The sequence below is a fragment of the Stomoxys calcitrans genome, chromosome 5 (genome assembly GCF_963082655.1).
Source record: "Stomoxys calcitrans chromosome 5, idStoCalc2.1, whole genome shotgun sequence".
Taxonomy (NCBI): Eukaryota; Metazoa; Arthropoda; class Insecta; order Diptera; family Muscidae; genus Stomoxys; species Stomoxys calcitrans.
In genome coordinates this window covers 52468218-52612396 of record NC_081556.1, presented here as the reverse complement: position 1 = coordinate 52612396, position 144179 = coordinate 52468218, and the positions used below count along the sequence as shown (strand labels likewise).

General features: G+C 38.8%; 4 protein-coding genes across 5 annotated transcripts in view; 2 read left to right on the top strand and 2 right to left on the bottom strand.

Moving 5' to 3' along the window:
• The window catches only part of LOC106087482 (uncharacterized), a 22333-nt gene extending 14957 nt beyond the window's left edge, over positions 1–7376 (bottom strand). The window contains exon 1 of the mRNA XM_013252533.2: positions 6218–7376. The gene's annotated coding sequence lies outside the window, so the exon portion shown is untranslated. The remainder of the gene's footprint in view (positions 1–6217) is intronic.
• Positions 7377–25255: 17879 nt separating this feature from the next.
• Positions 25256–104226, bottom strand: LOC106087481 (uncharacterized). Of its 2 annotated transcripts, none has more exons than XM_013252532.2 (5): positions 103714–104226; positions 51243–51272; positions 29921–30148; positions 26146–26486; positions 25256–26079 (listed from the first exon to the last, which is right to left on the bottom strand). In XM_013252532.2, the coding sequence occupies exons 3-5, from the start codon at positions 30133–30135 to the stop codon at positions 25595–25597; spliced, it is 1041 nt and encodes a 346-aa protein (XP_013107986.2). In that variant the 5' UTR covers positions 30136–30148; positions 51243–51272; positions 103714–104226; the 3' UTR covers positions 25256–25594. The 2 variants fall into 2 exon arrangements, with proteins under 2 accessions (XP_013107986.2, XP_059224634.1); XM_059368651.1 differs by lacking the exon at positions 103714–104226 and adding an exon at positions 55941–55965.
• A 4650-nt stretch (positions 104227–108876) lies between these two features.
• Positions 108877–113503, top strand: LOC106087474 (protein DEK-like). The gene is made up of 6 exons (XM_059369773.1): positions 108877–109228; positions 109472–109621; positions 112441–112766; positions 112820–112994; positions 113068–113304; positions 113364–113503. Exons 1-6 carry the CDS (start codon positions 108877–108879, stop codon positions 113501–113503), a joined length of 1380 nt encoding a protein of 459 aa, XP_059225756.1.
• A 20527-nt stretch (positions 113504–134030) lies between these two features.
• LOC131997903 (odorant receptor 45a-like) lies at positions 134031–143518 on the top strand. Its single transcript, XM_059369772.1, has 5 exons — positions 134031–134382; positions 136422–136472; positions 138715–138823; positions 142907–143363; positions 143513–143518. Exons 1-5 carry the CDS (start codon positions 134031–134033, stop codon positions 143516–143518), a joined length of 975 nt encoding a protein of 324 aa, XP_059225755.1.
• Positions 143519–144179: the final 661 nt, after the last annotated feature.

Here is a 144179-nt window from a genome sequence, read left to right as displayed (position 1 = left end):
CTGTGAAAAAATTTTGTCGACGCAGACTATATGAAAAATCCGTAATTACTTTTTGGGCAACCCAATATTTATTGGGTATTTAGCCAATATCCTCGATATCCGAGTTGGTAGCGTGGCCGGATTACCAGGGCACACCAATGGCCAGGTTTGTCGCCACTGTGGTATCACAATGTGCTAAAGTTAACGAAGTGAGTATGTTAAGAAAAAGACTTCCGCTCTATTCTAACTTACATTTAATACTCTCAACACGTAATAAGTGTGAGATTTGACTGAAATTTTAAACATAATGTACACTAATAGGCATCAACACCTACATGCATATAAACCACACATAAACCGGTTCATCTTTTTAAATTCTTAAGCCCCTCGAAATTGGAATATCATTAGTAATAGTTTAAAGTAAGTGAATCCTGTGAGAGCCTAGAGTGGTTTTCCACGCCACCGAATTAAAAACCAAAAACAAAAATCCACCTAATCTAACAATACCCTATACCATTGAATTTTCCCGCATTCAAATAGCCAGGGCATTTGATAAACCTAAAATGTATGAAACGAATGAGTCATACAAAGGTAAATTAAACCTGATTCACATTATCTCTCCAAGATTTGGATTTTAATTATAGAATGTATAATAAATATTCTATAATTATCTGGTAATGGGTATGTTGTAGGTAATTTCCATTACTGCTTTCTATTTCTTCTTGTTATGGAGAATTATTGGCTTTGCTGTTTCGTTGCAATTGCCGATTTTGTATGTCATAGACAATAAAAAACGCCTATCAAAGGCATATGGTATGGACAAACGGCTGTAATCAAATTCAAAACATAACTACCGGAGTGTGGGAATACACAAATCGGCGAAAAGAGAATAACAAAATGTAATCAAAACAAAGTAAAAAAACACAAACTTTGGCTAATTGTCTTTGTCCGTCCATCCACATGTTCTGTTTTCTTATATCATCTTTTACCGATTTGTTTTTTGATAAGTCAACACCAACAAAACGCCTACATAAGTAGACAAGCTAACCAAAGCACGAAATACCCAACACACAAAAGCGTAGAAATATTTTTAAAATCTACCGTGATTGCGATTGCAGTTGAACCTTGTTTATCCGGGCCTCTATTAACCGGCATGATGTGCTTTTGGTTTTGAATGATGTGCTTTGGTTAAACCGAGGTTTACCTGTATTATCCATGTTTCAATAATAATCCCTCTATTATCTGTGCACCACATGCATGATTTTTTTTAAGTAAAAACCTGGGATTCCACTTTTTATTTGAATTAAAGTTGAGTAAATTACTCCAATGCGGCTTTAGACCTGGTAAATCCACCCTGGACCAGATATTCACACTGACAAATCAACACCTACCATCTCTGACTACAAAGCCGCCTTCGATACTCCTTTACGTTCAAAGGTGTTTAAAACCATGTCTGAGTTTGGTATCCCTGCAAAATTAATAAGACTCTGTAAGATGACACTTGCTGATACGCGTTCCTCAGTAAGAATAGGAAAGAATCTCTCCGAACCATTAATACCAAACGAGGTTTCAGACAAGGAGACAGCCTATCGTGTGATCTCTTTAATATCCTGTTGGAGAAGATTAAACGAGATGCAGATGTGAATAGATATGGCACACTTATCACAAGAGAACACATGCTACTCCCCTATGCCGACGACATCGATATCATAGGTCGGTGACCGGAAGTAGTAACTGCAGCCTTTCAAAGCATCGAAAGAGAGTCAGTGAAAATGTGTCTGGCAGTAAATGGCGATAAGACGAAATGGATGGTTTCAACTCCCAAAAAGCCTTGCACAACTGAGCAGATAAAGAAAATGGAGAAAGTTGGGAACCACAACCTTGAGACAGTCAGTAACATAATCTACCTCGGCACCGCCGTAACCGAAAGGAATGACACTAGTTTTGAGTTTAAGCGAAAAATAATACTGGCAAACAGATGTTACTTTGGACTAAGTAAACAGTTTAGAAACAAGGCCACCTTTCGACAGACGAAGATTAGGTCATGTTGACAGAATAGATGAAGAAGCTCCAGCAAAGAAGTCTTTTGAAGGCAAACCCGGTGGTACACACAAACCGGGAAGACCAAAAGTCCGATGGAAAGATCATGTGGTGGGAGACACCTCGAAAGTTGGTGTCAGAGATTTTAGAATGAGCGCAGAAGATCGAGGCGGTTGGGACGCTACTCTACTTTCGGCTAGTGTAACAAATGTTCTGTCATAGCCAATTAAAGTAAAAGTAAAGTAAATGGCTCCAAGAACAAAAGAGAAAAGAGAGCTCATAAAGTTATTTCATTTCAGGAAAAATTTGGACTGAAAGTCCGTTGGTTTGGTATCGGAAAAATATGATGTTAACAAACAAACTTTACGCGATTAATAAACATCTCCTCTTGAAGTCAATCCTAAAAAAAAGAGGAAGTAAGACAAAATCTACAAAACATTGGATGGGTGAAAAGTGGAAATTGAAAATTGCTTTACTTCTAGATAAGGGTAAGCACGCAAAGATGTAAATGTTGTGATATCTAAGAACGTTGCCGTGGCATTTCTTCCGCCTAATTGCACATGTTTAGAGATGGGATTCCCATGGCAGCTGGTTGTACGCACCGGATTGACCCGATGGAGTTCTTCATCGTCAAGGGCTGTCGCCTCAGTGTACAACACTTTGCTACAACAACAACCGCGAAAATTCCCAATGCATGGGAGTACTAAGATTTGGTAGACCCCTACATATTCCTTGCAAATGTGGTCCAGATTTTATCACATTTGAATAAAGCTACCATTAGCCTGGAGACCACATATGACGCTAAACGCCTGGGTCTGAATCCTGGCGAGAACAACAAACAAATTTTCATTGGTGGTTATCTCTTCCTAACAGCGTGCCGCAGAGCGACACCTCGACACAAATGTCGCCAGCATTAGGAGGGGATAACCACCAATGATTTTATTTTGACTCCGCCAGGATTCGAATCCAGGCCTTCAGCGTCAAAGGGACATGCTAACCTCTACGATGGACTTATGATTATCAGTAAGGTAAAAATTTAGCCAGTCTAAGGCCTATCCCGAACAGCGTGCCGCAGAGCGACACCTCGACACAAATGTCGCCAGCATTAGGAGGGGATAACCACCAATGATTTTATTTTGTCTCCGCCAGGATTCGAATCCAGGCCTTCAGCGTCAAAGGGACATGCTAACCTCTACGATGGACTTATGATTATCAGTAAGGTAAAAATTTAGCCAGTCTAAGGCCGGAATCTCAATAAAAAAAATATAACTAATGAGAAAGATTTGCATTTGAGTTAATTACAGCTCAATTAGCCTTAGGAGCAACAGCAATGTCCTATGACAGTCCGATCTGGACCACATTTGATGAATAGTTTGAAATTTTTCGGAATCGGATGAAAAATGCTCCTTTTATAGGCTGAATGCCTTATTTTGGTTATCGGCCCATATGACATCTATATCCAGATATAATTCTATCTGAACCATATCTCACTGGAATGAGTAGGGTACCTCCAAAACTCACTGCGCCAAATTTCATCGAAATCGGATAAAAAATACTACTCTTATGGGCTCAACTCTCTATATCGAAAGATCGATCTACATGGCAGCTATATCCAAATATGGTGCGATCTGGACCATATTTGATAGGAATGTGTGGTGGTAGGGGTAGGAGACAAGACTTTAAGTCGAGGGATCGGTCTATATAGCGGCTATATATTACTATAGTCCAATTTTAGGAGATCAGAAATCAGGTGTATATACACAGAATATGAAATCATCAAGAACTGTTTGTAAAATGTTTTATATAGCCAAGATGTCTGCAAAATTATGAATACCCAGCTTTTGGGTATATACGGGTAAATACCCGGGTAGATAAAGATCCTACCTGTGTGCAGATTTAACTACATTCATATTCATATCATTATCTTGTGGATAGGAATCCACCAGCCAGAAGCCTACTAGGATCTGCATGGTCTACAGCGACAGGTTCAGCGTTACAAAAGAGAATCTTGGGATCAAGGGGGTTTAGACAACATTCATGCATACACAGTAGCAGATGCGATAAATAGTTATCGGGGAATGTGGCCCTTGCATAACAAACGCCCCCCATTACACCTGAAGAAAGTAACCTATCCCGGCAAAACAGAGTACTTATGGCTCAGTTACGGTTCGGGAGATGCAGCCGCCTCAACTCCTATGGAGGAATGATTAGAGACAACGTACAGGATGTGTGTGTCGAGTGTGACATGGGTCACACAAAACGCGTCATCTGTGAAATTCTCAGCCAGACCTACTCGACTCAAAAGCAGATACCTCTGGACACACTCCACCTTAGTCGCAGAGTCCTGGATATTCAGAACAGAACAGAATCGAGCAGACGAAAGAAAGAACACAATCCACGGAATGACCCGATGAAATCATTCATCGGCAAGGGCTGCCGCCTCAGTGTACAACACATTGGTACAAAAACAACACACAACACATATGCAACACACAACAACAGCAACTACCAAGGCTATCAGCTACGGTGAGGTAGATCCTTGTTAATGCAAGATTGGAGAATATCTGTTTCAACGACTAGAGGATCGCCCCGTCAGGCTTCCCAGGCCCTTACAGTAGTCCCAAATGACTCGATGGTTAAATAAATTTAGAGGAGACGTGGTAACCCATAATCCTACGCCATCTCTCCGTCACCGAGGGGCATTGACACAGAAGATAATCAATCGTCCTCAATAATCCAGAAATCCTCATCATTCCGAGCCCATCAATGTGAACTTGGTAACACTTCGCGTCAGCTATTCTTCAGAACATCTGCTGTGTCCTGCACTGTCAGTAAGAAGTTCCACCTTAGCTCCCTTGTTTTGAGAAAGCCGATGTGAACATTCGTAAGTTATTAGAATTTTAAAGCCTAACCTGACGTATGATATAGGTTCCAAAGATATGTTCTTCCGATTAGGACAAAAATTCCAATAATATGATCATTTGACCACTAAATATCACACGAAGGATACGATCATCACTGCAATCGGGTTTACGAACCAGAATCGATACAGGATCACTCCTGGCCAAGAAATGTTTCCAAATGCGAAAATCTGCGGCTACAACAACGACCGATTTTCACAAAATTCTATATGAAGCCGTATCAAAATCGGTTCAGAATTGGGCACAAATAAGTACCCATAGCGATTTTCACTTATTAGGGGGTAGTATTTAAATTTTTTTAAGGGAACTGCTTATTACTACCTTAACGTACCTATTACCTATCTTAACACCTCTGAAAAAATTCACGAAAATCCATTCTAATTTAAATATAACGTAATTGTAATCGTAATGCCCAAATTGCATTTATGGTGTAGGTGTTGGGTATTCTATATGTTATTCGGCACCGCTTGACTTTTGTTACTCGTACTTGTATTGAAAAGTGGATTTGAAGTTGTTTCTACAGCTGCAGGTTTGCAGTCTTTTTATGCCTTGGACTTAAATATCCCTTTGCTGTAACCACTCATACGCTTAACAAACTGCAGATGATGCACTTTGGACAGCTGACATTTCCACAAGCCGTATGTCTGGCTGTTTCTACATTTTAAATACACAACTTGAAAAACGAATTTAACCACAATTCTATAAACGTTGCAATAACATATGGATGCTTTTAAAATACAATTCTGCAAAAGAGAGATCGATATGTTTAACACTTAGCATTCTATTAATTTGTATTTTCATTATGGAAGAGGAAACACGCGTCTCGTTAAATGTTGTGCTGGGATACAGCAAAAAAAAAAAAACAAACAATTACACAACTACAAGCAACCTCAAACGAAACACATACACCGAAGAACTGTCGTCTCTATGGTAAACACTATGCCAACAACAACAACGGTAGAAACAATAATAGCACACAAAAGCCAAACGTAGAATGAACAAGAATTTACACACAAAGCGCAATGACGAAGAGGAAGACAAAACAAGAAATAGTGAAAAAGCAAAACGAAGCGCAAAAACAACATAACATCATTATGATGGGCACATACACACTCGCGCTTACATATATACGGGAAGACGAACGAATAAAAAAAAAACACGCGCCTTTTTAAAATAACCACAATTATAATAATATTTTTCGTCTTAAATTTGACACTTTTTTTGTAGGGCGAGCTCCATTTGCTCACAGATAATTATCGATTTTTAACAGTAATTACCTTGTTTTTTGTTGTAGTCTAGTATGCTTGGTTTATTTGTTTTGTTGGCGAGGACAATGTACCGTCGCTATGTTTATCATTGAGAAGAATATTCCTTGATGCTGATGTTCACTCCAACAAGCAACATCCAAAAATACTGGCTTTACCATGGATGGTAACATTAACGTGGTCTCGTTTTTTTTTTGGTACACCTTACACAATATTTCAGGTATGGATTGTCCGTTCACCGCGTGGTTCTTTCAGTTGGTTGAGATTACCGCGGGCTGGATGCAAAATGTGATTTTTACTTAAAATTCAGCCTCACAATTCTTCACAGACGTCGACAGCGGCAACGATTACGGGCAACTAAATAAAACCCAAGAAACGAGTGCGCGTCTGTGCCTCGGTCGTCTCTCGCGAGGAGTCTCAACGAGACACCACCCTCTTATTTAATCGCAACCCAGAATTTTTCTTCTCGATATCCGTGTTCACGAAAAAAAAATAATTTCACAATTTTCAATATTCTTTTCGAATATGACAATTTATTTAGCAAATTTCAATCGTCCCGACGATTTATAACAATGATAATTACTTTTGCGTATTTTCTTTTGCAAATATCAGCATGATTTTCATAAAAATTGTAGAATTTATCAGAGCACACTTTTTTTCCTCCAACACACACGAAATATCGAGTGTGAATTGATTCGACGAGGCTGTATTCAGACACTTCTTTTTGTTATTTCTTCTATCTCGGGGCAAATTAAAACTATTCTAAGCAATCGATCGTTATTTAAATTATATATTTTTAATAAATTCATGAGGGTTTAGGCGTTTCAATATCTTTAAAAATTAATTGAAATTATTTTCATTCGCCAAACAATAAAATTGCGTTAGCCATTTTGATTAAGGTTGCATTTTTGCGTACATAATTTGACATAAGCGTTGTAGCAATTTGTCGTTTATACAACTATGCACAATACAACACTGTCTGCCAAAGTGGCGTGGAAAACATGTTGGCACGCATATTGATTTGGTGGTACCCATGGTTGAATTAAATTAAATTAAATTGGTTGAATTGAATATTAAAATCCTAAGCAATTTTGCTACTTCAGAAAGCTTAATCAGTGAATAAATATGCTGCGTTCTTCCTCTTTTAAGTTTGTCATTCAAATTGAATGATGGCGCCATATCTTTTAATAAATTGCGATAGTAAGAGGCAATAAAATCAGCCGCTTACTAAACGCGGATAAAACCAAGATATATTTACTTACAGGTAGGGGCAGTTGCCATGGCATAATTACCAGGTAGACGTTATGTGTGTGTGTGTATAAGAATCATACACAAACAATGAGAAATGGCGCGAACAAGTTACATACACAAAATCGGAGTTGCACTATTCGCAGATTTTGATAGATAGTGCGCTAAATATTTTGTTGTTGGGCAACTGCCACTACCTGTAAATGAATATATCTTGGCAGTTGCCCAACAATAAAATCTTGAGTACACTATCTGTCAAAATCAATGTTTAGTGGAACTCTGATTTTGTGTACGTTAGTAGTTCGCGCCATTTTTTCGTTGTTCGTGTGTGTTATGGTTCTTGACTATAATACACACACATCCAAAACTCGTTGACAGATAAAAAAATTTTAAGGGGAAAACATTAACATATTGGGTTGCCCAAAAAGTAATTGCGGATTTTTTAAAAGAAAGTAAATGTATTTTTAATAAATCTTAGAATGAACTTTAATCAAATATACTTTTTTTTACACTTTTTTCTAAAGCAAGCTAAAAGTAACAGCTGATAACTGACAGAAGAAAGAATGCAATCACAGAGTCACAAGCTGTGAAAAAATTTGTCAACGCCGACTATATGAAAAAACCGAGTACAATTTTTTCTCGCGAAGTGCACTATCTGTCAACGAGTTTCGGCTGTATGTGTGTTTTATAGTTATGAACCATAACACACAAACACCCAAAAATGGCGCGAACTACTAACATACACAAAATCAGAGTTGCACTAAACACTGATTTTGAAAGATAGTGTACTCAATATTTTGTTGTTGGGCAACTGCCACTACCTGTAAATGAATATATCTTGGGGAAAACAGATGATCGAGCCATTAAATCCGGATTTAAAGAGCAGTGTAACGGGGTTTAGCATTTGTCTCCATACAAACTAATAATGGCTGAATCATTTAAAGATTATTTCACTTGAACAATTACTTAAAAACAATATGGTAAAATCGCAATCTTATCATCAAGCTGATTGACGTTTTGCCAAATCACCAAAGAAATACGTGCGCGTACATGAGCAGAGAATATGCGATAAATGACATAATAACAAAAAGAATGCAAACAAAAATCTGACATCTTAGTATCGTCAAATCTGGCCGGCTTTAAAATCTGTTCGCGTGAGACCACATTTTTAAATCCGCCTTGCAAACTAATGGTGATTTCGATTCTGAAAAAAATGTTACCCTAATGTTGCAATTATACGGGAAAACATTCTTTATCATCCCAACCCTCTTAATCGAACATGTTCATATGTCCATATGTAGTGCAAATAAAACGGTAAAAACCGCATCCTCGCCTTCGGACGAAGAACTTTCGGGCAATGCATCTAATATACCGTTAGCTAAATAAATCGCGTTCACTTTTTCCGTTATTTTAAATTTCAAATTGATTTTAAATGATTTTTTTTATTATGTCATCACATATAAGGTCTGTTCGCGTACTTTTCCAGAAAAAATTTGCAGGAGAGTAAGAGCCATTTAGTCTCTTTATTTGCAAGCAAAAGTACGCGAACGTATTTCAATGAAAATTTGCAGAAAAACAGCTGATTTTTTTTTTGGTTGGTTTTTTATTTGCTTGCTTGGATATACTTGTGAGGTATTTTCCTTAGATAAACGTCAATTTATTGACCCGAGAGTGAAAAGGCTAGAAGGGGAGCCATTCGCATATCCGTGATCTCCGTGCCGCTGGACAGCTATCACAAATTACTGTGCAATACCATGGCAGCCGGTTGTACGTACCATATTGGCCCGATGGAGTCTTTCAGTGTACAACACACTGCTATAACAACAACAACAATGCATGAAGCTACGAATGTCATCCGTGGCGCCAAGTCGTGCAAAGCGCTGGTTCCAGATCTACACTGATGCTGAAGAATCCGGATCTGCCTGTCTGAACACTATTATAGTACCCGATGCTTGGAAGATGGTCAGTCTCATCCCGCTACTGAAACCTGAAAAGGACACGAGCAAGGATGTACGACTCCTCCCATCTCCCTTGAGGGACTACTTCTCCCGCTCCTATCTTTGGACAATTTCCATTCAACGATTATCAGTATGCACTTCGAAGGCTGCATAGGACTACAACTGCTTAACATGCCATCACCGTATACAAAAGTACACTTGTTGTGCTGACAAAGATACGATGGACTAACCATCTAATGCTTTTGGGTATTGTGGCTCGATAAATTGCTACGACCACTGATGTGAGGCTAAGGGAGTTTTCATGTGGCGGCTACGGACACTTTGTTTTCATTGAAGATATCTGTATCCGTTCACAATTGGCAGACTAATTTGCACTAATTTTTTCTAATCCCACTGCGCTTCACTTGTTTAACTGCCCAGCTAGTCCCACTCAATCCCATGGCAGCATCTTCCCTCCTTAACAAATACAAAGGAACGGTGTTCGTTTCATTGTAGCTCTCCGATGAGGATGATTCCATCAAAACACTTTAGAAACCGATAATAACCCTTTTGTTGATGTCTTGAAGGATAAAATGTTTTAATTTGTCAAGATTTTTCAAATTTTGCACTTACCTTCTAATGTAGAACAACCGACTTGAGGTAAAATTAAATCTTAATTTGTCGAGTTTTCTAGTTGCTGCCATGAATCTTCACTAAAAGTAAATAAAAATTAAACGAATTTAATAATTATAAGTAAACAATATTTAAATTTTTTACTTACCTCTATCTAATTTTTTGTGTACCCCATAATTTTGACTCCAGGAACCCGAATATGAAGTCCGTTTTTGGGGCTCGGGCCTGTGGACCACCCCTCCTTAAGTGACTTACACAAGCGTACATGCGTACTCATGAACGTACATATCACACACATCCATACACAATTCTTGAAAGCCATCAAATCGGGTTTATTTATTTCGGATTTAAAAATAAATCTTTCAAAAATCGGATTTATGTTTGTATGGTAAAACCTGCAAAAACCAAAGATTTAGCAATTTTATCTCGAAAGCCTAGTACTGACTTTGACTTTTCACACGAACAACTGTTAAAACGCACTATAAAAAAATTGTGACGAAGATAATGCGAACACATTCCATACAAGTGGTGCTGAAGTATATGTCGTTGCATCAGAATAAATTTTGCACAATTTTAATTGCTCTGTTGTCTTTGTTGTGTGCTGTTGTTAGACTTTTGTTTGAGTTCTGACAAAGAAAAGAGTCAGTCGGATTTAGCAATAATTTAATAGGCATTTTCGCTGTGAATGAAGTCAGTACTAGACTGAAAAGGCCATAAATTCGGCCAATGTAAACATACTTTAAGCGATATTTCCGGTTTGCTTTGCATAACAGGGTGACATTGAAAGCATTGCATATAAATGGCCTAGCCACTAACTTTTTTTCTTTTTGCCACTCGGTTCGTTCGCCAATTCATTGAAAACAGCTGATTTTATAAAGGGAATATAATTGTGTTCAGTGAGTTGGCGAACGAATCGAGTGACAAAAAGAAAAAAGTTTGTGATCTAGGCCGTAAGATTTGTTTTTCTTTTATGGCTTCATTTAATTCCAATAAATTGAATTGTAGGAGTATAAAAATTGGGAAAGTGAAAATATAAATAAAATAAATATACACCATTAAATCTCTTAATGTTGATATTGTATACGAAGATAATATATACGAAACGCTAAAGCTATCATTAGACGATAGGACTTGTCATATGAACTGTCACTTTCTGTATTCATAAGACTTGTTTATGTACATGAACCCATCGATGCATGTGAACTCAAATTAATACTTTAGTGCGTATTAAACACATTTCAATTACAGCAGGGATGGAAAAGTAAAACAAAAGTACTTTTTCTGTACATTTTCGAAAAGCAAAAAAGGACTACATTAGGATGCTGAGTTTACATGATACATGATGCTTGCACAGAAAAAATATTATCTTAAATTTGACCAATTATGTACGTCGAATACGAATTGAGCGCACTCTAATCGGCATATATTCTTATATGTATTGTACTTTTTATACCCTCCACAATAGGATGAGGGTATGCCAGGATTCACTAATAAGAAGGTTAGGTCACATGCGAAGACATTAAGTGGATAGGCCTCGTGAACATCATTAAGGATGTCAAATCTGCCGATTGAAAATGTCATCATATAGAAGAAAACGTAAACGAATGAATGTAAAAAGAGAACTATTTGACATAATCAATGACAAGCACTGGAAAAAATAAAAAAAATTGTATGTCGGTTGATCGCTTGGCTTACCTTATTCAGTTAATCCTGGGGGTATACTAATTTCGTCATTCCGTTTATAACACCTCGAAATAAGACCCCATAAAGTATATATATTTTTGATCGTCATGAAATTTTTGAAGTAAAGCTATAAATACTTCTCATTAGTTTCGGTCGCTTGGTGTCACTTCGAAACAACTGCGTCGAGTATGACCTTAATCTGTCCATAACCTGATATAGCAGCTATATAAACCCATCTCTCGATTAGACTTCTTGGGCTTCTAGGGGGCAAAAATTCTTATCCAATTTGGTTGAAATTTTGCACAAATACATCATTAGTGTCGGTCGGTTGGTGCAACTTCCAACAACTATTCCAAATAGCGTCTAAATCGGTTGGTAGCCTGATAAAGATGCCATATAAACCGATCTCCCAATTTGAGTTTCTGATCCTCTAGAGGGCACAATTATTGCTCGATTTGCCTGAATTTTTTTTCTATGACTTCTAACAGCCATGACAAGCAAAGTCCAATTTGGATAATAACTTGATATATATATTCATATATATTTGAAAGTCAAGAATTTGACAATTGCGATCCATGATGGAGGGTATATAAGATTCCGGCCCGCTTTTACTTGTTTTAGGTCGGCCAAACGTTTTTTTTAAAGAACAAACCATTTTCCAATAAATTAGTTTATTGAGTTGATAACGGCTTTAATTGAATTATTCAGCTTGTCATAAATGCAAACTGCAATAATGTTTATTAATAATACAAATTTGTTTATAAGTCTGATTTCAGCAAAATTTTTGATCGAATATACAAATTTCTTAATTAAATCTAGAATTCCCTTTTTTCTGTGTGTTTATTCATGCTCAGGAGAGAAATTTTTAATCAAGCATGCTTACGCACGAATTTTCATTTAGAATCAATTTCATGTACGCTCACGAGATAACGCTACGATGACGCTACTATTTTACTCTAAGAACTAAAACCCCGACTACACTGCCACCTCATTCGGACTTTTTCGACCATTGTGATACCACAGGAACAGGATCGCTTTTAAAGCCCAACAACTTGTGAATCTTTACAACCATCAAATCAGTCAAGTTCATTCAAGAAACGAAAATCTGAAGCGGAACTCCTTCTGACTGCCAGGGCGGGACACACACAAAGCAGATGTTCCATAGTCTCCTCTTCCTCGACGTCCTCACAGCTTCTGCAAAAGTTATTTGGAACCTTCAATGTTCACAAAAACCCATTGTGATCATCCACAATTCGTTGGCCTTTTGGCTTGATCCCGAAGACTTAGCTTGCACGTCGCAAGAACATACCCACAGATTCCAGTTCCCCTGGAATGTGTAAGGTAGTTCCTGGTCTTGCAAGCTCGTTTGTTCCAAAATTTCCTAGGATATCTCTGTGGCCCAGCTTCCAGAGCAGGTGAATTTTGAACTGTTTAGTCATCTTGTTGAGAGGTCTGCGATAGTCGAGAGTGGTTTTTGAATTCAATAATACGTTGTCCATGGCTGCATGGCTTTCTGAGAGATATAAGATATTTATACCAATCATCGCTATACCATTCTATCTAAGCCATTCCACTACTTTTTTACTTGCAAGGATTTCCGCTTGATGCACACTACTGTGTTCGGGTAACATTCTCGATATGACTAGTCCTAGTTCTTCAGTTTGAAACCATCTATATAATTTTTATTACCAGGGATATTGAAGTTCCAATCGGTCTTATCATTGGTCAGTACAATACTTTTTATGAAAACGCGGCTCAGGCAAGTGTAATCCACACTGTCTGGAACATCGGGCATTGTATCAAAGATAACACAGCGTCCGGAGCCGCCGTATAACCAAAGAAATAGCTCCCTTAGCCGCACATCAGTGGTCACAAAAATTATTTTAGCCACAATGCCCAAAGTCATTAGGTGTAGCATTAAATTCAGTGCAGTAGATGGTGTGCCATCCTTTGGATACGGCTGAGTATTGAACAATAGATGGACTTTTGAAGAGCCGTCCACCAGATCAGAACACCATATATCATCATAGGTCTGACAACTGCCTTATATATCCTATGCATGACACGCGGTTCAAACCCCCAACATTTGCCAATGGCTCCCTTGCAGGTGTATAGGGCAAGAGATGCCTTTCTTGCCCTTTCCAAAATGTTTGATTTGAAATTTAATTTCCTGTCCAGCACAACACCCAGGTATTTTGCTCTTCAGTAAATGGAACAATCTCTCCTCTCTCCTTGCATCTCCTCCTGAAAAGAATTACTTCTGTCTTACACGGATGAAGCCAATTTCCGTATTCCACTTTGCAGTCGCACTTAGAGCTTCCTGAAGCAATTCTCTAAAAATGCTGGGAAACTTTCCCCTAACCGCAATAGCCACGTCATCAGCATACGCTACCATTTTTGCACACCTTTCTTCCAGACACAATAATATATTGTTCATGGCCAAATTCTAAAGTAGGGGAGGTAGTACACCTCCTTGAAGAGTTCCTTTGCTGACCCATATTTTTAAATCTAAAGATCCCAAGACTGTCGTAGTGCATCTTTTAGTAAATAAGTTATTAATAAGCTATCTTACGGTTGTGTTGATGACCAAAAAATACAGCTCCTTCATGACGGACATCGTTCTACACTAGTGGAAGCACCTTCAATGTTAACAAATGCTACCATTGTATATTCCTTCACAGCGAGAGAACCCCCTTTATAGACGACTAGACCGTAAAGGGCTGTTTCAGTGGATTTGCCCTTACTATATGCATGCTGTTGCTGAGGCTGGTGAGCTCCAGGGGTCTTGGCCCTTGGATATGTTTCTATCAACCTTTCTAAAGTCTTAAGCATAAAGGACGACAGACTAATAGGACGGAAATCTTTTGCCTTCGTGTTGTACGGTTTTGCTTTTGGAATGAAAATGACTTTTGTGTCTCTCCATCCCACAGTTATATACGACTTGTTGACATAATAGAGTATATCTATCTAAGCCAAGGGGCCAGTCTCTCACGTCCCGGCGATTTGAAGTAGTCAAAACTTCTTATCGCCCAAAGGATTTGCTCTCAGACTCGTTTTCAACAACACCTACCGACGAATGCATATCAGTGACAATTTCTTCTGGCGTCACGTTGTCCTGTGGAGAGTTTCCTGAGAAATTTGTATTACAATTTCTACGCTTATGGTCATTAGATTAGGTTTTTGGGCCAGATTTCAGTCAAATCAGGTGAAAATTTAGGCTTACAAGGGAGGAAGAATTCAAATTCAAGGATCGGTTTATATCGGGTTGTAACTGTTTATAGACCGACTCGGATCATACTTGGCATGGATGTTGGAAGTCATAACATAAGTCTTTGTTCCAAATTTCAGACAAATCGGACGAAAACGGAGGCTTATAAGGGCTCAAAAATCAAATCCGGGGATCGGTTTATAGGGGGGCTATATTTATTTATAGACCGATTCGGATGATAACACAAGTCTTAGTTCCAAATTATAGCCAAATCGGACGGAATTTGAGGCTTCTAAAGGCTCAAGAAATCAAATCGGGGAATCGGTTTATATGGGGGTTATTTCCAAATCGGAGCCCATATCTCACATCAATAAGAAGTATATGTTAAAAATTTCAAGGGGCAAGCTTTACGCGTTCAACCGCTATTGTAATTTCGATAGACGGACGGAGGGGCGATCGGTGCTTCATCGAATCAGAATGACGATACGATCCAGAATGTATACACTTTATGGGGCCGCAGATCAATATTTCTAAGTGTTTCAAACCGAATGATAAGATTAGTATAGCCCCATCCTTAGGTTGTGGGTATACAAATAAAATGTTGTTATTGTTATACCAGACTGTTTGGAAGATTAGGATAGGCAAATACCCTAATATTGGAACGTCATGCAATGAAGAGACGGGAAACTCAATACAGTCTAACGAACAGGAACCCGACGATGGAACCATTACCGACATTATTAAGATTCGGAAGACTAGAATAGGCTAAGAATCTAATATTGAAACATCAGGCAGTACAGTGACAGGAAAGTCAATGCACCCTAAAGAACAGGGAGCGGACGATGAGACCATCACCTACACCCAAGAAGCCCATTTAAAGGCGAAACAATGATTGAGGTCATCCAAATAAACTTCCACCGGAGCGAGACAGCCACACACGCTCTGATGGAGAAAAACAGCAAGGGCAAGATTCATATTGCCTTAAATCGGGAGCCATGGACGACCCGGAACAAAGTTTCTGGAATGAACCAAAACAACAACTAACTGGTACTCGGCCGAAGACCTGCGTTTTTTGTCATAAAAATTTAAATTGTATATTTTCCCCAGAGTTGTCAACGTCGGATGCAACAGAGATGAGACAGGGAGACGGTGGAACATACCTGGCATCAATGTATCTGCCTTTCGACTCTCCGACTCCGCCACCCAATACGGAGCTGCAACGGATAGTAAGGAAAGCAAAACAGGCAGTAAATGAGATACCAATTTTGTGGGGTAGTACCAACACTAATAAGCGGGGCCAAACCCTGGCAGAGTTCTTGAATACTAACAACCTAATAACACTTAATATTGGTAACACCACTACCTTTGTCAATAGGATTAGTAAGGAGGCTTTAGATGTGACAATATGTTGGGAAAATCTAATCGATGAGGTTCAGAATTGGAGGGTCTCCATGGAGCGCTCTTTCTCTGACCATCACTACATTAGGTTTAGAATAGCACGGCCAGCGTCGAATCCGATAAGCTTCCGGAATAAGTTGAAAACCAACTGGACAAAATTCGGAAGACTACTCAGAAGAAGACTTGGGCAAGATAATTTAGATTCGCCATGCATAGAAGACATTGACGACAATGTCAACAGGATTACGACTACACTGGTGGGGTCTTTCGAAAATAGTTGTCCTCCTCGGGAAAGGAAAGAAAAATCGTGGATGACCGGGGTGATTCGCAATATTGGGAAATAGGTCCACAGACTTCCAGAGCATGTCGTAAAAAAGCGGATGTTTATTGGGATGTGTATTACACACGGCTCAAGGAATACAATAAGATTACCGTATCGATAGCGTTAATGACGCCGCCAAGATAAAAAAGTTTCTCTCAAAAACCCATCCAAACTGAAACTCTAGTAGACGACATGGGTGTGACAACGGAGGACATATTGAGGCTTTTGATGAAAACCCATTTTCCACAAGATGCGACGGGACTCACGGAGACACCTGAACCTTGGAATAATGACATTGATCGAAGGTTTATAATTACGGAATTTATGGTAAAGGAATCCTTGAGGAGCTTCGAACCATTTTTTCCGGCGTTACCGCAGAAAGAGGCAGACTATCTGGTGCATCATCTGGCCAATATTTCCACCACGTGCCTAGGACTTGCATATACTCCGAAAACCTGGCAGGAGGCAAGGGTGGTGTTTATACCTAAGCCCGGCAAGGCAATTTACGTGACACCAAAGGCCTACAGACCCATAAGCCGTACGCCCTTTCTACTCAAAACCATGGAATGTATTGTGGACACCATGATAAAGAGTAGGACATCCAGCGAACTGCTCAAATACAAACAGCATACCTATGTCAAGGGAAGATCGGTGGAGACTGCCCTGCACGAGGTTGTGCTAAGGAACAGGTGGTTAAATTGTGTGTCCTAAGTCATAAATATGACTGAGGAGGGATTTGAACACGTATGCTACGCAGACGATGTTATAATTCTTCTAAGGGGTAAGGATCCGAACGAGCTATGCAGAAGGGCCGAAAAGGTCTTGCAGATGGCAAGCGACTGGACTAGACCTAGAGGTCCCTATGTAAACCCAGAAAAGAGTGAAATCAGCCTGTTCATGAGGAAGACGAAGGTGGGCCAATTTCACGCACCACGTTTCCTCAATAGAACGATTTCGATATCTGACAAGGTCAAATACTTAGGTGTGATCATGGGCAGGAAAGTGAATTGGAAGTGTCACATTCAGGAGCGTACCGAGAAGTTTCACAGATGTTGGACACTATGTAGACGGACCGTAGGATCGAAATTGGGTCTGAATCCGAGGATAGTCCACTGGCTTTACAGGAGCGTGATTTGACCAATACTTAGTCAGCCTTCAGTAGTTTGGTGGACTGCGATGAAGAAAAAGGGTTCAGAGAACATGTTGTCTTGACATGGCGAAGCCATGAGGACCACGCCCACTAGGGCACTGGAGACTATTCTAGATATCCGACCCATAGACATACAGATTTAGTGCGAGGCAGTCACTGCGGCTATGAGACTTAAGGCGATGGGACAATATTTTGAGGAAATCTGGAAGGAATGGAAGAGGTTTCCGATCGGATACCTGAGACGACATTTGAGGTGGACTGCGAGGCACTGCGGCCATCGGCACATTCTTGGATTGCCGGAACCCTAGTATTGTCATCTGGAAGATCAAGATACACGTATGGATCAAAGCTGGAGAACAGAGTGGGCCTAGGGGTCTACATTGAGAGCCCGGGGACTGAGAACTGTTTTAGACTGCCTGACCATAATACGGTCCTGCAGGCGGAGATGCGGGAGATCATGGAATGCATGAGGTGGGGTGGTGTTAACGCTAGGGCGTCGACTACGAACATCTTTACGGACAGTAAACAGGTCATAAGGGCAATAACAACCAAGACGGTAAGGTCACGAACAGTCTTGGAATGTAAGAAGGAGATTAAAACCTTCTCTGAGGATGACATAATCCGCATCGATTGAGTGCCGGGCCATAAGGGAGTAAGGGGGAAAGAAAGGGCAGACGATTTGGCAGTGAAGGCCAGTAAGCTTGATTTACCCGAAGCCTTTCGGGTCGACGCAGTCCGAGTTAAGGGAGTGGGCTACGAATGCGCATGTAACTTTGTGGAACTGCGAAGCGGTCGGTAGGACGGCGAAAATTCTATGGGAGGATCCAGATCGTGAGAAGACAAGGCTATTACTGCAAGGAAGTAAGAAGGAGGTCAGTATATCTATTGGTATCATAACGGGACACAGAGGACTACGAGCTCACTTATGTAAAATCGGTGCGGCAAGTGATAGCATGTGTAGGGCATGCGTGGAAGATAATGAGACGTTGGAGCATTTCCTATGTCATTGCCCAGCTTTCGCCACAACAGACATCGGCACATACGTTTGAACACAATACCAGACAACTTAGGGGCGTGGCATGGAAAACAATTAAGGATTTTGTAATTAGCACGGAATCCCTAACTTTGATTTTCTTCTTCGAAGTTACTTTTTTAGTATTTAGCCGATTACTGGCTGAGGTGTATGTCCATAGTGGTATTGTGCAGATAAATATCCGCACCCTCTTATCAACCTAACCTAACCTTTACTAGATCGTTTTATTTAACTTTCCTGTTTTTAAATTCAAGCTCGAGGTCCTTTTGTTTTTTATTTAAATTATTTGCCGATATTTCGTATATAATATTCGTGTTTTGTTTCTCATTTGGATATATGATATCTTGAAACTACATTCCATTGAATTATTGATAAATAAATTAAATAAAGCAAGTAAAAGCCAGCTAAGTTCAGCTGGGCCGTATCTTATATACCCTCCACCATGGATTGCATTTATCAAGATCACTTTTTAATCAAACAAAGGACCATGGATATGAATTGCTATGATATTGGAGCTATAACAGGTTATAAACCGAAACGGGCCATACTTGGTTTGGATACTGGAGACCACAGTAGTAGTCATGGTGCAAAATTTTGCCCAATAAATAAAATCGAGTGGTCGGCACATATTGTAACTATGTTAGGTTTTGGACCAATCCAGGCCATTCCTAGCACGTATATTGGAGGTCATAAGAGAAACCGTTGTACAAATTTTCAGCAAAATCGATAAATAATTACTCCTCTAGATGCCCTAGCAGTAAACTTGGGGATCGGTTTATATGGGAGCTATATCAGGTTATGAACCGATTCCGACGATACTTGCTACATGATGAACTCCTCAATCGGCAGCGCTGCCGCCTCAGTGTACAACACACAGCTAAACAACAACAACAAAATCATACACTAATAAGACAACCGACATACATTAAGGCCCAAACAGACAGACGGACGGACAGACAGATGAACGTAGTTACATTGAGTAAGAAAGTGATTCTGAGTCGATCAGTATGCTTGTTAACTGGTCTATCTATCTTTCTTGTACCACCGTAGTGGTGTAGGGTATAAAAATTATTAAAAACTTGCACAGCATCAACCGTTGGGTGATCGGCGTGCGAAGAGCAAAAGAGTTTTGCTAAAGATGTTTGTGTTTGTTGCTATTGGTATTGTTGGATGAGTCGGATTTGAATAAGGAAAATAAGATTTGATTTGTTTTCTATTGCGCTTGTGAAGCAAGTCGTCTTAAAGAGCCCTGTTCAAATTCAGATGTGTGCTTTACAACCTATTCTAGTTGGGATGGTATGTAAAGCACCATGATCTATTTGACATCGTCCGCTGATGATTTTTCTTGGTCGAAAACGAAATCGCGAATCGGATAGCCAGTCAAATGCATTAGCAACAACACACTTTTGCTGACTTTTAAATGTTTTTTGCTTTGCTATTCTTTGAATAGAAATCATTACACAATGGTCTTGCCGGACAATATCATGCAATGGAATCTCAAAAAATATTTTAAATTTTTTTTAGTATTTTATCCTAAAATCATTCTGTACCATATGACCCATTTACAACAGCCAACTACCTATACCAATATGAAGAATCTATGGAAAATTTAATGAGGATAGCCTCATTCGTTCGAATGCTACCGTGATTTCGGATATATGTTGGACGGACGGACGAATATGGGTAGACAGATGTAACCTATTAACGACGAATGAGTAGAAATATATCCAAAAATAGAACTGTCATAGAAAAATTCTAGTTCGAGTTAGGAAAGAGGTATCCTAAAGAAATTTGAATTGGCGTAAAGTGGTCGAATGAAACTAGTTAACAAAATCTTCCCGTCATATCTTGTCGAAAATCGGCAATTTTTATAGCTCAGATGGGTCGCCCCCCCAGATTAGTTGATCCCAAAATTTTATACCAACTTCGTGTTTCATGGGTGGCATACAAAAGTTCGCTTAAATCGGTTCACGCATCTCCAAGATCTGTCGTTATTGAAAATTGGGGTAAGGGGCAGGGTCCGCTCCCTCTTCGGATATCAAAAAAAGTAGTGCCCTTTTTTCACCGGAGGCTCAAACTCTCCCATATGTGAACATTTTATAAAAATCTGTTCAGCCGTTTTTGAGCCTATACGGAACAGACAAATAAACTAACAAAGAGACAAACAAACAAAGCGAAACAATTTAATTTTTATTTATAACTAGCTGACCCGGGCCCGCTCCGCTGCGACTTCTTTTACTTTATATGGAACAAAAGTTTCATTGGAATATTTTTTTTTTTCGACAATTAAAGAAATACCATGCTAACTTGACTAACATTTTAACAATATATGTGCCTTTACCTGAATCCCATATGATCTTTATTGGTTTACGAATTAAAGTTTGGATGTAAGGTGTACTCCATTCTTAAAATACTTCATTTCAGCCCGATATTCTCTTGATGTCTGATTTATCGGTGTTTTCGGGGGAGAGGTGGTCCCCCAGATACTTGGCCCTGAAAAAATATCAGCATCGTGCTCTTCTCTCATATACCATTTACTTAAACCCCATATTGCCATTGGCTAAAGAGGAGTTTACAGGATGAGGCGTCCCCCAAACACATGGCCCCAAAATAGGTTATCAAATTCGTTTTCTTATCTCAAATACCTTTCATTTGAGCCACATATGGCATGGTCGAAAATTTTTTTCCCTTTAGGAGTGTTTTGGGAAAGGGGTGATGCCCTAAATACATGGTCCTACATTTGGCTATCAAATTCCCATTCTACTCCCAATTTTCTGGGTAGACCTCCAGAAAATTGGTCCCGAAAATGGGTATCAATTCTTGTTCTACCCCCCAATACCTTTCATTTAAGCCCCACATTGACATGGTCGGTAAATATGCCCGATTTAGGGGTGTTTTGCGGATAGGGGCGGTCCCCCAAACACTAAGCCCGGAAAATATATCAGCAACGTGCTCTATTCTCATATATCTATATATCATTTATTTGAACCCCATATTGCCATTGCCCTCAAAATTCGATATAAAATTCGTATTCTAATCTCATTTAAACTCGTTATTGCAAATATGTCCGGTTTGGGGTATTGGCCCTAAAAACTATAAATATTTAGTTCCACTCTCTTTAAGAACCAAATTGTCTTGGTGAGCAAATACGTCCTATTTGGGGGTTGTTATGGTGGTGGGACGTCCGCTAGACATTTGGCCCCTAATATTGATATCAGATTCGTGGTCTACTCCCAAATACCTTTAATTTGAGTCCCATATTTCCATAGTCGGCAAACATGACCGGCTTGTGGGGTGTTTTGGGGGATGGGCGTCCACTCAGTGAGTTGGCCTTGAAAATATATATCGGATTCGTGTTCCACTTTAAAACCCGTCTTATTTGAGCCTCATATTGCAATGGTCAGAAAATACTTACTATTTGGGTGGTGTTGTGGGGGTGGGGTGGCCCCATAGACAATTTTCCCGAATATTGATATCAAATTCGTGCTTTACTCCCAAAGACCTTTCATTTGAGCCCCATATTGCTATGGTAGTAAATTTGTCCTCTTTGGGGGATGTTTTTGGGGAAGGCGGCCCTCCAAACACTTGGCCCCATATTTGGATATCAGATTCTAATTCTACACTCAAATACCTTCTATTTAAGCCCCATATTCCCATGGTCAGTAATTAAGACCTGTTTGGGGGGTGTTTTTGGAAAGTGGTGGACCCCCCACATTTGGATATCAGATTCGTATTCTACTCGCAAATACCTTTCATTTGAGTCCCATATTGCCATGGTCGTAAATATGTCCGATTTGGGGGTTGGGGTGCCCCCCCATAGCACTTGGTCCGATAATTGGATATCAGATACGTTTTCTTATCCTAAATACCTTTCATTTGAGTCCCATGTTGTCGCGATTTGTCAAAATATATTTCTAGTAGGTTTTAGGGTGGGTCAGCCCCCCTAGGTACCCCAATCAAAATTTGGATACCAAATTTTTATTTTTAGGGTACTATATGAGAGCACACAATCTCTGGCGTTTCTGAAAATTAGGGTAAGGGGGAGGGTAGGGTAAAAGTCCTCTTTAAGGGTGTGGTGGATCCCCAGAGACTTGGTCTCAAAAGCGGAAGTCAATTTCGAGCTCTACTCCTAAAGACTGCCATGGTCGGTAAATATGTCCGATTTGATGGCAATTTTGGGGGTGGGGTGACCCACGAAACAATTAGTCTCACATTTGGATATCAGATTTTGACCACTCTGCCCTCTTTCTGTTCATATCGGTTCTCCAAGTTAGCGCAATTACTGGCTGTTTTCAATTGGATCAACTAAATCTATAGTTCTTACTACTAAGCCATGTAAAACTTTTGAACAAAAAAGTGTTGCCTAGCAGCACGCCGTTTGCTCTTTTCTATCAATGAGCTAAAAATGGTTGCAATCTTAACGTTAAGGTTCGCATCTTCTGCTATCACGCTGAAGGTCATAGTTTTTGGGGTATGACGGCCTACATTTGCTTATGTCCCCAAACATTAATTAAATCACACAGTGTCCTATTAGATCATTATGGTTGATCAACTTTGTATACCCTTCATCATAGGATGGGGGTATACTAATTTCGTCATTCTGTTTGTAACTACTCGAAATATTCGTCTGAGACCCCATAATGTATTGGTTGCCCAAAAAGTAATTGCGGATTTTTCATTAGTCGGCGTTCACAAATTTTTTCACAGCTTGTGACTCTGTAATTGCATTCTTTCTTCTGTCAATTATCAGCTGTTACTTTTAGCTTGCTTTAGAAAAAAGTGTAAAAAAAGTATATTTGATTAAAGTTCATTCTAAGTGTTATTAAAAATGCATTTACTTTCTTTTAAAAAATCCGCAATTACTTTTTGGGCAACCCAATATATTCTTGATCGTCGTGACACTTTGTGTCGATCTAGCCATGTCCGTCCGTCTGTCTGTCGAAAGCACGCTAACTTTCGGAGGAGTAAAGCTAGCCGCTTGAAATTTTGCACAAATACTTCTTATTAGTGTAGGTCGGTTGGGATTGTAAATGGGTCATATCGGTCCATGTTTTGATATAGCTGCTTGGATCTTGACTTCTTGAGTCTCTAGAGGGCGCAATTCTGGTCCGATTTTTTTTTGCTATGATATCCAATAACTGTGCCAAGTATGGTTCAAATCGGTCTATAACCTGATAAAGCTGCTATATAAACAGATCTTGGGTCTTGACTTCTTGAGACTCTAGAGTGCGCAATTCTTATCCAATTGGAATGAAATTTTGCACGACGTGTTTTGTTATAATAACCAACAACTGTGCCAAGTATGGTTCAAAACGGTCCATATAGCTGTCATATTAACCGATCTTGGGACTTGACTTCTTGAGTTCTAGAGGGCGCAATTCCTATCCGATTTGGCTGAAATTTTGCATGACGTATATTGTTATGCCTTTCAACAACTGTGTCAAATAAGGTTCAAATCGGTCCATTGCCTGATATAGCTGCCATATAAACCGATCTGGCATCTTGACTTCTTGAGCCTCTAGAGGTCGCAATTATTAATCGGATAATAATTGCGACCTCTATTGCCTGAAATTTTGTACGACGGACCTCTCATGATTATCAACATACATGTTTATTATGGTCTGATTCGGTCTATAGCCTGATACTGCTCCCATATAAATCAATCTCTCTATTTTACTTCTTGAGCCCCTAAAGGGCGCAATTCTATTCGAATTGGCTGACATTTTACACAGGTATCCAATATATAATTTAATTGTGGTCCGGACCATATCTTGATATGGCTCTAATAGCAGAGCAAATCTTTTTTTATATCCTTTTTTGCCTAAGAAGAGATGCCGGGAAAAGAACTCTACAAATGCGATCCCTGGTGGAGGGCATATAAGATTCGGCCCGGCCGAACTTAGCACGCTTTTACTTGTGTATGCTGCCAATATGTTTGTTTGGGGAACTTTTGGGGTCGGAGTGGCCCCTGGGATCCTTGGACCCAACTTTTATTATCATATTCGTATTTTACTCTCCAATACCTTTCGTTTGATACCCATATTGTCTCGATCGGTCAACCTTGATTTTGGGTGGTGTTTTTGGGGTAAAGGGGGAGGGTCCGCACCCTTCGAATATCAAAAAATTATAAAGCCTATTCCTCCTTCCTGACGATATTCCTAATCTATTCCCGAATATCTTTCATTTGAGTCGCATATTGCCCCGATTTGTTCACTTTTATTATCCCCCTGGGATAGCAAAAAATTATACAGCCCATTGCTCGTTCCGGACCACTTCCAGCAATCTGTGAAAATTTGAAAGAAATCGGTTCAGCCGTTTTGGAGTCTATACGGAACAAACAAATTTACAAACCCACAAACAAACAAACATACAAACAAACACAAATTAATTTATATATATATAGATAGATAGAAGATTACAAATTTATTGTTATGAATATGAGTAATTGAACATTTTAGCACCTCACTATGTTTACAGCACGTTTAAAAGTGGTTTAAAACAGGTCTAAAACTGGTTCATAACTTTTTGAACATTTTTCATAATTTAATATACACTAAAGGACATTTCATTATTATAGAAAGAGGACTGTTCAGAATTGCTCTCTTGTGTTAATATATGAGTATATACAATACATGCTTTATTGCCTCTACAATTTATATTAGAATGAATTCCAAGGAAATAATATACACAGAATCATCAGAAGGGACATTAGAAGATAGTTAAGGATATTGACTTAAATAAATACAAGCACAACAAATCAATAAAAGTACGGATATTTCAATAATTTCTAGTCATAATGCGATCCAAGTCATTCCAACTACAGGAATAGTCGATTTGCAGCAGACCCTTTTTGCTCATGCCAAATTTACTGCTATAAATTCCACTGTAGAGCGACGATGAGGGTCTGCGTCCCAGGCTTTGGGTGGGCATACAATCATAGCAACTGTCTGGGGAGACGGATGGGCCATAGATGGAACGGCTGCTATAAAGCTGATGCTGTTGAAGTTGTTGCGTGGCCTGGGAGAGACATTCATAGCAATCAGTTATGCTACAACAAGGCAATGTAGCATAAGGATTACAGTAGTCATAACTGGGAGGTACAGAAATCGGTGGTGCCGGAAAATCGAGTTTAGGGGCAGGTTTGGGAAAATTACGTTTGGGTGATAAGTGGCCATAATTCGAAGATTTACGTGGTATGGTTGCGGAAAGGTAGTCCCCATCACCAAGTGAACTGTGTGGTTCGGCCGAAGATGTGGAGGCACCTGAAAAGATTGAATATGTTACTGTGGCTACACATGGGAATATCTTTCTATTTTAGTTTAACTTACCACCATAACCCCTGTAGATATTTTGTTCAACATCCTCCAAATTAAAGCCATTCTGAAATTTTTGAGCCATATGCGAAATCATATAGTCGTCATAATTATCACGACGTCCAATCTCGTAAATGCCGCTAGGTCGTCTGGATGGTTTGGGATTGCAACACTCCATCTGACATTTATAATGGGATGTCCTACTTTTGCGCGGCATGGTTGAGGCCATACGAGGAGCCAATTCTATTGGTTCACGCTCATAGAAGTAAGGCGAATGTATGGGCTCCTCAATAGGAGGACTAGGAGATGTAGAACTATTGTAATACCCTCGTGGAGAGGGCGAATCGCCAATTTTCCTGCAACGAAAAAAAAATTAAAAAAGAAATGTAAACATATTTTAATTAACACTTCACTAGATAACAGCGTAAGTATTTTTATACCCACCACGGAAGGATGGGGGTATATTCATTCTGTCATTCCCTTAGCGACACATCGAAATATCCATTTCCGACCCTATGTATATATTGTTGATCAGCGTAAAAATCTAAGACGACCGTGCCATGTCCGTCCGTCCGTCAGACAGACGTAAGTCTGTTGAAGTCACGCTACAGTCTTTAAAAATAGAGATATTGAGCTGGAACTTTGCACAGATTAATTTTATGTCCATAAGCAGGCTAAGTTCGAAGATGGGCTATATCGGACTATATCTTGATACAGCCCCCATTTGGACCGATCCGCCGATTTCAAGTCTTAGGCCAATAAAAGCCACATCCGATTTTGCTGAAATTTGGGGCAGTGAGTTGTGTTAGGCCTTTTGACATTCTTCTTAAATTTTTCTCAAATCGGTCCAGATTTGGATATAGTTGCCATATAGACCGATCTCTCGATTTAAGGTTTTGGTTTGTTTTTGAAGACCTTACAAATGTTGCCAGGGACTGAAATGAATTTCTTTTGTGAAGTTCTTGGCAGGATTTGAACCCAGGCATTCAATCTCATGCTTACATTATTTCCCGGACATGCTAACATACAACACACAATGCTCAAGACATAATTGTCAATGCCTGGCAGGATGCAAGCTTGGGTTTATACTCAAGCCTGACAAGGCATGTTATGCGACACCAAAGGCCTCCTTTTCTACCCAAAACCATAGAACGTACTGTGATTACCATGATAAAGAGTAGGACTTACAGCGAAATGCTCAAATACAAACAGCATATCTATGTCAAGGCAATAATAATGCATAAATAATAATCCTTTGATACCCCTAATGAGGGGTATGCATTGACATGGTGGGGACAAATTGACAACATTCGTTCCTAAAAGCGAATTAACATACATATGTTATCAGATCAACCACAAATGTTCCTAAACCAACAACAGTTTTTATGAGTTAAACGTCCACATCCGTTTACATTCTGACAACGTCTAGCGACGGTTTTTTAAAGATTGCAAAAAGTTTTTGTGTGCTGATGAGTTTCGAACATGTGTTCCAACCCATTGAATGTTTACAAACGCTTTACCACATTGCTAGAGATGGGTTTTACCGGGTAATTACTCAACGCTTGGGTATTTATAATTTTGCAGATATCTTGGTTATAAAAAATTTTCCAAAAAATTTTTGATGATTACGTATTCTTTGTATAAGAACCTGATCTTCTGATCTCAAAAAATCGGATTTTAGTTATATATATCCGCTATATAGACCGATCCCTAGACTTTAAGTCTTGAAGCAATAAGTTGGTCATTTTTCATCCGATTTCGATGAAATTTGGCACAGTGAGTTCTGGTAGACCCCTACCGATTTCTGTGAAGTGTGGTTCAGATTGGACTTTATTTGGATCCAAAGCGGGACAGTTACACAGCAGAGGTTCTAAAGTCTCTTCTTCCTCGACTTTCTTACAGCTTCTGAAAAAGTCGTTACTTTCAACCTTTAGTCTGTCAGAATGTTTTCCGATCAGATAGTGACCTGTCATGACGGACACAATGACTGAGACGTCATACAATGGGATAGAACCGAAAAAAAACTAGTAAAAAATATGCCGTGTGAGAACGGGTAGAGATATCTCTTTGAAATTTGGATTAGTTAGAGCTGAGGTGTTATCGAGATCGTATGCATGCAATTTCAAGAAGAAAAAAAGAATAGAGATGTGTTAATAATTTGAATTTTGCAGATACAAGTGCCATTGAAAAACAAAAAATAAGTTCTGCCCGAAATACCCCGTTCGGACAAAGATGGTTTCGAATTCGGCATTTTCTAGTAAATTTGCTGTGGAGGCTTCAAACATTGTTAGGCGCTTTTATCTCCACAAAATTTTGCGCAAACAAAATTTTATTGAAATTTTGTCTTTAAAAACAATCACGAGGTTAGGTTGTCTTTAGAGAGTTTTTCGCTGAAATTTAGTCCTTAGAAAAAAATTCATTAAAATTTAGTCTTTAGAAAAAATTTCATTAAAAAGTCGTTTTTACAATAAATTTTAAAGAAATTTTATGTTAAAATAATTTTGAGTTGGGTTCGGCCCGTTGTTGTTGAAGCCACGTTTTCATGTGTAGGTGGCGATCCTCGTCAAGCTCTTGTATGTGAGCAAGCTCGTTCCGGTCCAAAGGATCGATCGCCGCGGGAACAAGGTGGCCATTGGTTATTTAAAAGCGCCAATAACTCGCCTTGTCATATGGAGCATCAAAGACACTCAGTATTTGTACAAGAGCCGCTGGCCCTTGGCCTCTCACTGCGACTCTCCGTTCGATACCGCTGATTGTCCGCGACTGCAGTTGTAGCTACTCTGTATGGAGCATTCTACTATCCGCAACCTGTGAACGCGTTCGGTAGCTCGCAGCTAAGGTTCTCGTGACAGCAATGAACACCACAACAAAATCGGAGATCAATGTTCCAGCCTGTGTGGTGCTCACAGCTATCTCATGCCGGAGGGTTCGGCTCGTACTGAAGCTTTGTCAATAGAGAATGTTACGCTGAAAATTTGTCATTAACATTTGTTAAGAAAAATTTTAATTAAAACTTTGTTTTACTTAAAATTTTATAACAGTTTTGTCTTTACCACGAACACGGTGAGTTAGTTCACAGCTAGAACTACCTTTATTTCAAATATCTCAGAACGGATATTTCAAATATTATAGGCAAACAAAGACAGACGGGCAGATGAACAGACAGGCAGAGGGACGAACGGACATAGCTAGATCGACTTAAAATATCATAGCGATAAAGAATATATATATACTTGATTGGGTTTTTGACCAATATTTCGATTTGTTACAAACGGAATGACGAAGTTAGTGTGCCTCCATCCTATGGTGGAGGGTGTAATTAAGGATATCTAAAAGGGCGAATTTTGTGAAGTTTATTGAGAAGCTGTCCAGTGTTGAGGACATCTCGAGACTACGAAGATTGTTGGCTAAGGATTTCTCATATACGGGTAATTTGCAGAGGCTAGGACCGAGTCTCCCGGCGACACATTGGTCAATTTGTTGGAGACACAATTTCCCGGCAGTGATTTCGCGGGGCACGAAGCAAAGGACTTGGTGCCTGTTTCATGATAACGTTCATTGAGCATTGCACACCTTTAAGCCTTATAGGTCTCCTGGTCCAGATGAAATCTACTTAAGGATGTTTCAAGAGCGCTTTTGCTCTCTGGCTGACTGGTACGTCACGTTATCTTGGTCTAGTATAAGATACTTCTAGGAATCCTTAATCGAATAAAATAGTAAGTATATAGCATCCAAGTATAAAATGGTATTTTGTAGTTGTTTAGGAATTTTATATAATTTAGTAGCTTACTTTCTCACATAATCGTAGTTTTCTAAATCCCATGGATCGACGTAACACCTCTGAGAGGGCAACAGTGTGGTACTGTAAATATCCTCAGTGTTGTCAATTGTGTAGTATGGTGATTCATGTTGCTCGAACGATGAATCGTCATTATAAAGGGCATCCTGTGGCAAAGGTTGCTTGGGTCCACGTCTCCTTGGAGTTGTATGACTGCGTTCTCGCATTTTTTAAAATGTTCTGCAAATATAAAAAGCAAAAATATGCCTTTATTTATTATCATAATAACAAGGTTTTCAACTTAGGTGGTAGTTTAAAATTTAATACATTTTTATATATATATAAAGGGTGATTTTTTTGAGGTTAGGATTTTCATGCATTAGTATTTGACAGATCACGTGGGATTTCAGACATGGTGTCAAAGAGAAAGATGCTCAGTATGCTTTGACATTTCATCATGAATAGACTTACTAACGAGCAACGCTTGCAAATCATTGAATTTTATTACCAAAATCAGTGTTCGGTTCGAAATGTGTTCATTCACCGTAACGTTGCGTCCAACAGCATCTTTGAAAAAATACGGTCCAATGATTCCACCAGCGTACAAACCACACCAAACAGTGCATTTTTCGGGATGCATGGGCAGTTCTTGAACGGCTTCTGGTTGCTCTTCACTCCAAATGCGGCAATTTTGCTTATTTACGTAGCCATTCAACCAGAAATGAGCCTCATCGCTGAACGGTGAATGAACACATTTCGAACCGAACACTGATTTTGGTAATAAAATTCAATGATTTGCAAGCGTTGCTCGTTAGTAAGTCTATTCATGATGAAATGTCAAAGCATACTGAGCATCTTTCTCTTTGACACCATGTCTGAAATCCCACGTGATCTGTCAAATACTAATGCATGAAAATCCTAACCTCAAAAAAATCACCCTTTATATGCTAAAGAGCGTCTATTAGACATTTTTTGGACGCTGTCTGTAAGAGTTGAGCACTTGTTGTAGGGATTAATAACCACGACAGTCCACTATAATGTTCACCGAGACAGGTATTTGTTTCTACCTATCCAATTAATTTTTTGGTTAATGTTCTGTTAACGAAGAAAGAAATATAAAACAAGTAAAAGCGTGCTAAGTTCGGCCGGGCCGAATCTTTTATACCCTCCACCATGGATCGCATTTGTCGAGTTCTTTTCCCGGCATCCCTTCTTAGGCAAAAAATGATATAACAAAAGATTTGCTCTGCTATTAGAGCGATATCAAGATATGATCCGGTTTAGACCACAATTAAATAATATGTTGGAGACCTGTGTTAAATGTCAGCCAATTCGAATAAGAATTGCGTCCTTTGGGGGCTAAAGGAGTCAAATGGAATGATCGATTTATATGGGAGCTGTATCAGGCTATAGACCGATTCAGACCAAAATAAACACGTATGTTGATGGTCATGAGAGGATACGTCGTACAAAATTTCAGAGGCCCTAGAGGCCCAAGAAGTCATTATCCCAGATCGGTTTATATGGCAGCTATATCAGATTATGAACCGATTTGAACCTTATTTGACACAGTTGTTGGATATCATAAAAAAATACTACATGCAAAATTGCATTCCAAACGGATAAGAATTGCGCACTCTAGAGGCTCAAGAAGTCAAGACCCAAGATCGGTTTATATGACAGCTATATTAGGTTATGGACCGATGTGAACCATACTTGGCACAGTTATTGGATATCATAACAAAACACGTCGTGCAAAATTTCATCCCAATCGGGTAAGAATTGCGCACTATAGAGGATCAAGAAGTCAAGACCCAAGATCGGTTTATATGGCAGCTATATCAAAACATGGACCGATATGGCCCATTTACAATACATACAACCAACCGACATACACTAATAAGAAGTATTTGTGCAAAATTTCAAGCGGCTAGCTTTACTCCTTCGGAAGTAAAGTCCCATCCTATGGTGGATGGTATAAATATATGTGAAGAAAGGCAATGACAAGATTTTGCTATGATCGATAGAGATAATAAATGGGACTTGCGGATGATTTTAAGTAGTTCCCGTAGAAAATTCTGCTGAAATCAATATGCATGCTATATTTAGAAAAAGGTTGATGCTAGAGACTGTATAAATAAATAAATGCAATAATTTGGCATGTATGATCTTTACACGTTGCAAACCGATTTTGACAACACAATATCCCCATAAAGTAAAATAGTCCTTATGCAAGGAAAATCCAAATTTTTGTCACCCAAAATTTGTATTGGGTGACAGTGTTGATTCCAGTTAATCAACATTGAAAAATCCAGGAAATGACTATAACTCTTTATACCCATAGGAGGGGTGGTGTACTAATCTCGTCATTTCGATTATAATACTACCATCTGCGATCCTCATTCTAGAGAAATGGTGATATCGTCTGCAGCTATTCGCTTAGAATTTCGCACAAATCCCTCTTTTTGATGTAGTTCAGGATTGTAAATGGGTTTAATCTGTTCATGTACGTCGGGATGTATAGCACCCATATAAATCGATCTCCCGACATTAATTCAGTTCTTGAGCCAAAAGAGGTTAATCGATTTTGATGAAATTTTCTCGTTGATTCTGTTTTGACTTTTAGCATTCGTGCCAGTATGATTCAAACCGATCTAAAGTCTGAAGCAGGTTACTAAAATCGATCTCCCATTTAAGTTCGTGAGCCCCTAAATGGCGCAATTCTTCTTAAGCGAATTGGATAAAATTGTGCACGAGGATTTTTGTTATGATTTGCAATATTCATGTCAACTTTGACCCAAACAGAATACCAATTAAAATGAGACAACGACCATAGGATCATAGCTTTGGCTGAGCTGTAAGTTTGGGTTAGGTTGAATAAATATGAAATATTATCCGTTCCATTCCATTATAAACATACACCTAAGCCAGTGATTTGCTTGTTAAGCGCTCTAAATACTACCCAACACCGAATAGTTAGCCATTGTGTCATTCAATTTGCAAAATATCGTTTTATGCATACTTTTTTGGCCCTACAAAGTATACATAATAGATCGTCGTTATATTCACAGACGATCTAGCCGTGTACTTTTGTATGTCTGTTGAAGTCAGTCTAAGGTCTATAAAAAACGGACATAGTTCAAAGATGGTACTTGTAATAGGACCCATTTGGAAAGGGCACGAAAGGCAACACTTGCCCTACACAACTGCAACATAGCCATTGGTAAAAGTTGGATTGGTTTAGACGGCGCGTCATGCATTGGGTATATAGTGCAATTGTCAGACCTATAATGCTATCTGGTGTTGTGGTCTGGTGGACGGCGTTTCAAAAGTCCACCTACTGTTCAATACTCAAACGGATCCAAAGGATGGCTTGTTTGTGCATCACAGCTGCACTAAGGACGACACCATCTGATGCACTGAATTGAATGCTACATCTAATGCCTCTTGACATTGTAGCTAGACAAATTGATGCAATCGCTACTACGAGGTAAATGGAGCTTTCTTTTTGGTCATGGCTACGGCTACGGACAATGTGTTATCATTGATACTATGTTCGATGTTCCAGGCAGTGTGGATTACACCTTACCTGAGCCGCTTTTTGATAAAAAGTACTTTACCACTATTCCTGATAGAAGCGATTGGAACTACGATATCCCTGGTAATAGAAGTTACATAGACTTCCAAACTAGACGACCAGGTGGGCTTTGGGTGTACTCTAAAAATCTAGAACTGGTCATATCGAAAAGGCTACCCGACTACTGCTGTGTGTATCAAGTGGAGATCCTTGCAATTAAGGAAGTGGTGGAATGGTTAAGATAGAATGTCATAACGACGATTAGCATAAATACCTTCTATCCGTAAATCCCTGCACAACGTATTTCTAAACACAAAAACCGCTCTCGACTGTCGCAGATCTCCCAAAGAGATGGTTGAACAGGTCAAAATTCACCTGTTCTGGGTGCCGGGCCACAGTGATATCCCAGGGAATTCTAAAGCGGACGAGCTTGCGACTTGGAACTACCTTACACATTACTGAGATACTGGAATCCGTGGGTATGTCTCTAGCGACATGTTAGCTAAGTTTTCAGGACCAGGCCCGAATGACAACGAATGATATATGGTCACTGTGAGCATTCCAATATTGTGTGACCTCATCTAGTCTTGAAGAGGTCTACCGCCTTGCTGTCACTGGCGAAAACAGACGTCTCAGTCATTGTGTCCATCATGACAGGTCACGGTCTAATCGGAAAACATGCTGAAGGTTGTCAGTAACGACTTTTGCAGAAGGTACAAGATTTTTATAAAAATGAATTGCTCGAAAACTTAAAACAAGAATCTATTCGTAGTACCAATTGATATGATAATTCCATAATATTCCATTATTTTCAAATAACAGCAAATTTAAAGAGATCGATATATAAAAAATATTTTAAATTTTTTATCACCATTCACTTAGCCTGCTACATCGTATAAGCACTTGCAGCCACAGTCTACATTTCTAAACTTCCAAATCAATTTGCATTAATATTTTCTTCGTTGTTTATTTATTGAAAACAACATTTGTGGGCTATGAGAATTGAATGCAGCTGCAAACATTACGGTTTACTCTTTGCAAATTTGAACGAATGTATATGGCTTGGAATTTAAATGGTCTAGTTTAAATGCCAACATCATTGCAATTCCAAGATCAGATGGATGGAATAACAACATTGGAAATTCAGCTTCTGCTTTGATGGCCAATCTAAAGCAAATGTAAATGATTTGAATATTTTAGAAAGAACATGTTGCTCTGGGGTGACTTCATACTATAAAACCCAAACAAAGTGCCAGACGCCCATCTCGTCAACGACTCCACACTGGTCACCTTCTCTATTATGTTCAGTATTTCGACAAGTGGCACTTAGCAAGACCGGCGACTGTTTCGCTCCCAGTGGAGGACCCTTCCTGGCATATTCGTCCGCCTGCTTGTTTTCCGGAATATCATACTTTCCGGGAAATCAAATTAGCGCTGTATCATGATCCCGGAGCCTATTCAGGGATTTAAAACTCAACGCACAGTGGGATAGAATTGAAAAAACTAGTAAGTAATATGCCATTTGAGAACGGATAGAGATTACTCTTTGAAATTTAAAATATTTGGAGCAGAGGTGTTACCGAGAATATGCAAAATTTCAAGGTCTGAGGTGGTGCGGGTACAGGGACCTAAAGTTGGTTAGTTTGGCATTCTGAAAAATTATTTGGGCTGCCAAAAGTTCATTTGTGGTCCGATTTCTAAAAATTCTACTAGTTTTGGAAAATTTTCTGGGTGCCGGGTCACAGAGATATCCCAGGGAATTGTAAAGCGGGCTAGCTTGAGAGACTGCTACCTACCTTACACATTCTAGGAGAACTGGAATCTCTGGGTATGCCTCTAGCGACATGTAAGGAAGTCTCCAAGATCAGGTCCTAAGAGCAACGAATGAAGAAGTCTACCGCTTTGCTGGCACTGGCTAGAACAGATGTTTCAGTCATTATGTCCGTCATGACAGGTCAATTCGATCAGAAATTGCTGAAAACATTTCGCCGAAGCAGTGCAGACGTCGAGGAGGAAGAGATTATAGAACACCTTCTGTGTGTTTGTCCCGCACTGGCAGTCAGAAAGAGTTTGTCTGATTTAGCGGATGTGAACATTTGCAAGTTATTTGAGTTTTTAAAGCGATCTGGATGGTTCAACGGTTCTTGTGGTATGACAATGAACTAAATCGTCTACGTGAGTCTGATGGCAGACTGCCACTTTAACCTAAACTTGGAAATATATAATTTTTATTTTTTGAAATTTTGGACGAGATTATTATTGTATTTTGCGATTTACGACCTGCCAAGAGGCGACCAGATAGACTAAGACCTACAGGATTTCAATAAAACCTCTGCTATAACCATTTAAAGTCTCAAAGAAGGATATATCTATTCCTTCTCAAATGACATATTTTTCACTAGTTTTTTCGATTCTATCCCACTGTGCAACGCACTTGACTGCAAATGGAAATTTGTCCATGAATATTTCATTACGAAACAAGTGCAAACTTCAAAGTTCAATAATAAATGGCATTTAATTGGCAATGACAGAATATTTGTCCCATTACCCGAACTTAGAATAGATTTCCAAGCACCTTGGTCTTCTGCCCTCCGTTTCCAATTTCTGATATCAAGTTTCACCACTTAATCTTTCCATCGGAGTTTTCGTCGTCTCGGTTTGCGTGTACACAGTGCTTGCCTCGAAAAGACTTCTTCTGGAGCTTCTTCATTCATTTTGCCAACATGACCTAGCCAACGCAACCATTGTATTTTGAAACGTTTACATAAGCCAACGCTGTCATACAGCTCATATAGTTCATACGACGCCGATATTCTCCATCAGTGCACTGGTCCATATCTCTTTAGATATCTTTCTCTTTAGATACTCTCAAAGGTTGCAGTTATTACTTCTGGTGACCTACCCCTGATATCGATGTCGTCGGCATAGGCGAGTAGCAAGTGCGAGTAGTGTGCCATTTCTATTCACATCTGCATCTCGAATAATCTTTTCCAGCAGGATATTAGTGAGATCAAACGATAAGCTGTCTCCTTGTCTGAAATCTCGTTTGGTATTGAATAGTTCGGAGAGATTCTTTACTATTTTTACTGAGGAACGTGTATCACCATGCGTCATCCTGCAGAGTCAGAAATGTCTTGAAATATCTTTGAACGTATAGGACTATCAAAAGCGGCTTTATAGTCAAGGAAGAGATGGTAATAATTGACCTGCTCCTCTCGGTCCTGGGATTTGGCACAGTGTGAATATCTGGCCTATGGTGGATTTATCATGTCTAAGGTCACAATGAGGGGCCCAATTATCTTTTAGACTTTAGGTTTTAATATTTCACACAATACGCTCGAGATTATCTTGTATGCGTTGTGGAGGATTCTTATTCCTTACACCTCTGACCGGAATGTGCCAACTGCTTTCTTTTGTGTATGGGATATAGTATGCTATCCCGATCGCGCAGACGAGCTTATCAGCGTGTCCCCTCCGGTCTAAAATGGTTCATCGGGCAACCCATCGGCTCCTGCTGCTTTGTTGTTCTTCAGTCGGATTACTGCTACTTGGATCTCATTCTGACTACGAGATAAGTATTCTATACCATTATCAAGAATTAATTTTGCGGTATCTTCTTCGCGGCCATTGTCGGACACTAGCAGCTTGGAAAAATGTCCCAAGCAATGTTACCAGATTTGTTTCTTTGTGTCTGCAGGCGTATGTGTCTTTACCAAAGTCATCGGGTTGATGTTTGATTCTTTGCTAAAATTTCTGGACTTCATTCTGACCCCTGTACATCTCAATTCGCTCACACTCACGTCTTCCCGTTTCTTTGTTCTTTCTGCGGAATAGACTTTGTCTTCTCTCCTTTTTTCCCGATATATCTTATTCATTTGGCGAGTTGCTACTGATTACAGGCTTGCTCTGTATGCCACGTTCTTGGCTTCCGTAACATTTCGACACTCGAAAAATGGATTTCGACACTCGTATTATGGATTTTTTTCGACGATTATTTTCAGTATAAGCGGAAAACCATTTCCATTTCAATATGCTGTTTAATTTTAAAGCTGAAATAGGTGGAGGTAATCTAACTTCATTACTCCGTCCGAAAAATTCGACTTTTGAAAGAACGCATTTTTCGAACGAACAAAACTATCCATTCCAAATTTTTCTCATATATTTTTTATTAATGTTCATCATATGAACCTAAAAGACTTTTTGAGGGATATCTTAATTAGGGTGGTTTACTGAACACTTTCACTCTTTTGTTTGACTTTATGGCTTAAAACGCATTGAGAGTTTTTTTGGACCTATTTATTCGATAACGACTTTTTGCACACGTTAAGGAGTTTTTTTGAAATTATTTTTCAAATTTCTTGAGACATTTTTATACCCTCCACCATACCATGGGGTTATACTAATTTCGTCATTCTCTTTGTAACTCCTCGAAATATTCGTCTAAGACCCCATAAAGTGTATATATTCTTGATGGTCATGACATTTTAAGTCGATCTAGCCATTCACGTCCGTTTGTCTTTCACGCCCACTTTCGAAAGACTAAAGCTAGCCGCTTGTAAATGGGCCATATCGGTCCAAGTTTTGATATAGCTGCCATATAAACCGATATTGGATCTTGCCACTAGAGGGCGCAATTCTTATCCGATTTGGATGAAAGGTTGCATGAGGTGTTTTGTTATGACTTCCAATAACTGTGCTAAGTATGGCGCAAATCGGTACATAACCTGATATAGCTGCCATATAAACCGATTTGGGATCTTGACTTCTTGAGCCCCTAGAGGACGCAATTCTCATCCGATTTGGCACAAATGTTTTGTTATGATTTCCAACAACTCTGTTAAGTACAGTTTAAATCGGCTCATAACCTGATGTAGCTGCCATATAAACCGATTTTCGATCTTGACTTTTTGAGCCACTAAAGGGCGTATTTCTTATCCGATTGTTGCCTAAAAATAGATACCAGATAAAGATCTTGGCAAATGTGATTCATGGTGGAGGGTATATAAGATTCGGCTCTACCGAACTTAACACGCTTTTATTTGTTGTACCCTCCACCATAGGATTGGGGTATACTTATTTGGTTATTCCTTTTGTAACACCTCGAAATATACTTTATGGAGTCTTACTCGATAAAGTATATATATTCTTGATCGTCGTGACATTTTAAGTCGAACCATGTCCGTCCGTCTATTTATCGAAAGCACACTAACTTTTGCACAAACACTTGTTATTAGTAGGTCGGTTGGGATTGTAAATGGGCCAAATCGGTCCATGTTTTAATATAGCTGCCATATAAACCGATCTTGGGTCTTGACTTCTTGAGCCTCTAGATTTGTCTTAAATTTTGAATGAGGTGTTTTGATATGACTTCCAACAACTGTGATAAGTATGGCGCAAATCGGTTGATAACCTGATATAGCTGCCATATAAACTGATTTGGGATCTTGATTTTTGAGCCTCTAAAGAGCGCAATTCTCATCCGTTTTGGCACAAATTTTGTGCAACGGCTTCTCTCATGGCCTTCAATATACGTGTGAATCGATCTATAGCTTGATACATGTCCCATATAAATCGATCTCCCGATTTTCCTCTTGAGCCCCAAATCGGGCTATAACTTGATGTAGCTCCTCCTCCTCCTACGTTCTTATTCATTATTTTTGTTTGCCTAAAAAGAGATACTGCGCAAAGAACTCGATCCATGGTGGAGGGTATATAAGATTCGGCCGGCCAAACTTAGCACGCTCCTCCTTGTTTTTTTCTAAATATCTTAAAATAAATTTTTAAAATCTGTTAGAATGACCATATTGTTCACTCCCGTTTTACCGGAAAAGGATGCGAAAATACCGCTTTTTTGAAGACGGGAATTCTCGGGATCTCCCGTCTCGGGAATCCCCTATGCAAAACGCTAGTGGTGACGCTGTGCGGCACGCCGTTCGGAGTCCGAACTTTGGACTTGACAAGTTATCATTGAGTTTAAACTGGAATGGAAAAACTCCCGCGGTTCCTTAATGAAATGTTCATTGGCAAGTGCAATTTGTGTAGTCACCAATGACGACACCATAACAAATTACGTCATTAATGTTTATTTATGACTACAAACAATAATTGTTAACTCTTGGCCTATGGCCACGGTATTGCCGACAATGACAGTGATGATGTTGAGCCAATGATAATTGCAGCAATATGGATACAATTTATTGATCGCTGCTCTTTTTATGGGTAAAATTAAACAAAAAGAAAAACACATATTGCAAGCAAACGAGTTTTATGGAAAACCAAATGGATTTGTGTATGCTGGCATGGTTTGCTTTACAACGGCGTTTTGATGGCTTGGTATTGATGCTGTCTAACATAATGATGGGGTAATGGCACACTTATCGAAGCAATAGCTTCCTGGCCATCAAGTGACCGTTACGCATCGGAAGTAGAAATTCGTTGGCCATGATCAATGTGTTCGTTGTTATACATTTTTATATCATTTTGACTAGAGGCGGAAGATACTGGAGTAGGCAATTGATGTTTACACTGGAATTATTGGTGACCACTCCGTATCGTCTTATAGCTGATGATTATTTACAAAAAGTGGTTTCGACCAAACATACACCATGCACCAATGATGTTATTTTCTTTGATAAACATTGGCGGCAATGATATTGAACGTAGTTAAGCAAGTTAGGCCAATGCGAGGCTTAAGGTAAGCTGCTTGTGTGAAACGTTTCTCTGAGGAGGAATTTTTGTTGTGTGAACAAATATTTTGAATTGTTTCAATGTGCTCTTTTTGAGACCACAATAATTACTATGGCATGCCGTGGCACTCCAAACTCGATTCATTTTTATCGCTTCGTTTGTGTGCCAGGTTTAGTTGAAATGGAATGGAGCAGTTTACGGCAAATGACATGTTTAAACTTGAACTTGCAGTGCTTTTTCGATTACATAACCTTTTATGTTACACTTGTTAGGGGAAAAAAGTGAATCTACTGTAGCAGCTCGTAATGGTTGTTATTTATGTGGGAAAAGTAGAAAAATGAGGGTGTGATAGTTTGTAAGGCTAAGAGTGTTACAGTTTTCGGAGAAACACCGGAAATCTAAGAAATAAAAGTGTATGGACTATGCGTAATTGAATAGTATCAAAAGTTTCGATTCAACTGGCATATGCTTATAGGTTCTGCTACTGCTTTGGTCCTGTTGTCATACATATTTTGGTATGAAGATATACATTTTTACAGAGTTGTTTTAGCAACTCTGCAGTCGACATGAAACTAAAATCCTGGTTCTCATCTCTACAACAGATGCATAATTAATCTGAAAATGTGTATTAACCTATAGAGTCATCAACGACGCTAAAAGAGAGTAAAAAGATTGATAAAAGGTTTAGGGTACCCCGCCATAACGGTGAGTTCACTCGGACGCCAGTTTGGCACATACCGAAAAAAGAATTGGTGAGGTGAAGTGTAGGTAAGAAAGTAAAAAGGTTTCATTATCTAGACCTGCAGACTAGAGAAGAGACGAACTTAGTAGCGGTGAGCAAGAGCCTCTCCAATATGTCCTCCTCCTCATCATGACAACTTCTACTGTAATCATTATACGGGATTCCCATATGTGTAGCTATATGGTACATCACACAGTGACCGTTTATGACTCCTGTCATAGTGCCCACTGATCTCTTTTCGAAACCCAAGAAATTCCTCCGACCGTCGAGAGAGTCAAGTACGGCAAAATGTTCTGGGAGACCGCTATTCATGTGCAGATTCTAACCTCGCCACCGACTTCGCTCTAGAAGGTTCAGTAGCTCGAGAAATAGGTGACCGGTTTGTTCGCTGAGAACAAGCCCTTGTTGCTTTTCATTTCCCGTTATACAATCATGTCTGGGAAAATAAATTAGGGTTTCCAAATATCGGTCACGCACATTGATCACTCTGTCCTCTAATTTTAAGTTCCGAGGGTGGTAGACCACTTCCTAGAATTTAAATTAGAGCTATGGTACTTTACCTAAAATACCGTTCACTCGTTCGACAGTCTCACACATCCCAATCTCGTCCCCATCTTCATCTGGAAGCTTCACTGTATACTGAAATCGCATTGTTCCCAAATACTAAGTCAGCCTCCTTATCAGCTCTTTCGGAAAGCGTATCCTGAAAATTCTATCTCGAATCTAGGTCAGCTAGTCTGAGACCTTCCTCATTGATCACTCTTTCCTCTAGTTTTAAGTTCCGAGGGTGGTAGACCCCTTCCTAGGATTTTAATTAGAGCTATAGTACTTTACCTAAAAGACCGTTCACTCGTTCGACAGTTTCACATATGCCAATCGCGTCCCCATCTTTATCTGGAGGCTTCATTGAATACTGAAATCGCATTGATTCCAAAAACTACATCCGCCACCTTAACAGCCCTTTCGGAAAAGCGAATCCTTAAAATTCTATCTCGAATCTGTATCCCCCCACTCTGTATCTACAATACACAAAATGCAATTGTGGCCATGTCCACTACCTTTCAGCATGCCGAGCTCCCTCAGCCTGAGCGCTACCTTAAATCTACTGTGCGGAATATGAAGCTCATTCGCCTACACTTTCTCGAACTCCTCAGTATGAATCCTCCCATTAACGGGCTTTCACCGTACCAGAGCCCTTTTTGTCAACACTAATCTCACAATTGCCAAAAAATCATCTTCCTACTGAACATTCTCCTACAGTAGTAAAAGTCGCTAACGTCCAGGTATTTAGCCTCATTTAATAATTGTGGCCATATTCACCACATTTCAGCATGCCGAGCTCCCTCAGCCTGAGCGCTACCTTAAATCTACAGTGCGGAATACGGAGCTCATTTGCCTACACTTTCTCGAATTCCTCAGTACGAATCCTCCTATTCATAGGCTTTCCTCATACCAGTGCACCTTTTCTCAACACTAATCTCACAATTACCAGTAAATCATCTTCCTACTGCACATTCTCATACAGGATTAGACGTCGCTAACGTCCAGGTATTAAGCCTCATTTAATAACTGCAGAGTGATCCCTTCCAGAGACGGGAATTTTTCTCAACCCATTCCTCTTAGGCTATCTTTGGTCAAGAGGCTTCGAAGGCAATCCGTGGTACATATTTTTCAGAAGTAAAAGACGCAAACGTTCAGGTAATTAGCCTCATTAAATAACTTCAGAGTGATCCCGTCCAGAGACGGGAGTTCTTTCTCAATCCATTCCTTGTAGGCTATCTCGACTGTTCCAAAAGAGTGGTTTAAGAGACTTCGAGGGCAATCAGTGTAATAGGTGCAATGCTGAATCGGAAGTTGAAGGTAAGTCTAACAGATGCTGGGCATTTGGAAGATGAGCAAAATGGGACCAAGTATATTACACTTTAATGTGATCCGACTGATACTAAAATTTGCATGGCTCAACACACATGACTAATATACGCAATTGGTGATTTGAGGATCAAGTTGATAATGGCCTTGGGGGTAGTATTATTTACTCTGCCATATGGTCAAATTCACTAGTTGAACGGACCTATTGAAAACTTGGAAACTTAACAGCATGGGGGAATAGGTACTAGACATCAGGGATGAAAGAGGCTATGTATAGGGAAATACCGCCAAGGATCGGAAAGGAAAGTATTGGGAATCTAAATTGCAACGAAAATCTATTCAATAACACAACAGCACACAGTGGTTGAAACATCGAAAACATTGAAAATCAGATCATAACTATTTAACTGTTGACCTTAGCCGTATGCTTTCAGGAAACGTTCTTGGTCCACATCTTTAATCAAGGTGTTAATATTGTATTGGATATTAATATTGAAAACTGCTATAACTTTTGGTCTACTGAACCGATTTGCATAATGTAGGACTCTGAAGAAGAGCTGTTTGATGTTTTCTAGCCAGCGACAGCAAAGCGGTAGATCTCTTAAACGACTAAAGATATAGACACGATTTAGCTTTTACGTCAAATTCTTAACGTGAAGCTTAAACATTTACGGAGTTTTTAAGGATACACTGAAAAAACCAAGGCAAAATTTGATATTTTAAAATTAAACTATTCATTAGATCATCCCATACCACAAGGGAGATAATTTTTTGCAAATAGAGAAACGCATGCCCTCCATTTTGTTCCTTTTGGTTCCAATAAGCTATATACAAAATACCATTTCCAAGCTACAGAAAGCAATTTTCGATCGGTCGTCTTAAAATCTGGTACATGTATGTTTATCGATCTAGAGACGAAGCCTATTGAAATTGGAAAAATCAGTTCAGATTTAGATATAGAATGTGAATATTGAAAAGGATGCCAAGTTAAATTTAATGTTGAAACATAATTAAAATGTTTACCAATTTATATGCAGATCTCAGTTGACTATTTAACAAAACAGTTTGATACAAAACTCTATTATGGTTTTGTGTTGTGATCTGATGTAGTTTTTATGTCGTAAACAAAACAAAAATTACTTTTGGGAGTTGTTGTTTTCGCACATTTAAATAACTACTTTCTGTCGGACATTTCTTAATCGCGTAAATATTACCAAACAATGTATGTGCCTTAGAAATGCTTGCCGTATTTTCTAGTGCCTAGCATCCATGTGTCTGTTGCTCTAATGATTTTTGGTATTGGACATAACAACATTTTTGTTCCTAAGGCGAAACTTTAAAAATTATCACTTTCCTAGTTGACCATCCGCACTCGACATAGTAGCTCAATATATTGACTCTTTGCCTAGTCAAGACAAAAAAAGAACGAATAATCATTTGAGACTAACGAAACAATCAAATAGTTTTTGGTTTTACAACAAAAAAAAGGTAATTGACCGTAGGCGAAGTTGCTAAAAAAGCTACGTTTATTACTAACGTTTGATACGTCGAAGAGAAACGTTACACGGTACAATAAAAGAATACAATAAAAGAAAAACTTCGAAATAAAAGTATTTTGCTTGCCGTAAAGTCCTAAACCTTTTATTTTTTTTTGCGTGCACTATATCCAACTTTGGACGTCGTGGCAGTACGGGTTATCGTTAAATGATCGCCATAATATTTCGTATTTTGATTATTACAATCGATCAAAAAGAAAAAAATTGGTGTTTTGCGTTAAAAAAATTGTTTTTTGGGACACTCTACTATTCATATCTCGTTAAGTGTACCTTATGGCATGGTCAATTATCCATGTTATTTCAGATCTCGCCAAGATCTTTGTTTAAAGTCCTAAATCGGTTCAGTAGATTAAAAGCTATTACCACTAGAGGTTGGAGAAGTCGACAGAGGTTAACTTTGACACACACTGTGTTGAAGGTATGGTCCAATAACGTCATTTCCCTGATAACCAATGTCCTCCTGTAGAACATTTCTTACCGCTCATATCTACAGATAAAACAGTTGTGGATTTTTATCCATTTTTTTGCCTTTTGAACCACTTTGCGACGCAAAGTGGCAGGAGGCACTTTTCCATTATAGACTTAAGTTCAGCTTGTCGGAGCACAGAATACTGTTGTCCGACAGGCTAACATACGAGCTGCAATGTAGGATAATTTGTTACTAGGCCTGTCAGTTAGCGATAAGAAATAGCGAGGGCATAACAGCGCTCACGATTCTATGTTTTCGTACCTTACCTAACCTTTACTACATTGGGATTGTAAGTGGACCAAATGGGTGACTTTTGATACCCTCCACCATAGGAATGGGGTATACTAATTTCGTCATTTTGTTTGTAACCTCGAAATATTCGTCTAAGACCTCATAAAGTGTATATATTCTTGATGGTCATGACATTTTAAGTCGATCTAGCCATGTCCGTCCGTCTGTCTTTCGAAAGCACGCTAACTTTCAAAAGAGTAAAACTAGCCGCTTGTAAATGGGCCATATCGGTCCATGTTTTGATATAGTTGCCATGTAAACCGATTTGGGGTCTTGACTTCTTGAGCCTCTAGACGGCGCAATTTCTATCCAATTTGGGTGAAATTTTGCACGACGTGTTTTGTTATGACTTTAAACAACTGTCCTAAGTATGGTTCAAATCGGTTCATAACTTGATATAGCTGTTATATAAACCGATTTTAAATCTTAACTTCTTGAGCCACTTGAGGGTGCAATTCATATCCGATGTGGCTGAAATTTTGCATGAGATGTTTTGTTATGACTTCCAACAACTGTGCTAAGTATGATTGAAATCGCTTTATAACCTGATATAGGTGTCGTATAAACCGATCTTGGGTCTTGACTTCTTGAGCGTCTTATCCGATAGGGCTGAAATTTTGCATGACATGTTTCGTAATGACTTCCAACAACGGTGCGATGTATGGTTTAAGTCGGCCCATGTTTTGATATAGCTGCCATATAAACCAGGCTTCAATCTTGACTTCTTGAGCCACCGCAGAGCGCAATTTATATCCGATTTGGCTAAAATTTTGCATGAGGTGTTTTGTTATGACTTTCAACTATTGCACCAAATATGGTTCAAATCGGTCCATAACCTGATAGAGCATATAAACCGATCTGGGATCTTAACTTCTTGAGGGCTCTTTAGAGGCGCAATAATTATATTATAAATTTTGCACAACGGCTTCTCTCATGACCTTCAACATACTTGTCAAATATGGACTGAAGTGGTTTATAGCCTGATACAGCTCCCATATAAACCGATCTCCCTATTTTATTTCATGAGCTCCTAAAGGGCGTAATTTTTATTCGATTTGGCTGAAATTTTACACAATGGCTTCTACTATGGTCTCCAATATTCAATTTAAATATGGTCCGAAATGGACCATTGCTTGATATAACTTCAATAGAATAGCAACTCTTTTCCTTTATCCTTTATTTGCCTAAAAAGAGATACCGGGAAAAGAACTCGACAAACGCGATCCACATATAAGATTCGGCCCGGCCGATCTTAGCACACTTTAATTGTTACACAGAGACAATAAATAATTGGAACATGTGTGATTTTGGTACTATGCTAATTTTATTTAGGGTCTAAAATTTCGTTTTTTGTCTATATGTGGTTCAATTATTGAAGCCTTATGAAAAATGAAAAATATAATTTCATCAATAATTATATGTTCGCAAATCTTTAAGCGGTCATGTTCGTATCTTAAGTCTTAATGGTATACCATTGAAGTTTGAGTAGAAATTAATGACGATCGTTTTGGGAACACAACCTAAACTTTGGCATCGAATCGAATTGATATACTTAAACTACAGTGACCTTAAGAAGTAGTAATCAATTGCCCATTGTGGCTTCTTAAGTAGTCGAAAACAATTTGTACATTGGTAAATATGGACACACCATCAATTACAAGCTCTCCAATATGTTGATTTCAAAATAATAAAAAGAAACGAATTGAACTTGAAATATTTGTAATGAAATCAAAGTAATCACCAGGTGTATTTAAGTGTTTAACGGCCGCTTATGTGAAATATCCGTTTCCGCTGTGCTTTACTTGGCATATCTCTGCGAGTATATCTATGTAATTACAAGTAACTCCATACAAAAGTTACAATTACGCCTACATTAAACTCCCTGTACTGGCTACATAGTATGTTAAAAGAACAATTGCAGTGGGAAAATAGCAGCTATTAACTGCTAATGATATGAGTATAAATCAAGTCTTGCCAACTCAGTGGATTTTAGTATGCTAGTACAAGTATTTTCATTTATCAAGGAAACTTTTAGAATATTGTTTGGGAGAAACTTCCATTCATGGCTACAACAAAACCTAATTATATTATGAGAGCATATACATAAATTGAAGCATAACAAGTTTAAAGGCATTAAAGTACGTTTGCATTGGCCACAAAATCCGCATTTATGGCCTATTCATACAACAAGTTAAAGGCTTTAAGTTCGGCCGGGCCGAACTTTGGATACCCACCACCCAGTGTATATATGTAAACCACCTTTCGTAATAATCCGGTGAAAAATGCATACTTTATGCCTCCATAGCAGCTTAATCGTCCGATTTGGACCAAATTCGACACGGGAATTGAGAGGTCATTGTTCAACTTTGTAGATCACAATATTGGTATTTTTGGTAGCCATATCCAAATATAGACCGATCTGAACCATATACGACACGGATGTCGAAAAGCCTAACATAATTCACTGTGTCAAATTTCAGCGAAATCGGATTATAAATGTGCCTTTTATGGGGCCAATGTTTTAAATTGAGAAATCGGCCAATATCCAAATATGAATCGATCTGGGCCAAATTGAAGAGGGCTGTCGAAGGGCCTTACATAACTCACTGTCCCAAATTTCGGCAAAATCGGACAATAAATATGTCTTTTATGGCCTAAGACCTTAAATCGGTAGATCTGTCTGTATGGGGGCTATATCAACATATAGTCCGATAAAGCATATCTTTGAACTTAACCTGAACCTGCCTATGGACAAAAAAAGAATCTGTGCAAAGTTTCAGCTCAATATCTCTATTTTTAAAGACCATAGCGTGATTGCAACAGACAGACGGGCGGATGGATATTGCTAGATCGCCTTAGACCAAGAATATACACATATACTTTAAAGGAAAATATATATACTTTAAGGGAAATATTTTAAGCCGGAAATGGAAATGACAAAATTAATATACCGCCTTTCTGCATGTTACAGCAAAAATTTGTGCTGTTTGTACTTACAAATTTCTCTGAGTGTACACTATTCTGAAACGATTTTGAAGGTATATCGAACAAAAGTCTTATAAGGATGCTACACCCAAATCTTTGTTTAGAAAAAAAAAACTCAAACCCAACTCACATCCCATTCTGAACCGATTTTATTTCAACAGGCAGAAATGCGCAGATAAATAAAACAAGGAAAAAGGCATTAAGTTCGGCCGGGCCGAACTTTGGATACCCACCACTTTGATTATATATGAAAACCCCATTTCGTCACAATCCTTTGAAAATTGGATAACTTAAGCACCCAAATTCGGCACGGACATTGAGTGGTAAAGGGTGATTTTTTTGAGGTTAGGATTTTCATGCATTAGTATTTGACAGATCACGTGGGATTTCAGACATGGTGTCAAAGAGAAAGATGCTCAGTATGCTTTGACATTTCGTCATGAATAGACTTACTAACGAGCAACGCTTGCAAATCATTGAATTTTATTACCAAAATCAGTGTTCGGTTCGAAATGTGTTCATTCACCGTTCAGCGATGAGGCTCATTTCTGGTTGAATGGCTACGTAAATAAGCAAAATTGCCGCATTTGGAGTGAAGAGCGACCAGAAGCCGTTCAAGAACTGCCCATGCATCCCGAAAAATGCACTGTTTGGTGTGGTTTGTACGCTGGTGGAATCATTGGACCGTATTTTTTCAAAGATGCTGTTGGACGCAACGTCACTATATGGTACTATTCAATTTTGTAGAACAAAATATTGGTCTTTTTGGCAGATATATCCAATTATAAACCGATCTGAACCATATTAAGGTCGGATATCGTGAGGCTCAGAAAAACCCACTGTTTCAAATTTCAGCGAAATCGCGTAATAAATAAAGCTTTTATGGGTTTCAGTGCCCTTATCGGGCAGGAGGTCTTAACCTACTCCCTGTTTCAAATTTCAGCGCAATCGGGTAATAAATAAAGTTTTTATTGGCTTCAGACGCCTTATCGGCAGATCGGTCTATAAGGCAGCTATATCTAAATATAGTCCGATCTGAACCATATTTAGATAGGATGTCAGGAGGCTGAAAATAACTCACTGTTTCAAATTTTTGCGAAATCGGGTAAAAATTTAGCTTTTATGGCCTTCAGGCCCTTTATCGGAGATCGGTCTCTATGGCAGCTATATCTTAATGTAGTCCAATCCGAACCATATTTAGATCAGATGTCGGGAGGCTTAAAATAACCCACTGTTTTAAATTTTTTGCAAAATCGGGTAGTAAATAAAGCTTTTAAGGTCTTCAGACCCTTTATCGGGAGATCGGTCTATATGGTAGCTATATCTAAATATAGTCCAATCTGAACCATATTTGGGTCAGTTGTCGGGAAGCCTCAAACTACTCACTGGTTCAAATTTCAGCAAAATCGGAGCTATATCCAAATATGGTCCGATTTGGTTTACGACGATCCGAAATATATATACTTTGTAGGGTCGGAAATTGATATTTCGATGTGTTGCAAACGGAATGACTAAATTAATATACCCCCTATCCTATGGTGGTGAGTATAAAAATTAATTATCACCAAATTTCGTGATAAACGCTTAATTTTTAGCGGTGGTTATCCCTCCTCCTTAAGCCTAGTACTAATTTCATTCATTGCCTATTAATTGTTGGCGAATTATGTTACATTCTATTGGACGACATAACACAAACAAAAGTCAAACAAAGCCAGAAAACAAAAGCAACTATGATGAAACTGAGTTACTTGGACTCACTTCGTGAGCATTTAATTACGTTTGCAATGATTGAAGCGAAATTTGTTTTGGCGCAGCGACATGTCACTGACATTTTGCTCAAAAATCTCTGTACCACTTTCGCGAAATTTGTTCACATTTCCCGTTTTTTATACCCTCAACCATAGGATGGGGGCATACAAATTTCGTCATTCCGTTTGTAACACCTCGAAATATGCGTCTAAGACCCCATAAAGTAGGGTGATTTTTAGCTGTAGAAAAGTAAAAAAAAAACAAATAAATTTCAGAAAAATGCATGAAATTTTTATTTGAATCGATAGTACGGTCCATATAATTTAATGTTTGAAGATAATGTCATGCAAATGTTGACCGTGATTGCGCCTCAAATGGTTCATCCGCTTAGTCCAATTTTGGCATTCTCTTTCCAACATTTCGGCCGGCATCTCACGAATAAATGCTTCAATGTTGTCTTCCAAGGCGTCAATTGAAGACTTAGACATGAGCATTAGCATAGCCCCACAAAAAATAGTCTAAAGGCGTTAAATAACACGATCTAGCCGGTCAACTGACCGGTCCCGAACGTGAAATAAAATGTTCACCAAACTCGCCTCTCAATAAGGCAATTGTTACGCGTGCTGTGTGGCATTTGGCATCGACTTGTTGAAACCACATGTCATGCAAGTCAACCTGTTACATTTTGGGCAAAAAAGGTTGGATATTATCTCACGATAGCGCTCACCATTCACAGTTACGTTACGATTCGCATCATCTTTGAAGAAGTACGGTCCAATGATGCCGCAATCCCATAAAACGCACCAAAATGTGACTTTTTCTGGATGCATTGGATGCTTGGGTGAACATTTTATTTCTTGCAATGCTTGGGTGAACATTTTATTTCACGTTCGGAACTGGTCAATTGGCCATTTAGATCGTGCGTTTTAACGTTTTTTATGTTAAAGCTCATATCTATACAGACAGCCCGCTTCAATTGACGCATTGGAAGACAACATTAAAGCATTTATTCGTGAGATACCGTACGAAATGTTGGAAAGAGTATGCCAAAATTGGACTAAGCAAATGGACCATTTGAGGCTCAGTCACGGTCAACATGTGCATTGAATAATCTTCAAACATTAAATTAAATGGACCGTACTATCGATTGAAATAAAGATTTCATGCATTTTTTTGAATTTATGTGTTTTTTTTTGAAAACTTTTCAAAAACTCTTAAAAAATCAGCCTTTATAACGTTTTGCTTGTGACCCTTTACAACGTTTTGCTTGTGACCCCAGAGGGAGAGATCAGGAATACAGACTTTATAAGGTCACAGATGGATTCTTTGAGGAGTTACAATTGAAAAGACTAGATTGGAGCCAATAGTGGATCCAATCTATGCTTCGAAGATGATAAATGTTCACTTACCAATGAAAATAACAAGTCGGTTTTTTAAATCTGTAAAAAATAATTTTAGTCAATAAAGATATTTGATAAATATAAATTTATATCTGAATTGATTTAGGTTGTTACGAAAATCAAGAATATATCTGAAACTATTATATCAAAACTATTGCTATCCACAGTGTATCCTATCTATACTACTAAATTTCTCATTAACATTTCATTAAGGAACAGGGAATACTTCTATTATATCAATGAGAGCAGTCCGAAAAATGTCTAAGCTCAATGATAAGGGGCCTCCTTTTTATTGCCGAGTCCGAACTGCGTGCCGCTACCTACGCCATCATGCCATGTTAAAACTTCTCTACAAAGTGGTGTCGCTATGCGGCACTTTGAGCTTAAACATTAATTAGCCTGCGCTCATGGATATGATAGAAGTATCCCCTGTTCCTTAATGAAATGTTCATGGGAAATTTAGTATAGCGACAACACTTGGTAGAGAAGTTTTAAAACGGCAGAATAACTCACCAATGTAGCCGCCGTTAGTACGAGGATAACCTCAGCTGAAATTTTTTCTGATGTTCAAGCCGGGGTTTGAACGCAGGCGTTTGGGGTCACCAGGCGGACATGCTAACCTGTGCCCCACGGTGGCCTCCATCTATCTATTAATGTCTTAATCTATACAAGCCCTCAATACACCCATATTACGGGGTGTGACACACACAATGACAAAGTTTATTTACTTCTGAGAACATAGAATTATTGAATGGATATCTTCACTTATACAATATATAAAAATTAATTTGTGTTTGTTTGTCTGTTCCGTATAGACTCAAAAACGGCTGAACCGATTATCTTAAAATTTTCACTGATGGAAATAGGGTACTACATTTTTTGATATCCGATGGGTGAGCGGACTCTCCCCCTTACCCTTATTTTCAAAAACTCCAGATCTCGGAGAAGGGTGGTGCGATTTAAGCGAAACTTTGTGTGCTCTCTAATAGTAACCTAAAAACAAAAATTTGGTATCCAAATTTCGTATGGGGTACCTAGGGGCGACGCCCCACACCAAAACCTACCAAATATATATATGGAACAATCACGACATTATGGGACTCAAATGAAAGGTATTTAAGAGTAGAATAAGAATCTGATACCCAAATTTGGGACCAAATGTTTGGGGGATCAACCCAACACCCAAAATACCCCTAAATCGGACATATTTACTGACCATGGCAATATGGGACTTTATGTATTTACGAGTAGAATACGAATCTGATATCAAAATGTGTGACCAAGTGTTGAGGGGGCCGTCCCGCCCTAAAAACAGGACTTATTTACTGACCATCGCAATATGGGGCTCCAATAATGAATTGCTGCCACATCCACCAGCACAACCCCAAAACCGGACATGTTTGCCGACTATGCAAATATGGGGCACAAATGAAAGGTAGATCACGAATCTGATATCAACCTTCGGGACCAACTGTCTAGGGGACGTCCCACCCCCATAACATCCCCCATGGCAATTTGGGTCTTAAAGGGAGTGGAGCTCTACACAAAGCGGACATATTTGCTGACTTTTGCAATAAGGGGTTTAAATGAAAGGTATTTGAGGTTAGAAAACGAATTTGATATCCAACTTTGAGTCTAATGGCAATATGGGGTTCAAATAAATGATATTGAGAGTAGAGCACGATGATAATTTATTTTCAGGGCTAAGTGTTTGGGAGACAACCCTACTCCCCAAAACATACCTAAATCTGACATATTTACCGACGAGGTCAATGTGGAGCTCAAATGAAAAGTATTGGGGAGTAGAGCACGAAATTGATACCCATTTTCGGGACAAATTTTCTGGGGGTCCAACTTTGAGTCTAATGGCAATATGGGGTTCAAATAAATGATGGTGAGAGTAGAGCACGATAATGATTTATTTTCAGGGCTAAGTGTGTGGGAGACAACCCTACTCCCCAAAACATACCTAAATCTGACATATTGGGTTGCCTAAAAACTTATTGCGAATTTTTTAAAAGAAAGTAAATGCATTTTTAATAAAACTTAGAATGAACTTTAATCAAATATATAATTGCCATTTTGTTCGATAACCTTTTGCCATCTTCCTGGCAAATTTAGTATTCCACGATCATAGAACTTCTGGCCTTTATCTGCAAAAAACTGAACCAAGTGCGATTTTATAGCCTCATCATTGCCGAAAGTTTTACCATTTAAGGAGTTCTGCAAAGATCGAAATAAATGGTAGTCTGATGGTGCAAGGTCAGGGCTATATGGTTGATGCATCAAAAGTTCCCAGTCAAGCTCACTCAGTTTTTGGCGAGTGACCAAAGATGTGTGCGGTCTAGGGTTGTCCTGGTGGAATATGACACCTTTACGATTGACCAATTCTGGTCGCTTCTCCTTGATGGCTGTATTCATTTTATCCAATTGTTGACAGTAAACATCCGAATTAATCGTTTGATTCCTTGGAAGCAGCTCAAAATATACCACACCCTTCCAATCCCACCAAACAGACAGCATAACCTTCTTTTGGTGGATATCAGCCTTTGAAGTGGTTTGAGCTGGTTCACCATGCTTGGACCATGATCGTTTTCTCCAGTTATGATTCATCTCCAGTTATGATTCGTTTTAAAAACGGATCGAATTCATTGCGTTTAAGGTGCATATAACAAGCGTTGATTCGGTTTGTTAAATGAATTTCTTTCAATACATGTGGTACCCATATTAAAATTGACGCCAAACAAACAAATGTAAACAAAATTTCGCGCACTTTTTTTCAAAAGCAAGCCAAAAGTAACAGCTGATAACTGACAGAAGAAAGAATACAATTACAGAGTCACAAGCCGTTGAAAAAATTTGTCAACGCCGACTATATTACTACTATATTACCGACAATTACTTTTTGGGCAACCCAATATTTGTAAAAAAATATCATAAGGTTGGGTTTGCAAATGCAAATTTGCCCATGAAAATCCACTAAGGAACTGGGGCAAACTTCTCACAAATCACTGAGTGCTGCCCGATTCAAAGTTTAATGTCAATGATAAGGGGCCTCCATTTTATAGCCGAGTCCGAAGGGCGTGCCGTATTGCAACACCTCTTTGGGGAGAAGTTTTAACTTGGCATAGTACCTCACAAATGTCGTCAGTATTAGGAGGGGATAACCACCGGTGAAATTTTTTTATGTTCTCGCCAGGATTCGAACCCAGGCGTTCAAAGCCCACGTGGTCGACTAGTTTCGAACCATCCGCATGGAAGTCGATGCAACTTCAATTACCAGCGATATTTTAGTTGAGTACTAATTACGTATAAAAGCAGCTCAGGCAATGTGCACTCCACACTGCCTTGAACGTTGGCAATTGAGCAATGAGAGAGCTTCCTTAGCTTTAGGTGGACTTTTGAAGCAGCGTCCACCAGACCACAACATCACAACAGGTCTCACAACTGCTGTATACTCCTAATGCATGACACGCGGTTTAAAACCCCAAAGTTTGCCAATGGCTGTCTTGCAAGTGTATAGGGCAAGATTGCCTTTCCTGCCCTTTCCAAAACGTTTGATTTGAAGTTAAATTTCCTGTCCACCAAAACACACAGGTATAACAAAGTCTTTTTATACCCACCACCGAAGGTATATTCATTTTGTCATTCAGTTTGCAACACATCAAAATATCCATTTCCCTATAAAGTATATATATTCTTGATCAACGTAAAAATCTAAAACGATCTAGCCATGTCCGTCCGACTGTCTGTTGAAATCACGCTACAGTCTTTAAACATAGAGATATTGAGTTGAATCTTTGCACAGATTAATTTTTTTTTGTCCATAAGCAGGTTCAGTTCGAAGATGGGCTATATCGGACTATATCTTGATATAGCCCACATATAGACCGATCCGCCGATTTAGAGTCTTAGGCCCATAAAAGCCACATTTATTAACCAATTTTGCTGAAATTTTGGACAGTGAGTTGTGTTACGCCCTTCGACATCCTTCTTCAATTTGGCTCAGATCGGTTCAGAATTGGATATAGCTGCCATATAGACCGATATGCCGATTAGGGGTCTTAGGGCCATGAAAGCCACATTTGTTGTCTGATTTTGCTGAAATTTGGGACAGTGAGTTGTGTTAGGCTCTTCGACATTTTTCTGAAATTTGGCACAAATCGGTCCAGATTTGGATATAGCTGCTATATAGACCGATTTCTCAATTTAAAGTCTTGGCGCATTTATAATCCAATTTCACTGAAATTTGACACAGTGACTTATATTAGGCTTTTCGACATCGGTGTCGTATATGGTTCAGATCGGTTTATTTTAAGATATAGCTACTAAAAAGACTTCTACTTATTAATATTTGGTCCATATCGGAAAATATTTCGATATAGCTGCTATGGGGCATAAGGTATGTATTTTTTACCGGATTTTGACGAAAGGTGGTTTACATATATCCCGGCCGATACGGGATGACTATGGGCGCCACACAGGCTGGAACTTTGAGCTCCGACTTGTGTGGTGCCCATCGTTATCACGGAAATGTGGTGGGTATCCAAAGTTCGGCCCGGCCGAACTTAACGCCTTTTTACCTGTTAAGAGATGGCTTTTTAAGAATATGAGTGATCTCCTTGAAGGGAAGATGAGCTGAATGTTGAAATACTCTTTTCTGGGAATTTGTTCTATTTTAAAGCACTACAACCGTGGTATACTTACTCCAAATTTTTCATCTCCAGTTATGATTCGTTTTAAAAACGGATCGAATTCATTGCGTTTAAGGTGCATATCAAAAGCGTTGATTCGGTTTGTTAAATGAATTTCTTTCAATACATGTGGTACCCATATTAAAATTGACGCCAAACAAACAAATGTAAACAAAATTTCGCGCACTTTTTTTCTAAAGCAAGCTAAAAGTAACAGCTGATAACTGACAGAAGAAAGAAATTGCATTCTTTCAGAGTCACAAGCCGTTGAAAAAATTTTTCAACGCCGACTATATTACTACTATATTACCGAGAATTACTTTTTGGGCAACCCAATATTTACCGACGAGGTCAATGCGGGGCTCAAATGAAAACTATTGGGGGGTAGAGCACGAAATTGATACCCATTTTCGGGACAAATTTTCTGGGGTCTACCCCTTCCCAAAAACACCCCACAAACAGCAGTTATTTATTGACCATCGTAATAGAAGGGCACGATGCGAACATTTCTTTCAGTAAAAATCATATGGGATTTAGATAAAGGTATTTAAATGGTTTAACCGTTAGCCAAGCGATAACATACAAATACAATTTTCGTAGCATAGTATTTCACTAAAAGCTCTTTAAATGTCGAAAATAAATATTTAAAGGATAATTTTGTTCCATATAAAGTAAAAGAAGGCGCAGCGGAGCGGGTTGGTTCAGCTAGTCTTAAAATAAAAACCAACATTAATTAAGATGAACGGAAAATTAATGATGAAAATAATGTTACACATTTCAGTTCAGTGTTTTTAGAGGACGGTTTGAAATGATGTTATGTTTTCACCAATGATAATATTTTCACACGTCGAACATATAGAAAAACGAATGAAAACATCGCTAATGAAGTGTTTATCTAAGATATAGGAAAACAAACAAAGACAAAAAATATGGAAAATGACTGTAGCTTGGAGCACCATGAATGAAAATTACATGAACAAAAAAAGAAAATGTAAACTTTGAAGTGTATGATGAGGGAAACAATTCACCTCAGTGTGATTTCCATTGAAATGTATACGCACGAGCGCAGCACAAAACAAAGAGGCTCAAAATGCTGTCTCACTACAAATGAAAGGAATTTCAATAAATTATGTCTGCATCTGGGCGTTGGGGCTTTTTGAAGAAATTAAGGTATTTTGTTATTACAAAAACTTAAGATAAGTATAGTCTGTCTGCAGCCATTGAAGCAAAATGTCTTCAATTTAATTTTTTGTTAATTACTTTGTGAAATGTTGTTTCAACTGCCAAGTGCATTTTGTTTATTTACTGTAAAGCTCTAGGGCACTGTAAGATGCTCCCTTGTTTTGTGGGATTTAATCAAGCATTGTCTGGCTTCGGGTTGGGGACTACAGACTAATCTGATATCCAATCAACCAGCATTTTCATATGTTCATCAGACTTAGATTAACGAACTTGCAATCTCTGGCCAACCATGAATCTCCAGAAGACCATGATATTTTGCTGCACCACATATGTTGCATCTTCTTCACACAATGAAAAAAAAAATGGGAAAATCTATGAAACAAAAAATAACAGACCCAAAAGCAAACGCCAACAAATAATTAATGAAGTGGAAAGTTCATTGTCTTGATGAAACGAGGAGCTTGAAGCTAACAAGGCGGGGGGCCTTGGTGTGTAAACAAATGTCGGAACATAATCAGGTGCCAGTAACAGTATCAGAGGCTTGGGATATGCACGAGTCCAATGGCATCAGATCATGTATGAAAGATGTTCAATTTCCGACTGTAAAAAAGTGAATTTGCATACAAAAGTCAGGAATTCAATGAAAATGTGAATGGAAGAAAGAAAAACGTCCCCAAATGAAGGGTGACGAGAGATTTCCGTCATTGTGTGTGAGCAGCATATAGCCACCGGATTGAATATGCTGATGGTAGTTAGGCAAGCTTCAAATTAATTGTGGTATAATGATAAGGTGTTGTTGAAGTTGCGTAGAGGTTCTGGGAAGCAATTAAAATTATGAACAATGCTTTGCCACAGATCTTTCGATATGATGTTATTGAACTTTGTACTGACTGGTCTAACTAATACTAACTTCGTCCTTAAGGCGAAAGCCACAACATATTTAACGCTGCGTTGAAAATGTACAAGGATAAGGGGAGGAGAACAGCGGTCCCATGCTGTGAACGCCGCATGATTTTGTGACCCCACCCAAGTGCTCTATCTTGTTGGCTAAACCACAAGTCTCACTCGTCGAGATCGCCATGACATGTCACTCTCTGATTAAAAACAAGCTGATTGTCTAATGAATGCATGCTACGAGAAAGTGTAGAACGCCATGGCAAGCAGAAAGAGTTCCACTTTTGGACCTTACATGTCTCACTCGAAGTAAGGGCCTAAATCGGCGGATCGGTCTATACAGGGGCTATATTAAGATATAGTCAGATATAGACCATCTTCGAACTTAACCTGCTTATGGACAAAAAAAAAGAATCTGTGCAAAAATCTCAGCACAACATTTCTGTTTTTAACGACTGTAGCGTAATTTCAACAGACAGACGGACGGACATGGCTAGATCGTCTTAGATTTTTACCACGATCAAGTATATATATACTTTATAGGGTCGGAAATGGATATTTCGATGTGTTGCAAACGGAATGACAAAATATACCCCCATTCTTCGGTGGTGGGTATAAAAAGAAAACCTGAATGTTATCAAAAGTATTAAAAAAATCATTAAAAATTACCATCCTATTAACCTATTTGGTCATCCAATCCAATTAATTATTAAAATTTCTACACCTACAAACCACTGTAAAAATGTAATAGACAAACTATTTTAGTACATTTATGGGTGCGTCAATAGTTATAAAAACATGAGCCAAAAAATTCATAGCACCGATTGCAAAGGGAAGTCATCCGCAACTTAATTTCGTAAATTTAGCCAATATGGAATTAATTTACACCAATTCAATGAAAACGAAATATTTAAGCGAAATGATTCAGACGATAATCGAATTATTATTAAAAGACGATGAAGAAGAAGACGAAACACATAACATTACGCAAAAGCATAAACAGATAGATAAACAAACCAACACTTCTTCACAAAATGTTGAACGTACAGAAGCGACCATAAAAATATTCAACGTTTGCATTATAAACAAGTAAGAGCGTGCTAAGTTCGGCCGGGCCGAATCTTATATACCCTGCACAATGGATAGCATCTGTCGAGTTCTTTGCGCAGTATCTCTTTTTAGGCAAACAAAGAATAATGAATATGGGCGGAGGAGGAGGTGGAGCTTTATCAAATTATAGTCCAATTCAAGGCTCAAGAAGAAAATCGGGAGATCGGTTTATATTGGAGCTGTGTCAAGCTATGGATCGATTCATACCATATTGCACACGTATGTTGAAGGCCATAGGAGAAGCCGTTGTACAAAATCTGTGCCAAATCGGAAAGGAATTGCGACTTCTAAAAGCTCAAAAAGTCAAGACCCAAGATCGGTTTATATAGCAGCTATATCAGGTTATGGATCGATTTGAACCATGTTTCGCACAGTTGTTGGAAGTGATATCAAAATACTATGTGCAAAATTTCATTCCAATCAGATAAGAATTGCGCACTCTAGAGGCTCAAGAAGTCAAGACCCCAAGATCGGTTTATATGGCAGCTATATCAGGATATAGACCGATTTGAAGCATGCTTGGCACAGTTGATGGATATCATAATAAAACACGTCGTGCAAAATTTCATTCCAATCGGATAAGAATTGCGCACTCTAGAGGCTCAAAAAGTCAAGACCCGAGATCGGTTTATATGGCAGCTATATCAAAACATGGACCGATATGGCCCATTTACAATACCAACCGACCTACACTAATAAGAAGTATTTGTGCAAATTTTCAAGCGGCTAGCTTTACTCCTTCGGAAGTTAGCGTGCTTTCGACAGACAGACGGACGGACGGACAGACGGATGGACATGGCTAGATCGACATTAAATGTCACGACGATCAAGAATATATATATTTTATGGGGTCTCAGACGAATATTTCGAGTAGTTACAAACAGAATGACGAAATTAGTATACCCCCCATCCTATGGTGGAGGGTATAAAAATAAATGAAATGGTGCGAGCTAAGGAGAACGGCGCTAGCACAGCACGTATCAATTCGAAAACGATTGGTTGTCTTTGATGAAATTCCATTTCACCCTACAATTCAGCTTAGGGGAATATTAAGCATTATTGCGCTTACTAAATTGCTACGACGCATAATTAAAATAATAAGAAAGTAGTAGGGATTGTAAAAATATGACGTTTAGTGTGGTGAATAATTTATGAGTAGCCCAGGGGCTTGTAAAATTTTTGAAAGAAGCAAAGTAAATATTGACGTTTATATAGAGCAGAGTTCCATTTTGCAAGCGGCGATAACTAGCCTCACATATTTATTTGTTTATGATTTATTGATAATTTTGGTAAAAAAAATATTATATTTTCTCATTGTCCAGCAGAGTTCCATTTTGCAATCGGCGATAACTAGCCTCACATATTTATTTGTTTATGATTTATTGATAATTTTGGTAAAAAAAATATTATATTTTCTCATTGTCATTTGAAAATTGATGATAAATGCTACACTGCTGAAATAAATTGGCAAAACAAAATGTTTTTATACCCACCACTGAGTGATGGGGGTATATTCATTTTGTCATTCCGTTTGCAACACATCGAATATCCACTTCCGACCCTACAAAGTATATATATTCTTGATCGTGGTAAAAATCTAAGACGATCTAGCCATGTCCGTCCGTCTGCCTGTTGAAATTACGCTACAGTCTTTAAAAATAGAGATATTGAGCTGAAACTTTACACAGATTCTTTTTTTTGTCCATAAGCAGGTTAAGTTCGAAGATGGGCTATATCGGACTATATCTTGATATAGCCCCCATTTGGGTCTTAGGCCCATAAAAGCCACATTTATTATCCGATTTTGCTGACATTTGGGACAGAGAGTTGTGTTAGGCCAGTCAACATTCATCTTGAATTTGGCCCCGATCGGCCCAGATTTGGATACAGCTGCCATTTAGACCGATCTCCCGATATAAGGTCTTGGGCTCATAAAAGGGGCATTTATTGTCCCATTTAGCCATAATTTGGGACAGTGAGTTCTGTTGGGCCCTTCGACATTCTTCTTCAAATTGGTTCAGATCGGTGCTGATTTGGATATAGCTGCCATATAAACCGATCTATCGATTTAAGGTTTTGGGCCCATTTATTATCCGATTTCACCGAAATTTGGGAGAGTGAGTTGCTTTAGGCTCTTCGACAACTTTTTTCAATTTGGCCCAGATCAGTCTAGATTTGGATATAGCTGCCATATAGTACGATCTCTCGATTTAAGTTTTTGGGACCATAAAAGGCGCATTTATTGTCCGATATCGCCGAAATTTGGGACAGTGAGTTGTGTAAGACTCTTCTATATTTTTCTGCAACTTGGCCCTAATTGGTACAGATTTGGATATGCCTGCCATAAAGACCAATGTCTCGATTTAAAGTCTTGACCCCATAAAAGGCGCTTTTATAATCCATTTAAAAGATTTAATAAACCTCTTCAGTGTCCACGATTGGGGGTTTTTTTTGAGAAAACGCAAACAAATTTTCTTCGCTATTGTCTTCTTTGTTTTTTCTTTGTACAATCGTCATAATAATTTCATAAATTTACAGAAGGTGTCATTGTCAACATAAAGCAACACTATTAAATTAATAAAAAGTTTCATTTCTTTGGTATAAATAAGTTGCCAACAGCAGCTGAAGTGACAAACGAAAGTCTCATAATTTATGTGTGGATGTCTTTATATTGAAACGCCAGCAAAGACGATTTAAATTGAGAAATTAATTAGTTTACATTACCACCTAATCTTAGGTAACCAAAAAGCGATTTTGATGCCATAAAAAGCCACAATGCGGCGACCGCATGTTTGGGCAATGGAAATACCATTAACATGCCTTTGATTTGTTTCAGTTATTGGTCCATTCAAAACCAAGTAACCGGGTTTTTTCTTCAATTTTGCTTAGGGAAATTGCAGCAGAGCAGAGTAACAACAACAACAATGAGTCTTATTTGTCTTTGTTATTTCTGTGGCGGCTGCTGTTTGTTATGGCCATTGTTTTAGGTCTTGTTGGGTTTGCTGTTGAACCAATGGAGTTGATGCTTTGTCGACAGTGTGTGTCGCCTGTTAATGAATGTGAACTTTTTTTGGGTATCTCCACTGAGATCAGCTTTAATCCATTCATCCACCTGAACTATAGAAAACAAAGCTCCATATAATAAAAACACCTAAACTTTTTTAAAAAATTTCATCATGACAGTGTTTTTTTATTTTGGTGAGTTCGCAACATTGGCAAATAATGCGAAGATCAAGTTTTTTAGCTGCTTTGGAATTTTGAATAAAATTTTTGTTTACATTTTTCCACTCAACTGTGTGTCACCAAAACGTTTGTGTGAAAAAAAACGTTTAACAGTCCATATTCAAACTGCAATACAGACATGGGCAAAACAAATCGGAAAAGAATGTCAACAATATACAAAATTTTTGATTGTATGGTAGCCTACGAAAAAGTTGTGCAACCGAAAGATAGGTCAAACATATGTACGTCCTCTAAATAACCAAACTCGATGAATTATTGCGAAACATCCGAAAAACAAGGCTTCCGGAGGCCACACTAAACGGAAAGCTTTTTAGGGTAGCATATGAAAAATTGATCAGCCACTAGATGGGTTAACTTAAACTTAATAAATCATTATCTGACGCTAATTGTGGTTAATCTGGTCAAGGACAGAATTCCATCGCCAAAAAATAGTATTCGTCAGTGACTGATAGAATTGAAAGAAATAGACTGCCACCAAATATTTACAAGAGCTTTACTTTACTTTAATTGGCTATGACAGAATATTTGTTCCACTAGCCGAACGTAGAATAGCGTTCCAAGCGCCTCGATCTTCTGCGCTCATTGTAAAATCTCTGACACCAAGTCGAGGTGTCTCCCACAACTTGATCTTATCTTCGGGCTTTTGCTCTTCCCGGTTTGCGTGTACCACCGTGTTTGCCTTCAAAAGACTTCTTTGCTGGAGCTTCTTCATCCATTCTGACAATATGACCTAGCCAACGCTGCCGTTGTATTTTGATACGTGTAACTATGCTATCGTCGTCATACAGCTCATACAGGTCGTGGTTCATACGTCGCCTATATTCTCCATTAACGCAAACTGGTCCATATATTTTACGAAGAATCTTTCTCTCAAATACTCCAAGCACTGCCTCATCTGCTTTCACAAGTACCCATACTTCAGAACCATATAACAGCACGGGTAGTATCAGTGTCTTGTGTAGTGTAATCTTCGTCTGTTGAGAGGTGGCCTTGTTTCTAAACTGCTTACTTAGTCCAAAGAAGCATCTGTTTGCTAATCTCAAAACTGGTGTCATTCGTTTCGGTTACGGCGGTGCCGAGGTAGGTAAAGTTACTGACTGTCTCAAAGTTGTGGTTCCAAACTTTCTCCATTTTCTTTATCTGCTCGGTTGTGCAAGGCTTTTTGGGAGTTGAAATCATCCATTTCGTCTTATCTCCATTTACTGTCAGACCCAATTTCACTGACTCTCTTTTGATTCTTTCAAAGGCTGCAGTTACTACTTCCGGTGACCGACCTATGATATCGATGTCGTCGGCATAGGCGAGTAGCATGTGTTTTCTTGTGATTAATGTGCCATATCTATTCACATCTGCATCTCGTATAATCTACTCCAGCAGGATATTAAGGAGATCACACGATAGACTGTCTCCTTGTCTGAAACTTCGTTTGGTATTACAATAAATGGTTCGGAGATATTCTTTCCTATTCTTACTGAGGAACGCGTATCAGCAAGTGTCATTCTGCAGAGTCTTATTAATTTTGCAGGGGTACCAAACTCAGACATGGCTTGAAATACCTTTGAACGTAAAGGCGGCTTTGTAGTGAACAAAGAGATGTTAGGTGTTGATTTGTCCTTCTCGGGTCTTTTCCAGGATGTGGCGCAGTGTGAATATCTGCTCTAGGGTGGATTTGTCAGTTCTAAAGCCGCATTGGTAGGGCCCAATTATCTCATTGACTTTATATTTTAATCTTTCACACAGTACGCTCGAGAGTATCTTGTATGCGATGGGGAGGAGACTTATTCCTCTGTAGTTGGCACATTCCGTCTTGTCTCCTTTCTTGTATACGGGACATTGTATGCTGAGGTTCCAATCATCGGGTATCCGTTCTTCTAGCCAGATTGCGCAAATAAGCTGATGCATACGCCTTATCAGATTGTCGCCTCCGGTCTTAAATAGTTCTGCGGGTAACCAGTCAGCTCCTGCTGCCTTGTTGTTCTTTAGTCGGGTCACTGCTACTTGAACCTCATTCTGACTATGAGGTAAACATTCTATACCATCAACAGAGCAGGTTGAAGAAAACGGTTCACCACAAAATTGTGCGCGATGTCGAAATGTCTGTCCAACGGAAGCAGTTGGCCAATGGCCTTCCATAATATCGTATGGAGTACACCCATATGACTCCCAATAAACGAGTAATAGTTTGGCCCGTTCTGGTTTTCGAAAAATATCTTTCGTTTTGGGGTTTCGAAATCCGGAACAAGCCTGATTGTATACATCAGGATTTTCAACTCAAACTTGGGAGTTGCTATGGTCGGACGGTGGATGACAAGGGGGCGCCTCACCAAAGATGGTCAAAAGGTATCGCATATATGAACGATATCTGTGATGCTAGTCCAAAGGCAAATTTATGTCGACGATTAGTGAGATTATGGAAAAGTCACTGAAGACTGTAACTGCAGAAAAGGAGAGACGACGAAGCCAAGCAAGCCCAAAATGTTGCTTTTCCTATCTCTGGACGGTATTTATCTGCAATTGCTAAATGAGGAGACGTCGAAATCACGAGATGGCTGAGGTCCATAACCAGCCAGATTTAAATTGATGTTGAATATGCAGCATATTGAGGTTCAATGCATTTTCAGGAACATTCCGTGAAGGCTCAAAGATGTTGTGAACAATCTAAACTGGCGTTGGCTCGAAATGGGGCCTGAATCCGCGGATAGTCCACTAGTTCTACAGGAGCATAATAAAACCAATGCTTACTTACTTCTTAGCAGTGTAGTGGACCGGGATGAAGAAAGAAAGAGGACAATGTAAGAATAATTCAACACGTTCATATAACATGTTGTCCTGGTAAAGCCATAGCGATGAGGACCACGCCTACTTGGGCACTGGAAGCTTTTTTAGATATCCGACACATAGACATACGGCTTAAGAGTGATGTAGCCTCTGCGGCTTGGAACCTAAAGGCGACGAGAGAATGTATAGAGGATAGGAGCAGCTCATACCATTGAGGATAGGAGCAACTCATACCATTGAGGCATAATCGAGGCGACGATAGAAAGCCTGGAAGGAATGGAAGAAGATCGGATGCCTGAGATGAGACTTGAGGTTGAGTGCTAGGCACTGCTGCCAACTGCATAGTCTTGGATTGACCGAACACTGGTTACTTTTTAGTATTTAGAGCGCACAACAAGCCGATTACTGGCTTAGGCGTATGTCCATAGTAGTATGGGGCGGATTAATACCTTTTTTCACCTGATCTAGGTTAGGATCCTTACCTTTTAGAAGTGTTATAACATCCCTCCTTAGTCATCTTCCGTAATAGGTTATTTATAGTGGTCACCCATAGGAGTGGCGATAAAATGCCCCCCCGTGACAATGCTAGAGACCTTGAATTTCACAAAATTTAGGTTATGTGGCGTCCTGGTAGCCGAGATGGTAGCATGTTCGGATTGCCAGAGCGGGGGTTGTGTGTACGATTCCCACCAGAGGCCTTGGTCTGTCGCTAATGTGGTCTGTCGCTAAAATTGACTTAAAATTGTCTAAATGAATCTGCAAAGGACTGCAACTCTTATCTAGGTTAGGTTAGGTTTAGGTGGCAATCTGCCATCAGACTCACTTAGACGTTTTCGTCCATTGTGATACCACCGGAACAGAAGAAGTAGGATGCCTTCTAGTTCCTACCGTTGAATCATCCAGATCGCTTTAAAAAGCCCAATAACTTGCAAATGTTCACATCGGCTAAATCAGACAGGTTCTCAAAGAAATGAGAACTCCTTCTCGATGTTCTGAATTAATGTAGCCATGTCCGTCCCTCTGTCTGTCGAAATCACTATAGAGGTCGAACGCGTTAAGCTAGCCGCTTGAAATTTTGCACAGGTGTTTAGTATCGATGTAGGTAGTTGGGGATTGCAAATGTTCCATATCGGTTCAGATTTAGATATAGCTTCCATACAAAACGATCTCCCGATTTGATCTCTTGAGCCCTTACAAGCCGCAATTTTTGTCCGATTTGGCTACAATTTTGCATGTTTTGTTATGACTTTTAACAACTGTGCCAAGTAAGGTACAAATCGGTCTATAACCTGATATAGCTCCCATATAAACCCGATTTCATTTCTTGATCGCTTACAAGCCGCAATTTTTGTCCGATTATTCTGAAAATTTGTATGCGATGTTCTGTTACGACTTCCAACAACTGTGCCAAATACGGCAAAAATCAGTCTATAACCTAAAAAAGCTCCAATGTAAACCGGTCTCTTGATCATCCTTGTTCGATTCCGAAAAACTTTAATTTTTGCTGGTTTGTCAGAAGTTTGGTATGTAGAACAAAATTGTTTAAATTTTTAGCAGAATCCATAGTAGTGGGTTCCCAAGATTCGCCCCGCCCGAACTTAACACGCTTTTACTTGTTATACCCTTCACAATATGATGGGGGTATACTAATTTCGTCATTCTGTTTGTAACTCCTCGAAATATTCGTCCAAGACCCAATAAGGTATATATATTCTTGATCGTCATGACATTTTAAGTCGAACTAGCCATGTCCGTCCGTCCGTCTGTCTGTCGAAAGCACGCTAACTTTCGAAGAAGTAAAGCAGGCCGCTTGAAATTTTGCACAAATTCTTCTTGTTAGTGTAGGTCGGTTAAGATTGTAAATGGGCTATATCGGTCCACGTTTTGATATAGCTGCCATATAAACCGATCTGGGATCTTGACTTTCTGAGCCGCTAGAGGGCTCAATTCTTATCCGATGGCTGAATTTTGCATGAGGTGTTTTATTATTTCTTTCAACAACTGTGCTAAAAATTAGTTCAAATCGGTCAATAACCTATATGACTGCCATATAAACCGATCTGGGATTTTAACTTCTTGAGCCTCTAAAAGGCGCAAGTATTATCAGATTTGGCTGAAATTTTTTATACAACGGCTTCTTCTTAAGTGCGCAATTCTTACTAGATTTGGCTGAATTTTATACAATGACTTTTACTATGGTCTCCTTTGTTTGCCTAAAAAGAGATACCGTGGCAAGAGCTCGACAAATGCAATCCATGGTGGAGGTTCGGCCCGGCCGAACTTAGCTTTTACTTGTTTTATTTTTATTTTAAATGGTAGGTTAATTAAACCTTAACTTTTCGACTCGTTATTTAACACAAAAATCTGAAATGATGGTCAAAATATCATTGAAAGTTAAAAAATTGACTATGGAACCGGACGTCAGTTAACCGTAGTTAAAAACGCCAAATAGTATATGAGCATCTATAAATATTTAGTGCTTTTAGATATAAGATGGAAATTGACCTTGGGACAAGACAACAGTGAACCGTAGTTAAAGACGCAAAATAGCCTTACAAATAGGAGCGTATTTAAATGTTTAATTTTTTAGGTTTAGTCAAAGTTAAAAAAAAGAATTTTTTATAACAGTCATCTATGACGTAAAATAAAAAGCATTTAGCGATCAAAATTTGAAACAGATGGTTATTTCTGTTAGAAAGTTAAATTTAAAGATAACATTTTAATTTTAATTTTAATGTTATGGTTCTTTGGCTCGTTTTCAGTGATAAAATCCTACGAATAAGGAAAAAATCTTAAATTTTGGTCCAACTTTTTTTCTCAGTGTACTCTAAGTACACAACAAAAAGGGAGCAAAATTATGCACCCTATGCTACATCAAAAACAAAAATGGATACATGCACTACCAGCAGTAGCATCTACCTCACTGCTAAACCCTATTTTCTTTGTGAAAGCCTATAAAAACCAGGTTTACATATAATCAACTTATTGTATATTTTCAGTGATGGTTTATTTGCTATATTTGCTGAGAAAAAGCAGTCAAACCTACAGCAAATAACTCTTGGTCGGCTTTCAAATTGGTTACAAAAACTAAGCCATCGGTTCCAATCTATGTAACTCATTATTCCAAAAAAGGCTGGTTCTTAAGATTCCATCCATTGGGGAAAATTAAAACCATATTAGTCTTGAATTATTTGAAAATTTCAAGGTCGAAACCAACAAGTCGAAAACTTTCAAATACCTTCCATTGACATTGAAAATCAACTCTAATGCGCATAATGACACAAAACTATTAAATACACATATGGACTGTTAAGCCATAGGATGTTTTTAGCAAACTCCCTTGTTTGTCTAAGCCACACTATTTTAACCTTAGCTTTGATAGCATTTCAGACGCACAAAACAATTAACAACCAATCTATTGGCTGCTGTAATCCAACATCGCTTTAACACTTATCGTATAAGTGCTCGCTTAGGTCTGGCCAAAATAATATGAAAAGACCTACTTGAAGATTGTGAAACACGAGGCGTTAATAACTGAAACCAAAATTCATTACCCAGAAACGCCCGAAAAAAACGTACAGCCTTCGGTTATGGGTTAAAAGTATCAACAGAAATATTTAATATTAATAGTTTTTTTTTACACCATAGAGAGAGAGAGAGAGAGACCCAAAACACTATTTGAAACTAGCAAATACTTGTCCATCGATCACACAATGGGATGAACAACTGATTCGGAATTAATTTGTTCAACACAAAATTTGCATTAATTCCAAGTTGAGTGAAGGAATTTCAAATCGTAGCGAAATATTTCTGGTTTTTTTGTTTGGTGGAATTTCATTGGACTTGATCATGCTGAGATTTTGTCAATCGATGGCACATGGCTGGCAGGTCTATTTTTTAGCCAGTTTAAGATTTCATCAGATTTTTTAATAAAATAAACTGGAATAACCGAAACATTTTTTTGTGGTTTGGTGTCTTAAAGAACTTTTAAATCCTCTTTAATAAAAAAATTCTCAAGTTTTGAATGGAAGAGGCAATCGGGAAATTAAAGTTGAATGAAAATTATACACAGTAAAAAAAAATTAGGAACCAGTTAGAGTAACCAGTTTATATGCACATATTATACTCTACATCAAAGGTTGGAGAATACTAATCCATTCCGTTCGTCCGTTGGTAACATCTCGAAATAATAATCAGCCACCCTTTAAAGTATGTACAGCAGGAAGTAAACCCGAGTGGATGTTCACTTTTTGCATTATTTCGAATATTAAAAATTAAAAACAAGTAAAAGCGTGCTAAGTTCGGTCGGGCCGAATCTTATATACCCTCCACCATGGATCGCATTTGTCGAGTTCTTTTTCCGGCATCTCTTCTTAGGCAAAAAAAAAAAGGATTAAAGAAAAGATTTGCTCTGCTATTTGAGCGATATCAAGATATGGTCCGGTTCGGACTACAATTAAATTATATGTTGGAGACCTGTGTAAAATGTCAGCCAATTCGAATAAGAATTGCGTTCTTTGGGGGCTCAAGAAGTAAATAGAGCGATCGATTTGTATGGAAGCTGCATCAGGCAATAGACCGATTCAGGCCATAATAAACACGTATGTTGATGGTCATGAGAGGATCCGTCGTACAAAATTTCAGGCAAATCGGATAATAATTGCGACCTCTAGAGGACCAAGAAGTCAAGATCCCAGATCGGTTTATATGGCAGCTATATCAGGTTATGAACCGATGTGAACCTAATTTAGCACTTCCAGTTGTTGGAAGTCTCTGCAAAACACGTCGTGCAAAATTTTATTCCAATCGGATAAGAATTGAGCCCTCTACAGGCTCAAAAAGTCAAGACTCAAGATCGATTTCTATGGCAGCTTTATAAGGTTATTTACCGATTTGAACCATACTTGGCACAGTTGTTGGATATCATAACAAAATGCTTCGTGTACAATTTCATTCCAATCGGATAAGAATTGCGCCCTCTAGAGGCTCAAGAAGTAAAGATCCAAGATCGGTTTATATGGCAGCTATATCAGGTTATTGACCGATTTGAACCATAAATGGCATATTTGTTGGATATCGTAACAAAACATGTCGTGCCAAATAAAGGGTGATTTTTTTGAGGTTAGGATTTTCATGCATTAGTATTTGACAGATCACGTGGGATTTCAGACATGGTGTCAAAGAGAAAGATTCTCAGTATGCTTTGACATTTCATCATGAATAGACTTACTAACGAGCAACGCTTGCAAATCATTGAATTTTATTACCAAAATCAGTGTTCGGTTCGAAATGTGTTCAAATTTTGACAAATTTTGTTCAGCTATGAGGCTCATTTCTGGTTGAATGGCTACGTAAATAAGCAAAATTGCCGCATTTGGAGTGAAGAGCAACCAGAAGCCGTTCAAGAACTGCCCATGCATCCCGAAAAATGCACTGTTTGGTGTGGTTTGTACGCTGGTGGAATCATTGGACCGTATTTTTTCAAAGATGCTGTTGGACGCAACGTTACGGTGAATGAACACATTTCGAACCGAACACTGATTTTGGTAATAAAATTCAATGATTTGCAAGCGTTGCTCGTTAGTAAGTCTATTCATGATGAAATGTCAAAGCATAGTGAGCATCTTTCTCTTTGACACCATGTCTGAAATCCCACGTGATCTGTCAAATACTAATGCATGAAAATCCTAACCTCAAAAAAATCACTCTTTATAATTAAAATCGGATAAGAATTGCGCCGTCTAGAGGTTCAAGAAGTCAAGACCCAAGATCGGTTTATATGGCACCTATATCAGGTTATAGACCGATTTGAACCATACTTGGCACAGTTGTTGGATATCATAACAAAACACGTCGTGCACAATTTCATTCAAATCGGATAATAATTGCGCCCTCTGGAGGCTCAAGAAGTAAAGATCCAATATCGGTTTATATGACAGCTATACCAGATTATGAACTGATTGAAATCATACAGTTGTTGAAAAAGATACCGGAAAACTACGTGCAAAATTTCATTCCAATCGGATGAGAATTGCGCCGTCTAGAGGTTCAAGAAGTCAAAACCCAAGATCAGTTTATATGTCAGCTATATCAAAACATGGACCGATATGGCCCAGTTACAATCCCAACCGACCTACACTAATAAGAAGTATTTGTGCAAAATTTCAAGTGGCTAGCTGCACCCTTCGAAAGTTAGCGTACTTTCGACAGACAGACGGATGGACATGGCTAGATCAACATAAAATGTCACGACGATCAAGAATATATATAATTTATGGGGTCTCAGACGAATATTTCGAGTAGTTACAACAGAATGACGAAATTAGTATACCCCCATCCTATGGTGGAGGATATAAAAACATTTAGATTCCATTGCATGTTATTGTCCTGCTATAGACCATTTCGTTCAATGCTTTCTTTCAAAGAATAGCACAGCAAAGAACTTTCAAAACTGTGGTGTTTCTTAGCAGCATTTAAAAGTGATGTTGCTTAAAAGTATTTGCTCGACCTTATTTAACCTTGGGCTCCAACATTATTCATATTATTAGAAGGTGGAGTCAGTGGTCCAGAGTTAAGACAGGCATCACTAATAGGAAGAATTATAGCAAATTCTTCGACAGTCTGGCTTATTTGTCTCGACGTTCTTTTTAAATGGCCAATATGGGAATATGGGAGAGAAAGCTGGGTAAAACGTCGTTACAACTTTTGATAACGAAAAGGGATCACTGCGTCGTTCAAGCTAACTTCTGAAAGTAAGATTTGGTCAGCGATAGAGCTGGACTAGATTTTGGTCAACGATAGAGCTAGATGGTGAGAGCTCTCTATCGTTGACCGATGTCTTAGTGTGATTCCACGATGTATGGATTTCTTCTAACTCTGTTTTCGTGTAGCGTATCCATGTATATTTCGGGCTATATCATCGCGCGGTCGGCGTAGGGTATGACCCAACCAAGCCCATTCTCTCTTCCGCATTTCTTCATCGACAGAGGAAGTGTTTGTTCTTATTTGCAAATGTAGACCGTGACTGCGCCTCAAATGGTCTTAGTCTAATTTGGGCATACTCTTTCCAACATTCCGGCCGGTATCTCACGAATAAATGTTTCAATGTTGTCTTCCAATGTGTCAATTGAAGCGGGCTTATCTGTATAGACATGAGCTTTAACATAACCCCACAAAAGATAGTGTAAAGGCGTTAGATCGTACGATCTAAGCGGCCAATTGCCGGTCCCTAACATGAAATAAAATGTTGACCGAACTCGCCTCTCAATAAGTCGATTGTTATGGGTGCAGTATGGCATGTGGCACAGTCGTGGGCAAAAAACAAAAAATTGGATACCATCTCACGGTAGCGCTCAACATTCACAGTTGCATTACGATTCGCATCATTGAAGAAGTACGGTCCAATGATGCCACCAGCCTATAAACCGCACCAAACTGTGCCTTTTTCTGGTTGATCTTCACTTCAAAATCGACAATTCTGCATAACTACGTACCCATTAAGCCAAAAAAGAGCTTCGTCGTAAAATGGATGAACCGCGTGATGAACTTTCTTAACAGAGCACGCATCATTCCGAAAGCAGGAAAACCCTACCACACGAGGCGAAAAATTTTCGTCCTATTAGTCTGTCATCCTTTATGCTAAAGACTTTTGAGAGGTTAATAGAAACATATCTTAGGGCAAAGATTCCTGGAGATCAGCATGCATATAGTAAGGCAAATCCACTTAAACAGCCCTCCACGACCTAGTCGGCTCCATATACGATTCTCTCGGCAGCATTTCTTGACATTGAAGGTGTTTTCAATAATGTAAAACCGACGTCAATCATGAAGGAGTTGAAGTTTCTAGGCATCAACTCTACCGTAAGAAAGTTTATTAAAAATTTACTTTCTAAAGGATGTATTACGGCAGTCTTGGTATCTGTAGATCTAAAAAGATGGGTCAGTAGAGGAACACCTCAAGGACGTGTACTGTCTCCTCTACTTTGGAATATAGTCATTAACAATATATTATTGTCTCTGGAAGAAAAGGGTGTAAAAGTGGTCGCGTATGCTAATGACGTGGTAATTGCTGTTAGAGGAAAGTTACCCAGCACTCTAAGAGGTATACTTCAGGAAGCTCTATGTGCAACAGCAAAGTGGACTACCGAAAGTGGTCTAGGTATAAATACGTGCAAGACAGAATTAGTAATTTTCAGCAGGAGATACAAGTTGCCTACAGTGGAACCTGTCTCACTTTGCTGGGAGGAGAGAATGTTCCATTTGCAGAAAGCGCAAAATACCTGGGTGTTTTGCTGGACAGGAAACTGAACTTCAAATCCAGCATTTTGAAAAGGGCAAGAAAGGCAACTCTTGCCCTATACACCTGCAAGAGAGCTATTGGCAACAGTTGGGGGTTTAGACCGCGTGTCACGCATTGTGTAAATACTTCAGTTGTTAGACCTTTAATGTTATATAGTGTTGTGGTCTGGTGGACGGCTTCAAAAGTCCACCTACTCTTCAATACTTAATCGCATCCAAAGGTCGGTTTGTTTGTACATCACAGCCGCACTGAGGACGACACCATTTGATGCACTGAATTTAATGCTACATCTTATGCCTCTAGACATTGTGGCTAGACAAATTGCAGCGACCACTGCCGTGAGGTTAAGGGAGCTTTCTCATTGGTCATGTGGCGGCTACGGACACTGTGTTATCCTTGATACAATATCCGATGTTACAGATAGTGTGGATTACACCCTACATGAGCCACTTTTTGATAAAAAATACTGTACCACTATTCCTGATAGAAGCGATTGGAACTACGATATCCATGGTAACAGAAGTTACATAGACTTCTATACGGATGGTACCAAACTAAACGATCAGGTGGGCTTTGGGGTGTACTCTAAAGATCTAGAACTGGTCATATCGAAAAGGTTACCCGTTCACTGCAGTGTGTATCAAGCGGATATCTTTGCAATTAAGGAAGTGGTGGAATGGCTAAGATATAATGTTATTACGACGATTGGCATAAATATCTTCTCAGAGAGCCAGGCAGCCATTAAATCCCTGGAGAATGTATTTCTTAACAAAAAAACCGCCCTCGACGGTAGCAGATCTCTCAACGAGATGGCTGAAAGGTTTAAAATTCACCTGTTCTGGGTGACGGGCCACAGAGATATCCCAGGGAATTGTAAATCGGACGAGCTTGCGAGACTAGGAACTACCATACACATTCCAGTGAAAATGGAATCTGTGGGTATGCCTCTAGCGACATGAAAGCTAAGTTATCAGGACCAGGCCCGAAGGACAACGAATAATATATGGTCACAAAGAGGCGGTGTAAGCATTACACAACCATGTGACCTAATCTAGACTTGAAGAGGTCTACCGCTTTGCTGTCATTGGCTAAAAAAGACGTCTCAGTCATTGTGTCCATCATGACAGGTCACTGTCTAATCGGAAAACATGCTGCATACTAGCAGTCGGAAGGAGTTCCACTTTAGGTTCTCATTTCTTTGAGAACCTGTCTGATATAGCGGATTTGAACATTCGCAAGTTATTGGGCTGTTTAAAGCGATCTGGATGGTTCAACGGTAGGAATTAGAATGCATCCTCCTTCCCCTGTTCCTGTGGTATCACAATGGACGAAAAAGGCTATGTGAGTTTGATGGCAAACTGCCACTTTAACCTAACCTATTCTAACCTAACACATTTTGATAATAAAATTCATTAATTTGCAAGCGTTGTTCGTTTGTAAGACGATTCATGGTTAAATTATAGACCGAACTTGAAGATTTGACAGTAAAGCAAAAAACGAAACGTGCGTTAGCTTTGTAAACTTGTGTTGCAAAAAAGATAATAACTAAAAAATCACCCTGTATATACTTTGTTGGGTTTTAGATCTAAATTTCGATGTGTTACAAACGGAATGACGAAATTACTATTCCTTCCATCCTATGGTTGGGTATAAAAACATCTTTAGTGGTTAATGAATGGCAGCGTTTTCAATATGAAAGAAAAAGTTGCAAAATTTTCCCCAAAAAGGTACTCATATATCAAGTTCTCAAGTTTTCCTAAACTTTGGCCATCGAAGCATAATCATTTCTATCTATTTTCATTAAGTGGAGCCATGACGAAAAGTTTGACTTATTTCGATAACAAACCACCTATGGTCAAAATGGTCATTTTTAAAACCTCCACCGTAGGATGGGGGTATACTTATTTCATATTTGAGTTTGTTAGACCTCGAAATATTCGTCTAAGACTCCATAAAGAATATATATTCGTGATCGACGTGACATTCGATCTAGCCATATCCATCAGTCTGTCTGTCGAAAACACGCAGACTTTCGAAGGAGTAATGCTATACACTTGAAATTTTGCACAAATACTTCTTTAAGTGTAGTTCGGTTGGGATTGTAAATGGGTCAAATCTATCAATGTTTTGATAAAGCTGCATATACACCGATCTCGGATCTTGACTTCTTGGGCCACTAGATTGCGCAATTCTTATCCGATTTAGCTGAAATTTTGCACGTGATGTTTTGGTATGACTTCCAACAATTATGCCAAGTATGGTTCAAATCGACTTATAACCTGTTATAGCTGCTGTATAAACCAATCTCCCAATTTGAGATTCAGAGCCTCTGGAGAGCGCAAGTCTTATCCAATTTGGTTTAAATTTGGCATATGGTGTTTTGCTACGACTCCCAATAATTGTGCCTAGTATGGTCTTAATCGACTCATAACCTGATATAGCCGCCATATAAACCAATCTTCCAATATGACTTCCTGTCCCTCTGGAGGGCGCAGTTATTACTCCATTTGTCTGAAATATTGTAGGTAGTATTTTTCTATGACTTTGAACAGCCATGAGAAGTACGGTTCTTATCGGACAATCACTTGATATATTGTAGCTGACAAATGCGATCAATAATGGAGGATATATAAGATTCGGACAGCCGAACTACGCACGCTATTACTTGATTTATTAAATTTGAAAAGTTTTACACTGGCGAAAAAGTTCCAAGTTTGTTTTTTTGACTTTTTCTGAATTTCAATTACATCTTGAAATATTTCCAACAATTTAGGGAAAATCCCGTCATGTCGTCGTAAGGTCGTGGCAGTCAAGTCACCAGGGTTTTCTCTTTAATGACCCAGCATTCAATTAGTTGTCAAGGAAAGCTTTGCGTAGTGGCTCTGATATCAGTATGACCGGATATCGTGCATGATAGAATAGGGTGGCAATTGAGACAAGGCTGTCATTGGACTGAAGATGTAAATCCCTATAAAAAACAGGGTTAGCGATATTAGTGCGCTTCCAGAGCCTAACGTTTGTTTACTCAGGAGGCAGTTAAATTCAAAGAGGAAGTAAATTCTTCTAGACAAAAACATCAAACTTGAGCTTACTAGGCGACAAACGCCGACTTTCGAAACGATTTACCAGTTTATGCACATGTTGTGTACAATAGAAGATAAGAAATGTTAGGCAACACGAGAGACAAGAAAATATAGAATATCCTCCTCTATGGACGATCTACCAACATGACCTCTAATCGAGTTTGACTTAATCTTTGTTTTAGGGATCGCTCTGCAAGAAGGCCATTCCTCATCGCCTCCCTTCAGCCAAATGGGTTATGCCACCACAATGGCATTCCTTGACGTTCAGTAATGTTTTCACTATTTAAAGTAAAAAGAAAAAAAATCGTGAGTTTCATCACTAGTGCTTTATACAATCAATTGAAAGTACGGTTGAGGTAATAAGGAAATTTATTGCAATTATGCTTGAAAAACAAACTTTGAATAAAAAATGTAACTATTATTCAATTACATGCATTCAATGAAGTTTTGAACAGAAATTACACAGAGAAACGTGCAACAGCTAACTAAAGGTGAACCTACATGAGTCTGTGCGAAGTGTTGCTGAGCCCAATTGAAAACGAAAGACTTAAGGCCCAAAACATTGGCGAACCCAACAAAAGCGATAAAAGCGCACACGCATACCCTTAGGCGTTGTTTTTTACACAGAGAAACACTTCAAAAGCATCTTTTTATTGACAAATCATTGTTAAGTAGTATGTTAAATAAATATAAATAATCATAACAAATATTCAAAAATGAACTCATAGTTAGCATGGGGTAAGTAAGAAATTGAAACAAATATTGGATAATCTGTTGGTAGAGATGTATTTCAAGAAAACCAGAGAAATGTAATTTTTAAGGCCAATAGAATAATTTTTGTCTTTATGCTTTTTCTCTAGGGAACATTTTTGATGATTTATATTAAAGTGGCATAATCCATTATTTATAATGTTGGACATTTGGAGCCGATTAAGATCTCAAGCAATTTTCTGCTCCATTACATTTGCAGTGAGAATTTCGTTGGTATTGTTTGCGTGAGTAATGTGGCCAACGGTACCCTGATTTCATTCTGCTTCCATGTGCCCCCTAGAAATATTTAAAATATTTATGCTAATTTCTTGTTTTGTGTGTACGCTTTTGGCCATTGTTACTTTTATTGGCGTCGCCAATGACACATGTCTAAAAAAAAGGTTCTATTCATTTCGCAACGGCTAGCAATTCAACATATTTTGTGGGCCACTTCGACTTTTTTGTCACCATATTCCAAATAGGGTAGTGTGGTGTTTAGCAAACGTGTGTCTGAAAACGTTTATTTTTGCTTTTATATGAATGGAACGTGATACCTTGAAATTTAGCTTCATTAGAATGCAACATTTTATAAAACAATGGGTAGCAATCTTTTTTTAATAGTTAAACTTTCCTACCCAATATGGACAATAAAAGAGGTTTTCTGCTGATGTTGGTATGTATTATGGATCAATGTGGTATTGAATAAAATTCAAACCTTTTCTTCCATAAACTTTTTCTTCCATAAACTAATCATTAAGTGGGAATGGTAGACGATGGAAGAATTGCGATTTATTGAGCTTAAAAAGGTTTTCTATTTTCCTTCTCTGTGATCTACGGAATTGCATTGACTAACCAGGATTGTTTACAAATGATCATCAATGGGATTATGGCCACAAAGTCACCTAAAGAACAAATAAAAACAAGTAACAAGTAAAAAGGCGTTATGTTCGCCCGGGCCGAACTTTGGATACCCACCACCTCGGGTATATATGTGAACCCCCCTTCGTCACAATCCGATGAAAATTGGATACCTTATGTCTCATAGCATTTATACCAAAAAATTTCGATTTAGACCAAATACTAATAAGTACAGTAGCTATATCTTAAAATAAACTGATCTGAACCATATACGACAGGGATGTCGAAAAGCCTAACATAAGTCACTGTGTCAAATTTCAGTGAAATCGGATACTAAAAGCGCTTTTTATGAGGCCAAGACTTTAAATCGAGATATCGGTCTACATGGCAGCTATATCCACATCTGGACCGATTTGGGCCATGTTGAAGAAAAATGTCGAAGAGCCTAACACAACGCACTGTCCCAAATTTCGGCGAAATCGGAAAATAAATGCACCTTTTACGGGCCCAAAACTTCAAATCGAGAGATTGGTCTATATGGCAGCTAAATTGAAATCTGGACCGATCTCTGCCAAATTGAAGAAGGAGGTCAAAGAGCCTAACTAAACTCACTGTATCAAATTTAAGCGACATCGGACAATAAATGCGCCTTTTATGGGCCCAAAACCTTAAATCGAGAGATCGGTCTATATGGCAGCTATATCCAAATCTGAACCGATCAGGGCAAAATTGAAGAAAGATGTTGAAGGGCCTAAGACAACTCACTGTCCCAAATTTCAGCACAATTGGATCATATATGTGGCTGTATATCATAAATGACCCTAAATCGGAGGATCGGTCTTGCATTCAATGAAGTTTTGAACAGAAATTACACAGAGAAACGTGCAACAGCTAACTAAAGGTGAACCTACATGAGTCTGTGCGAAGTGTTGCTGAGCCCAATTGAAAACGAAAGACTTAAGGCCCAAAACATTGGCGAACCCAACAAAAGCGATAAAAGCGCACACGCATACCCTTAGGCGTTGTTTTTTACACAGAGAAACACTTCAAAAGCATCTTTTTATTGACAAATCATTGTTAAGTAGTATGTTAAATAAATATAAATAATCATAACAAATATTCAAAAATGAACTCATAGTTAGCATGGGGTAAGTAAGAAATTGAAACAAATATTGGATAATCTGTTGGTAGAGATGTATTTCAAGAAAACCAGAGAAATGTAATTTTTAAGGCCAATAGAATAATTTTTGTCTTTATGCTTTTTCTCTAGGGAACATTTTTGATGATTTATATTAAAGTGGCATAATCCATTATTTATAATGTTGGACATTTGGAGCCGATTAAGATCTCAAGCAATTTTCTGCTCCATTACATTTGCAGTGAGAATTTCGTTGGTATTGTTTGCGTGAGTAATGTGGCCAACGGTACCCTGATTTCATTCTGCTTCCATGTGCCCCCTAGAAATATTTAAAATATTTATGCTAATTTCTTGTTTTGTGTGTACGCTTTTGGCCATTGTTACTTTTATTGGCGTCGCCAATGACACATGTCTAAAAAAAAGGTTCTATTCATTTCGCAACGGCTAGCAATTCAACATATTTTGTGGGCCACTTCGACTTTTTTGTCACCATATTCCAAATAGGGTAGTGTGGTGTTTAGCAAACGTGTGTCTGAAAACGTTTATTTTTGCTTTTATATGAATGGAACGTGATACCTTGAAATTTAGCTTCATTAGAATGCAACATTTTATAAAACAATGGGTAGCAATCTTTTTTTAATAGTTAAACTTTCCTACCCAATATGGACAATAAAAGAGGTTTTCTGCTGATGTTGGTATGTATTATGGATCAATGTGGTATTGAATAAAATTCAAACCTTTTCTTCCATAAACTTTTTCTTCCATAAACTAATCATTAAGTGGGAATGGTAGACGATGGAAGAATTGCGATTTATTGAGCTTAAAAAGGTTTTCTATTTTCCTTCTCTGTGATCTACGGAATTGCATTGACTAACCAGGATTGTTTACAAATGATCATCAATGGGATTATGGCCACAAAGTCACCTAAAGAACAAATAAAAACAAGTAACAAGTAAAAAGGCGTTATGTTCGCCCGGGCCGAACTTTGGATACCCACCACCTCGGGTATATATGTGAACCCCCCTTCGTCACAATCCGATGAAAATTGGATACCTTATGTCTCATAGCATTTATACCAAAAAATTTCGATTTAGACCAAATACTAATAAGTACAGTAGCTATATCTTAAAATAAACTGATCTGAACCATATACGACAGGGATGTCGAAAAGCCTAACATAAGTCACTGTGTCAAATTTCAGTGAAATCGGATACTAAAAGCGCTTTTTATGAGGCCAAGACTTTAAATCGAGATATCGGTCTACATGGCAGCTATATCCACATCTGGACCGATTTGGGCCATGTTGAAGAAAAATGTCGAAGAGCCTAACACAACGCACTGTCCCAAATTTCGGCGAAATCGGAAAATAAATGCACCTTTTACGGGCCCAAAACTTCAAATCGAGAGATTGGTCTATATGGCAGCTAAATTGAAATCTGGACCGATCTCTGCCAAATTGAAGAAGGAGGTCAAAGAGCCTAACTAAACTCACTGTATCAAATTTAAGCGACATCGGACAATAAATGCGCCTTTTATGGGCCCAAAACCTTAAATCGAGAGATCGGTCTATATGGCAGCTATATCCAAATCTGAACCGATCAGGGCAAAATTGAAGAAAGATGTTGAAGGGCCTAAGACAACTCACTGTCCCAAATTTCAGCACAATTGGATCATATATGTGGCTGTATATCATAAATGACCCTAAATCGGAGGATCGGTCTATATGGCAGCTATATCCAAATCTGTATCGATCTGGGCCAAATTGAGGAAGTTTATCGAAGGGCTTACCACAACTCATTGTCCCAAATTTCGGCGACATCGGGCAATAAATGTGGATTTTATGAGCCTAAGACCCTAAATCGGAGGATCGGTCTATATGGCAGGTATATCCATAGCGGTATAAAAAAGCATTAAGTTCGGATAGATCGAACTTTAAATACCCACCAAGATGGATATTCATATATTATCCATTTGGAAAAAAATCGGGCCAAGATGTTGAGCTACCCGAAATTGGGTAATTAAGAAGACCACCGTAGTGCAGAGGTAAGCATGCCTGTGTTCGAATCCCGGCGAGATCATCAAAAAGATTTTCAGCGGTGGTTATCCCCTCCTAATGTTGGCGACATTTGTGAGCTTCTATGCCATTAGAAAAAATTGTATGGCAGCCTTCTTCTCTACAGATGTCGCACTGCGGCACGTGCTTTGGACTCAGCTATGCCAAAGAGGCGCCTTACCATGGAGCTTAAACTTAAGTCGGGCAGCACTTATGGATGTGTGAGAAGTTTGCCCCTGTTATTTAATAGAGTTTGCATGGGAATATTTGCTATAGAGGGGCTAAAGTGGGAGATGGGGAACTTATGTGGTCAGATATGGGTCATACTTGGCATGGAATTTAAGGGGTGTAATTGAAAAAACATTTCTGGATGTGCAATTACGTGGAAGATTAATGGGAAGATCCTACAATCGTCGAAAAAAGTTTGCTGAAAATAGCAAACATTGTCTGCAGAATATTAGTAGTTAATTTTGGTGCTAATGTAGCAGTGGTTTTGCTATTACAGCAGTAGTTAAGCAATATCAGAGCAGCTGGTTTACTGATGAAAATTCAGTTGTTTGTCTGCTGAATATTAGTAGTTAATTTTGATGCTATTGTAGCAGTCGTTTTGCTATTTTAGCAGTAGTTCAGCAATGGCTGGTTTACTGCTGAAAAGTCAGTTGTTTGCTGAAAATGACTGCTGCTTAATTATGAAGGGTAGGTTAGGTAAGGTTTAAGTGGCAGTCTGCCATCAGACTCACATAGACGTTTTCGTTCATTGTGATACCACAGGAATAGAAGAAGGAAGATGCCTTCTAGTTCCTACAGTCGAACCATCCAGATCGCTTAACAAAGCCCAAAAACATGCGAATTTGTGAACATCCGCTAAATCTGACAGGTTCTCAAAGAAATGAGAACTTAAAGAGAGAACTCCTTCTGACTGCTAGTGCGGGACACATACACATAACGTGTTCTATAGTCTCTTCTTCTTTTAATGTCTTCACAGCTTCTGCGGAAGTCGTTGCTGCCAACCTTCAGTCTGTCAGCATATTTTCTGATTAGACAGTGACCTTTCATGGTAGACACAATGACTGAGACGTCTGTTCTAACCAGTGACAGCAAAGCGGTAGACCTCTTCAATTCTAAATTAGCCCACATTGTTTTGGAATGCTCACAGCCCCCTCTTTGTGACCATTTATCATTCGTTGGCCTTCGGGTCTGGTCCTGAAAACTTAGCTTACATGTTGCTAGTGGCATTCCCACAGATTCCAGTATCCCTGGAATGTGTATGGTAGTTCCTACTCTCGCAAGCTCGTCCGCTTTTCAATTCCCTGGGATATCTCTGTGGCCCGATACCCAGAACAGTTGAATTTTTAACTGTTCAACCATCTCGTTGATAGGTCTGCGACAGTCAAGGGCGTTTTTTTTTGTTCAGAAACACATTCTCCAGGGATTTAATGGCTGCATGGCTGTCTGAAAAGATATTTATGCCAATCGTAGTAGTGACATTATATCTTAGCCATTCCACCACTTCCTTAAATGCGAAAATCTCTGCTTGATACACACTGCAGTGGACGGGTAACCTTTTCGATATGACCAGCTCTAGATCTTTATAGTACACCCCAAAGCCCATCTGGTCATTTAGTTTGGAACCATCTGTATAGAAGTCAATGTATCTTCTTCTTCGTAGTTCCAATCGGTGCTATTAGGAATAGTGGTACAGTACTTTTTATCAAAAATCCCAAATCTGACAAAAATTGCGGCTTCCAGGGGCTCAAGAAGTCAAATCGGGAGATCGGTTTATATGGGAGCTATATCTAAATCTAAACCGATATGACCCATTTGCAATGCCCAATGACCTACATCGATACTATTGGGTTGCCCAAAAGTAATTGCGGATTTTTTAAAAGAAAGTAAATGCATTTTTAATAAAACTTAGAATGAACTTTAATCAAATATACTTTTTTACACTTTTTTCTAAAGCAAGCTAAAAGTAAAAGCTGATAACTGACAGAAGAAAGAATGCAATTACAGAGTCACAAGCTGTGGAAAAATTTGTCAACGCCGACTATATGAAAAATCCGCAATAACTTTTTGGGCAACCCAATAAATATTTGTGCAGAATTTCAAGCAGCTAGCATTGCGCGTTCGACCTCTATCGTGATTTCGACAGACGGGCGGACGGACCTAACTCAGTCGATTCAGAATGACGAGACTATCAAGAATATATATACTTAATGGGGTCTTAGACGGATATTTCCAGGTGTTACAAACGGAATGACTAGATTAGAATACCCCCATCGTATGGTGGTGGGTATAAAAAGAATATTCATAGAAATAAGTATTCCGTTTAACTAATTTATAAAAAAAGAAAAACTAACTGAAACCCCGAATAACATTTTATATAAATCAAGAATTAAGGAGTTAAAAAAACACACACACACAAATTCTTGCAAGAATTTATGGCAAAAAAACGTGTACATGTACAACGTTTTTCACAAAAAAGTTAACTTGCTGAAAATTTAATTTATGTGTGTTGGATGGTAATATACTAATTTCGCCATTCCGTTTGCAACACATTGAAATATTGATTTCTGGTCCAACAAGGTATATATATATATATATATATTTTTTTTTTTTTTGATCGTCTTGACATTCCAATTCAAAAGCACGCTAACATTCAAGGAATTGTAGCGAGGTGCTTGAAAATTTGCACAAATACTTCTTATTATCATAGGTAGGCTGGGGTTGTAAATGGGCTATATCGGTCCATGTTTGAAATAGCTGCTATATAAACTTATCTCGGATGTTGACTTCTTGAGCCTCTGGAGGTAGTAATTCTTATCCTATTCGGCTGAAATTTCGCTAGAGTTGTTTTGTTTCAACTTCCAAACACTGTGTCAAGTATGGTCTAACTCGGTTCATAACCTGATATAGCTGCTTTATAAACCGATCTCGGATCTCGATTTCTTGAGCCTCTAGAGGACATAATTGTTATCCGATTTGTCTGACATTTCGGTTTGGTTTTGTTTTGATTTTCGATTGATAACCTGGTATAGCTGCCATATAAACGGTTTGTGAGATTTGATTTCTTGAAAGTTTTGCTATGGGTTCCAACAGTTGTTCCAAGTATAGTCCAAATAGGTTTATAACCTAATATAGCTCCCATATAAACAGATTGTCCAATTAGACTTCTTGGGCACTTGTTTGGATAAAATTTATATGTGGTATTTCTTATACCCACCACCGAAGGATGGGGGTATATTCATTTTGTCATTCCGTTTGCAACACATCGAAATATCCATTTCCAACCCTATAAAGTATATACAATATATTATTGATCAGCGTAAAAGTCTAAGACGATCTAGACATGTCCGTCTGTTGAAATCACGCTACAATGTTTAAAAATAGATATATTGATATAGCCCCCATATTGACTTATTCGCCGATTTAGGGTCTTAGGCCATAAAAGCCACATTTATTATCCGATTTTGCTGAAATTTGGGACAGTGAGTTGTGTTAGGCCCTTCGACATCCTTAGTCAATTTGGCTTAGATCGGTCCAAATTTGGATATGGCTGCCATATAGACCTATCCTCCGATTTAGGGTTTTAGGCCCATAAAAGCCACATGTATTATCCGATTTTGCTGAAATTTGGGACAGTGAGTTGTGTTAGGCCCTACAATATTCTTCGATAATTTGGCCCAGATCGGTCCAGATTTGGATATAGCTGCCATATAGACCGATCCTCCGATTTAGGGTTTTAGGCCCATAAAAGCCACATGTATTATCCGATTTTGCTGAAATTTGGGACAGTGAGTTGTGTTAGGCCATTCGACATTCTTCGTCAATTTTGGTCAGATCGGTCCAGATTTGGGTATAGCTGCTATATAAACCGATCACTCGGTTTTAGGTTTTGGGGCCGTAAAAAGCGCATTTATTTTCCGATTTTGGCGAAATTTGAGATTGTGAGTTGTGTTAGGCTCTTCGACGTCCTTCTTCAATTTGGCCCACATCGGTGCAGATTTGTATATAGCTGCCATATAAACCGATCTCTCGGTTTTAGGTTTTGGGGCCATAAAAGACGCATTTATTGTCCGATTTTGCCGAAATTTGAGACAGTGATCTCTCGATTTAAGGTTTTGGGCGCATTTATATTTCGCCAAGATTTGGGACAATGCGTTGTGTTCGGCTTTTCGACATTTTTCTGCAACTTGGCCCAAATCGGTCCAGATTTGGATATAGCTGCCATGTAGACCGATATCTCGAATTAAAGTCTTGGCCCCAAGTCTTGGTCCGATTTCACTGCAATTTGAAACAGTGACTTATGTTAGGCTTTTCGACATCTGTGACGCATATGGTTTAGATCGGTTTATTTTTAGATATAGCTACTAAAGAGACCAATATTTTGTTATACACAATTGAACAATGACTTGTACCGATTAGTATTTGGTCCAAATCGAACATATTTCGATATAACTGATACGGGATATTAGGTATGCAATTTACACCGGATTTTGATGAAAGGTGGTTTACATATATACCCGAGGAGGTGGGCTGGGCCGAACTTAACTTGTTTTAACCTCTCATAGTCAAGACAAGTACGGACAAGTCATGACAAGTACGGTCCATTTTGTATCTGCAGATGTACATATTTTCTATTTATTTGAAAAAGTCGTTCAAAGAACGTATTAAATGCGATCCCTGTTGGAGGGTATATAAGATCCAGCCTGCTCGAACTAAATTCGTTTTTACTTGTTTTTTTTTTTTTTTACTTTTACTTATAGCATAAGGAATACATCAGACCATAATACAAAGCTTTAATGGACTTGTTCGAGAATGGATGGAACGCCTCAAATTTTATTGTGTATTACTAAATCGCAATAAATCCGAATAAACTCTGAAAGAGTTTATGTTACCAGATGAAAACTGCTTATAATTGACAACGTTTTAAATTAAATGTAAAATTTATTTGTTTGCTGTGGATCGGAAAATATTGGTATTTTTAGATTAGGACAAATAAATCGGACCTTTGCTACTTTTGATTTTCAAAATCGGCAAATCTGCCTGCCGCACTGCTGGATTTCTCACAATTATCACCAATATTAGTGGGAGAATAACCGCCGCTAACCATGTTTTCTGACGTTCTCACTAGGATTCAAACTTAAGCCTTCAGCGTCGCCTCTACGTCATGATAGCCTTCCTAATTACAAAAAAGAGAACAAGTTAAGGATCTTATAATGGCTTCATCAATATCAATTTGAAGCCATAAAATAAAAGGTAAATAAACATTTTTGGATTTTTTCTGTTGCTTTGTTCAGTCATTTCTAATTCAACATGTTGTACATATGAATGCAAGAGTTTTACTGAGAATGTCATAGCAAGATATTTATGCTCGTATTATGTTAGTTGTTTTGTTATGGCAACCGATAGCATGCCGTTTTGTTGAACGGCATGGAGTTTATGACCATCAACGGATGTGGAGTTTATGACCACCAGAGGCTTTATTTATTTGCTATCTTTAGTATCACATTTGTCGAAAATTCCCTGAGCAAATTTAATTATGGAGTGTTACTAGTGTTACCTATTTGAGGGTTTTATGTCCTGCCCCAATCAATCTATCGATACGATTATTAGTTAAACCAATATGTTTTTACTAAATAGAATTTCGTTTTAAATTTAAACATCATAATACGTATTCCAACATGTGTTCAACAAGAACTCAAATATTGTTAAAAGTCAATACGTACACTACTGTGTTCTTATTAATTAACATCGAGTAGCTTATTTAGAATTTTTCAATATAGACATTAGTTAATGTCGTTGTTTAGTTTCCTTATATATAGCGGCTATAAGCAAATTAATACATGTTCCGGCCGTTAGAATTCAAGAGAAAAGATGACGTAGCCAAAATATTCCCACGATATTTTCCAATTCTGTTGCCTTGAACAACTTCAACAAATTTGGCGCAAGACTGATATTACCGAAATTGCATTTATGGTTGCATGCTAAACGGATGAGCGACATACTAGTGGGGTATTATGAATCACTTCCCTTACAGTGGGTATTAATTAGAATATTTTAGATTAACGACTCCCAATGTCATTTAAAAACTGTAAACGAAACTTGTTGTTTGCAGAGGAATATTTGTATATATTGTATTCAATTGAATGGTTTTAGTTGGTATAAAAGACAAAAGAAAAATAATGTTTCTTAAAACAAAACAAAACAATACAAAAACAGGTTGCATGAAATCACATATATTAAGTTATTAAATTGCATTTACTTACTAAAGCCAATTTAAATTCTTGATTCGATATCGACAGTATGCATAATTAAAAAAGTCAAGGATCTTATAACAGGATTTAAAACAGTGGTATGCATTTGTTTTTATATCCTTCATCGTTGGAAGGGGGTAAAAAAGTTCCGTTTTTTACGTTGAATATACATTAGTTCTTGCTCACAGAAAATATATAAGCTCAAGTATAATCTTTTTATACCCAACACCGAGGGTTGGGGGTATATTAATTTTGTCATTGCGTTTGCAACACACCGAAATATCCATTTCCGACCCTATAAAGTATATATATTCTTGATCAGCGTAAAAATCTAAGACGATCTAGCCATGTCCACCCGTCTGTCCAAAAATACCAATATTTTGTTCTACAAAATTGAACAATGACTTGTACTTATTAAATCACTCAATATCCGTGTCGAATTTGGTCCAAATCGGACCATATTTCGATAAAGCTGCTATGGGGACATACATTATGCATTTTTCACCGGATTATGACGAACGGTGGTTTACATATATACCCGAGGTGGTCTGTATCCAAAGTTCGGCTCGGCCGAACATAACGCCTTTTTTACTTGTTGTGCCTTCCATCATGGCATGGAGGTATACATTTTTATACCCACCACCATAGGATGGGTGTATACTAATCTAGTTATTCAGTTTGTAACATCTCGAAATATTCGTTTAAGACCTCATAAATAATATATATTCTTGATCGTCTCTACGATCTGAGTCTAGCCATGTCCATCCGTCCCTCCGTCTGTCGAAATCACGCGTAAAGCCAGCAGTTTGAAATCTTGCACAGATACTTCATATTGATGTAGGACGCTGGCTGTTGAAAATGGGCTATGTTGGATCAGATTTAGATATAGCTCCCATATATACCGATCCTTCGATTTGACTTCTTGAGCCCCTGGAAGTCGCAATTTTTCTCCGATTCAGCAGAAATTCTGCACGTAGTGTTCTGTTATGGCTCTCAACAAGTGCCAAGTACGGTTCAAAACGGTCTATAACCTGCTTTCGCTCCCATATAAACCAATCTCCCGATTTTACTTTTTGAGCCTTTACAAGCCGCAATTTTTGTCCCCTTTGCATGTAGTGTTCTGTTGTGACTTTCAACTATTGTGCCAAGTATGGTGCAAATTGGTATGTAACCTGCTATAGCTCCCATATAAACCGATCTTCCGATTTGACTTCTAGAGCCCTTACAAGCCGTAATTTTTATCTGATTTGGCTGAAGTTTTGCATGTGGTGTTCCGTTATGCTTTCCAACAATTGTGCCAAGTACGGTTCAAATCGGTCTATAACCTGCTATAGCTCCCATATAAACCGACCTCCCGATTTGACTTCTTTAGCCCATACAAAGCGCAATTTTTTCCGATTATGATGAAATTGAGCATGTAGTGTTTTGTTATGACTCTCAACAACTGTGCCAAGTACGATTCAAATCGGTCTATAACCTGCTATAGCTCCCGTATAAACCAATCCCCCTATTTGACTTCTTGGGCCCTTATAGGTCGCAATTTTTGTTCAATTTGGCTAAATGTGCTAAATACGGTCCGAATCAATCTATAACCTGATATAGCTCCCATGTAAACCGATCTCTCGATCATCCTTGTTCGGTTTCTAGAAGCTTGAATTTTTGCTGGTTCGACAGAAGTTTGGTAAGTAGAATACAAATATGCACTTCAACTAAATTTATTTTTTTAGCAGAATCAATGGTGGTGGGTTCCCAAGGTTCGGCCCGGCCGAACTTAGCACGCTTTTACTTTTTCGTTATTCCGCTTGCAAAACCTCGAAATATTCGTCTTAAACTCCATAATATGTTTAAATTTTTGATAGTCATAACATTTAAAATCGATCCACCCATGTCCTTCCATCCGCCAAAATCACGTTAACTTTCGAAACTTCTTACTTACTAAGGAGGCCACCGTGGCGGAGATTAGCATGTCCGCCTATACGTCGAACGGGTTACCCGTCGGCTCCTGATAAAGCATATGCATCAGCTTGTCTGCGCAAACTGGCTAGAAGAACGCATACCCCAGGATTGGAACCTCAGCATACTATGTACAAAAGAAAGGAGACAAGACAGAATGTCCCCATTGCTTACAAGATACTCTCGAGCGCACTGTGTGAAAGATTAACATATAAAGTCAATAAGATAATTGGGCCCTATCAATGCGGCTTTAGGCCAGGTAAAGGACAAATAAACGCCTACCATCTCTTAGTTGACTCCAAGCCCGCTTTCGATAGTCCTATTCGTTCAAAGATATTTAAAATCATGTCTGTGTTTGGTATCCCTGCATAATGAATAAGAATCTTCAGGATGACACTTGCTGAAACACGTTACACAGGAAGAATAGGAAAGAATCTCTCCGAAACATTCAATACCAAACGAGGTTTCAGACTAGGAGACAGCTTATCGTGTGATCTTTCACTTCCTGCTGGAGAAGATTATACGAAATGCAGATGGGAATAGATATGGCACACTAATCACAAGATAACACGTGCCACTCGCCTATGCCAACGAAATCGGTATCATAGGTCGGTCAGCGGAAACTGATATTACCCATTCCATTAAATAACAGGGACAAACCTCTCAAATATCAATGAGTCCGAGTACAAAAGGCGTGCCGCAGTGCGATATCTCTTTAGGGAGAATATTTTACAAGGCTGTCATACCATTTTTTTAAATGGCATAGTTCCACACAAATGTCGCCAGTATTAGGAGGGGATAACCGACGCTGAAAATATTTTCTTATGTTATCGCCAGGATTTGAACCTAGATGTTTAGCGTCATAGGTGGACATGCTTACCTCTGCGTTACGGTAGTCTCCGCTCCGAGGCATGGGTATTTGTTAAAACATACGAAATAGTGCTTGGAGTGTTTGGGAGAAAATTCTTCGTAAAATGTATGGAATGGATGAAGAAGTTCCAGCAAAGAAGCTTTTTGAGGGCAATCACAGTGGTACACGCAAACCGGGACGGCAAAAAGACCGATGGAAAGATGAAGTGGTGGGAGAGGCGACACTTCGAAAGAGTTTTTAGAACGAGCTCAGAAGATCGAGACACTTGGAATGCTTTTCTACGTTCGGCTAATGGGACAAATGTTCTGCCATAGCCAATTAAAGTAAAAGTAAAGTAAGCTTTCATTGATTAGTATACCGATCAACTCAGAATCACTTTCTGATTCGATTTAGCCATGTCCGTTTGTCCTCTGTCCGCCTGTGAGTCCATGTATTCTTGCAATCAAGGTAAAGGTCGTGGTTAAAGTTCAATCATCATGAAGTTTAGCACATGCCAAATTTGTGGCCCACGAACGCTTTTAATTTTGGTACAAATCGATTCAGATTAAGATATAGCTTCCAAATATATGTATTGCCCGATTTGCACTTATAAGGGCGTAGTAGGTAAAATTTTCAACAGATCTGCACAAAATTTGGAATGGATTATTTTGTCATCGATCTTAATATATTTGCAAAATTGCATCAACGTCGGCTCTGATTTGGATATAGTTTACATATATATATCGCCCGATTAACACTTATAAGGCCGTGTTAACCACACCGATCTGTTTGGTCCTAGGAAGAACGCTATTGATTTAAAAAAAAGGTTCAGATTTAAATAAAGTTACGTATATATCTTTAGTAGCCACAATTTTGGTTCGATTTCTACAAAATTTGACGTATGGTATTTTATTTGACATATATTTGGATGCCAAATATTGTAACATTTCATCAAAACCGATACAAATTTAGATATAGCTCCCATATAAATCTATCATCTGATATGGTTTTTTGAAGCTGTAGAAACCACAATTTTTGCCCTATCTTTACAAAATTTAATGTGAGGTGTTAAATTTGCCGTCCCAGTATGCGTACAACATTTCATCAAAATCTACCGAGATTTTTATATAGCTCCCATATATATCTTTAACCTGATCTTTAATGCGCTGTAAGGCTGTAGTAGCCTCAATTTAGGTCCAATCGTAAGAAAATTCTACAAGGTTCTATTCGAAACTTCAAAAAGTATGCAATATTAAATTCTGACTAGATTTGAACATAGGAGTTATGTATTAAAAGTTGTATGTAGGCTCGGTGGTGTAAGGTATTATATAGAAGGCTCCGATCGACTTTTGCCTTTCCTAATCAACATGGGCTTTTTTTGAGTGATTGTCAAAATGTGCTGTATCCAACGAGACCAAATATGAAATGTTAAGGTGGAAGAAATGTCCAAGGATGCCTTTATCTAATGTCACATGACGATCTTGCATTATAAGTTCGCGCACGTCATCAATGTTCTCTGGTAAAATGCAAATTTAGCCCATGAACATTCCACTAAGGAACAGGGGCAAACTTCTCCAATATCAATGAGTGCAGTCCGATTCAAGTTTTAAGCTCAATGATAAGGGACCTCCTTTTTATAGCCGAGTCCGAACGGCGTGCTGCAATGCGACACCTCTTTAGAGAGGAGTTTTACATGGCATAGTACCTCACAAATGTTGCCAGCATTAGGAGGGGAAAACCACCGTTGAATATTTTTTCTGATGGTCTCGCCAGGATTCGAACCCAGGCGTTCAGCGTCATAGGTGGACATGCTTACCTCTGCGCTACGGTGGCCACAGTGATAAATCAAAATGTTTTCAAAAATTTGTTTTTGTACTGATGTTTCTGGGATTCCATTCCTTCATCAGACGTATTCTTCGACGAGTCAATCATCAACAATTTTTGAAAACATTTTGATTTAAAACCAAATGGAGATTTTATTAATAAATAAAATCACCCACGGTTGCTTACCAATAAATAAGTTGGGCAGCCATTGTTTTAGTTGTTATCCCTGTGGTTAATGCCAAACAAAAACAAATTATTTTGAACGCACAGAACAGTAAGAACTACGAAAAAACAGATGAACGAAAAAATAATGTAAATTAACATAATTTTTTTATACCCACCACCATAGAATGGAGGTATACTAATCTAGACATTCTGTTTGTAAAACCTCGAAATATTGATATGCGACCCCATAAAGATTCGATCTAGCCATGTCCGTCCGCCTGTCTGCCGAAATCACGATAGCGATGGAACGAGTAAAGCTAGCCGCTTGAAATTTTGCATAGATACTTCTAATTAATGTAGGTCGGTTGGGGATTGCAAATGGGTCATATCGGTTCAGATTTAGATATAGCTCCCATATAAACCGATCTCCCGATTTGACTTCTTGAGCCCCTGGAAGCCACAATTCTTGTCCGATTTAGCTGACATTTTGCCCAATAGTGTTCTCAAATAATTTCAAACAACTGTATCAAGTAAGGGCCAAATCGGTTTATAACCTGATATAACTCCCATATAAACCGATCTCCCAATTTGAGTTCTTGAGCCCCTGAAAGCCAAAATTTTTGTCCGATTTTGCTACAATTTTGCACATAGTGTTTTATTATGACTTCCAATAGCTGTCCAAATTACGGTGCAAATCGGTCTATAAACTGATATAGCTCCCATATAAACAGATCTCCCGATTTGACTTCTTGAGCTCTTACAAGCTGCAATTTTTGTCCGATTTAACTGAAGTTTTGCATGTGGTGTTCTGTTGACCTGATATAGCCCCACTGTAAACCGATCCCTCGATCATCCTTGTTCGGTTCCTAGAAACTTTAATTTTTGCTGGTTTGACCGAAGTTTGGTATGTAGAACTCTTTTTATGCCCGTCAACTATAAATTTTAAGCCATGGTGGTGGGTTCTCAAGTTTCGGCCCGGCCGAACTTAGCACTCTTTTTTTTCTTATTTTTGATTGAATATAAAATTTTTTTTTAATAGAAATTTTCCAATTATTTATTCAAAACGATGATTGGTATTATCATCTTCCTAATTGAAGTTTCAGTTAAAATATATACGAGTCAATTAATTTCATGATTGAAACTGATTTTTATTTTTGTTTTCCTGTGTAGAGATGGGATAATGAATAAATCCAGTGCTACTCCTAGCCAAATAAAAAAATATGTAGCTAAAAAAATTGAATTTGTTATTTATGAGACTTAATTCATTTTAACCATAAACATTATCAATGGATAGCCAAGCATATTGTCGAATTTCTTAATTATGAGATTGAATTCATTTAAGCCATAAATTGTATCAATGAATATGTATAGATTGATCGGCATAAAATGGCATATAAATACGCGTAAAACGATTGAATGATGAGTTTGTCAATTGATTGAAATTTTGCTCAAATGGATCGACTAAAAAAAACGTATGAAGATCACGCAATGGTGTAATAACCGGTTTAAAAGTTAATTTTTAAAGTAAACATTGTAGGTAAAATGGTAAATTCACTCTCTTCAAAACAAAAGACTTAAGACACATGCGCTTTATTGTCAGTATATCACGTTATTAGCAGCTATGATTTCCGGCATTTATGGCGAGTGCATGACTTTTGTATACGACAAATCCATAGGTCGCGCCAAGATATTTTTTAAGCTAAAATAAAAACAAAAAGAGACGCACACAAGTGTGGTCTTCAGCAGATATTAACCAAACTAAATGTTTCTTTCATTTAATTTTTTCAATTGCCAATGCATGTTTGCTTAGAGTTCTGTTTTGCCATTCGTTAGAGAAGAAGACTTGTTTGTGACATGTATTGTTCAAATGACCTTCATAAATAAAGATCAAATTGTCTACTAAAATGTAATAAAAAAACTCAATAAAGACGTAAATGTTTTCGTACAAACCAAAGAATTATTATACGAGTATGAGCTAGTTTTGTTTTTTTATGGCATATAAATACTAAAGATGCAATTGATATGTTCCATGGATAATGATTTAATGCTCACAACCAATAACGGAAGGTCAGGTACCAGTACTTGGGTGAACTTTATTTTATAAGATTTCTGTCCCAATATTGTAAATAACATTACGCATCACAGGGAAAAAACAGAAATCGACTATTAAATAAAAAACTAATCCAATTTACTAAACGTCGAATAGATAAAAAACTCAAAAATGTGGAAGTATCAAAGCGGAACATCGATTATTTTTTAATGATATAATTAAAGGTTTCGACCTTTGTGGGTGACTGTTTGGTCATACAATGATTCTTAAGAGCATAGTTTCAATTAATTCCAGTGTTTGAGTTTACATTCTTGCATTTAACTTTTTGTATCTGTGCTACCATTAGTAAGTGAGGAGTCCAGTAAATCATCTTAATTGCCCCTATTCTTTTCTAATAAGTTCTTCCTTCTACATTCCCCTTTTTATACCCACCACCGAAGGATGGGGGTATATTAATTTTGTCATTCCGCTTGCAACACATCGAAATATCCATTTCCGACCCTATAAAGTATATATATTCTTGATCGGCGTAAAAATCTAAGACGATCTAGACATGTCCGTCCGTCTGTCTGTTGAAATCACGCTACAGTCTTTAAAAATAGAGATATTGAGCTGAAATTTTGCACAGGTTCTTTTTTTGTCCATAAGCAGGTTAAGTTCGAAGATGGGCTAAATCGGACTATATCTTGATATAGCCCCCATATAGACCACATTTATTATCCGATTTTGCTGAAATTTGGGACAGAGGGTTGTGTTAGGCCCTTTGACATCTTTTGTCAATTTGGCTCAGATCGGTCAAGATTTGGATATAGCTGCCATATAGACCGATCCTCCGATTTTGCTTCATTTATTATCCGATTTTGCTGAAATTTGGGACAGTGAGTTGTGTTAGGCCCTTCGACATCCTTCGTCAATTTGGTTCAGATCGGTTCAGATTTGGATATAGCTGTCATATATACCGATTCTCCGATTTAGGGTTTTAGGCCTATAAAAGCCACATTTATTGTCCGATGTCGCCGAAATTTGGGACAGTGAGTTAAGTTAAGCCCCTTTACATACTTCTGCATAATCGCACAGATCGGTCCAGATTTGGATATAGCTGCCATATAGACCGATCTCTCGGTTTTAAGTTTTTTGGGCCATAAAAAGCGCATTTATTGTCCGATGTTGCCGAAATTTGGGACAAAGAGTTAACTTAAGCCCCTTCTCATATTTCTGCTGCCATATAGACCGATTTCTCGATTTAAAGTCGATTGGCCCCATAAAAGGCGCATTTTTATTCCGATTTCACTGAAATTTTACATACTGACTTATGTTATGCTTTTCGATATCCGTGTCGTGTATAGTTCAGATCGGTTTATTTTTAGATATAGCTACTAAAAAAAACAATATTTTGTTATATACAATTGAACAATGACTTTTACTTATTAGTATTTGGTCCAAATCGGAACATATTGTGATATAGCTGCTATGGCGCTTAAGGTATGAATTTTGCACCGGATTTTGACGAAAGATGGTTTACATATATACTCGAGGTGGTGGGTATCCAAAGTTCGGCCCGACCGAACTTAACGCCTTTTTACTTGTTTCCTTTCTATTAATTCTCTAGTAATAAATGAGGCTGAATTAAGTGGAACTTAAATAGTAATTATACCCTACAACACTACTGTGACACAGGGTATTGTAATTTAGGGCATTTGTTGCAAATGCAAATTTTCCCATGAACATTTCATTAAGAAACAGGGGCAAACTTCTCACATATCAATCAGTGCTGTCCGATTCAAGTTTAAGCTCAATAATAAAAAGGGCCTTCTTTTTATAGCCGAGTCCTAACAGCGTACTGCAGTGCGACACCTGTTTGGGGAGAAGTTTTTATATGGCAAAGTTCCTCACAAGTGTCTCTTGAATTAAGGGGGGATAACCATAGCTGAAAATTTTTCCTAATATTCGCGCCATGATTCAAACCCGGGCGTTCAGCGTCATGGGCGGACATGCTTATCTCTGCGCTATGGTTGTAAGTTAGGTTAGGTTTAGGTGGCAGTCCGCCATCAAACTCACTCAGACGGTTTTGTCCATTGTGACACCATAGGAACAGGAGAAAGAAGATGACTTCTAGTTCCTACCGTTGAACTATTTGCGAATGTTCACATTCGCTAAATCATACAAGTACAAAGAAATGAGAACCTTAAGTGGAACTCCATCTGACAGCCACTGCGGGACACACAATCACAGCTGATACTCGATGGCATGTAGTATTGAACAATAAAACGTTTGCCAATGGCTCTCTTGCTGGTGCATAGGGCTAAAGGGGTATTTCTTGCACTTTCCGAAATGTGTGATTTAAAGTTCAATTTCCTGACCAGCAAAACACCCAGGTATTTTGCGCATTAAGTATATGGAACATTCGCTCCTCCCAAGGAGACAGGTGCCACTGTAGGCAACTTGTATCTCCTGCTGAGGAGAGCTATTTCTTTCCTAGACGGATTTACGCCTAGGCCACTTTCAGCAGCCCACTTTGCTGTTGCACATGGAGCTTCCTGAAGAATATCTTTTAGAGTACTAGGAAACTTCCCCCTAACCGTAATAGCCACGTCATCAGCACACACAATCACTTGTACACCTTTTTCTTCCAGAGACAATAATATATTGTTAATGGCTATATTCCAAAGTAGAGGAGAAGGTACACCTTCTTCAGTTGTTCTTCTGCTGACCCATCTTTACAGATCCGACGCCTGCCGTAACGCACCTCGAGACGATCAAGAAAATATAAATTTTATGGGGTCTTAGACGAAAGTTTGGAATTACTAGATTAGTATACCCACATCCTATTGTATTGGGTATAAACTTGAATTACGTATAGAGTGATAAAAACCGATTTACAAGAATAGGTCCGACGGGTTTTTCTTCCACTAGGTTATGGACGCAGGTTAATCATTTATACAAAACACACAATACTTTATCATAGATAAGAAATGTGCATGGATGTGGAAGCCAGAGCAGGCCTTACAAAATTTCATCCAAATTGGATTTGCATTGCGTTGTATATGGAAGATGCATCAGGGTGTGGATTAATGTGAAGCATACTAAATATAAATTGTGGAAGTAATGATCAATACCAACAGCAAAATCAGATGGCCAAAAGATAAACTTTGTAAACAAGTAGCATAAAAAGGTCTTTCGGTGAAAATTGGTCAATAGGGAGGATATTTTTGGCAAAACATGTAACAGAAGCTAGCCTCTGGGAGAGAAGAAGATGCTAAAAGTAAAAAGCGATTGTACCTGTTTTATTGGTTTCTTTTTATATAAGTTACCGTCACACATCGATATATCAATTTCCGGCCCTACAAATAAATGTTGCTAATGTCGAAAAAACAAAAACGATTTAATGATGTACGTATATATGTCTGTCCGTCTGTATGTCCGTCCGTCAGGCCGTATACCGTCCATCTGGCCATTTATATGGACGTATAACCCATAAAAGTGGCACTAAATGCCCGATTTCGCCGAAATTTGGAATAGTGAGTTGCATTAGGTCCTCCTAATGGTCCAGGTCTGATAATATAATACTGATTTCCTTCAACTGATTCCTACTTGCTTTCAATAATAGCCTAGATCTTTCACGATTCGGATTACCACTGTTCTACAGTACTACATGCGCTTTAGTCACCCATTCCCTTATTTCGGACTGCATCGCTCGAAAAGGCTTTGCATTAACCAAGTTTACTGATGGCAGTCTTCTAGCCATTTCGTTATCTTGTTTGACTTTTCATCCCCCCTTATTCGCTACGACCGATGCGAATCGGGTAATATAGCTCTAAAGTCCAGTTCTCTGCGTCACACTCAACGACCTCGCGTTAACACCATACCATGTCAGACCGTATTATGGTCGGGGATTCGCATACATTTCACAGTCATTGGGTCTATAGCTGCCTAAGTATCGATATTGGCAACATTCGATGTGTTCTATATTTAAAAAAAAATATAGATAGTACAGATATTATTGCTAATTTCCTATCACCTATATATTAAAAGAAACAAGTAAAAGCGTGCTAAGTTCCACCGGGCCGAATCTTATATATCTTCCACCATGTATTGCATTTGTCGAGTTCTTTTACCGGTATCCCTTTTTAGGCAAACATATGATAAAATGAAAGAATTGCTATGATATTGGAGTTATAAAATCAACTTATCGGCCGATTCGGACCATAATTGAACGGAATGTTGAAGACTATAGTATAAGTCGTTGTGTAAAATTTCAGCCAATTCGAATAAAAATTGCGCCATTTAGGGGCTCAAGAAGTAAAATAGGGTGATCGGTTTATATGGGAGCTGTATCCGGCTATGGACCGATTCAGGCCATAATTGACACATATATTGAAGGTCATGAGAGAAGTCGTTGTACTTTCAGCCAAATCGAATAATAATTGCGACCTCTAGAGGCTCAAGAAGTCAAGATCCAAGATCGGTTTATATGGCAACTGTATCAGGTTATGTACCAATTAAAACCTTTTTGACACAGTTGTTGGAAGTTCTAACAAAACACTTCTTGCAAAATTTCAGCCAAATCGGATAAGAATTGCGCTCTCTAGTGACTCAAGAAGTCAAAATTCCAGATCGGCTTACATGGCAGCTATATCAGGTAATAGACCGATTTGATCCATATTTGACACAGTTGTTGAAAGTCATAACGAAACACATCATGCAAAATTTCAGCCAAATCGAATAGGAATTGTGCCCTCTAGAGGCTGAAGAAGTCAAGACCCCAAATCGGTTTATATGACGGCTATAGCAGGTTATTGATCGATTTAAACCACACTAAACACAGTTGTTGAAAATTATAACAAAACACCTCATGCAAAAACACCTTCAGCCAAATCGGATAAGAATTGCGCCCTCTAGCGACTCAAGGAGTCAAGATCCAAGATCGGTTTATATAGCAGCTATATCAAAACATGTACCGATTTGTTCCATTTACAATTCCATCCGACCTACACTAATGAGAAGTATTTGTGCAAAATTTCAAGCGGCTAACTTTACTACTTCGATAGTTTGCGTGCTTTCGACAGGATCGAACTTCTTTAAAGATGAAGCGAATCGTAACGCAACTTTTAATGGTGTGCGCTATCGTGAGATGATATCCAATTTTTTGTTGCCTTAAATGCAAGAGCTTGACTTGCATGACATATGCCACAAGCCACACAGCACGCGTAACAATGGACTTATTGAGAGGCGAGTTCTGTGAACATTTTATTTCACGCTCGGGACCGGTCAATTGGCTGCCTAGATCGTGAGATTTAACGCCTTTCGAATATTTTTTATGGTTCTATGTTAAAGATCATGTCTATATTGACAAGCCCGCTTCAATTAAAGAGTTGGAAGACAACATTGAAACATTTTTACATGAGATACCTGCCGAAATATTGGAAGAGCATTACAAAATTGGACTACGCGGATGGACCATTTGAAGCGCAGTCACTGTCAACATTTATATAAAATAATCTTCAAATATTAAATTATATGGACCGTTCTATCGGTTGAAATAAAGATTTAATGAATTTTTCTGGATTTTATGTGTGCAAAATGACTAAAACTGTCCCTTGGAGCCTTCACACACAGTGTGGGTCCCTTAATATTAGATGAAATGCGTCCCACAGTGGTTATTGGGTGGTGCTCTCCGGCTTTCTTTTTTAATTGCAAAAAATATCCGATGTTTTAGCTCGTCTCGAAAGAGAAACAAACGATAAACAAAAATTATGAAGCAAACAAATAAAGCCCTGCCGGGATACGGACCTGGACACAGGGAGCAACAGCGAAAGCCGTTGCCATTGTCTATCGTTCGAAGCCATCAATACAACTTCCAAAAGATACAGAAAATACACATGTATACCATGGAAGCATTGTAGTCGTGTGGAAAACAATTCCAACATTACAATGAGAAAAACATGCGGTGGAAAAGAAAAGCTAGTGTAAAAGCTGTCAAACTTAGTTATTGTCGTGCTATCATCTGAACAATGTTTTAGCTGTATATTCGTCCCCAATTAAGTGCCGGTATCTGTTTAATCGAAAGCCGGGCATTGACAAAAGAAATGCTCCAAAGGCTCATCATCTTGCCCACATGCCCTACACGTGCCGCACCGATTTTACATAAGTGAGCTCGTAATCCTATATGTCCCATTATGATACCGAGAGCTATAGTGAAGGAGGTTCTCAATTCCTTTTAGTTATAGCCTTCTCACGATCTGTATCCCCCCTTAGGATTTTTGCCGCCCTATCGACCGTTTCGCTGTTCCACGGGGTTGCATGCACATTCGTCGCCCACGCTCTTAACTCGGACTGCGTCGACACGAAAGGCTTCGGGTTAACCAAGTTTATTGACGGCAGTCCACTGGCCTTCACTGCCAAATCGTCTGCCCTTTCATTCCAACTTACTCCATTATGGCTTGGCACCGGCAGTCCTCTGGCCTTCACCGCCAAATCGTCTGCCCTTTCATTCCAACATACTCCATTATGGCTTGGCACCAAATTGCGGATTGTGTCATCCTCAGAGAAGGCGTTAATCTCCTTCTTACACTGCAAGACTGTTCGTGACCTTACCGTCCTGGTTGTTATTGCCATTATGGCAATTTTACTGTCGACAAAGATGTTCACACTCGACGTCTTTGTGTTAGTTACACAACCACCTCATGAATTCCGGGATCGCCCGGATCTCCTCCTGCAGGACCGTATTGTGGTCAGGTAGTCTAAAACAGATCTCAGTCCCTGGGTTCTCAATGTAAACCCCCAGGCCCACTTTGTCCTCCAGCTTTGATCCATCCGGGTAACATGATGGTCCAGATGGCAATACTAGGGTTTCGTCAATCCTAGACTGAGCCACTGGCAACAGTGCGTCGCACTCGACCTCAAGTTTCACCTAAGGTATCCGATTGGAAACCTCTTCCCTACCTTCCAGGTTTCCTATCGTCCCCTCGATTATACCGCGATGGTATGACCTGCTCCCATCCTTAACCCAATCTCCCATCGTCTTAAGTCTCATAGCCGCAGTGACTGCCTCACATTTGATCTGTATATCAATGGGTCGGATATCTAGAATAGTCTCCAGTGCCCTAGTGGGCGTGGTCCTCATCTCTCCGCCTATGCCAAGACAACATGTTCTCTGAACCTGTTGTAGGGTCCTTATGTTGCACTTATTCTCCATAGCAGCCCACCAAACTACAGAGGCGTAAGTAAGTATTAGTCTAATCACGCTCCTGTAGAGCCAGTGGACTATCCTCGAATTCAGGCCCAATTTCGAGCTTTCGGCCTATCTACATAGTGTCAAACACCTTTAAGACATCTCAGTACGCTTCTGAATGCGACACTTCCAATTCAGTTTCCTGTCCAAGATCACTCCTAATTATTTTACCTTGTCAGTTATCGAAATCGTCTTATTGTGGAAACGTGTTGCGTTAAATTGGCCCACCTTCGTCTTCCCCGTGAACAGGAATATTTCAGTCTTCTCTGGGTTAACATTGAGACCTCTGAGTCTAGCCCAGTCATATGCCATATATAAGTCCCTTTCGGCCCTCTTGCATAACTGGTTCGGATCCTTACCCCTTAGAAGTATTATAACATCGCCTGCGTTGAAGACGGGTTCAAATCCCTCCTCAGTCAGCATCCGTAATAGGTCATCTATGGTGGTCACCCATAGGAGTGGCGATAAAATGCCCCCTGTGGTGTGCCTTGTGCCACATTCTCCCTTATTTTTATGTCATGGGATACACAATTTATCCACCTGGTCATTGAATAAAATGTAAAATGAGACGCCATGATCTCGGTAAACTTCTGGCGATATTTATTTTACAGTTGTCACATAAATGCAAATTTGCCCATGATGATTCCATTAAGAACCAGGGGCAAACTTCAATGAGTTCTGTCCGATTCAAGTTTAAGCTCAATGATAAGGGCCTCCTTTACCTGGCAAAATACCTCACAAATGTCGCCACCATTAGGAGGGGATAGATTGGGTAAGATAAGAGAGAGAGGGAGAGAGAGAGTGGCAGTCCTTTACAGACTCACTTAGACAATTTTAAGTCTACTGTGATACCACAGTAGCGACAGACCAATGGCTCTAGTTGGAATTGAAACCAAGACCCCCGCACTAGTAATCCGAGCACGCTACCAACCCGGTTATCGGGGTACCTTAGGAGGGGATAACCACTGCTTAAAATTTTTTTCTGATGTTCTCGCCAGGATTTCAACCCAAGCGTTCGTACGGTAACCTCTTTTGTCATACTCAGAGTAAAAATATACTAAACATAAAATATTCCAAAATTTCCATACAACCCTCGTTGTTAAAGTTTCGTAAAAAATATTCTCACAGCATTACATCTTGCATTTTAATCCGATTGTAAACAGAGAGTGAATGAATGAGCAACACAACTGGCTTGAGACATGTGTATGTGTCTTAAGTCTTTTCCCCTCTGAAAACATTAGACTGAAGTGCTTGTTTCTTAAGTCTTTTGTTGTCACTTGGGAGACAATGAATTGAATCGAATTTGTTTGTAAATCTATTGCCCACATAATACAGCAATTCAAAAAATAAATCTTCTTCATTAATGATGGCTGACTGCATACAAACATTTACATGTGTACCAACAAAAAATACATACACACATACATAATTGTGCCTAGACACCCTCTCTCTAGGTAATGTTTATTCTTTATGAAGAACTCAAAGCCTTTTAAAGAAATTGTAAAACCTGAACATTTTAATAATGAAAAATTGAAGAAAAGCCCCCACTCGCTATTGATACGAGAACGATTTGGAGATGACAATGATTGCTCATCATAGATTATGGCTTTGAAAACCTACAGTCAGGTACATGAAAATACAAATTAATTTGACAAACCCATACCATTTAGAGCTTATAATTTGGAGGCATCGTGAATGAATTGTAAATTTGGTATGCTGGGGCAGAGCTCCAGAGGCGTAATTTGTCACTAAAGGCATCTCAGATAAGCATTGGTGAGGGAAAAACGGTTACGACTCCAACAATGAATGATGTATGTACTATATTGAAATTGTATGACACGGCAATGATAAGATCTGCCATAAAAACCCCCAAACAAAACAAAACCATCTCATGACAAGAAGAACCTACGCATATTGAATTGTTAATTTAATATCTTGAAAAGAACTTGAGGACTATTGTCTCCGTGACATCTTTCTCAAAATGGGTTCTTTATTTTTATCTGGACTTTTGTTATACATCAACATCGAACGTTGGAGAAATGTGTCAAAAGAATGTGAAATTAGTCACCTCTGTAGCTGACAGTCTGCTTTCTTCTGTGGCTGCTAAATTCCAATTGGTTGTTGGTTGACCAAAGGGCAATTTTTTGGGGGGGTATCCGTTGACCAGCACGAATTCAACTTAAATTTGATTTCACTGAAAACACACAATTTTTCTTTCTTTCTTAAATGCAAATACCACACGTCACGTATTCCAACAATTTTCGTCAATATTTTGTTTGGGGTTTCTTTGATTATTTTGTTGCTGTTCTGTGTTGCACGTATCAAGCGGTTATTAATTTCCGTTTGGAAGTTGGCCTGGCTGCAAGCGAAGAAGTTTCTGTGCGTTTTCCTATTTTGGCAAACGACACAAATGTTTTCTTGCGGTTAATTTTTTTTAGTTTTGTATGATTAGTATTTTCCCTTTTTCGTTGGTGCTTGAGACTTTGCAGTGGCCACTTCCAAATTTTAAAATAAAAAATTTAAAATCGTAAAACCGTTTGCCTTCGCTCGTATGTTAACCCGCTTCGCAAAATACTCAACCGTTATATCCCAAGTTTGAAATACAAACTGAATTGGGAAAAGCGCTCGGCTACAGCATATGGCATAAAGTGGCATTACTTGCAACTCGAGCAAGACTGACAAACATGTTTGATGTTGTTAGTGGTTATGTTGCTCTTGCAGTCACTGTATGGGTTTGATAAATATGTTTGAGCTTCAAAAGCCTCTTGTTGGCTGAACTAACTGGCTTATTTAAAAATGAAATTATTGTTTGCATGGGATTTGTGTCGCGTGCTCTCCACCTCTCCATGAATTTTTAATGCTGTTTATGAACTGACTGACTGGTTGTTAAAATATTCTCACTTTTTTAGTAGCGACTATTAACTATCTGACGAAGAACAAGTGAAACAGGGAGCTGCATACTTCTCAATCATTAAAAATTAAATAACACTGTGATACACCTAAATTATTTATTGGTTCTGATGTACCAATTCTGTTTTGTTAAAGTCAATGGAAAACGAAAATACCTTTGTTTGTTTTTCATTCGAGATGAGCTCAATGATCGGAGATTTTCGTTGCAAATAAAAAAGGAAAGTCAGAGATCGCAACACACACCAACCGCAATGGGGCGGCCATATTAGGTGTGAAGGCTTAACGGGCCGTACGTTAATACACAGAAAAAATATCACGAACATTTTTTCAATTAAAAATTTAATTGGAAATAAAAATGTTTTCAATTAAAAAATTAATTGAATCAATAATTTTTGTATTGAATCCTGATTTTTTCCAATTACGATCGTGATTGAAATTTAGGAAATTTAGAATTAAAAAAATTAATTGATTCAATCATTTTTTAATTGAATCTGAACCTTATTTTCAATTGCGATTTGATTGAAAGTTTTGTCATTTTAAATTAAAAAATTAGTTAATTCAATCATTTTTTTAATTGAATCTGCACTTTTTCAATTACGATTGTGTTTGAAATTTTTGTCATTTTTAATTAAAAAAAACTAATTGATTTAATAATTTTTTTAATTGAACTTAAAAATTGTATATATAAATGTGATTGATTTCAATCATTACATAATTGAATTGGAAACTTTTTTAGACTCAAAAGCACCATTATGACTGTCTTTTTCAGAAATATTCTAGCCGCTCGTACTTTTGGTAATTAAAACAGTCTTTGGACTACCTTTTTTAATTTCTATGCGCAATTCTAATCTTTTTAATGCTTATTAATGGCATAACGGTTTCTTTTGCTTCGATCTATAAAACATATTATATATATATGTATATGTGTTTCTGTTGGGTTTACTTCCCCAATTCATGTAATTTGAAAGTTACTGTTATAAAAATATATTAATAACTGTCTATGTCGGTAGCTAGACCCAAACCCGCCTCGCCACTTTTTTTATAATTGGAGAAACATTATTTTCCGTCGCATTTTAAGGAGTGATCATGAAACCTCAAATTTTCATTCCAGGAGTTTTACATATGTGAACCATGTCGCCTTGAAATTGTGGGTGCGTTCTATATAGAGCGCTTTTCGCAAAAATTTTTATATAATATTTGCATATTTCCAATCGAATAATAAAATAATTGATCCAATTAAAAAATTTGTAATATGTTTCGAAAATTTCAGTCATTTTCTTAATTAGATCAATTAATACATTGATTGAAAATTTAAAAAGTTTCAATCATGTTTTTAACTGGATCAATTAAAAAATTAATTGGAAATTTCACAAATTTTCAATCATTTTTTAATTGATATGCAATTGTTTTAATTGGTTTTTTTTTTCAATCACTTTTTTCAAAAACTGTGATTGTTATTACCGAATTTTTTAGCGAAAACGCCTATATGATATAAATACCACAATAACCACGCTCGACAACTTCGTCCTTTAGCTGTACCTTTTCCCAATGCATGTGTTTTTGTGTAATGGCAGATTTTTTTTTCAATTACACTACTCCCATAGCATATACATGATTCTGTGCATCTGTTGGATGTTGTATTGATGTCTTCAAACGCTAGACAATGGCTCTCACTGTTAGTCCGTGTACGCAGGTTCGAAATTTTTTTCTGAGACCCAACAAAGTATTTATATTTTTAATCATCTTTACATTCTATGTCGATTTAGCACGCTAATTTTCGAAGGAATAAAGCTAGGTGCTTGAAACTTTGCACGATTACTTCCAATTAGTGTGAGTCAGTTGGGATTGTAAATGGGCTATATCGGTCAATGTTTTGATATAGCTGCCATATAAACCGATCCTGTTCCCATCAGATTTGACTGAAATTTCGAGCCAGGTATTTTTTATACCCTACACCACTACTGTGGTACAGGGTATTATAACTTAGTGAATTAGTTTGTAATATCCAAAAGGAGGAGAGATTGATAAGTATACCGATCGACTCAGAATCACTTTCTGATACGATTTAGCTATGTCCGTCTGTCTGTCTGTCCGTCCGTCTGTCTGTCCGTCTGTCCATTTTAATTTATGTACAGACTACAGGTCGCAATTTTCATCCGATCGTCTACGAATTAGGCCTAGAGACAAAGCCTATTGAAATTGGAAAAAATCGGTTCAGATTTGGATATAGCTTTCATATATATGTTCGTCCGATTTGCAGTAATACTGCAATAAAATTGTCATTTTTTAACCGATTCCGTCGAATTTGGCAAGAAGGAATTTCTTATGACTCTCAATATTACTGGTGAATTTTATAGAAATTTGTTGAGATTAAGTAAAGCTCACATAAATATATTTCGCCCGATTTTCACTCCTAGACCCGCCGCAATCGCATTTATTGTCCAATTTTCCCAACATTTTGTACAACGCTTTCCTCGACGAATTCCACAATATCCATTAAGTTTGATTGATATCGGTTCAGATTTAGATATAGCTCCCATCTCCCGTCATTTGTCAACCGTAGTTATTACATTTTGAACATATTTGCTTTGCTCGAAATTTGATACAGTAAATTTAATAAACTCTCTGAATACACCCGCCGAGGTCCATCAAAATTGGTTCAGAATTAGATATAGTCCAACTTTTGTATTTAAAGGGTAGGTGTAGGGTATTATAAAGTCGGCACTGCCCGACTTTTGCCTTTCCTTACTGGTTTTTACTTCCAACAACTGTGAGAAGTAAGGCTCAACCGGTTCTTAACCTGATATAGCTCCCACATAAACAGATTTCGGATCTTGAGCCTTTAAATGGAGCAATTATTGTCCGATTTAGCTGAAAATTTGCATGAAGTGTTTTGATTTAACTTTCACCAACATTGCCAAGTAAGGTCCATGTAAAATCGGTGCGGGGAAGATGATGAGACGTTGGAGCATTTCCCTTGTCAGTGCCCGGCTTTCGCGTCCAACAGATACCGGTACTTAGGTGGAGACACAATATCAGACATGAACCAACTTAGAGGAGTGGTATAGAAAACAATTAAGGATTTTGTAAGTAGCACGGAATTCCTAACTTAAAATTTTCTTTTTAGAGGTTACTTTATAGTTTTTGGAGCGCACAACAGGCCGATTACTGGCTTAGGTGTATGTCCATAGTGGCATGGGACGGATTAATATCTGCCTAAGGTCCAAGCCTGTTCATTACCTAATATATATCCCATATACACCGATCTCCGATTGAGGACGCAATTATTAAGCGATTTGGCTAAAATTTTGCTTGATGTTGTTTGTTTTGACTTCCAACAATTATGCCATAGCTCCCATAAAAACAGATCTCCCGATTATACTTCTTGAGCCTCTATGGGGTGCAATTCTTATTCGATGTTGCTGAAATTTTGCACAACGAAATCCAGCAGCTAAACCTAGTATGGTTCATAACTTGGTATAGCTTCAATAACATAGCAATTCTTCTTGGGCAAAGAACTTGACAAATGCGATCCATGGTGGAGGGTATATAAGATTCGGCCCGCCCGAACTTAGCACGCTTTTACTTGTTCTGTCCTTATTTGCTCTCTTGAATCGTTCTGTGGCGTTTGATTATCTAATTGTTCTCCTTCTGCTCTACATTCTTCTAGAGTGAACATAATGGACCTAAGGTCTCCGAGTAAAGCGGTTTGTAACCGGGGTTCTACCTACCCTTTATCCCGCTTTTATATGGTACATATATGTCAACCTTTTGATATAGCTGCCATACAAATCAATCCTCTGTTTGCCTTCAAGTCAAGGTTGGCGGAAGACACAAGGTAACATTATTTTTGAATCTTTTACGTAGTTGTACAGGGTGGCTGATGAATATTGCTACAATGATGAATATTGCTACATTTTTTTTTCGGTGTATGGAATACATTTTTCTTTTATTCATGTTAAATTAAATTATTAAATTAATTATTAAATTATTTTTAATTAAATTAATTAATTAATTAATTAAATTAATTATTAAATTATTATTATTAAATAGAAAAAAAGTTATTACATTTTTTTTTGGTAGCGGCTTTCATCAGCCACCCTGTATATTATTTCTCGTATATACACATTTCAAATGTAAAATTACACATGTAAATGAATACCCTATAATCAAAAAAATTATCCCCATAATTGGCCTGGTTTCGAAAATAGTCAAAGCATGTCGCATACACCCAATTCTATTCTGGTATTTAGTTGAATGACATCGTATGCTTTCATATCAATCCTTAGCATTCGTTTGGGCGAAGTACAGCATAGGCATCATGTTTAGGCTGCCATCGCCAGCAGTGGACGCTTTGCCAGCTCAAAAAACCTATGAGCAATTTTTTTTTGTGCAAAAATATGCCTTTGCCACAGTCGGAATTGATCCTACATCTCTAAAGCGTACCATATGTAGACCTTTATTCCTTGCATTGCCTTTAGTTGCTATAATGACAGTCTTGGGACCAGCATTTCTATACGCTGGCACTTGTGCCGTGGATTTAAATGAGGTTGCCAAAATCTTAACCCCTATTTTACAATGCATATTGGCTATTGTAAAAATTACTTTGTTCGTCGCGCAAAGAAAGGAAATTGTACAGTTAGTGCGGAAGGTATGGTATTGGAACCTAGAAGGTAAGAAAATTTAATAGCTTGCATTTATTAGTACAAATATTTTTGAATCAAAAACTTTTTGATATTTCAAAGATTTTTCTCACTAAAAGAAAATTTTGTTACATGGTGTTAATATCTTAAAATTTGTTTACGTGTTTCGTGTTCCTCATTTCTTTAATCGATTAAAATTCAATTTAAATCACCTCTTTGTTACTTGCTGATATGTGTATTTATGTTAATAGGTTTCACTTTATTTTCTTTCAGCTAACATCGAAGAGTTGAAAATTCTTTCCGAAGAAAATCGCTATGATCAGAGGATTACTGGATTTTATTACTGTTCAGTCATTGTATCCGGAACAATGGCAACTTTGTTACCATTTATTATAGCTGGATTTTTTGCCTGGAAAGGTCAAAGTTTTTGGCTATCTTTGCATCCGCCATTTAAAGGAGTGTAAGTTTGTAAAGGTTTATTCCATAACTTTTGGTTAATGGGTCTATATTGTTATACCCTCCACCATAGGATGGGGGTATACTAATTTCGTCATTCTGTTTGTAACTACTCGAAATATTCATCTGAGATCCCATAAAGTATATATGTATATCTATCTTAGATAGCAACAATATGTCCAACCTATTGAATTTTTGTAATCATATCGTTACGTGCAGTATGAATCAAGCAAAGAAATAAAAAACAAAAAAACGTTGCACAAATGTAAACAAAATAAAAATTTTTTGTTTTGTGTTGTTAAATTGAAAAAAATTAATTTGCTTTTGAGTTAAGCAATTACTAATGTAATTTGGTTCATTATTTTCTGCAGAAAAAAATGTTCCAGAAATTACAATAGTCCGAGGTACGGAGATTTTCGAATTTCCGAGAGTCTGCCGCATTGTGATCCATTACTGAATGAAGATGCAAAAAAGGCCAAATTAATAAGAATTTCTACCTCCATTACGATAAGGTATAGGACCCAGGGTTACCGTTGGGAATTCGGAATGGGTCGCACAAAAAATCAATTTTTTTACGAAAAAAGAATCGCACGGTATTTATATTAATTTAATAAAGAAACAACTAAGATGACACTAAAGGCCGGCAAGGCTTATGTTGTGAAGTGATATGTTCACATGGTTTCAATATTAGCCCAAATTAGGCGAAGAACATATAAAATGCCTATTCCAAATTACAAGATAATTTAGTGAAAACTAGCAAGATTGCAGTATGAAATTAATCATCACTCGATCATCGGTTTTAATAGGGAAGAACTTTTCAGAACCTCTCGCGTGATGCTTTTAATATCGCTCTCGAAAAGCGCATATGCGAAAAGTAACGGGACACTATTTAAAAAACAACAGCAAAAAAAGCATACAATAAACTATCTGTTTTTTACATAAATAACATAAAAAACTTATTTAAATTGGTCCAAAATTAGGCACAATATTTTTCATAAAAAACAAAAATAAAACGTGTATAACAAAAACAAACAATCCAGTATAACAAAAGAGAAACAATTCTCAGATTTTCGGTCGAGACTCCAAATTCAAATTTGAACGGACGAAAGGACGTTGCAAAATCGATCTACGATCTACAGAACATGTACTTGTAGATTTTAGAATAAATATTTTGACGAGTTGCGGTGGTGGTTATTTAAATACTTAAGTGATATATTTCACAAACATAATCCTTTTTGTCTTTTGTCCAGTTCAGCTCAAAAATTAAAAATTTTTCAAAAAATTTTACATTTATATGCGATTTTTGGACGACAAACAATAGATAATCGCTAGATAGTTGTATTTTTAAACAAACAATCGCACAAATAGATGGAAAAGCGGCGCAAAAATGTGAAAAGTATGGCATTTAGTACCAAAATAAATAAGTTAGCCACAAGTGGCATTGTCAAAAAAAAGTTTCTAATTTAATACTAAAGTGGCACAACGGTAACGCTGCTCATGGGCTATGCGCAAAAAACCCCAATGAAATAAGTCTCAACTTCAAAAATTAAAAAGTGAAATACCTACCTCCCTCCAAAAGCAAAAATTAAATATATTCTAAGATTTGAGATTTATTTTTTTTAATTTCAAAAATGAGTGCAAAATCTTGAACTTATTTCCAAATATTTTAGACTTATTTCAAAGCGCAATTAGTGTTTTTTTTTTTTTTTTTTTTTGGGCTTATTTCACTTTTTCATGAAGTTTGTTTCGTATAACCGAATCAGGTGCTAGCTTTTAGAAATCATTAAAACTCACAAAAGCCCAATAAATTTTTTAAATATTAATATCCTTGCTTAAATAAATGTCTGGACCTAATTATTCGCCTTATCCCATAATTAAGGATTATTGATAAGTTTACTTCGAATGGCTGCTTGGCGTAACACTTGGGCCACATAAAATGGCCAACGGAAGAGTCGAATAGATCAAGATGCAAAATGCTGCATGTAAATGTAATCCCTTTGCATTATATTTTTCTATATTCTTAGATCTCTATCAACATTTTCGCTAGCAAACACATGGTGACAAAAAAACGATATATTCGTTTGACAGTCTCCCATTTTTTTTTTTTTTTTTTGCTGATAAAATACCTATTTGTCATATTTGGCCTAATCCAAAATATTCAAATGTTCAAAAATAGATATTTTGTATTATGCTTTTGCCCTTTTGTTGCCTTTGGTACATGAATTGCCTTGATTTCTGTTTTGTTTGTTTTTTTTTGTACTCGTGGTTTGGTTTAAAATTTATAACTATGCCAAATGAAACGAATCACGAAAATATTTAAAATATATGACGTTGGCAACCCCGTCTACAAATTATTTGTGACACAGTGAGAGGGACTGAGAGAAAGAGAGAGAGAAAGAGATACATAAATGTATAACAAACTACGATCGTTGCCGGCTGCCGGCTATAGCGCTGTTGGCCGAACCGGCTAAACGCTGCTGCATTTGAAGTTTAGTTCATATTTCTCTATGATCAATGGTTCGAATCTCAGTGCAGCTCTTTGAGTTTTTCTTTAGAGTAGGTAAATATTGTATGTCACCTTGGTTATTTGTTCATGCTTAACCTTTGATATGTTCGGTTAAGTTCAGTAAGATCCAAGGCATATAAAAATAAAACTTCATTATTTCATAGTTTATCTCGTGCCCATAATATGGTACTGTTAAACTTCCCAAGGATGAAGACAATCAGTAATAGCTTTTTAAGAACTTTTTATTTTAAAATGTAATAATATTTTCAAATCTTTTTAGAAAAAACTGACGGTGCAGCCGAATCGAAGAAGAAGGCAGCAAATGAAAAAGAAGGTTCCCCAACTGCTGGCGATGAAAAAAAATCAAATGATATTAAAAAAGATAAAGATAGCGATGCTGACAAGAACGGCAATGCGGAAAAAAAGGTATCAGTGGATAAGGAGGAAAAGGATGAGAAGGATGAGAAGGACGAGAAGGACGAGAAGGATGACGAAGTTGAAGAAGCAGCTGAGGATGATGAAAACGTTGTCGCACTAGCTGAAATCGATAAAATTAATGAGAATATTAACAAAACCAGAGTAGATGGTCTCCAGAATCTCCATGCGGTAATTTTTTTTTAAGTCTTATTGGTTTTTTATAACGATTTTTTCAATTACAGATTTGTTTTGGTTCCCAAGGAAAAAATAATGTGGTAAAGAAAAATTTGCGCTCATTTGCCGGGTTTGAATTCGAAAAAGATTCTGCCGAATATAAAAAGAAATTCGATTCGATTAAAAAACTAGAAATGAAAGCCTTAAAAAGTATTTGTGAAATCTTATCACTGGAACGCAAAGGTTTGTTCTCATAACATCCGAGTTGCCAACAAAACATATTTCAATTTGTTTATTGTCTCTCAAATGTTTTTAGGAGCAAGAGATGAAATTGCAAACCGCGTTTTAAAATTTCTCATGGAGCCTGATGAATCTTTATGTGTAGAAGCACCCGCTGAGGAAGAGGAAATTGAAGAGGATGACGATGGAATGGAAGAAGATGAACCCGAACCAAGTGAAGATGAAAAACGCAAAAGCAAATCAGGTGGAAGGTCTGGTGGTGGTAGTGCACGTTCTACATCCGGACGTCCACGTAGGGCCACTGTAGGTAAAAGTAAGTAAACCACTGCAATAATTTCCAAACGGAGTGTAACATTTTAAAACCTTTTAAAGAAACATCTGCATATGTGGACTTCTCTAGTTCAGAGGAAGAAACTGCTCGTAAAGTAATACCTACCAAACGTAGACGAAACGACGATTCTGAATCTGGTTCCGATGTGAGTATTTTATTCCAATTATATACCTTCAGATAAACAAATGACCAGTCTTTTAATTCGTCTACCGGCGGCGGTGGTTGATGGCGGTGCTGGTGTTGCCAGTGAAGGTGGGGGTCCATCGACTCCGAGGAAGGGGGAGCAGCGGGAGAGTAGGGCTCGCAGGCGGGTATTTGCTGCACCGTTGGGGAAGCAAGGCGTCACGGTAGGGGAGATGAAGGAGGTGACGGATGCGTTGGTGGGTGCTGTATATGAGGCTGGTGTGAGTGGGAGTATGGCGAGAAGGGTTATCCAGTATGCTGGGCAGTATGAGGAGCTACTCATGAGGCTGATGCTGGATAACGAGGCAATGAAGGGTAAGCTGTCGGCTTATGAGGCGATGGCTGGTCGCGGCGCGTTGGTGGGTGGGCGTCAGCCTGTTGCTGTTGCCCCCGGGGCTGTGAACGCGAGAACTGGCACATTTGTTGCCCCCGCTGCCCCCGTTGCTGTCGCTGTCGCTGCCGCCCCGTCTGTGCCGGTTGTGAAGCCGGTGGAGACATGGTCGGTGGTGGTGAAGGGCAAGGGGAAGGCGGTGACGACTTCGGCTGAGGTCGTGAAGAAGGTGGTGGAGGAGGTGGGCCCTACACTTGGTGTGAGGGTCCATGGTGTCCGGCCGACTCGGGATGGCGGAGCGGTTATCCGCACCCCGTCGGTGGCTGAGAGGGAGCGGATCAGGGCGAACGGCAAGTTCGCGGAGGTGGGATTGGAGGTGGAGGTCCGCGAGAAGCTGGGCCCGAAGGTCGTTGTAAGGGGGGTACATGCTGCCATAACTCCCGATGAGTTCATGGCGGAGCTGTACTCCCTCAATCTGAAGGAGACGATGACTGAGGAGGTGTACCGTCGGTCGGTGCGTCTGGCTTCCGCGCCTTGGAAGCCGGAGGGTGGCGCTGCCAATGTCACCCTGGAGTGCACTCCGAGGGTGGCAGACAAGTTGTGCGAGGAGGGCGTTTATGTGAAGTGGTTCCGCTTCATCGCCCGGATGCAGGATGCGGTCTTCGCATGCCATCGGTGCATGGGATTCGACCACAGGGTGAGGGATTGCCGCGTGCAGGGCGATGTTTGTCGCCGTTGTGGACTGGGCGGACATGTGGCTTCGGCCTGTCCGAACCCCGTGCACTGTCGCAATTGTGCGTTTAAGGGGTTGCCGGCGGATCATATGATGATCTCCGCGGCCTGTCCAATTTATGCTGGTTTGGCGGCTAGGGCGAATGCTAGGCATTAAAGATCGTCATGGGAATTAAATTTTTTCAATTTAATTGCCAGCGGTCTAGAGAGGTGACGCAGGAGTTGGGTCATGTCATGCGCAGCACTGGTTGCTCGGTCGCGCTGGTACAGGAACCGTACGTAGTGGATGGTAGTGTTGTAGGATTGCCGGGGGGGATGCGAGTCTTTACTGACAGCGGGGGTGACTCTGCGATAATTGTAGATGACAGCGACATCGACTGTACGGTGGTTAGCTATAGCCAATGGGGAGTCTGTATTTGTGCAGAAGGGCGGTGTGGTAAGATGTTCTTGGCTAGCATCTATTGTAGGTTTAGCGCCGACTTGGAGCCCTATCTTGGATATATGGATACGGTGCTACTACTCGCGAGTAGCAATCCGCTCATCCTAAGTTTAGACGCCAACGCAACCTCCCCGATGTGGTTCTCGAAAATGACCCAGCACTCGCTTGGTCATGAGAATCGCCATCGTGGGCAGTTGCTTAGCGAATGGTTGACTTTGAATGACGTCGGTGTGTTGAACGTACCGAGCGAGAAGTATACCTTCGATGGGCCTTCAGGCGTTAGCGACATTGACGTTACGGCTGCAAATGGGGCGGCATTTACTGCTTACCAGTTTAGGTGGAGGGTTTGTGACGAATGGGGCTCAAGTGACCATAATCCGATTGAGATTATGGTCACTTCCAGGGATCGACGGACTCGGGTTACGACTGAACGATCCAGGTGCTGGAAAGATCGAGACGTGAACTGGGACTTGTATGTGGAAAGTTTCAGGGAGACTGCATCAGCATTGTCTTTAGATGACTTTAGGGCACTGACTATAGATGACCAAATTGCTAAGGTAGACGAGTGGATGTGCGCGGTGAATGATGCGCTCCTTGGCAGACGTCGAAAGGCGAAACCAAGTAAGGTCAAGTGGTGGACCCGTGAGCTGGAGACAATGCGGCGGAACGTTAGGCGTCTGAGGAAGCGATTCCAAAGAGCCAGAAGTTCCAATGCTGAGGATCTTGTCTCACGCCGAAACGACTACCTTAGCAATTTGAGGACGTACAAGCAACTGTTGATTAGGAGCAAGGAAGATCACTTTAGGAGATTTGTACAGGACAACAGAGATGATCCATGGGGCAAGGTATACCGCGTGTGCCGGCGCGGTGGGCAACAGGGTTCTAGTCAAGGTGACCTGGGCGGTTTTAGAGTGGGTGACAACGTGTTGACTTCTTGGAACGAGTGTGCTAGGGTGTTAATGGGAACGTTCTTTCCCGATGCGGATGAGCACGAACAGGCTCCCAGTGTGGAGATGATCGTGCCTCCTCCAAGTCTGGAAAGGGTCGAGATAGTGGACAGTGTCTGCCGGCTTAGAAGCGGGAGGTCACCTGGCATGGACGGTATGACTGGACAGATGTGTAAAAGCATCTGGAAGGCTATACCTGACCATGTCGAGTTGATCCTCACACGATGTGTCGAAGCAGGTTATTTCCCTCGTACGTGGAAATGTGCTCGAGTCGTAGTCCTTCTGAAATCGCCCGATCGATTGAGGAGCAATCCAAGATCGTATCGGGGCATCAGTCTCCTCCCCGTGCTTGCAAAAGTATTGGAGAGGATAATGGTGACAAGATTTAGGGAGGGCTACGAGGAGGGTACTTCTCCGTACCAGTTCGGCTTTCGGGAGGAAAAGAGCACTGTGGATGCCTGGATCCACGTGCAGAACTGTGTGAGAGAATCGAGCGCCAAATATGTCCTTGGCATATTTGTCGATTTCAAAGGCGCGTTTGATTACCTTTCATGGCGTAGTGTACTCACGAGATTAGGCGAAATAGGTTGTCGGGAACTTTCTCTCTGGCGTAGTTACTTCTGTGATAGAAGAGCTTGCGTGGTTGGTGCTAGCGATACGGTTTGGAAGGATATTCAGCGTGGCTGCCCTCAGGGCTCCATCTGTGCTCCATATATATGGAACCTCATGATGGATCCTCTGCTGGGACGTCTCGCTGAGTCCTTCAAAATCAGCGCATATGCGGATGACCTGCTCATCCTGGTTGAAGGAGATTCCAGACTTGCTCTGGAAACTCGTGGTGAGCTTGCCATGGGCATTGTGCGCGAATGGAGCGATCGTGTTGGTGTTGACGTCGCGGAGGACAAAACCGTGACAATGTTGCTCAAGGGCATCTTGTCGCGGAATCGTCCACCCACGATTCGATCTGGTAGAGCTAGCATCAGGAACGTAGCGCTCGTCAAATATCTGGGAGTGACTGTTTCGGAGAGAATGGGTTTCCTGGTCCATTTGGATCGGGTGAAGGAGAAGATGACTGGAGTAGCCGGCATGGTTAAGCGTGTTCTGAGAAGTGATTGGGGTCTTAGTCGTCGCGCTGTTCGGTCCATATATGGTGGTCTATTTGTTGCTTGTGCAACTTATGGAGCGCCTGTATGGCACGGAATTGCTGCGACTGTCTTAGGACGGAAGAAGATCCTCTCTTGTCAGAGGGTGGCAATGCTGGCTTGCTTGCCTGTGTGCAGGACTGTTTCGACAGATGCACTACAGGTATTGCTTGGCGCGCCCCCGCTTGACTTACTCGTGAGTTACATGGCCGTTCTGTATAGTGTGAAAAAGGGAATTCCATTAGTGCGTGAGGATTGGCTCACCGCTTCGGAGCTTGCAGATGGGGATATTAGGCGGCTCAAGACACTCCTTTTGGAGCGTCTTGATGATAGGTGGAGGACTAGATGGACGAACAGTGACAATGGTCGGGTGACTTACGAATTTATTCGTGACGCGACGTTCGTACGAGACCGCCCGGACTTTGGCTTCGGCCTAAGTCTGGGCTTCATACTGACGGGACATGGTTCCTTTAATGCATTTTTGCATCAGAGGAACCTGTCCGCGACTGATTTGTGCGACTGTGGGAGACGTGAGGACTGGAGGCATGTACTGACAGAATGCCCGTACTATGCAGACATTAGAGATTTAGGCGCGATGGGGATTAGCGAGGCGGTGTGGGATTTCACCAGGGCCCTTGAGGACGAGACGACTGTTGCAAGGCTGGCCACCTTTTCCCGGGAAGTATTTCTTAGGAGGCGGACTAGACTTAGTGGAGGTATGAATGCACGCTAGTTATCCATAACGAGGTGTTGCTGTGCTGGCGCGACTGTGTGATTTGGTGCTGCGCATGGCATGGCCTGGCACCTGCCTTGCCCATGTTGATGCAGCGGTGTTTGCCCATTGTTGATTCCCTTAGCTGTTGTGGTTGTGATCGGTCACCCGTGAGGGTGGCCGCGTTGATTGTAAAGTCCCATGTTGTTGCTGATTTATGTGGCGTAGCCCGTGAGGGCTGCCGTGTCCTGTTTGTGTTTTGTGTATATTGTCTAGCTGTATGTTTGATGCATACTCTTGTATGTTGGCTGAGGTCGGCGTAGGGTGATTTTCTCCCATTCAGGTGACCAGTCCGGAACTGTTTGGGGTTCAACTGGTAGTAGTCTTTTAAGGCTACGAAGTCTGACCGGAGACTTTAATCTGGTACCACGGGTGTCAGGAGCCCCTGGAACTTTGGTTCCAGCCTGACAATGGTGAGGCCCCAGTGGGGAGCAACGTGGTGGCTGTGGTTTGTACCCAAATCGCGGGTAGAGCAAAAGCTCGGCGTGGAGTTGCGTTTTCAACCGGGTGCCGTGACCCATAGATCGGAAGGAGTTTTAGGTAGTGCTCCGCTCCTAACCAAGGAGGTGAACACGTCCAAATACGTGGGATCAAATTGGTACTCATGTGTGGATTACCACATGTGGGGGCGTTGGTAGACGCATTGTATTCACCCTTGGGCCTTGGGCCTCGCAGGTTTGGGCCGTGATGGCAGGTATCTGCGTAAAACTCGACATTCGGTCCGATATCAGTGTTAACTCGAAAAAGTTGTTGCTTTTGCCCATGATAAGATCACAAAAGCCTTGCTATTTTACTGGAATTTTCTTTGTAGCTGATCTCAATCTATTTGTGTGGGTATGTAAGACATGCAAGTTTATATTATTTGAATGCTTAATCTCTCTGTTGTATGAATTTAGGTATTCAAATCGGCTGGATCCTTTTTAACAATGATGTTGTCTATGTATCAAGAAGATGATTAATATCTAAAATAAACTATCGACAACAGCCATATTTACTACTATTTGTCATGTTAAGTTTTAGATTGTATTAATTCGAAATATTGATTTGTAAACCTGGGTGAACCATCGAAATTTGATAAAAACAATGATCCTCTGTAAGCTCAGGCATTCAAGTTGGGACGAACAGAGAAAAATTAGTTCTTTGTTAACTCAAGAAATAAAATCGTGAAATTTGTTTTTATTGAAGCTTATTCTAACACGTAAAATTCTTTTATAGTGCGTCCGGTCCGAACATTATATACGAGGGCTGCTATATATATTTTGGGCCTATGTATTCTGCAGCCTTACAAGAAATGCGATGGACTGGGAATGCATCACTACAATACCAAACGGTGACGAACTATACTATAGCTGCCATAACACGAGGCATGAATTTGGTTGTGTATTTTTGGTTAGTCGGAGACTGAAACACTTTGTCTCCAGCTTTACACCGGTGGCTGCGAGGCTAGCCACAATCCGCATAAAAACCAAATTCTTCAACATTAGCCTTATCTGTGCCCATGGCCCGACGGAAGACAAGGACGAGCATACCAAGGATATTTTCTACGAGCACTTAAAGTGAGAATATGACCGCTGCCCCGCCCATGATATTAAAATCGTTATAGGAGATTTTAATGCGAAGATAGGGAAGGAAGACATTTTTGGTCCAACAGACGGAAAGGTTAGCCTCCACGAGATAAAGTCCAGTAATGGGTTGAGGCTGATAGATTTCGCCGCGGCAAAAAACATGGTAGTTAGTAGCACCAGATTTCAACATAAAAATATTCACAAAGCCCATGGCTGTCACCCGATCAAAACACGAGAAACCAAATTGATCACGTTGTGATAGATGGAAGGCATTCATCCAGCGTGTTAGATGTACGATCGAATATAGATTCGGATCATTACCTTGTTGCAGCAAAGGTTCGCACCCGTTTGAGCTTGACAAGGAAAGTACGATTTGACACTGCACGGAAGCTGGACATTGAAAAGCTGCAGACATAACAAATGGCAGCGGTATACTCCACTCGACTGACCCAACTGCTTGATGAAAGCACTCCTTGTTCCGATGATATAATGGCGCAGTGGCAAACTATTGCCCACTCCATGGAAAATGTCGCGAAATCCGTACTTGGGTACCGGAAGCCTCCTCCAAGAAAACCATGGTACGACCAAGAGTGTCGAGATGCTACTGAAGCCAAGAATGAGGCATATAGAGCAACCCTGCAATCAGTAGCAACGCGCTAGAAGAAAGAGAGGTATCTGGAGAAAGGGAGAGAGGAGAAACATCTATTCCGCAGAAAGAAAAAGGAAATGAAAAGACGTGAGTGCGAGCGAATTGAGATGTACAGTAGTCAGAATGAAGTCCGGAAATTCTACTAAAGAATTAAACATCAAACCGATGGCTTTGCTGCAGGTACATCCTCCTGCAGAGACAAAGAAGAAAATCTGGTAACTGACACATATAACATGCTGAGGATATGGAAAGAACATTTTACCCAACTGCTAGTGTCCGACATTGGTGGCGAAGAGGATACCGCAGAACCAATCAATTATAATGGTATAGAATGTTTAAATCCTAGTCAAAAAGAGGTCCAAGTAGCAGTGACCCGACTGAAGAAAAACAAGGCAGCAGAAGCCGACGGGTTACCCGCTGCACTATTTAAGATTGGAGACGACACGCTGATAAGGTGTATGCATCAGCTTATCTGCGCAATCTGGCTAGAAGAACGCATACCCGATGATTGGAACCTCAGCATATTATGTCCCATACACAAGAAAGGACACAAGACGGAGTGTGCCAACTACAGAGGAATAAGTCTCCTCCCCATCGCATACAAGATACTCTCGAGCGTACTGTGTGAAAGATTGAAACCTAAAGTCAATGCGATAATTGGGCCCTATCAATGCGGTTTTAGACCTGGTAAATCCACCCTGGACCAGATATTCATACTGCGACAAATCCGGGAGAAGACCCAAGAAGGACAAATCAATACCTACCATCTCTTTGTTGACTACAAAGCCGCTTTCGGTACCCCTTTACGTTCAAAAGTATTTCAAGCCATGTCTGAGTTTGGTATCACTACAAAATTAATAAGACACTGCAGGATGACACTTGTATAAGCAAGTGTCATCCTGCAGTGTCTCCTAGTAAGAATAGGAAAGAATCTCTCCGAACCATTTAATACCAAACAATGTTTCAAACAAGGAGACAGCAAATCGTGTGATTTCTTTAATATCCTGTTGTAAAAGATTATACGAGATGCAGATGTGAATAGATATGGCACACTAATCACAAAAGAACACATGCTACTCGACATCGATATAATAGGTCGGTGACCGGAAGTAATAACTGTAGCCTTTGAAAGAATCAAAAGAGAGTCAGTGAAAGTGGGTCTGGCAGTAAATAAAGATAAGACGAAATGGATGGTTTCAACTCCCAAAAAGCCTTGCACAACGAGCAGCTAAAGAAAATGGAGAAAGTTGCGAACCACAACTTTGAGATAGTCAGTAACTTTATCTACTTAGGCACCGCCGTAACCGAAATGAATGACACCAGTTTTGAGATAAAACGAAGTATAATACTGGCAAACAGATGCTACCTTGGACTAAGTAAGCAGTTTAGAAACAAGACCATCTCTCGACAGACGAAGATTACACTAAACAAGACACTGATACTACCCGTGTGGTTATATGGTTCGAAGCATGGGTACTTGTGACAGCAGATGAGGCAGTGCTTGGAGTATTTGAGAGAAAGATTCTTCGTAAGATATATGGACCAGTTTGTGTTAATGGAGAATATAGGCGGCGCATGAACCACAAGCTGTATGACGACGATAGCATAGTTAAACGCATCAAAATACAAGTGCTGCGTTGGCTAAGTCATGTTGTCAGAATGGATGAAGAAGCTCCAGCAAATAAGTCTTTTGAAGGCAAACACGGTGATACACGTAAAACGAGAATACCAAAAGTCCGATTGAAAGATCAAGTTGTGGGAGACTCCTCGAAACTTGGTGTCAGAGATTTTGGAGTGAGCGCAGAAGATCGAGGCGCTTGGAACGCTTATCTACGTTCGGCTAGTGCAACAAATGTTCCGTCATAGCCAATTAAAGTAAGTAAAAAATGTATTCTCCAGAAAGATTAATACACTTTTGCATGCGCTCAAACCAATTGTCCAAGCTTATTTTGCACTCCGATGGAGGCACCTCCAAAACATGGTCATTAGATGCTTCAACAGCATTTGCTCACTACGAAAATAGTTGACAACGCACCTAAAAAAAAAAAGTTAGTGGGTGCTAAGTCAGGGCTCTACGGCAAATGACTCATCAATTCGAGGTTTTAGCCGGTCAAAAAGGCGCTGGTTTGAGCTAAATGTTTGAATAACCCGAACTGAATGAATGCGTGATAAATCACAACATGCCATTGTTCTGTAATGTTATGCCATATGAAAATGAGATTGTATGCGTAAATTAGGTTAAGTTAGGTTAGGTTTAAGTGGCAGTCTGATATTAGACTTGCTTAGACGTTTTCGTCCATTGTGATACCACAGGAACAGAAGAAGGAAGATGCCTTCTAGATCCTACCATTGAACCCTCCAGATCGCTTTAAAAAGCCCAACAACTTGATTTCTTTAGTCTCTTATTCTTAGATGTCCTCACAGCTTTTGCAAAAGTCCTTACTGGCAACCTTCAGTCTGTCAGCATGTTTTCCGATTAAACAATGACCTGTCATGACGGACACAATGACTGTGACGTCTGTTCTAGCCAGTGACAGCAAAGCGGTAGACCTCTTAAAGTCAGGATTATGCCACATGGTTGTGGAATGCTCACAGCCCCCTCTTTGTGACCAGGACAACGAATAATAGCGTTGTAATAGAGAAAAAGGCCTAAAAGTGGTCGCGTATGCTGATGACGTGCCAATTGCGGTTAGGGGAAGTTTCCCAGCACTCTAAGAGATATACTTCACGAAGCTCTACGTGCAACAGCGAAGTGGGCTACCCAATGTGGTCTGGGTATAAATCCGTGCAAGACAGAAGTAGTTCTTTTCAGCAGGAGATACAATTTGCCTACAGTGGAACCTGTCTCCTTGGTTGGAGAGAATGTTCCATTTACAGAAAGCGCAAAATACCTGGGAGTTTTGCTGGACAGGTGATTGAACTTCAAATCCAACATTTTGGAAAGGGCAGGAAAGTCAACTCTTGCTCTAGACATCTACAAGAGAGCCATTGGCAAAAGTTGTCAGACCTATATGGTGTTGTGGTCTATTGGACGACGCATCAAAAGTCCACCTACTACTCAATACTTAACCAGATCCAAAGGATGGCTTGTTTGTGTATCACAGCCATACCATCTGATGCACTGAATTTAATGCTACATCTGATGCCTATGGACATTGTGGCTACCCAAATTGCAGCGACCATTGCCGTGAGGTTAAGGGAGCTTACTCATTGATCATGTGGCGGCTACGGACACTGTATTATTCTTGATACAATATCCGATTTTCCAGGCAGTGTGGATTACACCCTACCTGAGCCGCTTTTTGACAAAAATTACTGTACCGCTATTCCTGATAGAACCGATTGGAACTACGATATCCCTGGTAACAAAATTTACATAATCTTCTATACGGATGGTTCCAAACTTAACAATCTGGTGGGCTTTGGGGTGTACTCTAATGATCTAGAACTGGTCATATCGAAGAGGTTACCCGACCACTGCAGTATGTATTAAGCAGTGATCCTTGCAATAAAGGAAGTGGTGGGATGGCTAAGATATAATGTTATTACGACGATTGGCACAAATACCTTCTCAGAGAGCCAGGCAGCCAATAAATCCCTGGAGAAAGTATATTCTGAACAGTTCAAAATCCACCTGTTCTAAGTGCCGGGCCACAGAGACATCCCAGGGAATTGTTGAGCGGATGAGCTTTCAAGAATTACCTAACACATTCCATGGATACGGGAAACTGTGGGTATGCCTCTAGCGACATGTAAGCTAAGTTTTCAGGACCAGGCCCGAAGGACAACGAATGATAGATGGCTGTGAGCATTCCAAAACTATGTGGCCTAATCTAGACTTGAAGAGATCTATTGCTTTGCTGTCATTGGCTAGAACAGATGTATCGGTCATTGTGTCCGTAACAGGGCACTGTCTAATCAGAAACCATGCTGACAGACTGAAGGTTGCCAGCAACGACTTTTGCGGTTAGAAGGAGGTCCGCATCAGGTTCTCATTTCCTTGAGATCCTGTCTGATTTAGCAGATGTGAACATTTTAGAACTAGAAGGCATCTTCCTTCTTCTGTTCCTATGGTATCACAATGGATGAAACGTCTAAGTGAGTCTGATGGCAGACTACCACTTAAACGTAATCTATACCCACAGATTCCATTTTCACTGGAATATGTTAGGTAGTTCCTAGTCTCGCAAGCTAGTCCGCTTCACAATTACCTGGGATATCTCTGTGGCCCGGCACCCAGAACAGGTGAATTTTGAACTGTTCAGCCATCTCGTTGAGAATTCAGCAACAGTCGAGGGCGGTTTTTGTGTTCAGAAATACGTTCTCCACGGATTTAATGGCTGTCTGAGAAGATATTTATGCCAATCGTCGTTTTGACCTTATATCTTAACCATTCCACCACTTCCTTAATTGCAAGGATCTCCGCTTGATACACACTGCAGTTCTAGATCTTTAGAGTATACCCCAAAGCCCGAATGGCCGACTAGTTTGGAACCATCCATATGGAAGTCTATATAACTTCTATTACCAGGGAAATCGTAGTTCCAATCGGTTCTATCAGGAATAGTGGTACAGTACTTTTAATCAATCGAGGATCGAGGATAACACATTGTCCGTAGCCGCCACATGACCAAAGAGAAAGCTCCATTAGCCTCACGGCCGTGGTCGCAGCAATTTGTCTAGCCACAATGTCCAGAGGCATTAGATGTAGCATTAAATTCAGTGTATGAGATGATATCGTCCTCAGTACGGCTGTGATTCACAAACACCACAAACAAAGAAATGTATAGACTTTGAATCCTACAAGTTAATAAAATAACTCAAAAGGTCTCCGTTTCATGTCACCTGTATTAATGCTTACTGACAATATAAACAACTGAGTCATTCTCATTGCTCCCATCTTGTAGAGATTTTTTAAACGCATTGTTAGGAGACTATTCATTCCTTATTCCATGGAATCATTAACTTCTTTAAAACTTTTCTAACTGCAATCATGAGACCCATTAAAAGTTTTCTAGTACATTAACTTATTGCCGTGTTCATGTTTAATAGACAACATCTTAATAAGGCTTACCATAAAGTTTGGTTGGGCCGAATATTACATACCCTCCACGATTGGTCGCATTTGACAATTTTTTTGAACTATTTTTCATAGTTCAGGTTATGTTCCGATAACGGGCGGAAAAAATCAAATCGTGAGATCATCTTATATGGAAGCTATGTCTAAACATGGACCGACTTGGTCTATTAGCAACTCCAAGCAATCTGCAATTATAAGAAGAATCTGCGCAATATTTAAAGAGATTAGCTCTGCTTACTTCCACAGATGGAGGGACTGACAGACTTTGCAACATTGACTTAAAATGTCATGACGATCAAGAATATATATTAATATACTTTATACAACCTTAGAATAATATTTCTTGGGGTTACAAACGGAATGACGAAGCTGGTATACCTTGGGAAAGAATGCTTACAAATACATCTGAAATTTACATAATACCCTGGAACTTCCTTAATTTAAGTTAAACATGTACTGCGGCATTTTCGTGAACTGCCACAATCGGGAGCAAAATGTTTGAAGGACAAACATCGGCAGCGGATGTCTTACCACCTCAAAAAAAGCAACTTGAACGTTTTTTCCTTGTGCAAAAGTGGAGTTTTGGGGGCGTCGGAATTGATCCCACTTCTCTTAACTGTACCATATACAGTCATGCACTGCTTTGGATACCATTAATCGGCATGATCTCAGTGGTTGTACCTTCATTTTTATTTGCCAAAAACTACTCTGCCGACCTAAATGAAGCTTGCCGAATATTGACACCCATTTTGCAGTGCGTTTTAGCAACATTAAAATTATTCATGTTTCTGTGGCAGCGAAAGAAAATTGTGTATCTGGTGCGTCAAGTTTGGTTTTGGAATTTAGAAGGTAAGCTGGGTCAATAGTTATACTCTACACTACGAATGCGGTAGAGGGTCGTACAGGGTTGCCACGACTTGTTGTGTTACAAATTCAAACGACATTTATTGTGGGGAAATATTTTTTATTGATTCAAAAATGTGTGGAAGTAATCTAAATTTCAGAGTCTATTCACTTCTGCTCGATATGAACACCTTGACTATTGCTTTGAGTGCGGTCAAAAAACGAGTTGTTGCACGAATTTTGGTATTCTTACCTGACTCATTAGTACCTTGCCCTTTAAAGTGATCCAAATAGGAAAGTATCGTATTGGCATCTGGCGAATTGGACAGCCACTGTGAGAATGAAATAAAGCGGGGGAACATGTTTTTTTTAGCAATTTTTGGTTTACGACTTAAATGTTCACTCCAAGCACTTCCAAAATGTTTTGTAGTGTGTGCGTACGTGCGCTCGGTTAAGTAAATACAATCATTATATAAATTTACGAATTGCTCAATTTGGACAATATTATCTTCAGGGCATACGATGGATATATGGATTTCGTTGAATTCTAGCGTTCACTCACCGAACTATTTCAGGTATTGTTGAAGTTTTTTGGGACCTCCACCATGGCGTATGGCAATGCTACCAGTATCATCATAACTATTTATGGTGCGAAAAGCAAAGATTTTGTTGACTTTGATGTGTTTGAGTTCGCCAACATTCGCCAGAAGAAGTTCAAAAACCATATTCAACTTTATTATGGGTTCAAAATTTTGCAATTTAGCTTTATGATAAGCTTAAAAATCCAAGTAAAGTAATAATAAACTCAATAAATAAATTTATTTGAAAGTAACCCTTTCTTTAAAGTAATGTTTTTACTCTTTTAATAAAAATAAATAAATAATTAAAAAAAAACTTTTTATTCTATTGGATTATATTGGGGATATATGGCCAATTCCATTGTAACGGGTGTAACATTGTTACTGAAATATGCAAAATATCTTCTGAACAAATATATTTAAAAGCTTAATTTTATATGATCTTTGAGCAATTTTATTCCTTTTAACAAACCATCAATTAATGTTATCGGTATTTCCTGTGTAGAAAGTGAAACCGCTAGCTAAACAAGCGTAACGGGAGTTACCATTACAATAAGCGAAATTTGTAGATCTTTCAAAAGGTTGGATTGACTAAAAATTGCTTATGTGATCATCATATTGATGTAAAATTTTCTACATCAATAGCTCATTCATAACCCTGGCAAGACCATCACAAAAAAGTTTCAGCAGTGGTTTTCTTCTTCTAATGCTGGCAACATTTGTGAGGTACTATGCCATGTAAAAACTTCTCTTCAAAGAGAAGTTCGGACTCGGCTATAAAAAAGAAGCCCCTTATCATTGAGCTTACACTTGAATCGGACTGCACTCATTGATATGTGAGACGTTTACCCCTGTTCCTTAATGGAATGTTCATGGAAAAAAATTGGAACTCTTAACTTTCATAACCTTTTAAAGGCAGAAAGCTTTATATGTAACAGGCGTTTCTCTTAACTGTGACTATTAAAGTCCATTGTGATACCACAGTAGCGACAGACCAGGCTTCTGCTGGGAATCGAACCCAAGACCCCTGTAGTGGTAATCTAAACGTATGCTACCAACCAATGGGTCTTACCAACGGCTACTGAGGTGACCAACCCTTAAATGTAACACGGGCGTCACGGGGTATTTTTATCATTATAAAACATTGGTCATGTATCTTTGTTTTAAAGTTTGTTTTTTTTTAACCGAAATTTCAATGTAATTCAAACATAATCTTTAGATAACTATGTATGTTAGGTTTGTTTTAATGGACGTAATGATAGCGCACTATCAATAGTGGTCCTACATAGGAACCACCACCCCGGGACCGCTGTCGCATTACTTCGGGGTGTTGTTCATTTACTGCGTCTTGCAGCTTCCATATTTTAATCTACTCCCCCATCCATCCCTTTCACTTGTGATTAGGGGTTCGACTATAATGATTGTAGGTATTTGACTTTCTCCTCCATAATATCTTCTTATATATTAAAATGAATTTGTGTTGGTTTGTTTGTGTGTTCCTTATAGACTCAGAAACGGCAGTACCGATTTTCGTGAAATTTTCACAGATGGTCCATAATGATCCCGTGGTGAAAATAGGTTACTACATTTTTTGATATCTGAAGGGAGGGCGGCCCCTCCCCCTTACCCTAATTTTCAGAAACGCCAGGTCTTGGAGATGGTATGGTGCGATTTAAGCGAAATTTTGTGTGCACTCATATAGTACCCTAAAAATAAAAATTTGGTATCCAAATTTCAGATGGGGTACCTAGGGGGGCCGCCTCACCCTAAAACCTACCAAACATATATTTAGACCAATCACGACAATATGGGACTCAAATGACAGGTATTTAGGATAAGAAAACGTATCTGATATCCAATTGTCGAACCAAGTGCTAGGGGGACCACCCCAACCTCCAAAACACCCCCAAATCGGACATATTTACCGACCATGGCAATATGGGACTCAAATGAAAGGTATTTGCGAGTAGATATCCAAATGTGGGACCACGTTTCTGGGGGTCCACCCCTTCCCCAAAACACCCCCCAAACAGGACTTATTTACTGACCATGGTAATATGGGGCTTAAAAAAAGGTATTTGAGTGTAGAATTAGAATCTGATGTCCAAATATGAGACCAATTGTTTGGGGGGCCGCCTCTCCCCAAAAACCTCCCCCAAAGGGCACAAATTTACGACCATTCCCACATGGGGCTCAAATGAAAGATCTTTGGGAGTAAAGCACAAATCTGATATCAATATTCGGGAAAAGTGTCTATGGGGCCACCCCACCCCCACAACACCACCCAACCCCCAAAACACCCCTAAATCGAACATATACCGATCATGGCAATATGGGACTCAAATGAAAGTTATTTGCGAGTAGAATACGAATCTGATATCCAAATGTGGGACCACGTTTCGGGGGAGGACCCATTCCCCAAAACACCCCCCAAACAGGACTTATATACTGACCATGGGAATGTGGGGTTTAAATAAAAGGTATTTGAGTGTAGAATTAGAATCTGATATCCAAATATGGGACGAAGTGTATGGGGGGCTGCCTCTCCCCCAAGTCTATTTAAGGGAGCCTCTCTCGCCTCTCCACGTTTCGGGGGAGGACCCATTCCTCAAAACACCCCCCAAACAGGACTTATTTACTGACCATGGGAATGTGGGGTTTAAATAAAAGGTATTTGAGTGTAGAATTAGAATCTGATATCCAAATATGGGACGAAGTGTATGGGGGACTGCCTCTCCTCCAAGTCTATTTAAGGGAGCCTCTCTCCTTGGAATTATATCCTAGTATGAATTGATTATGAAGAAATTTAGCAAATGCTTTCAGATTGGTAATAGCACATTTCATATCAAATTCCGTGCAATTAGGTTGAAAGTTGTGGTCACTTTGTCCTTATATATGCAAATCGGACCATATGTATGTATGGAAGCCATATTTAGTTGTCCTTTAAAAAACGTGGTATGTGGAAAATTGTATGATATTTGGATAACAAAGAAAGTCGCATCTTAATATAAAAAGAAAAAGACAGACGTACAAACCATACGGAAGATAGCGTGTACAGATGGACATAGCCAAGGATCCTTCAGCTGTTTCGTCTGCGCGTAGAAGATAGACGAACATTCAGAAGCTCGTTTTTAATTTTTGGCCTATGGTTTTCTGGTCATATTTTCCTATCATTCGTCATAGATTTCGATTTTGATTACCGCTTGGCGGATGTTATTTGTGGTACACAGAAATCGACCCACTCTAATGTATGTATAACCACTGTGGTGTAAAGTATTAATAGGTCATAAGAATAACTCTTGTATTTTGTACTGTATGAAACACAGCATAGCACAGAGCAAAACCGAGCTTCCCTGTGATGAATCCATATCATTTGCTTACAATTTATCTTTCCTTTCTTGAATATTTAATTTAATTTTAGCAAACACAGAAGAGCTGGCGATTCTCGCTGAAGAAAATCTTTTGAATCAGAGAATTAGTTTATGTTATTACTGTTCAGCTATGGTCTCTAGCCTAATGGCTGTGCTGATACCAGTCGTTGTAGCAGCGTTTTTCGCTTGGAAAGGCCATAATTTTTGGGAGTCGTTGGATCCCCCGTTCAAGGGAGTGTAAGTATACCCAGCAAAAATTGTCATTACCAAATAACCAGAAGGGTAACCTCATTCAAAAACTAATAACTACTTATTTTTAGGCATAGTTTCTAGTTACTTTTAAATGGAGATATCCTAGTAGGAAAGTCCATCCGCACAAGCATACCAATAGTTCAAAAACAAGTTCTTATGCCTAAGCATACAAGTTGTCAAAAAATAATGACATATTATCTTGCTGAAAAATAACTACTTGGACTCAAACATGTTCGCGCATTTCTCCACCACCACCTTCTCAATGATCAGTTTCTATGAAGAAGACAAATTTTATATGAATAATTCAAAGTATAAATGAAATTAAAACTTTACCTTTATTGCAGCCGAGGGTTGAACCAAGAACCTTCCGTTTTCAAAGCAGACGCTCTACAAATTCATCCACATTGATATTGCTTGAGTAATACACTATTTTCTCCTTTCAATATTAGCTAACAACACAAAAGCAAACTTTATTTCTATTTCATCAAAGATGGTCATGCCTTTGTGTTTATGTTTGACATAGTCTATGTATAGACACAGTATTCTAACACATGGGAGTGATTTTAGTAGTTTTTTAGCACATAGCGTACATAAGAAGATTTACAATACAAAGATGCCGAGTTCGAATCTCGGACGAGCAAAATGATTTTAAAATTTTTTATTTCTTTAATATTACGCCCATAGCATGCGGAACAGTCAACAGATTTGTGAGGAGGTAGACAAAATTAAAAATATTTTTTATATTAATAACGCCGCAATATTTCCCTTTAGTACTAATAAGTGGTGTAGCTTTGCGGCAAGCCATTCGGACTCGCCAATAAAATGGAGGTCCCTTATCATTGAGCTTAACCTTGTAACGCACTCATGGCATTTTTTTTATCAATACCAAGGTTATAATAATAATTTTTATAATAATAATAATGCCGAGTTCGAATCTCGGACGAGCAAAATGATTTTAAAATTTTTTATTTCTTTAATATTACGCCCATAGCATGCGGAACAGTCAACAGATTTGTGAGGAGGTAGACAAAATTAAAAATATTTTTTATATTAATAACGCCGCAATATTTCCCTTTAGTACTAATAAGTGGTGTAGCTTTGCGGCAAGCCATTCGGACTCGCCAATAAAATGGAGGTCCCTTATCATTGAGCTTAACCTTGTAACGCACTCATGGCATTTTTTTTATCAATACCAAGGTTATAATAATAATTTTTTCTATTATTACAAATAAGTGCTTATTCCTGAGCTTCGTCGAATGTTGTATGTAATGACATTTATTATTATATTGATAACTCGTTATACTTTAGCAGCTCGTAAATTGAAGGATAATGAGTTATCCATTATTTTACATGCCAAAAATAATGACATGTAGTTATGAAGTTTTTGCTGGGTAATAAGAAGTTCGACTTGATCGAAACAAATTCTTTTGAGTTATTTCATCTATAAACGGAGAGATTTAATATGGAAGCATACTATACTTTACTACTTTGTGGGTTCTGAGACCAATATTCGATGTGTTACATATGGAAGGAATAAATTAGAAGTCCCTATACTATTGTGTATACCGATGTACTATTACGTACTAGCTTAGGTGGTAAGCCTGGAAATTTTATTCCATGGTCGAAAGCACAGATTTCCCCAAACTCTTTGGCTTTGTGGTGAAGATCCATTGCTACTCTAAAACCACAAATCGTATAACAAATATAGTGAACATACATGTATGGAATTCTCTCTATAAAACATGTTTTTCAGCTATGTAAAATACACTACTAAGCGGTGTGCCATTCGAATTCGGCTACAAAGCCGAGCTTAAACCTTAATGGGATGTTTATAAGAAGATTTTTTAATATATACCTCCAAAATGATTCATCTTGGGGAGGAACATTTGGAATTTTCACTATAAAATTTGTTAGACATACACCTGATATATAAATATACAATATGTTTGTATTTTCATTTCAGATACCTTATGGACATTCATGAAACCTACTTTGGATATATTTTCGCCCTAGCCTGGGATGTACTGGCCATATATTGCGTCGTAAATGCTTCAATCGGCATCGACTCACTTTACGGATGGTTTATGCGAAATATTGTGGGACACTTTCGAATTTTAATTTTACGTTTGCAACATTTGGCTCAATCTGACTGGGGCGTGGCTAATGCTTCTGAAGAACATTTCAGGAAGTCTTTCAGCGAGTGTATTCAATACCATTTGCGTGTGCTAAAATTAGTCGAAAGTTTTGATAACGTTTATAAATACATAGTTTTCCTTAAATTTCTGATCAGTTCTTTACAAATTGCCATCATAATATTCCAGTTTCCCACCACCAAAGAGATTGCCTTTCTGGTCATGAATGTCTCCTTTATTACTTCGGTGGCTATACAGTTGATGCTATACTGCCATGCTGGCCAAAGAATCAAGGACATGGTGAGAGTAGATGTTAGTGGAAATAAATAGTTGATCATAAAATTTTCCATTTCAGAGTGGTGATGTCACTTTTACAATTTATGAAGCTTTTCAGTGGCCAGATTTTAGTATCAAATTAATAAAGTTGCTTCTGTTTCCTATGATAAGATCCCAAAAGAAATGTTGCTTTACTGGAGTTTTCTTTGAAGTTGATTTGAATCTTTTTGTGTGGGTATGTACTTTGGCTCATAAATCTGCTGTTGCTTTCATTTCAATTCGTATCTTGCAGGTTTTCAGATTAGCCGGTTCCTTTATGACTATGATGTTGTCTTTGTATGAAAATAATGATTAATCAAGTTATAGTCCGATTCGCACCATAAATGAATGCTGAACATTGTAGAAGTCATTGTGTAATATTTCAATTCATTCGGCTAAGAATTGCGCCTTGTAGGGTCTCAAGAAGCAAAATCGGGAGATAGATTTATATGGGAGCTGTATCAGGTTATGTACCGACTTTCGCCATACTCAGTACATTTATTTGGAAGTCATAACAAAACACCTCATGCAAAGTTTCAGCCAAATCGGATGAGAAATGCGAGCTCTATTGGCTCAAGAAGTCAAGATCCGATATCGGTTTATATGACAGCTATACCAGATTATGAACCAATTTATATCATACTTAGCACAATTGTCGGAAGTGATACCAAAACACTACGTGTAAAATTTCAGTCAAACCGGACAAGAATTGCACCCTCTAGAGGCTCAAGAAGTCAAGACCCAAGATCAGTTTATATGGCAGCTATATCAAAACATGAACCGATTTGACCCATTTACAATTCCAACTGACCTACACTAATAAAAAGAAGTTGTGCAAAATTTCAAGCAGCTAGCTTTACTCCTTCGAAAGTTGGCGTGGTTTCGACAGACAGACGGACGGACGGACAGTAGATCGACTTAAAATGACATGGCGATCAAGAATATATATACTTTATGGGGTCTTAGACGCATATTTCGAGGTGTTACAAACAGAATGACGAAATTAGTATACCCCCATCCTATGGCGGAGGGTATAAAGATTTGGATTTGCTTCCGAAAAAACTTAATTGGCCCAAATTGCTGCTTTATAAAAGGCCCCAAAAAGATGAAAATAAGCCCCAAAAGTTTTGCTGTTGTTATAGACCTATATTTTTGTTTTGGGTTTGGGGTGCAAGTTTGTGTCAAACTTTATACCGCCGAAATTTATGCTTTGAGGTGCAAAGTACTTCTAATTCAGGCCCTCGTATGCAATTTTAATTTAACAATTTAATAATGTATATTAAATATTAAGCGATGTACTCCCACTTTTTCTTTGACCTTTGTGTCCCTTGTTATATAGCCTCTTTGTTTATTGCATGGTTAACAATCGTGTTTAAAATGTTGGGACTGCCAACACCGGCACCGGATGCCTTGCCGCCTCAGAAAACTTACGAACGTTTTTTCTTTGTGCAAAAACGCAGTTTTGCAACTGTCGGTATTGATCCTACATCCTTTGAGCGTACCATTATCAGTTATGGACTTTTTTGGATACCATTTTTTGCCATGGTAACAATTCCTGGACCTGCACTTCTGCTCGCCAGGAATTATATTACCGACCTTAATGTGGTGGCCAGAATTTTGACACCGGTTTGGCAATCCATCTTGGCTGGGTTAAAAATCTGTGTTTTCATGTGGCAGCGTAAGAAAATCATTTTTCTGGTGCGCAAAGTGTGGTTATGGAATTTGGATGGTTCGTTTAAAAAATATTTCGTATTATATGTCTAGCTTTTGTGTTTAAATTTAAATGGTTTTTATTTTTAAAATATTTCAGTTTACAACATTGTTCAAATATGTTGGAATTAAAATTATCAAATTTTTGGTTCCGTTAAACTAGCAAAATTTGAGCCAAATTTTGCTAGTTGCTATTTAGTGGTGAAAAGGTTTATAGTATCTCATGAACATTCCATTAAGGAACAGGGGATACTTCTTTCATATCAATGAGTGGAGTCCGATTAAAGTTTTTAAGATCAATGGTAAGGGATCTTACCATGCGGCCTGCCGCATAGCGATACCGCTGATTGAGAAGATTTAACATGGCTGGATACCTCACAAATGTTGCCTGCATTAGTAAGAGGAAAACAACCTCTGAAATTTGGGGCAGTGAGTTGTGTTAGGGCAGTCGACATCCTTCTTCAATCTGGCATTGATCGGTCTAGATTTGGATATAGCTGTTATATAGACCGATCTCTCGATTTAAAGTTTTGGGGCCCATAAAAGGCGCACTTATTGTCCGATTTTGCCAAAATTTGGGATAGTAAGTTGTGTTAGGCTCTTCGACATTCTTTTTCAATTTGGCCTAGATTAGTCCAGATTTGGATATAGCTGCCATATAGACCGAACTCTCGATTTAAGGTTTTGGACCCATAAAAGGCGTATTTATTGTCCGATGTCACCGAAATTTGGCACAGTGAGTTGTTTTAGGACCTTCGAAATGTCTCTTCAATTTGATCGGTCTATATTTGGATATAGCTACCCTAAAGAAACCTCTCAATATCCCTAAACCTCTCAATATCCGTATCGAATTTGGCCCAAATAGGACCATATTTTAATAGAGCTGCTATGAGAGCATAAATAATGCATTTTTCAGCGGACTATGACGAAAGGTGGTTTACATATATATCCGAGGTTGTGGGTATCCAAAGTTCGGCCCGACCGAACTTAAAGCCTTTTTACTTGTTTTATTGTAATATAAAAATTTGTTTTTATTGAAACAATTGTTTCTATTTAGTCCGGAGTCGTAGTCGAGGTAATTTTTTCGACTCTGATTCCAGGGAAAATTGCTCGACCTCTACTCCAAAACTCCGCAGCCCTGGTTAGAGCTATCTCAGATTATAACCGATTCGGGCCATACTTGGCTTGGATATTGGAGCTCATAGCAGTAGTCATTGTGCAAAATTTCAGCCAAATCGGATAAGAATTGAGCCACGTAGGGGCTTAAAAATGTAAGCGGGAGAACGGTTTATATGGGAGCTACATACAAATATAAAACGGTAGGACATTTACAATCTCAACCGAATTACACTAATAGGAAGTCCTTAGAAGGAGCTTTACTCCTTCGAAAGTTAGCGGACGGGTTTTGCTAGATCGATTTAAAATGCCATGGTGATCAAGAACATATATGGGGTGTTAGACCAATATTTCGATGTGTTACAAACGGAATGACGATATAAGCATACCCCCATCCTATGGTTGAGGGTATAAAAATGTTATGTATGTGTCTATATATGTCAATAGAAGTGACTATCACATAATGGCAATAATGTGCAAACATATGCGCTTACACGGCATTATTTTCTTGTGTACGTACACAGTAATGTGCAATAGTGTGGGTATTTTTGCCCATCAATGGTCTATACTCTCAAATACTCACTCTGTCTCCCTAGTGGGGGAGATTGCAAATTTTGCCCATGAACATTCCTATTCAAGTTTTAAGCTCAATGATAAGGGGCCTCCTTTTTACAGACGAGTCCGAACGGCGTGCCGCAGTGCGACACTTCTTTGGAAAGAAGTTTCACATGGCAAAGTACCTCACAAATGTTGCCAGCATTAGGAGGGGAAAACATCCGGTAAAAATTTTTTTCTAATGGTCTCGCCAGGATTCGAACCCAGGCGTTCAGCGTCATAGGCGGACATGCTAACCTCTGCGGTACGGTGGCCTCCCTAGTGGGGGAGATACAAGATTGGTTCGGTTAACAAATAACCGTTTGTGGTATCACTTTGTCATTCAAGGGTTTTCGATTTTACAACAACAAAAAGGTTCTTTCGCCATAGGCGAAGCTGGTAAAGGGTTTACAAAAACCAAATTTGTTACGTTCAATAATGCTACGTTTATGGCTAAAGTTTGAAATGTTGAAACGAAACGTTTTATTTTTTTCGTGTAAATATCCTCCACTATGAATCGCATTTGTCAAGTTATTTGCTCGGTATCTTTTTATAGACAAACAAAGGATAATAGATAAGAATTTCTATGCTATTGAGGATATAAAGGGTGATTTTTTTGAGGTTAGGATTTTCATGCATTAGTATTTGACAGATCACGTGGGATTTCAGACATGGTGTCAAAGAGAAAGATGCTCAGTATGCTTTGACATTTCATCATGAATAGACTTACTAACGAGCAACGCTTGCAAATCATTGAATTTTATTACCAAAATCAGTGTTCGGTTCGAAATGTGTTCATTCACCGTAACGTTGCGTCCAACAGCATCTTTGAAAAAATACGGTCCAATGATTCCACCAGCGTACAAACCACACCAAACAGTGCATTTTTCGGGATGCATGGGCAGTTCTTGAACGGCTTCTGGTTGCTCTTCACTCCAAATGCGGCAATTTTGCTTATTTACGTAGCCATTCAACCAGAAATGAGCCTCATCGCTGAACAAAATTTGTCAAAATTTGAACACATTTCGAACCGAACACTGATTTTGGTAATAAAATTCAATGATTTGCAAGCGTTGCTCGTTAGTAAGTCTATTCATGATGAAATGTCAAAGCATACTGAGCATCTTTCTCTTTGACACCATGTCTGAAATCCCACGTGATCTGTCAAATACTAATGCATGAAAATCCTAACCTCAAAAAAATCACCCTTTATAAGGTTATGGACCATACTTGGTTTAGATGTTTGAGACCATTGTAGAAGATATTGTGCTTTATATGGGAGCTACATTAGGCTATAGACCGATTCAGACCATATTTGCCAACTATGTTGAAGGTCATGGGAGAAGTTGCTGTTCAAAGTTTCAAGAATCTGCAAGGAATGGATGACTCAAAGTGAAAAATCTTGGGAATAGTTTTAGAACGTTTGAACGTATAGAAATATGAACACGAGACTTTACATAGTTAATGTCAATGTTTCCGAATCAGTATGTAAAATTTGGGAAACCTAGTTAACCCAGAGACCAATGAAGCGTGAAACTTGTTCTCCTCGATCATGTCAAATTTTGACATAACCCCATGTAAATATGGGGTGATCTGATCGGATAAAAAATGCTTATTCTTTGGGTTCAAGACCTAAAATCGGGACATCGCTCTGTATTACAGCTTTATCCAAATTTGGTCCGATTGGTGCTAGATTCAGAGTGGATGTCGACTTCCTCTTCAAAATTTCAGAAAAATCAGATGAAAAATATGCATTTTATCGGCTGTAGACCTGCAATCGGAAGATCTGTTTATATGGCAGCCGTATCGAAATATTGTCCGATCTGAACCATACTCAACTGCAAATTTTGCCCATGAACATTCCATTAAGGAACAGAGGCAAACTTCTAACATATCAAGGAGTGCAGTGCGATTCAAGTATAAGCTCAATGATAAGGGGCCTCCTTTTTATAGCCAAGTCCGAACGGCTTGTCACAGTGCGAAACCTCTTTGGAATGAAGTTTTACATGGCATAGAACCTCACAAATGTTGCCAGCATTAGGTGGGCAAAACCACCGCTGAAATTTTTTTTTTTGGTCTCACCAAGATTCGAACTCAGGCGTTCAGCGTCATAGGCGGACATCCTAACCTCTGCACTATGGTGGCCTCCATACTCAACTACTATTCTGAATTTCAGCAAAATCGAATGAAAAATTGGTCTTTTATTTGTCCAAAACCATAAATCGAGAAATCGTTCTACAGGGTGGCTGATGAATATTGCTACAATGATGAATATTGCTACATTTTTTTTTCGGTGTATGGAATACATTTTTCTTTTATTCATGTTAAATTAAATTATTAAATTAATTATTAAATTATTATTAATTAAATTAATTAATTAATTAATTAAATTAATTATTAAATTATTATTATTAAATAGAAAAAAAGTTATTACATTTTTTTTTGGTAGCGGCTTTCATCAGCCACCCTGTATATAAAAATCTTAAAACATGTGTTTGGGTAATAATTTATAATATTAATACATAAAAACCTTAAACAAGAAACCAAAATTCTATAGTTAATAAAAATAATTTCTTTATTTCACTAAAAGTTTCTTCTAAGAGTTTAACAAAAAAAAATTATTTGTTTATTTTCATTTTAGCAAATGCTAAGGAAGCGGAAATCCTCACGAAGGAAAATGTCATTGACCAGAAGATTACGTCATTTTATTTTGTTTTAGTAGCTGTTTCCGGCTTCAGCGCCATATTAATGCCAGTTTTTGTAGCTGCTTTTTTCGCTTGGAATGGGCATAGTTTCTGGCTATCTCTTGATCCACCTCTAAAAGGAGTGGGAGTATAATAAAATTATTCTCTGTAGAAAGCACGCTAACTTCGCAGAAAAAATGAAAATCTTGGATTAATTAAGAAATTTGTATATTCAAGTAAAAATTTTGTTGATATCGGTCCTATAAAGAAATTTGTATTATTGCTTTATTTGTTTATTGTTTAGTCTTTCAAAAAAACATTTAGCTGACTTAATTAAAATAAATAATTAATATTTTTCCCAAAAACAAATAATTTTTTACTTGACTTGATTAATTGCAATTACAAATTTAAATTTATTGCACTAAAATATATTGTGTTTTTATTAAAAACAAAGAACTATTTATTTTATTGGGTTGCCCAAAAAGTCATTGCGGATTTTTTAAAAGAAAGTAAATGAATGAACTTTAATCAAATATACTTTTTTTACACTTTTTTTGTAAAGCAAGCTAAAATTCACATCTGATAACTGACAGATGAAAGAATGCAATTACAGAGTCACAAGCTGTGAAAAAATTTGTCAACGCCGACTATATGAAAAATCCGCAATTACTTTTTGGGCAACCCAATACAAGCGAAGAGGGTCTTAATGCTTAATGCAGTAGGGCAGTAGGTAGATGGCCAAAAAATGCAAGTCTTTGTTGAACAAAGTATATATGTACTTGGCAGACACGTTGGCCGTGTCTGTAAAAGGTATAAAGAGGACAATATTTTTATATTAAAAAAAAGTTGTTATGGATACCAAACTAGGCATTTAGCGTATAATATGGCCGAATTATTGATCCATATGAAGGGTTTATGTTAGGTAGTTATATTTCTGTCTAGCAATATTCTATATATGGATAATTAAATATTCTAATACAAAAAGTGTATTACAAACATTCATAAATCAATACCTCATTTTATTTCTATAATGTTCTCAATTTTTGGGCACGTTTCGTTATGTAACCAATTCTTTCATTTATATGATTACATGCCGAACCGGACCCGCTTCGCTACCCCTTCTTTAACTCTCTAATATTTTTTAGGGTGGGGACACTTCGTCCTGAATGTGGATATCAAATTCGTTCCACTGTAGCCTTTGTCCGCCTATGACGCTGAAAGCCTGCGTTCGAATCCTTGCGATCGGACAAAATTTAAAGCGGTGGTTATCCCCTCTTAATGCTGGCGATATTTACGAGGTACCATGCATGGTCATGTAAAAAATTTTCTCCAAAGAGGTGTCGCACTGCGACACGCCGTTCGGACTCGGCTCCTTTATCATTGATAAATATAATTTGAATCGTAAAGCACTCATTGATAAGTGAGAAGTTTGCCTTTGCTCTGTTCCTGGGCTTATTTTTACTCTATTCCCAAATATCCTTCTTTTGTGTCCTATATTACCCTATTGGTATATGTTTCCGGAAAACACCCTAGTGTTTCGGGTGTGGTCAATTTGCCATTAAAGTAAACATAAGATTCATGCTCTTCTTTCAAACACATTTCATATGAGCCACATAATAATAAGTTGTGTTTGAGGGTGGGGTGGATTCCAGGCCTTTGTTCTGAAAATGAATATTAATTTCCCGAAAATCAATCAATTTCCAAACCAAAAAGCTTTTATATAATAGAGAGGCCTATCATCGGGCCTATACAATTTTTTTTCACGGCGTCAAAAGCGTCATTATGATCCGATTTGAAAATTTCTTATTTGCTGAAAAATGCTTCAACAACCCTAAAAACATGAATATGTGTGCCGCAAGGCATTTCTGACATCTTTGCGGACAGTAAACTGGCCATCAGGCTTATAACAACCAGGACGGTAAGGTCACGAACAGTCTTGGAGTATAATAATGAGATTAACGACTAACGGCACAATCTACATCGTTTGGGTGCCGGCTCATAGCGGAGCAAGGGTGAATGAAAGATCAGAAGATTTGGCTGTAACGGCCAGAGGTCTTCCGTCAATAATTTTGGTTAAGCCGAAGCCTTTCGGGTCGACTGCGTCCAAGTTAAAGGCATGGTCGACGAACGCATGTAACTATGTGGAATAGCGAAACGGTCGGTAGAACGGTGAAAATTTTATGGGGAGATTCAAATGGTGTGCAGTCGAGGCTGCTACTGAAAGGAAGTAACAAAGAGGTCAGTATAGCATTCGGTATCATAACGGGACACATCGGACTACGAGGTCACTTATGCAAAATCGGTGTGGCAAGTGGGGAAGATGGAAGACGCTGGAGCCTTTCCTATGTAACTGGCCGGTTTTCGCTTCTAACAGACACCGGTATTAAGGTGGGGACACAATACCAGCCATGAACCATGTGTTATGGAAAACATTTAGGGATTTTGTAAGTAGCACTAAATTCCTAACTTAAATTTTTAAACCCTCCACCATAGGATGGGGGCATTTTAATTTCGTCATTTTGTTTATAACAACTCGAAATATTCGTCTGAGACCCCATAAAGTATATATATTCTTGATCGTCGTGACATTTTATTTTGATCTATCCATGTCGGTCCGTCTGTCCGTCCGTCCGTCTGTCTGTCGAAAGCACGCTAACTTTCGAAGGAGTAAAGCTAGCCGCTTGCTTCTTATTGATGTAGGTCGGATGGTATTGTAAATGGTCCATATCGGTCTATGTTTTGATATAGCTGCCATATAAACCAAATTTGGGTCGTGACTTTTTGAGAATCTAGAGGGCGCAATTCTTATCCGATTTGGCTGAAATTTTTCATCACGTATTTTATTCTTACTTTCAACAACTGTGTCAAATGAGGTTCAAATCGGTCCATACCCCGATATAGATGCCATATAAACCGATCTGGGATCTTGACTTCTTGAGCCTCCAGAGGTCGCAATTATTATCCGATTTCCCTGAAATTTTGTACGACGAATCCTCTCATGACCATCACCATACGTGTTTAATATGGTCTGAATCGGTATATAGCATGATATAGCTCCCACATAAATCGATCTCTCTATTTTACTTCTTGAACCCCTAAAGGGCGCAATTCTTATTCGAATTGGCTGACATTTTACACAGGTCTCCAACACATAATTTAATTGTGGTCCGAACCGGACCATATCTTGATTTCGCTCTAATAGCAGAGCAAATCGTTTCTTTTATCCTATTTTGCCTAAGAAGAGATGCCGCAATGCGCAATTCTTATCCGTTCAGAATGAAATTTTACACGACGTGTTTCGCTATGGCTTCCAACAACTGTGCCAAGTATGGTTCAAATCGGTCCATAACCTGATATAGCTGCCATATAAACCGATCTTGGGTTTTGACTACTTGAGCCACTAGAGGACGCAATTCTTATCCGATTGGAATGAAATTTTGCACGACGTGTTTCGCTATGGCTTCCAACAACTGTGTTAAATTAGGTTAAAATCGGTCAATAACTTGATGTAGCTGCCATATAAACCGATCTATGATCTTGACTTCTTGAGCCCCTAGAAGGCGCAATTCTTACCCGATTTGAATGACATTTTTCACGAAGTATTTTGTTATGATATTCAACAACTGTGCCAAGTGTGGTTCAAATCGGTACATAACCTGCTGTAGCTGTCATATAAACCGATCTTGGGTCTTGACTTCTTGAGCCTCTAGAGGGCGCAATTCTCATCCGATTTGGCAAACATTTTTTACAACAAACAGCTCCCATATAAACCTATCTCCCGATTTTGCTTTTTGAGCATATTGCGCCTTATGCTGAACAAAAACTTTCAATTAACCTTATTATACTGCAAAGAGGGCTTAATGTAGATGCGTTAAAAAATATAATTTGTGTTGACTCGAGTATTAGATACGAAAGGTATCACACCTAAAGGTATCCAACGATGACCTCCTTAACCCAGAGGTCGAAGGGCATTGTTGGCGTTGTCGTTTTTCTGGCTTTCATTTTCCATTGTAAAAATTGTTCAATCATTAAAGTCGTCTCGAAAAAGAAACAACGAAAACTATAAAATAAAATTATATTTGACTTAGCAGGCAAAACCACTTGAAAATATATTAATGTATCTTTATATACCTATTTCTTTATTTTCAGATACATTTTGGACATTCATGAAACCTATATTGGTTATTTATTTGCCTTTGTGTGGGGTTCGTTAGCTATTTATTGTATATGCAATGGTTCACTGGCAATTGACTCCCTTTTCTCATGGTTTGTCTGCAATTTTGTTGGACTATTTCGAATTCTGAATTTGAAATTCAAAACTTTAGCTGAATCTGGCAATCTCTCTGATGGAGAGTTCAAAGATGGCATTAGGAAATGTGTAATGTACCATTTGCAAGTGATCAAATTGGTCGAAAGTTTCAATGAAGTCTATAAGACAATTATTTTTTTGAAATTTCTGATCAGCTGTTTCCAAATTGCTTTCATAGTTTTTCAGTTCCCGAATACTGAGGAGATGGGTTTTCAATTGATGCATGCCTCATTTCTTTCCTCGGTGGCAACACAGTTGATGCTTTACTGTCATGGTGGGCAAAAAATTAAGGATATGGTGAGTGCAGATCGCTGCTGAACTGGAACATCGTCGACATTGATCTTTCGAGTGGACAGATCTCGATATCAAATCAAAGAAGTTACTCTTATTGCCAATGACGAGATCGCAAAAGCTCTCTTGTTTGACTGGCATATTCTTTGTTGCAGATTTGAACCTGTTCGTCTGGGTATGTAAGATAGTGTTAAAAATAGAATGGTTCTTGGCTAACTGATGATTCAAAATTTCAGGTTTTCAGATCTGCGGGATCCTTTTTGACAATGATGATATCTTTGTACAAACCAAATGTGTTGTTAAGCACATAATTAATTTAATATCAAATACACAGGACAAATAAGATATAAGACATTTCTGGTAAATTGTTTTCATTGGGACAAATTGGAATATCGTCCAAAGTCATTAAGGAACAGGGGGTACTCTTGTATCAAGCCAATGAGTACAGTGCGTTTAAATTTTGTAGCTTTTATATTCAAGTCCAAGAGGAGTAGTTTTCCCCAAGTTGTGATATTCACTAATGCTGCCAGTATTAATGAAGATATAGGTTATGTGAGGTTGAAAAGAGATTGCGACTAATCATCCTTCCCATGCCACAATGGATATACACCTAACACAGTAATTGGCTTGTTGTGCGCTTTAAATACTAACGATTAAAAAAGTATTAAGTTCGGCCGGCCGAAACTTGGGTTACCCATCTCCTCGAATAAACCTCATTTCGTCATAGTACTGTGAAAAATGCACTATAAATGAACCCGTAGCAGCTATGTCCGCGAGGACATCGTAGCGCAGAAGTTAGCATATTCACCTATGACGCTGAGC

Excerpts from the sequence above, each read along its gene's own strand:
- LOC106087481 (XM_013252532.2), bottom strand. The coding sequence starts at position 30,135 with ATGCGAGAACGCAGTCATACAACTCCAAGGAGACGTGGACCCAAGCAA. Across the intron at positions 26,487-29,920 it reads AACTACGATTATGTGAGAAA|GAAAATTGGCGATTCGCCCT; the intron begins GTAAGCTACTAA and ends TTTTCGTTGCAG. Across the intron at positions 26,080-26,145 it reads TATCTACAGGGGTTATGGTG|GTGCCTCCACATCTTCGGCC; the intron begins GTAAGTTAAACT and ends CAATCTTTTCAG.
- LOC106087474 (XM_059369773.1), top strand. The coding sequence starts at position 108,877 with ATGTTTAGGCTGCCATCGCCAGCAGTGGACGCTTTGCCAGCTCAAAAA. Across the intron at positions 112,767-112,819 it reads GTCTCCAGAATCTCCATGCG|ATTTGTTTTGGTTCCCAAGG; the intron begins GTAATTTTTTTT and ends TTTCAATTACAG. Across the intron at positions 113,305-113,363 it reads TAGGGCCACTGTAGGTAAAA|AAACATCTGCATATGTGGAC; the intron begins GTAAGTAAACCA and ends AACCTTTTAAAG.
- LOC131997903 (XM_059369772.1), top strand. The coding sequence starts at position 134,031 with ATGTTGGGACTGCCAACACCGGCACCGGATGCCTTGCCGCCTCAGAAA. Across the intron at positions 134,383-136,421 it reads GTGGTTATGGAATTTGGATG|GGTTTTCGATTTTACAACAA; the intron begins GTTCGTTTAAAA and ends TTGTCATTCAAG. Across the intron at positions 138,824-142,906 it reads GGCTTCAGCGCCATATTAAT|ATACATTTTGGACATTCATG; the intron begins GCCAGTTTTTGT and ends CTTTATTTTCAG.